At 40.1% G+C, this 132,835-nt stretch overlaps 1 protein-coding gene and 2 long non-coding RNA genes across 3 annotated transcripts; 2 read left to right on the forward strand and 1 right to left on the reverse strand.

Annotated features, from left to right (window-relative positions):
* Positions 1-21,737: 21,737 nt before the first annotated feature.
* Positions 21,738-72,238, reverse strand: LOC137145704 (uncharacterized). Its single transcript, XR_010917735.1, has 3 exons — positions 71,842-72,238; positions 26,204-26,359; positions 21,738-21,869 (listed from the first exon to the last, which is right to left on the reverse strand). It is a non-coding gene; the product is annotated as an uncharacterized lncRNA (long non-coding RNA).
* A 3,228-nt stretch (positions 72,239-75,466) lies between these two features.
* On the forward strand, positions 75,467-79,463 carry SLITRK3 (SLIT and NTRK like family member 3). Its single transcript, XM_067536454.1, has 2 exons — positions 75,467-78,617; positions 78,971-79,463. Exon 1 carries the CDS (start codon positions 75,504-75,506, stop codon positions 78,339-78,341), a length of 2,838 nt encoding a protein of 945 aa, XP_067392555.1. The 5' UTR covers positions 75,467-75,503; the 3' UTR covers positions 78,342-78,617; positions 78,971-79,463.
* Positions 79,464-111,428: 31,965 nt separating this feature from the next.
* LOC137145670 (uncharacterized) lies at positions 111,429-121,231 on the forward strand. The gene is made up of 2 exons (XR_010917714.1): positions 111,429-111,544; positions 120,283-121,231. It is a non-coding gene; the product is annotated as an uncharacterized lncRNA (long non-coding RNA).
* Positions 121,232-132,835: the final 11,604 nt, after the last annotated feature.

Here is a 132,835-nt window from a genome sequence, read left to right on the forward strand (position 1 = left end):
GACTTTGTTTTTAAAATGCTTCTGCAGCATCATGAGACCAGTTTACTGATTATTTTAAGTAAAAATTTATGCCACATAAGTTCAGATGTTCATCACTGCTGTGCATTCTATAAGTTTCCTCTGTGGTTTCTGCTTTGAACTCCTTTTCATTTACCTCAGCTTGCACTGCTAATTTTAAAGCCAAATCTGAACCTTCAATGGATTGTTGCAATAATCAGAGCATCTGATAGCCACTAAATACTGAAGTTTTACATTTCCATTAAGACTTTTAACCCTGTGTAGAAAGACCTGTGTTGTTTTTTTCTGTTAGCTAGTACTACACATTTATTTGCAGAAAAACATGCTTGATGTTTTTAACAACAGGAGAACAGGTTGTTTTTTCTTGATTTGTAATTATTAGGGTAAGTTTGCACTGGGGATTCAGCGTAGGAGGTTCAGGTGGTTGGGATTTAGAAAATGTGTTGTAAATTGGAAATCAGCTTTTTGATGAGGAGGCATGCAGGATAAAAGGCAGGTTTCTGGGGCTGAGTAAGTGTTTGAAACTTGTTGTGTCAGCTGGGAGGGGAATTTGGGTAGGAACTTTTCCCTGCTGGTACAGATGATTTTTCTTGGGAATTGAAAGTTATCTGTCCCAACCTGAGGGTATATAGCAATATTTGCTAGTATAATATTGGGGAAAAAATAAACTGAGAGAATAAGAAATGTACAACAGGCAAAAATGACATTATGGCTATAAATGATGGCTTCAAGAGTATAATTGTTTATAGCTATTTGTATATAAAACCCCATCATTTTACTTGGCAAATAAATGGAAGTTTCTCTGATCATACCCATCTGATTTTTGCTCTGTTTCCTCTTTTTAAGACTCTTAGAAATAGAAAGGTCTCATATTCATTCTAAGTCCACCCTAGTGGAAGATTTTTCACTAAATTAATGTGTTGCATAAGGAAGCAAAGTTTGTTCAGTGATACAGCTCTGGCTTCTTAATATTTTATTCTTCCTGTTTATTTTTGCATGTTAACTCCTTAGTCAGCATTGCATGTGTTGGCAGAAGTTGATTTGTAAATAAAATGATTATTTTACTAATGAGCTCTCCCAGTAGCACAGCTGAAATATTTTCTTATAGAGTAGTATTAAGCCTAGAATTTAAGTGTGATTCCTTTTTAAACAAAGGCTGCTCTTCCTATCTTCTGCCTTTTTCAGGGGAATGACATCCTGAATGACCATGTTGCTTCTTGCATCAGTGCATAGTTTTTAATGTAAGTTTTTGTGGACACAACAGAATAACTAAATGGAAAATGTCTAACAAAGTATTGCTTCAGAAAAAGATCAATTCAGGGGATCAACACAAATTAAAAACTTGCCCTGGTAAATAGGTAAAAGTAATTTCCTGACACAGGACACATCTACTATTAATACTAGGAACTATGTGTCTGTAACGGCACTGGAATGTTATGTCACGGATTTATAGGGTCAAAGGAGATTTTTATAAGAGGGCATCAGACACACAGTATGCATACTGGTTATGACACTTGGTGAGGTGTAAGGCTAAGCATGGTAGTAATTAATAAAAAGAAATTCAATTCCTTCATATAAAAAGAAAATGTAGCAGGGGCATCAAAGAGCCCCAGTTGCTTCTGAGTAAATACTTTATAGACAATTTCTGAAAAAGGGATGCCACTAATTCCAATCCAGTACTGCTGAAAAAAAAAAAAAGGAACTGAAAATGTCCATTAACCCCATAAATTAACATCTCCCGTTCAGAGATTTTCACTGCATCCTAAATACTGTTCCTTTGTGATTTTATTCTTTAAGTACACATATTGTTTGGGGGGGAAGCAATAGTCATTCAGACCTACGTTTTCAAAATGCATCCCCCCCCTAATTTTGGGTGCCTCCATTTTTGGATGCTACCTAGGGACTGTCGATAGGCTGAGCATCCATGATTTTAATTGATTCCAATAAGAGTCTGTAGGCGCTCAGTACCTCTGAAAATCAGGCCCTGACAATTTGAAAAATTGTCTTCTCAAAAATGGAAGCATCCAGAATTAATGAACACATTGGTCTCGTTGTTCAGTAGTTAAAGATTTGTATTCAGTAAAGTCGATATTTTTATCCCCCTTTAAAGAGAGCTGCTTGGGTAGAGACTTAGATAATATTTCATTATCTGCAATAAAATAAAAATAACATCATCATAATGACTGCACCCGCATTTCAGAAGTAGTATTCGCACGTGAGATATTTTGGAGAATAACTGTGTATTGCTAGCTCTTTGTCTTCTGCATAAGATTTTTTGATAGATACATGATGAAAAAAATATACATTTGTCGATGACAGTGGCTTGTTTATTTTTACCTTGCATAACAGGTTAAGTTGTTTGGGTGAATCTCCACTGTGCCTTAGGGCACGTGGATTTTTTGTCTCTTGGCCGGTTTTTGAGGTAGCTAAAGTACTTGGGGTGGGTTACCATCTTCTTTCCTTCAGCGGCATTCATACACTTCCAGATAACTAGACTCATGTCTACACCCTTAGACAGGTAAATACAACATGAGAATAGACATAAGGAGATCTTCCTGCTCTCAGAGGGCAAATCAGAGAACAGTGTTTATACTAAAAGAATCTTTAATTCTGAGTCACTGGGCTCTAAAATCTGTTTTAGGGCCAAAGCCATGGTAAAGCACAGCAGGCCTGCTCTTTAAGACTCAATTTATCCCTCGTCTCTCAGACCTCAAACTGGAATAGCTGTAGAAAGAGTGTGCTGTGCGCAGAAGGGAGGAAGGGCCTTGTATCACTAAAACCAACTATGACAAGCTATAACATGCTCGGTAGAGAGTTGTAATCAGTCCTCTTCACTTGGAGTGCTACTGGCTATAATTTGGGCATCAGTGGTGGGAGAAACTGTATTTCTGACAAGGAATGTGGTTGATCCCCTCAGTGAGGAAATCTGAGTCAAATCATGAAAGTAACGCAACAGATTTTTGTCACTCCTCTATATATTCAATAGGCTGCATCTCTACGCTGCACAGTAAGGGACTGACCTTCTAATGAACTTCATATGAATGGGTACCTGCACCTGGACACAAAGATGCTTGAATGATCAGGGCCAAAGTACAGTTTGTTAATCTGCAAAAATGTGTCTTGTCTTGAGTATTCTTCAATCATCATAAAATACTTTAGAATACATCAGGAACAATAGAAAGTTTTATTTGAAGTGTTGTTACCTCTAGAAAAAGCAGAACAGAACAGATCCATTCCGGAGATGTGTTGTGGTAAGATCAGGTGCAACATGTTTGTTTTGTAATAACTATACCACAGAATAAACAAATTAAGCAAGAGTGTTTTTGTTAGAGTGGCATTGATTGAAGCTTAGAAGATTGAGAGTTTTCATACAAAGGGATTGGTTCTGAAGAAAAAGCCACATCGCTTTGCCTCTCTGTGCCTCAGTTGCCTCAGTTTCCCCATCTGTAAAATGGACATAGTGAAGCGCTTTAAGGATCTGGATGAAAACACTCTATCGGAATTAATATTTTATTACCATCCAACTCCCAACAATTTCAAGTTATCCCAGGACACACCTTAAGAAAGGCATCTAAGAATGCTGTTTTATAGCACCAGTGAATCTAGAGCAGGATTGTGACCAATTTGCAGGTAGGCAAAGAGGCTCTTTTATTTCCTTCTCCCCCACACTGTGCTCCTGCGCAGCAGAGAGGTAAAGCTTCTGTCCCAGTGCAGGAACTACTCCCTCTGCACACCGCTTTGAAGGTATGTCTTCACTGCAATAAAAAATGTCTGGCACCAAGTCTCAGAAACCAAGTCCATTGGCTCTGGCTGCGGGGCTAAAAATTGCAGTGTAGACATTCAGGTTCAGGCTAGAACCTGGGCTCTGAGACCCTCACCACTCACAGGGTCTCAAAGCCCTGGCTCCAGCCTGAACCCAAACATCTACACTGCGATTTTGAACTCTGTAGACCAAGCCCAATGAGCCCAAGTCAGCTGACCTGGCCGTGCCTCGAGTCTTTTTTTGCAGTGTAGACATACCTAGAGAGTCTGATGCTTCAAAAGGGGCAGGGAGGGCTGGAAATGAAGTGGAGCCATGGTTCTACAGCCCCTCACCCCCCCACTCTCAACCTGGCCAACTGAGGTGGCTGGGTACACTAGGAAGCATATGCTGCCACCCCTGAATCATGGCATGGAGATTAAGGAAGAAATTTGTCTCCCTGAGGCAGAATTGATCCTGAAGCATCCCTCAAGCCAGTGTGACTCTGAATTGCCCTTAATGAAGGACAGTACCTTAGAGGGACAACTGATCACCTAAGGCTTTAATAAGGCTGGAACAGTGGCAAGGCCCAAAAGTTTTTGAGGCTGACATTGCACATGTTGTCCAAGGGGAAACTAACCAGCAAAAGCAGGCAGACACACCAGGAAGGGCCTAGGGCAAGCAGACCTTTCCTTAATGAGCAAAGGCCCTACAAAAACTTTCTTTCTCCTGAGTTTAATTAGCTGTGCAGTGCACCGACTATCTTAAGTATCTAATGACTGTAGTCATTTAAATAACAAATAACTAGAAACCAGTAATATTTATGTAAAGCCGAATTAGCTGTTGAACAGGAGAATTAATGGCATGGTCATTTGTATTATATATGATCACTGATTGCAGATTACGTAAGTGTATGCTTGGAAAGAATAGTTTTTATTGGTAAATATCAGTAAGCATCAGTTTCACCACACACACACAAACTGATGAAAAAATATTTATATTGATAATAATTAAAATTTACAAGTAGGCAAATTAAGAAAAAATGCTGCTTGAGAGCAAATTGATGTTTGATTTAAGGATATTTACTTTATATATTTTGACGTGTGATGTTGACAATTTGTATTTTAATGGTTATAAAGCGTTAATGTTTTGAATCTCAATATCTACTGTCATTAAATAATTATTGTCTGCCCTCCCCCCGTGCTTTCATAGAATCATAGAGTTGGAAGGGACCTCAGGAGGTCATCTAGTCCAACCCCCTGCTCAAAGTAGGACTAACCTCAGCTAAATAATCCCAGTGAGGGCTTTGTCAAGCCACAGCTTAAAAACCTCTAAAGATGGTAACCCTTCCAGTGCTTCACCACCCTCCTAGTGAAAAACTTTTTCCTAATGTCCAACATAGACCTCCCCAACTGCAACTTGAGACCGTTGCTCCTTGTTCTATCATCTGCCACCACTGAGAACAGCCTAGCTCCATCCTCCCTGGAACCCCCTTTCAGGTAGTTAAAGGCTGCTATCAAATCCCCCCTCATTCTTCTCTTCTGCAGACTAACAACTGCTTTCCCACAACTGAAAATTTAAATCCATTAAAAAAATTTAAAATGCTAAAAAAAAATCAATATTAGCAATCCAAATTATTTTTTTTAAATTAATTTGCCAAACCTACGTATGAGTGTATATACACTCCCCATAACTAATCTTATTAACCTCACAAAATAGAGCACACTAATTAGCTATTTCTTATTATGTTTGGCTAATAATGCTATCATCATAATCATATATGAAAGAAGCACCATAGATGGAATATCTGCTTTGATTAAACTGATGCATGGGCATTTCAATACTTAACTTCTATTCAGACCTCATGTTTGTTATTCCCACTTCCTATAAAGAGAGTTTAGTCAAAAATGTGTCCTAAAAAGAATTATTTTCTATTATTATTATTTATTATAATAATATTTGTGTTACGGTGCACCTAGGCATGGATCAGTGCCCCATTGTGCTAGGAGCTGTACAAATACAGACCAAAAAGACAATCCCTTCTCTAAGAGTTTACAATCTATGTATAAGACAAAAGATGACAGATGGACACAGATAGACGGAAGTACAAGTGAATAATGAGACAATATTGTTCAACATGTTAGTGGTATCAGCTCAAGAGCAACCTAACTCTTGCATAAAATAATAAATGGGTTTTTATTATTAGGTTAGTTCTTAAGAAAAAAGTGGAACAATGGCCTAATGTGTCCTGGAAACGTTATAAGTTTCTTCTAAATGCTCTCTCACTTAAAAAACAAGCTTTCAATCTAATTTTCACATTGGCTGACCTGCACCTCCCATTGGTTTCAGATAGAGTTGTGGGTGTTCAGCCCCTCTAAAATGTAGGCTCTTAGAGGGTTAGAATAATAAATAAGCTGCAGGATGATATCCTTATCTGCCTCAGTTAGTCAGTTTATTGATCACTGCCAAGATTCCTGTATTTGCTCCTGTGTAGGAATGGTATTTGATACTGGTGGAGGTGGGTGGGAGAGAGATGTTATATAAAGGAAATGGGAAATGTGTTGGCTGCAACCTCAGAGGAGAATGGATTTTGGAGGCAGTGAACTGGGCATGCAGAGGCAGGAAGAAGAAACACCAAGTGCCATTTGAAGGGACCACTGGGCTAAAGTCACAGCAAGTTAATGGAACCTCCTCTCCATCCCATATTTCCTCCCTGTTCTGGGTCTCATTCAGAATTAGCCAAGAAGAAGTGGAGAGAAGAGTCCAACCTGGCCATGCCATGGGCACCATCATTAGAGAATGCTGCCTTCAATTTATTATTTGTCTTCAAATACTTAATCCCGGATCCTTATTAGAAACTGAATTTCAGTACAGCCCAAGGTTTAATGGGCCTACATTTTACTGCATCATTTACAGTCCAGATATCATTTAGAGGAACAGAGGACTATAACATTTTATAGGATTGTTGCTGTTTGTTTTGAAAAAATATAACTTCATGGAGAAAAGTCTGATGTTTGTATTTTTCATTTTGCTTAGAAGCCTGGTTACGATGATGATATCCATTACAGTAGCACCTGGCAACCCCATTTAAGGATCCAGGACCCCAATAATGCTTGGCACTGTATAAACATGTAACCAAGTAGATAGTCCTATCCTCCAGAGAGTTTATAAACTAGAGGTCAGATGGGATGCAAGGAGACTAACAGAGGTGGGGTTTAGACCAGAGGAAAGTTAATATTTACCATCTTTGCTTTGTGAATGAAACATCACAGACCTACCTGTAAGAAGTTATAAAATCATTTGTGATTACAGTGACATTTGAGAATGAATTATTTATCATCCCTTTGAGTTGGGTCAGCAACAAATGAGCAATCTGTTCCCTATTCCTGTCAGAATTCCAGGGACAATGACCCATTGCCTAATTAAGTATCATGATTTCAAATGCATAAATGAACAATCATTTGCTCTAGTCCTTTTTTGAGTCTTTGTATCAACCCTTCCACACACCTGAAATTCTGTCTTTGACACCATCATATGTTTACAGTCGAGGTATTTCATTCCAAATATATCTAATAGGTACCCATGCATAGTGTTCAGGGTCACTGAACTGCTGGAGGTGACATCTTTCTGGTGAGATATAAAACCAAAGCCAGGTTTTTGATTATCAAAAATCCCATGAGACTTTACAAGAGTAGCAGAGTGAGCCCAGATGTACAGGTTAAGTGGAATCAATTCTCATGCTCCATGTGGTATTTAAACTTGCATATTAATCATTATAAACCTTGGGGTGGCTCCAGGGGCAGTTACAGCCAGGGTGATCACTCCCAATGTGGCTCCGTGGGTTCTGGGAGCCAGAGCTGCTGCAGAGGCATGGGACTTCTAAAAAGAAAGGCCCTGGTCTCTCTCTGACTCCCAGTATAGGAGCAAATTCTCTAGCATCCCACAGGATTGTTTGACAACCTATCCATCAACCTATCCTGTGGGGAGACAAACCCTACCCCCAGTGAAGGAACAGATGCATAACAAAGAAGCATAGCGAGGTTAAAAGACTTGCACAAGGTCATAATATGAGTTAATGGCAAAGCAAAGAGGGGAGTTTTGACTCCCAGTACCCTGCTGTGTGGAACAATAATCTCATTTCAAAGGATATCTTAATGTTATTTGTGTACTTCTTTCTGGTAAATGAAACAAATTCTGTCTTTCTAAACCCCTCCAGTGTTATTTCAGGGTGACAGCAGTGTGGTAAGCAAAGCCACTCATGAATTTCGATTTGCTTATAATAAAGTGATTTTTTTAAAATACATCATAAACAGGAAATATTGAGAGTTTGTTCTGTAAATGGAAGAGTCTGCATAGCTTAAACTGTCTTGTACGTTGCTGGAAAATTTTAAAAATAAACAGGTAAACAATCATAAACCATAAAGATTTATTTTGTTTACAGTTATAATCCCTAGAAAAGCACAGTACAAAATATGATTTGGATTTAGTTCTTATTTATAGATTCAGGGAGAATTTAAATGTGTGCACAATTACTGGCACCGTCCTAAAATATGTAAATATTTCATTTGAGTTCCTCAAAATCAACCAGATCTACCCAATGACACGTGACCTTTCATTTAGATACTAATTTTCATAAATGGCCTTAAGTTACGTTCACAAATAGTCATAAATGACAAAAAAAGTGTCACTTTTTATTTGCCTTTTACCCTCGCCAAAGAGTGGAGTTTGGTCAGTTTTCTCTCTCAACTTTTTTCTGACTGACTGTTTTTCTTCACCGAAGAGATTTAAGTCCAAAGACACCCTTAGAATATATTACATAATTATTTTGCCTAATGGAAAAACATTCATTTTGATAGCAGTCTTAAATTATTGCTGCCTTAAAGGCAAACACTTTACTTTATTAGGGATTTGAACATTGGTTGATTAGTGCGTAATCTTGAGCAAGAAGGGTAGTCAAAGCCTGAATATGGTCCATTTATTTAATTCACCACTGAACAAGTTGCAAGCATTTAATCCTTTATTTATTGTTTTATTGTGTGTGCATATGTTCTTCTCATATTATGTGGTGAATTTGGTTATTTGTCACCCTTTAATTCTTTTTTATTTAACAGGTAGTAGACACATAACAATAAAACCTGTTAGGTTGTTCTGTGGGTGACATCCATGTAGTAAGAAAATTAAGGATTTGGGTGGATGAATTGTTTGTTTGTATTTAACTGAACCCATTTCTAAAATTAAAATTTACTTTGGAAAATAAAAGGTTACCATATGTGATTTATAATGACTCGTTGACTTATTACCTATTTATGGTATCTGAATTATGTTGTAATATGTAGTGCTTGGTTCTAATAACACTGGAGGATCTTTATTACCGCTTTTCAATAAAATTTAAATTATCTTAACTAAGGATGAAATTCTGATCCACTTGAAGAAAAGTACAAAAGTGAAAAATGCCTGCATAGCTTTGTGGCCTTATCAGGGCAGTAAAATTTATATTTCATTCTTCCTTTTGAATTTGAATTTCATGGCTCTGACGTGTGACATGTCACATGACGTGTGCTTAATTAATGACTAACTTATGCCTTTGTCTACATATGAGTCTGTACTTAATACCTTGTGTGCTTGCTATATGCCTCATTCTGCTGTCCAAACCAGAAGGGGAAAATCATGTTTTAAGTACGGGGGCTGATATAAGCTCATCAGATGCATAATTTTTTCCAATTTTCTGAGTCTGACAGGTAGGATCTGAGAGTAAAATTTGACCCTAAAAGTAGAGGGAGTATCTTGTGCCTCAGTTATACTAACTACAGGTAGCAATAGGCATGAGGAAGCCAAGCAACGATTCAGTTAGAGAAAAAAAATGTTCAGCCTTTAATACTGTAGGAATTTGTACAAGATCATGGAAGCTACAGAAAATTGATTTCTGCAGTTTTTGCAGTCTAGCACAGACTTTGGGTGTGACAGACCGACGTATTTAAATCAAACACTTTGAAAGGAAACAGTCCAAAAGCAAACCCACACACCTTTTTTGTTTGTTTTACATTTATGTGGCATTATTTGGGCTAAATACCTGCTTCTCCAGAACTGACCCCTTAGGTAGCCTGCCAAGCTATTGAAAAAGCTTATTGAAATCCTGAGCAGTAAAACACATTCTGAGGCAGCTTCATACTGTTTATATGAATATGTTTATATGAATATCCAAACTTTCTTCATTCCCATAGGCCAAGTTCTTCTCTCGCACCAGTGTAAATCAGAGCAATTCCCCTGCAGCCAATGGAGTTACATTGATATCAACTCATTTGCCATAGACAGCCATAGGGTAGGGGGAAAGACATCTGGGTAACAAAGCATGCAAAATCCCGTGATTTTCCAACAGGGGAAACAAATTCCTCCTCAGCAAAATTAGCAGTTGAGCAGGGAAACTGAATGGCCCATGTGAGGAAATTTAAAGGCAGCGTGTATGGCCAGAAGTGCGCTGTCTCCACCTGGCTGCTTTGTTGACATTTGTCAATCAGCAGGAAGAAATGGAGGCTTCATTGGATTGAAAGCCCTATGTGGGCAGCAGTGGTGTACCAAGGAGGATGCGGGAGGGGGCCATGCCTCCGGGCACCAGCCTGGGGAGGGGAGCCAGCCAGGCCCTAGGAGGAGGAGTCGTCCTCAGCTGTCGCAGGTGGCCAGGGCCCGGCAACCAAGCCGACCCCAGCTCAGGCCTGCTAGTGGCCAAGGGCTGGGCACAACAAGAAAGCTGCAGAGACCAAGCGGCCTGTGGGCATCTGCTCCTGTCACTCCCTCTCCCAGCCACACCCGCTGCCCCCATAGTGGGGGGGGGAGGAAGTGGAGGAGAGTGGAAAATGGGCCCACAGATCCCCAGGGGGGTGCAAATGTAAGTATTGGCCCCCGGGCACCGGAGACCCGCAGTATGCCACTGAGGGGCAGAAAGTGTAAGGAGGCAGCCCCCTAACACCTCTCATCCCACCCCAAAAGGCTCCTGTTCGTGATATTGTTAATGATGTTTAATAAACCCATTCCCAACCCCTTCTCTTCCACAGTGGAAGGGTTAGTTCTCCAGTGGCCCTAACGGAGGAGAGAGAGCTGGTTAGAATGCACATAAGGGGAAAATGGTACCCTCCATATTAGCCCCCTCTCCCTAAACAACTCTGCATTACTTTTTTCATAGACTGATAGAGTTGAAGGCCAGAAGGGACTATTAGATCATCTATCTCGATCTCCTAAATATCACAGGCCATTACATTTCATTCAGTTACCCCTGTAGGGCAGCGGTTCTCAAACTTTTTAAATGGAGCTCCCTCGTGGACTTTTGTGTAACAATTGCGCCTCCTCTTCCCCTGAACCTCCCCCACTTTCAGAAAAAAAACAGGGCCTACATATCGTAGGCGGAGTTTGACTGCTTCATTTGTGGGGGAAGGGGTAGTAGCAGCTCCCCCACGGCTCCTGGAGATGCAGCTGCCACCTCCAGGAGCCTGGAAAGTGGCAACAGAAGGGGGGCTACTGCAGCTGCAGAAGGCAGGTGGTGGCGATGGCTGCCAGGAGCAGCACTCTGATTGGAGATAGACGCAGCTGCGCAAAGCATGGAGCATGGAGCTGGACCGGCTCTGTCCTCCGCTCCGCCAGCAGTGCTGGACCCGTTACCTGCAGCAGCATCCCCCATCTTCATTCCTCTCCTAAGAATCCTCCCCCCTCCCCACATCTGCCCAGTGCTGCCCATGTGAGGCACTGGGGTCCCCACTGCTGCCCGGTCCTGTTCTCAGCCCAGCACCCCTCACCCAACAGGGGAAGATGGCTCCATAATCATAAATTTGGGGGGGCATTGCCCCCCATTCTTCCCAAATTCCACCCATGACACCCCCCACAATCTATATCACACCCCCTTTAGAAGGGCCCATCCCCCCAGTTTGAAAATCATGCAGTAGGGAGCCCAATAACTTGTGTTTGGCTAATCCATATCTTAAAGACATCCAATATAGCTGCCTGTGGAGTTGGCGTAGGTACTTTTCCCACTTCCTCATCCCCTTATTCACTGCCTCAGATTTTCGCCAGCACTCACATTATGGGTCTAAATAATCCTTTAGATACATGGGCATGATTCCCATTGGGTAAAATCTAAAGTCCATTGAAGACAAGGAAAGACTCCCATTGACCAGTGGACTTTGGATCAGGCCCACTGAGTCTCAGAATTCAGTAGGAGATGTGTCATATATTTGAGGGCAGACTTGGGGTCTGCGCCTTTAGGTTAGTCAGTAGTTTTGGGGTGAAGAGCATTGTTGTCCTCATTTAATTGACTGGGGTTTTTTGCCAAAGAAAAGGAAATTCAGTCTAAAGTGCATTTTAGTGGAAAAAAACATAATGCTACAGATTATACACACACACACACACAAAATAGTAGTTTCTGACAATGCAGATAAATGCATTTATATCACAGAATATTTTCATACTAACATCTTTAAAATCTAAACTGGAATGTGAAAATAGATTTTTTTAAGTACTGCTTTAATGAGGTGTTTAGCTTAGCACATTTAGTTTCTCCAAATCACCTCAAGGGGATTCATATATTAACAAACTACCCAGCTGTTGTTTGTGAAATCAGTCTAGCACAAGCAGCTCGTCTTGTGCAAAGATTTAAATGTTCCGTTGTCCAGGTCATTGCACTCTTTTATCTGCTATTGGTATTAATAATAGACCACTAGTTAATTTTCAGCACTAAAATAAAACAGCAGCTGGTTTTTGTTTCCTTCGGAAAAGGGAAGGATTGAAATCACAAGATGACCTAATTTTAAGCAATTGATTAAACATTTTAGGGTGGCAAAAGGAATGAAGTTTCATTTTCTGGTGGTGAACTAAAGAGAGTGCGTTAAAGCGGGCTTATGTTTGGAATGATAATGGTCTTATAAACATGACTTGATATACTTCAAAAGCTTTAATTCTGATTTTTTTAAATTAGCCAGGATTTGCTCCTGGCAATCAATAAACTGCTTTCATTTTAGGGATGCCACTTTACATTCTATTAAATTAATAACTAGGGGGACATCATTTTTGGTAGCTAAGGACCAGATTCATTTGAGTACTACTTTCCTACTTGAATAGTAGCCTAAAAGGGAAAGCTTGAAGATTAATCCATTCCTCTACATAAGTAAGGGTGGCAGAACCTAACACATAGAGACTACCACTCACATGTGACATTCTAGGGCTCCTTTTATTTTATGTAATTCCAATTTTTAGGTAATGTAATCATTACAATATGTTTGTTTTATTTCTTTCATATTTTTAAGTGCATTTAACCTCCTAGTTTAATCGCTAACCTAACAGCAACCTCTGCTGGCAGCTGGATGCTGAGCTCTTTACTTTCTCTTTACCTAGTGTTTTACCAAGCTGGGAGAGCATTTGATTACAATATGTCTGCTGTTGAGATAAAGATAAAGATTATTCTATTTCTAGTTTTCCTCTCCCTCCCAAGAAAAATCACTTATATTAAATTGAGACAAAAGGCCATGTCTTATAACTGTGTAACACATCAAAGAACCTTACGTTGGTTGTGTGGTCTACAATACTTTGCAGATTTATAAAAACCTGAATAGTGTTCACAACAGTATGTTGTATCAAAACAATTATTGTCATGAATTCTTTTTATCTTATGACCCAGAATAAATGTATACCTCAGCATTTCTCAGTGCATATTTATTAAAAGATTATAAATCATGAACAATAAAATTCAAGTTAAAGCCTTCACACTGGCTAGTACCAACCACCTGTGTTGTTTGGTTAGTTTTTAATTTAATTTAGTGCTCTGGAAAGTAATGACATTTGTAGCCTTAGAGATTGTTCTCTGTTTATCTATGGAACAGATCTATCTATCTATCTTAGATATATTACTACTGTATCTGAGTGCCTTACAATCTTTAATGTATTTATCCTCACAACACCCCTGTGGGATAGAGAAGTGCTATTATCCTCATTTACAGATGAGGAATTTAGGCACAGAGAAAAGAAGTGACTTGCCCACAGTCAGAGAAGAAATCTGTGGTGGAGCAACAATCTCCTCAGTTACAGTGATATAACGCATGAGAACCAGAGTAGGCTTCATTACCCAACCCCACCAGCTTCCTTTCACACTGATGAAGAGGGACCAACCTTAGGAGTTGGATGACAGTTGGCATTCTATGCCAATTCAAATCTCTGTTGATAATGACATCTGGGGTGACCATTACTGCCACCTGCAGTAAAGGTGTATGGGATGTAGATATCTGTCTGCAGAGAACTGGACTGAAATCCCCAATATAAACAGCAATCAGATACAAGCTTATGGTCACTAATGACAACCGCTGGATTTTAACAGCTAGGAACAAGGGCAAAGGCTTTGTTATGCCATTACCAATCGCAAAGGTCCCTTCCCCAAACCCCCACTTAGTCTGGATATATGGAAAGTATATGAGGATTGTGTAATTGTAAATTATTAATTATATATAAAAAAGTTAAATACTACTATGAAATGTCACACACAAGACAGGATTTATGAAGTGACTTGGAGTCATTATGATTATTTATGACATGTACATCACCATAAAGGTTGTGTAATGTACTGGAGAAGGAACCCCTGAGGCTGTTTTGTTTTGCAGAATGTAAATGTTGAACTAGAATGACTGAAAATATGAATTAAATTATCTTTCTTTGCAAGTTCATTACTTACAAAAGAATGTGTTTCCTTGTGGATGCTGGATTTGTAGGGTCATATTAGCCCCCTGGATATCAGAAGCTGTGAAAACCAACAGATCCAGTCCAGGTAGCTTGGAAGTGTTGCTGTTGTACCATCATCTTCCCCTCTGTGGTGAAACAAGGGTACCCACTTTTAGCCTTTTGGTTCCCAGCCATCATCTCTCTTGGGTGGAGACCAATGTCTCTCTTCCTCCTGACTAGGGTTTCTCTGAGCTGCTCAGTTCCCTGCCTACTCTGTGTTATTCCCAGAAAGCCAGACTGACTAAACTGGACAGCATCCACACTTCAGTCTCTCTCTCTTCAGAGGCCATAAACAGTGTAATTGCCCAAAGTTAGAAGTTAAAACACAGTTCTTTCTAAGCAAGTACATTTATTTTTAAGGTGTATTCTTAAGGCATTACATAGAAAATATTAAAAATAATAAAAGAACCTACACACATGTTAATAAACTTACTGGAGGTCTCACACACAAACACACACAACTCCAGCAGGAGCTCTAGTAGAAGATAGTCTTCAAACTAGTCTGTGGTTACAAGTTCATAACAATTTCAGCTCAGAACAAGAACACCCATGCATAGGTTAGTCTTTCCTTTATTTATACACCTTAGGCCTCTGATCTTCAGATTCTGGAACAGGTGATCAGCAGACTATAACCCCTTCCTCAGGATTTAACTTCAAAAGGCTGGTTTTTGCATAACCAGGAGGAAGGGATTTGCATTCACCTCTCCCTAGATATTTCCAAGTATCCCACTTCACATGTACTGTCCCAAAAGATCCTTCTTGTCTCCCACGTTGTTCAGTATAGTCCTTTGATCATTCAGGCCCACAATAAAACACAACCTTTTTGTTTAATACAATGGATGGCAACGATAATTAAACTTAATTGAATAAGATTTTTCAAGGACATTGTAGGAAATTGCCACATCTGTCAAATCATATCCCAGCCTACAGCAGCACTGCTAGTGAAAATCAGCACTCTCCATAGGACAGCTTTCTCCCATAAGAATTTAACTTATTGTCTCCTTCAACAATGGGAGATTCTTGAAGGTATCTAGGGGCAGCAGTCAATGAGGGAGTCTTTGGCTTCTTAAAGGAGTGATGCTGCCAAGGAGCTGGTAGAAACTGGGAGTCACTGCAGAATCTCAGGGCCTCCAAGCATATAATCTTGTGACTCCGTGGATCCTTCAAGATCCTGATGTAGCTATCAGGCCAGGGATCTATAACTTTGATAGGAAGAAAACCCAATCTCAGGGGAAAAAATTCATAGGAAATGTCATGAGCACACTGAACCACATGTGCAATTAGGCCACTTCAGGAATGATATGGCCTTTAGCATAATAAAATGCTAAAGTAAAAATAGGGTTAAATTTTCAAAAATAATTCAATGTTGGCTTAGCTCCCACTGAAGCCAATGCTGAAATAAGAGCAGAGTTAGGCCAAAGCTGACAGCTTTTAAAAATCCCAGCCATACTGCATAATTTGCACTAGGGAACATTTACCCACAAAGTATTCTATTTTTTTAATTACTTTTAATTTTTGTCCATTTCTGCAATAAAAGCAGGTTAAATTCAGCAACATTTTCCACCAGGAAGTCTACAAATACAGTCCCTGGAATATTATGGAAGCCAACTTTGTAGAATTCTTTAAACAAGAATGTGTACAGTGCTAAGAGATGCAAATTCACTTTTGCTTTGTGATCACTTCACACTTCATAGCAATTAGCACGTTCTTTTTTCTATTCCTCATTAGGTGCATAAACGCTTTCTTCTAAGGAAGCTATTAGATCCTCTTTTATTTAAATATTTAATCACACAGCTTCAATGCACTGATGCATCAAGGTATATATTTGATAAAATATCAACTCTAGTCCTGTATCAAAATAAAATTATTGTGCAGTAATTTAATGACACAACTCTTCCTTTATATGGGGTCTGAAAATATCTCAGTAACAGTTCCACAAATTACCACAATAACTTCTGCTGACATGCTTATTTACTCTCATTCATGAATAAATGTGGTTGACATTGCTAATGAAGTATTTCAGGGAATCCCCAGCCTCAGATTCAGAACAAGCTTCACTTCACTAGAACATCTCAAAATGGAAATTATCTTGAGCACAAACATTTGACTCCAAGAAGGTGTGAGGTGCAGTTTTGTACAAACATACATTGAGATTATATATGCTGACGCTAGCATGAAAAAAGGATTGTGGAAACATTCTCCCTTCCCACTCAGACCTATGATTTCAGCACTCTTCACCATCTGGTGAAAAACTTTCAAGAAGAAAATAGTCTTCCAATGTTTAATTTTGCTATGCTTTAAAACTTTATTTTAATGGTCTTTATGTCTTTAAGTATGATTACTTGTCCTCCAAGGAAGTTCCTGTTTACAGTGAAATAATATTGGAGCCTGGCCAGGTTTAAATGAAAGGGTACAAAATACTACCTTTTATTATAAAAGCTCAAAAACATTTACAGCATGGAAATGCAGCTAGCCTTTTGCATTCTGGTGGCTTTCTATTTTAATCTTATTGTAGTGTTAAATAAACAAAAATGAATTAATTAAGCATAATTAGCAGTTACATTTTACAGAATACCAAAGAAATGGAGGGCCTAATTCAAAGGGATGGTAGTGGTGTAAATAATTGTCAAATTGTTTTCATTTTCATATTGCATATTGTTTCCTGGATCCAGTAACGGCATAAGGCAAAGTGTACTCAGTACTAGATCTAGATAAATAAGGAGGAAAATTATTCATGAACATTTAGTGGATTCTAATTAGAATTTTTCTGCAACAGCATTCACTAGCTCTTTCCTTCTCTTTTTGTGAACATTTGTATGAGCAAATATTTGTCTCCAAGAATGTATGTAGAAGTTGAAAGTGTCACAAAAGCTGTATTTGTAATAGAAGTGTCATACAGCCATTTTGTTTGTTAATTCTAATGAAGCCCAGTCTCTCAGCATCGTCTGGAGCAACTGGTGGGCTGGTGTTTTGTGAAATATGGTGGACACACATCATCTTGAGTTGCCAGACAGTAAGGTCAGATGCAACAGTGGTCCATATGTGTGTGATCCTAGCTTCAAGTGGGTTTTCCTAGAGCTGGGAGGAACCATGATGACAAGGCCAAAGTCCTGTTGGCTGTCCCACAGGGACCTCTCTAATTCTGAAATGTTGTTTGCACATTGGTGATGCTCTGGTGATTCCCAACAGTGCCTAGCTTTTGGGTCATGGTTCTGTCAAATGTACTAAGTCTGTACAGCCTCTGTGTTAATTATTAGTCTGTTTCCAGTGGCTTAATCTCTCTCTCTCTTTCTCCATCTCCATCTCTTTGGCAGAAGGATTTTTTTTTAAAAAAAAAATCTGGGGTCCACTTTTATAGTCATAATACAAAGATTTCATGCATTTCCAAATTGGTGGTTACCCATCCATGCCGCCTCCATTGGTTTTTTGAGTCAGCGCTGTTTTCTTATTTTTATTGGGCAATATTCTACCAGACAGCTTACTTTTCCAACAGGTAAATATTCCAACAGGTAGCAAATATTAACATCAAACCCACTGAACTTCAGGAGACTGGCAAATTCAATGAACGTGCTTGGTAGATTCAGTAAATTGTTGTTGTGGGAAGGACATTTACCATAGCAGAGGACACTGGGCCTGATCCACCACTACTTTACTCCACTTTTACAATTGTAACTCCATTCAGTGAACTTACATAAAGCTGGAGTAATGCAGTGATGATTCAGCTCCATGAAATTCTATAGTATATGGGCTGAGACAACTACAACTACCACAGCAATTCTGCTAATTTGGGATACTGAATTTTCAAAGAAGCAATCAGAGCAAACAGCTCACAAATAACTGCCAGGCTGAAATTTGTTTGTATAAAAAAATTAGCAATCAACTTTGAACCAAGAACAAATACTTTAAAATTATCTGTTCCTGGAAAATTCACACAGACAAAAGGGCTAAATCCACTGAATAATTTGACCTCTACTGCTCAGTCTACCCACAATAACACATCATCAAATCAAACATGACAAACAGATTCCCTGCATTTCATCAGATTAAAGGAATCTACTCTCCCCCTGAAGCAGAAGCATAGCTCCCATGAACACAAATGAGACAAATTAATTCACTGAAGGGAGAATAGATTCCATTAAGACTCACAATTCTTACTCACACAAATAATCCCTATGCGTGTGAGTCAATGAAACTACTCATGCATGTAGGATTGCTCACATGAGTATGAATTGCAGGATCAAGCTCTTGGTAATAGGTAATATCCAAATTCCAATTTGGAATTTAACTTTGACCATTATGCACAAAAACTATTAGCTAACAGGGGTCAGAAAGTTAAAGGACTCCTTGGGTCTGCTAATTCACTGTTTGTTCTTCAAACAGCTTCCAGGAAAAGTTGCACATTGATGTGATGCTTTCCTTCCCCTCTCAGTGTGGTGGAACACAGCAGCTACATAGCACTACTGGCCTCTGTTGCCAATGTGTGTGTGTGTGAGAGAGAGAGAGTATACTGAACATGGGTCTCCCCAAATTAGGGCTTCAGCTAAAGGAACTTTTGATCCTTAAATCTGAGCTGGAGGAAAAATAATCTTTCAATTTTATTATTAAATTTAGAAAGAAGATATAGTGTAAGGCTCTATCTCCACGATAGTTACACTGCTGTGGCTAGCACAGATTTATCATCAAAGCTAGCTAGCGACAACCCTGGTTAAGCACAGTTGTTGTTAGTCCACTTTCAGCTGTAGTTTGAAAAGAGCCTAAATGATTTTATAATGTGAGGATTGTACCAGTGCATTGGATTAACAAGCATACAGAAAGCAAGAGCATGTAAAAACATGAAAAGAAATCAACAGAATACAAATTTTGCTTTAAGTGCTTCTATCCTCTTAGCTCTTTATAAAATACTGTCGATATCATTTGATCATATTTTTAGCTTAGGCAACTAATTTTGAACTAGGGAATTATTTTCTTTTGTCTTATGTCATCTGCCCCATCCCCCCAATATATATCAATGACAATAAGACAATGACAATAAGTTTTTTGAGACAAAAAGTTCAGTTTAATTAAGCTAATGATGCCCAGAACTCAAATTAGTCTCACTTATGTGTGTGTCGTGCCACACAATATGTGCTGCAGCTACAGGCAATGTGAGCTTCTTTTCATACCAAAGATTTATTGGAAACACTGAGGCCACAAGCCTGGTTCCCACAGACCCAGGTTTACAATGCAGAGTGTACACAACCCAAGAGACTGAAGGTGAAATCATAAGTCCATTAAAGTCAATATGAGTTTTACCATTGTCTTTAATGGGTCTGTCTACACTCCGCCCAGATCTGTGGGATATGAGTTTATGGACTCAGTGTTTCTAAACCCATGATTGAGGGTCCACACTGCATTTTAAACCTGAGTTTACTAGGCTCTAGGGCTCACAGCCAAGCTCATGCTTCCATACAGCAGACTTTCTGACTCAGGTCTGTGACTTGACCTGCATCCACACTGCAAAATGGCAGGGCTTAGATCCCAATCAGAGCAGGACTCGGGCTCTGACCCATACTCCCAGCAGGGTCCTTGGTCATGAGTGCTTGCTGACCCGAGTCCGACTGATTTGGGTGTGGATGGAAGGAGGGTTGGGCTCAAACCTGAATCAAAGCCCAGGGTTAGTGTGCAATGTAGACATACCCAGTAGGGCTAGGATTTCACCCAGGGTAAAGAAGGGGCCCGATTCTCTGAGGTGACTGATACCTGCTCAGCAAATAGAGGAGAGCCTATCAAGAACCAATTATGACTCCCTGATTCTCTGCCTGACTCTACCCCAGCTCCAACCCTGGCATTCAAGGAGCCTAACCTATAACACCTAGCTACAGTCCCAAAGAAATTGTCCACTAGCTGAGGATAGCTGCAGTGCACTCTGGCCACACACATTCCCTGCCTCTGACATAGACTCTGGTAAATACCCTATACTGTGACAGCACCCACCTGAGGAGGTACAGATGTTTTCTTCTCCCACAGCATAGCTTCAAAATCTATAGCCCATAACACGGCTGCTCCTCTCTTTCTCATTTGCAGTAGAGATAAGAGCCAGATGAAACTAAAGAGGAGGAAGCCCATGCATGGATCATGGAATTTAGCCTGGAAAACTTGATATATATATTGAATTTCTTATTTATTAAATATTTTGATCCCTATGATGTATGTACAGGTTTGTCTTCACACACTGATAAAATACATTGCCATTCTGTTCAGAAATAACACTCAGAAGAGTTTTTAGGAATAGAAGGATAGTAACTATAATGAACTCTTTAATTTGATAATGGGCTCTTCAATCCAGCAGATAAAGGTATAATACAACCCAGTGGCTGGAAACTGAAGCTAGATAAATTCAGATTGGAAATAAGACACACATTTTTAACGGTGAGAGTAATTAACCATTGGAAAAATTTACCATGGTCATGGTGGATTCTCCATTACTGGCAATTTTTAAATTAAGATTGGACGTTTTTCTAAAAGATCTGTTTTAGGAATTACTTTGGAGAAGTTCTGGGGCCTTCATTAGACAGGAATCTGACTAGATGATCAGAGTGGTCCCTTAGAATCTATTAATGAAAATAGTAACTATAATTTCCTGAGAAGCACTTTAGTCAGAAGACTGGGACTAACAGCCTTTGTCATAGATTCTTCAGTGACCAAAAGAGATCAAGGCCTATTTTTATATATTATCCAAAAGACAACACCTCCATTAGCGCCATGCTTACTGGGATCTTGCTTCAATATGGACAGTAACACTTTTGTCCTGGACCAAGGAGAGCAGGCCAATGCCCACCTATACATTATATTTTATCTCATTCTCCTCTTATTCAATGAACTTGAATTTAGCCCAAGTAATATGTGTTTACAAATGGTATAATATCATGATCTCTAATTTAACTGAATGGGATAAATTCTGCTGTAACTTACAGTACTTAGTATAAACTGGGGTAATTATGGGACACATAGCAGATCTATCTATCTGTCTGGCACCCATCATCTTCAGTATGTTGAGCATTAAACCTACGTAATTGAGGCCAAATTAGGCTGTATGCAGATACCCTGTTTGCTGTCAAAAAGTTGCTGATGTGTGATTAAAGATGTGACCTTTCTTGCCAGCAAGCGTGTTTCTGATTGATTAGTAAAGATGAGCTCAAGTGTGGAAGCATGCCAGTGTTAACCTGATACAGCCACAGGCACTGTGAATCAAGTGTTTTTGTTTATTTTGAACATCCTATTAATGGCAAAAAGTCTAATCAAAACAATGCATTTCCTTCAGCTCTCTCCACAGAAGTGTTGTGCTGCTTGAGAAGAATATCCTTCGTTTGTCCCTGTTTTGTTCCTAAAATAGAAAAAAGAAGTAACTGAAATTATTAAATAAACTTCTTAGCAATTGCTCAGCTACATTCAATATTAATTATTTAATTTCTTCCGATTATTTTTCATCAGGTAAGTGAGAAGAGAATGGAGTCTTTTCACTCCAATTCTCTTTTCTCAAAATGTTGACACATGTGGAGCTAAGTTTTCAAAGCGAGCTGCAAGGTGCCCAGTAATAACTGCACACACAGATAGGCAGAAATATTTTCACAAAGGCAATTGAAGTGATTGGTGTAACTGAAGATAATAAGGGTTTGGGTTTTTTACATGTGCATTTCGACATCTCACTAAGAACTCAGTTAAGGACCAAATTGTGGCTAGCTCTGTTTAGGTGAATAAGAAGGGAGTGAGGATACAGGGAGGTTTACCTGGAATGCACATTCGTACCCAAGCATAGGGGTCAGCTAGAATGTGGCTGGGAAGTGGCGCTCCATGGTAGTCCGGAGGGAGGGGGGAGATACACTCAGAGCCTCCATAAAGGGGGTGACAACATGACCTTTTAATCAGTTCAAACAAAATCCTAGGAATTAACGATGTGTTGACTGCACCCAAACAATCACATAATTTTATTCTGGGGATTGCTCTCTCTGTCCCCCTTTCCTGGTGTTATTATCTTCTCCAGTGTTTTCTCCTCTCCTCTCCTTTCAAAAAATGACTTAGACACTTAAAAGTCATGAAATAGACATTCCTTAAGACACTAAAGCAGTTTTCTGTAAACACTTTAGAGCAGGGATGGGGGCCTCAGCTATCGTGTAAAGCATCATGCACACCTATGATGCTGTACAGTACAACTGTTAAAAAAAAAATCATCCTCCACTGAGCCAAGTTGAAGCAGAATTCCATCACCACTCTCTCGTACTTGCACTAATCTGCTTCCCCCTAACAGGCCCCAGGATCCTCTTACCTTAAAGACACCTCTTTGGGGGAATGATGCAGCTTACCAGGCCACCACCATATCTTCAGGAAGCTGCTCAAGCTAACATAGGTGCCTGCCATAGGTGTTGGGAAAAAGGAATGATGCAGGAAGGGAGAAGTGGCAACAAAATGGTTTCATACAAAATGGGGTTTTGCAAGGATTTGTTTCAAGTTTACTTACTGTCACAGGGAGACTGGCCCTTTAAAGGAAGATAGGTCTCAGACTATCTGTGATAGAGCCGACTTGCCTCTCCAGGTGGAGAGAATGAATTAAGCCATGTGACAGAGGACCATGCAACTAAATGAAGCCTCTGGGCAGAGAGAGATAGCAAAACAGAGGTCTATGGATAACCAGGGGAGACAGCCAGAAGCTAAAATAGGGGGCAGGACTGGCCTTGCGTCTTCTCCACTGAAGTAGGCAGAGACAATCCCTCGGAGAGCGGGTGCTGGGCCCAGCTTCAGACTGGGATGATAATGGCTCCTCTCTAGGGACAGGAACTTCTATGAATCTGCACATCCTGGGACAGGACTGTGTCACTTCTCATGGAGGAGTGACCATGGAGAACTACAGTCAACAGATCCTCATGTAGGGAGGAACTGGGCCCAGCTGGAGTCTGGGCAGAAGAGATTTTATTTTGACTCGGGGTGGAAGAGACTTTATTTTGAGTGTATTTGGACTTAACAAAGTAGATCTCCAGCAGAGGAATTTCTTATATCTTTTGGATTGTTCTTAAGGAGCCTAGAGGAGAAGGAGACTGGCAGGGTGCTGCAGAGGCTAGGCCACAGGGAGTGCTCAGGAAGTGGCTGGCCAGTTACACTTGCCATTTACAGGTTCATGCAAATCCGAAACCCCATGCAGAACTGAAGGGATGTGAACTAAGTCGAACCTCAGCTACCAGTTTTAGTTCACAAAACCGTGGGAACCAGAATGTGTGAGTTTTGCAAAGCCTAGTGTCTAGCAGATCATAGAATCATAGAATATTAGGGATGGAGGTCATTTAGTCAAACCCCCTGCTCAAAGCAGGACCAACCCCAACTAAATCATCCCAGCCAGGGCTCTGTCAAGCCAGGCCTTAAATCAAACATGAATAAAGTCTGTTTATATAGAATGGACATTAATAAATATAACTCATCTGTAACTATATTTGTTAGGTTTGACTTGATGTGTATTGTCTTATTCTTTATACCATTTTTATACTAATTTGTTTCTTTTGAAGGTGTATATTTTGTGTCAGCTGATTGTGTGTGTGTGTATGTGTGTGCATATATGTTGATTTACAACTTTTATAAACATATAATTCAAGTATCTCATTATGTTAGCACATGGGAAATCGATCTCAGTTAACAGCTTTTGAGTCTCAAAAACCGGAGCGGCACAGCTCAGGATAGGGAGCCTGAGAAAGAAGGGAAAAGAAGACTGTGACAATTATGATGGTCCCGACTCTCTGACAGTCAAGACAACTGAGAATATCACTGTGCCACATGACCACATTTCTCTCCTTGGCAGGATAATACCTCAGCGCTGCCCTGAATCAAGGAGAAGTGAGGACAATCCTGCTGGAGCAGGCGAGCTGTCCTTTGTCAGTTACTAATGATGGTAAAGGTGAGGGAAGAAGATTAAAGAAAAAACATGGCACGTTATGAAGCCAAAGTATAGCTTCAGTTTATATGCTGTTTATATCTGATGCATCACTTAATTATTAGAATTATCATGACTATTTATTACTTATTTTATTATATACATCATTGTGATATCTGCATTGCAAACTTCAGATCCAGGGCAAACAATGATGTGCCTGATTGAGTTAGAACAGCCTGGACAAGTCCATCTATACGTGGTGAGAAAGCAAAGAACCAGCCTGTGTGGGTGTGGAAGGCTTAATGGAGGAACAGAGTAAGAGAGGAAAGGAAAAGGGAAGATGACTAATATTAACAGTATTCATCCAAAAGAAAATTCTCTTCCCCTCCTCTCCATACCCAACCCCTCCTCTCATCTTTTTATGGATGCTTTTCTTCCTCTTTCTCTTTCCCCCACCTTGTCCATCCAATCGAGGACAAGGGTGCTTATGCCAAATTTGCCCTATGAGAATAAATGAGAACACCCTTAATATACAGTCCATAAAGTATCCATCAATTTAACTCATGCTGCAATTGGAAGTTTTTTCTCAGGAACCATGAAGAGTGTCCTTTTTTTGAAAAGTAAATGCAGGTGACTTTGAGACAGTAGTATGTTTTATGAGTCTGAGCCTATCAGAGTCAAAATTAGATCTTCTTAATGAGGAGTTCAATGTATATCTTCTGTATAGATGTGCAAACAGTTTGGGTTAGCTCCTATTTTACCCAAACTAATAATTCAAAACTCTATTTGCACTTGAAACTATTTTAGAAGTTCAAAATAATTTCAGTCAATTCCTGTTTATTTGTTTCAGTTTCTCATGTTACCTCTGCATTTATTGGTTTCAACTAAAATCAGATGGAGGAATAAGATAATACTGCATGAAAAGCTTTTCCTCTCAATATTTGTGACCTGATTGAAGCCAGGAAATACTGGATCTCTCAGGAGGAAAACCTGTGCTTGTAAGATTTCCAGTTTGATTTCTTGGCCAAAAAGCCTCAGATACATTCATATCAAGTGCAAGTAAACATCCAAAAGTTTGGATTTCAAACAGGTTTCAGTAAATTCTATAGGGGAGTGGTCCAAAATTCCCCCTCTCAACATATTCCTCTTTAACCTTACATTTCTACCTTAAAAATGCCACAGAAATGAAGGAACCCAACATCAAGGTGAGTACAGGATTCACAGCCTCTGTCAGGAGAAGGCTCTCAACCCTGCCCACCCGTTAACCTCTGTCAGAAACAACAGTGCAGGCTGATTCCTTAGTCATTAATATCCTCCCCAAAAAACATAAAATTGTCTCTTACAATGGTAGTAAAAGAGAGAGGCCGAGATTTTCAAAAGGGAGTAGTGATTCTGAGTGCCTCTAATTTTGGACGTCCAACTTGAGACACCACTGATTTTCAGAAAGTATTGAGCACCCACCTTTGAAAATCAGTTCCCTTTAAGGTGTATCTGTTTGGGCACCCAAAATCATTAATCACTTTTCCTTAAATTGTAAGTTCTTTGGAGCAAGGACTGTGTTTGCACAGCACCTACCACAGTGCCTGGTCCATGACTGGGGCTCCTAGGTGCTATCATGATACAAATAAATAATAAAAATAATAGCTTTTGGAAATCTTGGCCATTATCAATAGGATTTGATCTTATTCCTTTCATTAAGGTTACATTTATCTTCAGAGCATTACTAGTCAATCAGAAGAATATAATATATATAAATAAGGAAATTACTAGTAAATATTAGATTATATCATGGCAGCGTGGCCTACCTCCTTGGGTTCCAACAACTTCTACAGACAACATAGTCTTCAAATCCATACAAATGTTTTGCAGTATGATATCTGCCCCCCACCTGCTGGTCTCTCTCTTTTCTCCTTTCCCTCTACTGAGTGAGATTTTGCCACAGAACATTTCTGATTCTGATCCTGTAAACATATAAATAGTGAGTTCATTTGAGTCAGAGGTATTTCAGAGGTAAAGGACCATGCTGTCCTCCCTGTCTACCTTGTGGGTGGGTGGAGTTTGTCAAGTTCATGCTGGTCTGTCAATGTAACAATTACCAAAGAACAATAAGGGCAGTACACTTCTCTGTTTCTTTAACTAACATGAAGTACCTTAATCCTGGTATCTACTGCACTTGTGGCTTTTCCCTGCATCTATATGTATTACTAACTTCATGGGTTAGGCTGCTCCATGGATTAGTGCACTAGCCATTTACTTCTGGATACCTGAGTTTAAAATGTTGCTTAAGTCACAGGTGATAATGACTGTGGTGTCCTCTCATCCTAGTTCCTATTAGTACACATTATAATACTAGCACTCAGTTTAATATAGCTGTCCATCTATATGCTCAAGAGAGACCCTCTGTGGATTAGCAGTGATCTGGTAGGTCAGAACCGAGATGTATTTACAGAGTTGTATGGTGAGACTTGCTCAACGCTTGCTTAGGTTAAACCTGACTCCAGCAAGTGCTCTTAGCCCCTCAATTTTGAGAAGGCTCCATTCACTCATAAACTTTAAAAAAAAAAAAAAAAAAAAAAAAAAAAAAAAAAAAAAAGATGATCATGAAATAGCTCCAAAAATCCAAATAGCAATAAAAAAGTTTCAATATTTCTTTTTTAGTCCATCAAAAATTCTTTCTTACACTGTAAAATATACACTTGAAGGATAAACTTATTGTTTCCTAAAATAGTCCTCCTGACTACATAAACACACAGCTGCCAGGCACTTGTTTTTGTGTAGCTCACAATAACTTCACTCTTATATAAAATAACACTTAAGGCGATTCCATCAAAATAAAGAGTGCTTATTTAAACTTGGAGTCTGGCAGACTTGCAATGAAGAAGAGATTCTGCAGCACAGTTAAAACCTTAAATCTGGATTTTGTGGATTAGCCCATCAGTCCTTTAACAGTGCTCTGTAATTTTCTTTATAAACAGACTCAAAATGTGATCTTGATTCCTTGTCAGGAACTTTTGTGTTATGTCAAACTAGCAAAAGGTACTGAGAATAAACGATCAATCTACTTATAGTAATGAGGGGAGGAAAAAGTTTAGAAGGGGTTAAACTGAAAGAGAAAGGATATTAGGATGTAAAATAACCGACAATAAGATAAATACCAGGTACATGCCAAGAAACTTCAAAATTTACATCAGGTATAGTTGCTTGTGAACCACAGACACTTAACCATTAACCTCAATCTGCCAGCTTCATTTTGGGCAACAAGCTCTGATTCAAACTGATAGCAAGTATCTGAGCCAAAGAAGTGAATATTTTTACTAAATGTTGTCTGTCACATCATGTTACTCTGTTTTGGCTTCTTCGCCATATGCACTAATGTGACGTGGTGCAATATAACATGATGCGTCATAAGTGACTTAATACGACATGACAGAAAAGCATTGCTGCCTTTTCAGAATAAACACCTGCTTTTAGCAGTTACTGAGCCTGCTGAAAGCAGTTACATAAGTTGCGTGGCTCAAGTACCAAGAGAATATACGGTGGTTTGCTATCTGTACATCTCATATAGATATTCCATAATGCACTCCTTATTTTTCTCTTTTACATCCCGGAATATCTCTCTTCTATATTTTGCCCCCAGAGAGAATAGTTTGTGTATAAAAAAATCTACTCAAAAATACAAATGGAGACACATAGGGAAAAAGCTAGTATAATAGAATGAAAATATGTGCAGTGATGACAGCCAATAATACACCTATCCATTAGTAGTAGTAAACTAATAAACAAACAAACAGATTTAAAGGAAAAAAACAGCCTCTAAAATTGCACCTGAAATTTTATCATTGAAAACTGGGTAGCGAAACATGTTTCTGCAAGGGAAGAATAGATATATAATGTAGGCATTTAACTATACATTTTGTATGTGCAAATTTGCATTATACTAGTGTGACCATTTATACGTAAAGATTTAAAGGTTTGAATGAGTTTTTGGGGACTGTGGTCCAAATGCCTAACAATAACTTGGTGTTAATCTATTCTGAAAATAGAAGCATCAGCACCAATAACTATTCTGGACATGTTAATCATAAAAAATCTACAGTATCTTCTTTGTATTTTATTAAACTTCTTTAATGTATCTTTTTCCCTCAAAAAAACACTGTGTGCGCATGTGCACGCACTAACGTGTATTTGTGAGTGTGTGTGAATTCATGAAAGGAGTCACACTGGCAGCCCTAGAAACTGCACTGCCCCACTCTTGATTTGGAGTGTCCATTACTAAAGGATGGAAGACTAGTTTGATCACCAGGCCCATTGAAGTCATTGATCTGTATGATGAAATTGCCTACACTAATAAATGTGGTAGTGGTCTGTGATGTGAACACCTGTCTACCAACCTTGTGCCATATTAAAAAATAATAATAATAAGACCTAGCTCTTATATAACAAAAGAACATACACAGCCCTTAGATTGTCACTGACCTTGGTTGGGCTCACTTATTGATACTAGTAATATCTGCTAACCCCAAAAAGTTTCAGGATGAATTTTCTTTGCTGTGATTCATTATGCCAGGTTTTACCAGTATTATTACACATACAAAAGTGATTGAGAACAAAATGGGCATGCTAGTGACCTTCGGCTCATAAGATCAGGAAAGTCAAAAAGAGATGGTTTTCATAAAAACCCATGCTTAGCTCACCATGCTCTCTCCAAAAGCAATCAAATTGTTTTTGAGGAGGCAGAAATGCAGTGTCTGTAGGTAGCAGCAAGCAAAGGGCATGTGGTGTGTTCTTTAAATATCTTAAATCCTGTGAAGAACAACCTACAACCATCAGTGTCTACAAACAAGATTTCTGTCCACAGTATTTCCCCTTCCTTCCCCAGAGTGAGAACTTCACACTTGTGTATTATATGCTGTACTGATTAAAAATTTAAAATGGGTACTTACTGATATGGACCTGATCCTATAATCAGATCCATGCGGGTGCAGTTGTTTGTCCACGCAGAGTAGAAGCTAAAGCATGGTAATATAAGAATGGTAATTTTCAAATGAATGAAAATTAAATGTTGCATTCATATGTAGTGCATATATCTGTAGAGCAGCCATGTAAAATTGTTATGAACATTTTCCAGCCCAGGCACAAACTCTGTTCGTCTGCCTTTTACTATGATGATTGGAAATAATGAGAAAACTGAAGATATTTGACTCACTGATCAAAAAAATTTTGCCCCGAGTAAGCAGAATTTTCCAAGAATATTTAGAAAGATATAGATGTAGGGCCAAATTCTGATGCCCCCATTTACACCAACAGAGAATTTGGCATATAGGGGTCAGATTCTTCTCTCACCTGCTTCAGTAGAGTCACTCTGATTGTACCAGTGTAAGTGAAAGGAGAATTAGTCCCATATTGTGTTGGTAGATAATCAGATCTCCTGCATTCTGTTCCCAACTCTGCCACTGTCTTTGGACAAGTGGCTTGATTGCTCTGTACTCTGTTTTCCCAGCTATACAGTAGGGATGATAATGCTTTTCTTACAGGTTTGTTGTGAGGTGTAATGAATTCATGTTTGTAAAGTGGGTTGCCATCCTCCATTGAAAGACTATGTAGTGTATTTATATTGTATGAAATAAGTAGAATAGAATAGAACAGACCTGCTTCAAGCAATTCTGAGGCCCCCTGCAAAGCCATTTATTTGGGCTCCTGCAGCTGCAAGGCAAAAGTTTCACTGCTCAGCAATCCTGTCCCATTTGCTGCAAACTGCTCTGACACACTAGCATGGGGCCTGGAGGGGGAGATTCAGTCCTGATGGGACTTAGAGGAGCAGTCCAGGAAATACATCCAAAGCTCATGGGTGTGTTCCAGGTGGGACCAGAGGATCCTGTTAGACAGGAGGAAGGGGAACCTTCAATGTGCCCTAGGCTAGCCAGGGCTGTGATAAATGAGAAGACATCCTGATTTCCCAAATGGCGTAAGCTATTTTTACCACAGAGCTTTGTCAGCTCACAGCAGCTGGAACTCCACACCATGCAGCAGTGAGGCGTGCACAGTAAACATCACACTAGCATTGCAAACTGTCCCTGGTAGGGCACCACTCCCCCCACCTGCACACACGCATGCATGCGTGCACACACATATCAAACCAGGGCTCCTTGTATTTGCAGGTTGTCAGCTTGTCTGAGCCGGCCCTGGAGATAACACAGGCAGAATGAATATTAATGTACATGGTGGTGTGGTTCATAAATGTAGTATTCAGATAATCTGGCAGTTGGGTTTTTTGTTTTGGTTGGTTTGTTTTGTTTTGATTTTTAATAATTAAGCCATAAAATAGCATATATTTGATAGCACCGCAGGCCAGATCCCGCAGCCTTTCCAAATGAAAATCTGCTTTTGACCTTCAGTATAAGTTAAACACTCAGAGGGATTGGGCAAAGCGGCTTTTAATTTATATTAAAAATGGGGACATTGTTGACTGTTTTTTATAGCAAGACCCTGAAGAGTTTGTTCCCTTGCTATGCCAACCCAACAAGCTGGCAATTTATTTTAATGTAGTTATTTGATTCTGTATTCATTCTTTCATTCATTCATCTATTCAGTCATTCATTCAGACACCCGTTCATTCATCCCCATCGTTTTGCGGGAAGAAAACATAAACCAGCAGCGACATTCTTCTCCACTGTCCTGATTTACACTGATGTCTCTGAGTTTGTATCAATAAATCTCTTTGGCCCTCTTCAATCCAGCATTATCCCTCATTAAGAATGAGGGTTTAAAAAAGAGATTAAAAATGTCAGATTTTTTTTTAAAATATCAATTGTTGTGCCTTGATTAAAGTGCTGGGGATTTGTTATTCAATATCTTTAATATTTATGTCTCTCTGGGTCTTTATAACTCATTTTACAAACTATCCATGACTTTTATGAGTGTGTCCCACTGGTTTCCCTGTCAGGATTGAACAAATACAGCCTTAAGGTACACTAGCAACAGGGAAGTCAAGAAGAATCAGGTAATAACAACACTTAGCATTCATAGAAAGCTTTTAAATCTTCTAAGTACTCTGCAAGCTTTAGTCTATTAATCCTCTGTGAGGCAGGTATTATTGTCCATACTCTACAGATGGGAAGACTGAGGCAGAGAAATTGTGACTCACCTAAAATAATGGAGGAAGTCACTGTTAGATCCAGGATTAGAACTCAGGATTTTCTAGATTTTAGGCCTATGTTTATAGGGCACTAATTTGATAAGAAAATATAGGGCCCAGTCATCTCCATTATCGTCTGGCACACTGCACTGGAAAAGAGCAGGTGTTATGCAAAGCGTGCAAAGTACACTGAATCTGCAGCATTGCTGTGTCCCAGGTAAGCACTGAGAGATGTGCATCCTGATCTGGGACTGGTGCTTTGATACCAAGGTGAGCATGATCAAAGACAACAGAGGGCTACTGAGGGACAAATAGACCGTGCATTAAGTTCTCTTTCTGACCCTGTGTACGATCTGCTGTAAAGAGTGGACCTGGTCCAGCCTACAGTAAAGCTGCACATCTGACCTTGCCGGTTCTACAGGAACTCAGCTCATTGTCTTGTCAGGAATGTGTTCTGCAAAGCTGCCTGCCGCGCTTGTGTCCTTATGTGTATTTCTGTTATCCAGCAACACTGCTGAATTTATGTGCCATGGTTGGTGCCCAAGATCATGATGCTGTGACCACAGCACTAGCTGTGAATGAGTGGCCTTTCAGCTATTTTGTAGTGGCTCTCACTGCACTATCTGGTTCACCACTGGTTCCCTCCGTAGTCCTCACCAATACCCATCTCCTGTATTGCAGTGGACACCGTCTCCATTAACTCACAAACTGACTGCACCCCGCTGCCAAGTGGTCTACTCTCTTACAAACACAGTTTGCTCCTGGATTTTGCAGCCACTAGGCACAATGTTTGCCATAGGAGAGAATGCATAACATGGACAGATCGCTCACTGCTGCTGTCGTCTGACTGACATCGCTTCTGTTTTATGGAGGTCTGATAATTACGGAGCATTCCTCTGCTGTAGAGCTTTTTGGAACCTGTCTTTTCCCTTTAGTGAAGAGGGGGATGGGCAGAAGCAAGGGATGAGTTGCCCATTAAATGTGCAGTGTAGAAGGGAGGAAAGAACATATAACGTATACATTCTGGTCACTGAGGAGGAATAATTTACATAGAAACCATATCTCTGTTGTGTTGCTTCTGAGTGCACAGAAGTGAACATGACTGCAGTGGGTTTGGCAACCCAAAAGGAGGGTGTGGCCAAAAGACAATCTCCAGACTGCTCCTTCTAGCAATGACTGCTCTACATAGAGTATTGCAGGAGCATATGTGAAAGCTGACAGAGGCTGCCTAAAAGAACCTAGCAATGCAAACTGTGACTTGAGCATGTGCAGTGGAAGGCAGGAAAATAGCTTTTGTTAGGCATCTGCATTGCATTTGTTGCTGCATGCAGCTCTTAAGTACTTCTCTCCTGGGACCCCTTGGTCCTGCCTTGGTATGTGTGGCAGCCCTTGTGCTTGTTGCTCTGCATGCATTTCTTCCACATCCCTGCACTATGACTCATCAGACATGGGATTCAGGGGGAGCAGGAGCAGCAGCCTTTGAATGAGCCACGGATGTGTTTCTGCGCATGCTTGTGTGCATTCTTGGTGCTTTTTTGCACTAAAGGGGACAATAGAACTATCCATGAGAGATAAGTGGCAATGTTTGGAATCTGTCTATCATTCTCTGTGCCAATATGCATCACTTATTCACATTTAGGTAATTCATATAAATGTGAGAATTCACACTGAAGAGCACTGAAGCCAACAGGGATTACTCAAATGGGTAACAGTTGTAGGATCAAGCTTTCTCCCTTCCCATTTCTCTCAAACACATTAACTTAATGTTTCAGACAACTTGCAACAAAAACATTTCCCCCAAACTGTAACCTTGGAAACCACTTGGCAATATACTAGCTTCTTAACTATCTGTTATCACAGGGAATAAAGGTGTTTAAAGAATAAACTCCATTAACATGCTAGTTTCTCTTAAATGCTCCCAAAACACTTCAGTTCTTCCCTTAGGGATAAAAGCTGGACAATTTTTGTATACAATTTAGAATTTCTCATGAACATGAACTATGCCTGTGAGGGAGAAAAATTCTTTCTGTAATGACATGATATATTTACTTGTAATATAGTATCCAACCATTAGATGTCTCTCTGCACTGTTTAGAATTCCAGGCAGGGTGTGATTCCTGGTAAATAAAGAAGAGAAAGCTGGAATTCAAGTAGTGTGGAAGTATGTTAGTTTGTGACTGTAATTGTAATTGTTTTGTTTAATTAATATCTCCTGTTTAAGAACAGTTGTGATTCCATATGTCCTACAATTGGTCTACATTTGTTTGCTTATTTCTCTGTTCACTCATTGGTTCAGAAACCCATCATCATTTCAAATACATATACTCTCCTACTTTAAGTGAATTTTTGGTACTCCATTCTGTGACCTTATTAAGGTGTTGCAACTATTCAGTTTGCTTCTATGAATTCAGAAGATCCCTGCCTTTCAATAGGTCTGGGTACTGATGTCTGAAAGCATTCTTTTCTGGTCCTGCCTGTTTTTCTCACAATGTTATCATATGAATCTGGTGTATAATAAGCTGAAAAAAATCATAAGATAACAGGCAATTTGAGATTTTTCAATGCCTCTCTGTGTTACTATAAATAAACATACCAGTAAAAATCAGGGTTTCATTTTGCTGCAGGCAGGGTAGGAAAGAGATATTTGATAGAGATGTTGAAAAATGTGGATCCAGATTCAGATCCAGATTTCAATTGCCACAAAAGTTGTGGGGCTGTATGGATTTGAGGTTCTTGCTTGAGCCTATATCTATTTATTATTTAATCCATGCCTTTCTAAATTGGGAGTGAAATGTGTAGCTTAGGCAGGAACAGAAAATCAAATCCCTGTTTTACATTTTCATTTAGTTCAGTTTTGTAGACTAGGGATCAGTAGGGACAGTAAAGAAAAGCATCATTACTTAGACCATTTCCATTAGAATATACCTGCTCCGACACTGACATTCTGTTGGAGCCAGCTTGTTTGTAAATATCATAATTATAACTCTTACATTCAGTCTCACCAGTGTGGAGAACCTGTCAGGTGAGGGTTTGTGGGGTTTTTTATTGTAAAGAGTGCTTATTCCACAAGTTTTCAATCTGACTTCAGTTTTAATCTAGTAATCTTTGTGTAAAATGGTAAAATGCTGTTGCTAAAACTAATTTGTTTGAGCATCCACAACTCTCTAATCCATATTTTATAACTATATCTACATATATCTTAATACTTATATGACCCCCATTACTGTAGTATCTGAGCACCACACAGTTTTACATGACATAGGGAAATGTTATTATCCCCATTTTACAGATGGAAAATTGAGGCATATGGAGACTAAGGCTCATATAGGAAGTGTGTGGTGGAGCAAGGGACTGAATCTAAGACTCCAAAGTCCTAGACTAGAACCTAGTCACTGGACTAGGTCTTCCTTTGAATGTGTTCTTTAGTGCTATACAGAATTTCAGTTTCATAAATCCTCTTTAAAATAACTTAAAAAGTCAGAGGTTCATCATAGCTAGAAAACAGAAAACATTTCATGGGAAAAGATTCAAGATATTTTTAACATTTTAAACATTTTCTGACCAGATCTAGTTACATTTTGAAATTTAGGACTTCCTTTTTGATGGAAACATTAGGATCTAATATTATCTTATTTACTCTTTTTCCATATGCCTGAAGAATCCTCAAGAGATTCTTTTTTCTCTCAAAGCACAGTAACTAGATGCAGCCAAATAATGAAAAACATCAACTTCAAAACTATATTTGAGAATACACAGCTCAAATTTATTTGCTCCTATTTGTGAGGTCATAATATTCAGTACTTGTAAATACTTGGGTGGCTGCACTGTATTCATGAAATGTTTGTTCAAAATTAAAAATTTCTACTGGAAGTGCATTATTTGTCCTTTGGTATTTTCTTGTTTAAAAATTTCACTCATTCAATTAGATCATATACCATATACCTTGAATGACCATTTTCTATGCTTGAATACCAATATTTAATATCATTGCTGGATACTTCACAATTCATCTGTAGACTGTTAAATATTTACTCATGATATATTTTTAAATACAAAATATATTTACAAAACACGACTAGTTTTCAAAAATTCAGTGAACAAAAAATCAAATTCACCAAATTTTGTATTAGATTAACACTATTCAATGGTATATGGATTATTATCCTAATGGCAATATTTCATGTCATTTATCCCTGCTGTATCAGTCAAGTTACACAGGGTTGAATTTGGCTGTAAGACCTATTAGCCCCTGTTACTATCTCCTTCGAATGATATTTATTTTTTCACATAGCATCCTGTTTGCCTTGTGCACACTACAGCTGCATATTGAAGTAGCACAGAAAAGACTTTGGGGATTTCCCTACAATAATGCTGAAATCTCTTTCCTGGTTAGTATTCTGCAGCACCATTCCATTTAGCACACATTTCCCCTTCTCCAAGATTTCGATAGGCTACATTTATCAGCATGGAGCAGCAATCAACATGTATTTGCCCATGTATTTATATAACTCAAAGCTTTCTATATCCACTACCTCATTATTTGCTGTTCCTCCATTTGAAAGCATTGCTCTTTCTGCCATTACCCAAGAAATACTGTATGCATGGGTGCATACAAGTGTTGTGTGTGTAAAATACATGATGGTGTGGTATGAAGATTTTATCAATATGATTGGAACATGTTTATTCTGGGAAAGTCATAAGTGTGTTATTCCTATTAGCTCAAATAGGATCTAGTTGAACGTCTATTACACAACATGATATATTTGATTTATGCCACATGTGTTACAATTGTAGATAGGTTTGAGAGTTTAAAAAAAATCTATCTGAATTATTTTTGTATCCATCCACTTGTAAAACCAGTCTGCCTTTGAAACATAAAATCCAACTCTACTGGCCTTGGAAGAGAAAATATATATATAATTAATACAATTTAGAAACTTCTAAAGAGGATATAAAAGAGATACCTCGTATATCAGGAGATAATGAATTTTGAGTCTGCTATTTTATGACATTCCTAAGGAAAGAATTACAACCCTTGTACCACAGAAAAAGTGGGATTATTATCTGCTTTCCAGTTGTATAAAGCACCCATTTCTAGGCATGATGGTTTCAGAGATATTTTTGAGGCTCAATTCCATAGTTGGTGTGAAAGCAGGAAACATTTTTGTGGTGAGTAGTTTAAAAATATATATGTATAGAAACTTTATGAAAATTTCTGGAAAAAATCTGGAAGGTCAGCAATCATTTCAGTGGAAAGGTGTTAGTTGGCAGAGTACAGGTGATTCATTCATTGCAAATGCAATTTATCACATGTTTACCACACGAATGATATTACCACATGTAGCTGGTATTATTATACTAATTATAATAGTTTTAATAATTATTATTATTATATTATTAACACACGTATGCAAACTCTCAAAACTGGAGGCAAAATCCTGACCCCATTGAAACCAATATCAAATATCCTGTTGATTACAAAGGTGTGAGATTTTACCCTGGGTTTCTTCCATCATTGATTTGAGTATTGTTTTGCTCTAATAATAATGTCTTTCCAGAATGAAAGATGAAAAAGATCACTCTCTTGGAGCAAATTCTTCATACAGTAAGCCAAATTTCATTTACTTAGTACAGTGTTTCTCAACCAGAGGATTGCAACCCTCAACAACAATCATGAAAAGTAATCAGAGGGATTACAAGGCATTGAAAATTGTATTACAATGTAAAGCATAGAAAATCCAGCTTTCCCACTCCCCACACACCTTTTCCCTCCAAGGTCAAGTATTCTATATATGTCAACCTCTCACACAAATAAATTATATAAGCTTATCATTGCGATCATTGATACATTTTTTACTCTTTATAATAAAGGTAAGGAGTCATGAAAATATTTTGCTTTGTATACAGGGTCACCAGTCTGAAAAGATTGAGAAACACAGACTTAGCCTTTCTATAAACTTGCAAATTTAATATCCTTTCTCTGTCTAAAGCCAGTCTGTTAGTCATGCTGGCCTTCCTATCGTAAAACAGGTTGTTACCATAATCAGACTGTTCTTTTTTCAAATGTCTCCACGTTTCATATATACTCTCAAAATGGTTTCAAAAACAGCGTCCATATTCTGAGGCTGAACCACAAAATGACTTGTTATAGTCCCCCCAATTCAGCAATGCATTTAAGCATGGGCTTAAGTCCATTGATTTCAACTTAATCGTTAAGGCCTCACTTCTGCTAGTTGACTTCATTCAAGAGAATCCCCCTTGAAATCTATAGGACTTCATGTGGGTGCAGGGGCCTGACCAACCTGAATCAACTGCAGAACTGAGGCTTAGAACCTAACCCAAAACCCATTAGTGTCAATGAGAAGACTCCGGTGACTCTAGTGGGCTTTGGTCAGGCCATTGAACACCAGAACTGAAAGCAGAATTCAGGGGCTGTGAGCCACATGTAAATTTGAAGAGAAAAAAGGTTTGGAGGGACAGCAAATAAGTTTTCATACAACTCCAGCAATAATCCCTGTCTATACATGGTCTTGGATGGATTATATTTTTATTGTTAAATGTCAATAAATGTAGATTTCATTGTACACAAACAAACTGATGAAAAAATATTTGCACCCATAATATTGAAATTTACAGCTAGGCAAAGTAAGACAAATACTACTTGAGAAATAATTAAAGTAAGTATAGTTACTTTTTTATATTTTGACACGTAACGTTGACTATTTGTATAGTAACAGGTAAAGCTTTTTGAATCTTAACATCAACTGTAATTAATAATTATTGAAGACCAGGTGCTACAGTGATGTGTTCACTAGAGATGCACATATTAGATAGGGTTGGTAGATAGATTAGATAAAATCTGAAGATTGAATTCGGGTTCTATTTTATTGCTAGGTTATGAAAATTCTTCCACACCAAGCAGAGTTAAAAAAAACCCTGGTAATATATTTGTCCTGTATTTGTATAAAGTAGCTTAAGTACTGCTTTTCTCTAGGAGTCCAGCATTATGCTTAAAACTCCATAATCTGATCCCCTGAGATTATTCCAAATATAATTCTTATCCCAAAGGCAATTTGAAATATAAACTCATTCAAAGGAAATCTGTCAGAAGGAAAATTTGAATGGGTTTCCCAATCAGATCCCAAAGGCGTAGGCTGTGTCTGATTCCAACTGTGGCAAATACATGGCATTAGCAAAAATGCTGCTGTAGAACAGGATATTTAGCATTGCAAGTGTTAGCAGTAACAAGACATTCTGGTGGCAGCGATGTGACTAGGAAAGCTCACATTCTGGTCCGTTCATCAGGGCCTTTAGGAATTAGAAAAATCATTAAGTTTGGCCTTTTATTAAATCTTCTGTGCTGGCCTTTTAATATTCACAGCCTGTTTCTTAGATTATCTAAATTTTAGTTAGCCCAGTCAATGGGTTATACTTCAATAGGAGCAGGAGTTCTGTGTCCTCAGATGTGCCTGTGAGTCACAGTCCTGCACTAGGGGCAGTGAAGAGCTGCGCAATCCTAGCAGAAGTATCAGGAGGCTTTCTTGCTACACCAGAATAGGCATGATGGAGCATCAGGAGGTAGAGGCAAGGTGCCTACTGCTGCACCTGTTCAGGAAGCGCAGTTTCTCCACTCCCTGCAGCTGGCCAGCTTTGCTTGCTGCTGCATAAGGGGGTAGAGCTCTGACCCAGCCTCCTCTGTCTGGGAGTAGTGAAGGAGCAGTCCCTGAGCTTCAAAGAGCGCTAGTTGTGACTGATTCTTACTCTGAGCCCATACAAGTTGGAGGAAGGCTCCCATTGCACATACCGACATAAGTGCAAGGCACAATTTGAATGAGAAAGATAAAATGCTAATGGATCAGTCACTTTGTCCATACCCTCCTATAACTGTTACAAGAACAAAGCAGGAGTAATACTTAGATATGGACTCAAACTAACTGTCTTGATTTAATACCGGCAGCAGAAGATGCCTTCTAGAAAACCTCGAGTGCTACACCTGCTCATTATCATTATTGTTTCAGTTATTTATAGTGTGCCTTATATGAACACAATACTTTACAAACCCAAACAAAGACGAGATCCCTGCCCTTAGGAGTTTACAGTCTAACTTGATCACAGCATGGAACCAGGTACACTTCAAACAATTCAGACGCAACAAGAGATGGAGAATTCCCGGGTGAATACTGGACAGCTCTGGAAAGAAGTAGGTCATAAGGAGGACTTCTGAGTGAGGTTAAAGGAGGGTGCGAGGCAAAGAGGACTGGGAATTCCTTCAAGTAAAGAGGCAAGTTGGAAGAAGGCCTGAAGTGGGAGACAAAGGGAACAGTGATGGAAAGAACTAGGAGAATCATAAGCAGCAGGGTTACGGGGGTGTGAAACAATGGAAGGCAAGACAGGATTACTGGAAGGCACATTAAACTGGTGATGGCTAACATGGCATCTCATCATTCTTAGGTCTCCTATCTGCAACTCTCTCAACACTTGCACTGCCCCATATCCACTGCATTTCTTTCTTGCTGAGCTATCTAAGCAAAACTTTAACTCTGGTGTAAGTGGATATGACACTATGGAGTTCAGTGATAGAATCATAGGGCTGGAAGGCAACTGCAATGTGTCTATGAGTAATAATGAGCCCAGTAAGAATCTGAGACTGCCTGTTGTCTGGACTCTTGCAGGGCAGACACCCTCGACAGCAGGCACAACTGGTGTTTTGGTTAGCTCCTCTAAGGTACGTTTGCACTGCTTTTTAAAACCTGCAGTAGTGACTCTCAAAGCCCAGGTCTGTAGGCTAAGGCTCGTGGGGCTTGAGTTCTGGCACTAAAAACCACTGTGTCAATGTTTGGGCTCAGGCTGGAGCTCTGGATCTGAAGCCTGGGGAGCGGGGTGGGTTTCAGAGACCGAGCTCCAGCCCAAGTCACAACGGCTACACTGCTATTTATAGCGCCATCGCACAAGGCCTGGTCTGTAGACCTGGACTCTGGGACTCACTGCCGCAGGTTGTAAAACACAGTGCAGACATACCCTAAGGTTTTTCATTCGCCCACCAGCAACACTGATCTCTCACTCAGGTTTATTGCAATATGCAAAACATAATCTATGCTACTTTCTTAAACATAGTGCAACCTGACTACTTTGGAAGAAAGTACATAGCTAACGCATGATCCTGCTCCAGTTCAAGCCTATGGCAAAACTCTCATTGACTTCAGTGATATCAGAGTTAGTCCTTCTATTCCAACAAGTTACATGAATATCATTTTGCCCCTTTTGACTTGAGTGGCTAGCCAAAAATTCAGGATCCTAGTAGGTTGTTCCAATTAGGTGGAGAAATTGGTGATAGTCAGGTATTTCTTTGATGCAGATCTATTTAGTCACAAAGAATGTAAAAAGTCCTGTGACTCTGCATACAGAAGGAATCAAACAACAAGAAACAAGTTTCTTTTGTTCACAGCACCAAGAGCACTCCTTTCAGCCTCTACCCTTGAGTTCTCCCAGCTTCAGCCACCATGATTTTAGCTGCTCCCTCCGGCTGTCTTTCTCTCTTTCTTTCCCAATTTGTCCATTCTGCCTTCACTCACTCTCTCTCTCACACACACACACACACCCATAACAATACTCTGCAAAAGTTCCTCAGTGGGTTAACATTCTCCTTTTGTCTCAGGTAGGGGCTTATGCTTACAGTTATGTTAGAATTCACATCTATCAGTCTCAATGGAGTTTGAAGTCAACCCATAACAAGGTTTCGCCTAGCTCATAAAGTTACTATAGAACGAGTAGAAAGATATAGGAGGCTAGATTTTCTCTGGTCTTTAGCTAAGTGTGCAGACAGGCAGCAGAGGCAAGGAACTCTGCACTAGCCATATAAGGCAAAAAGAGACCACTCCCCTAACTGCCAAACTGGTCAGTGAGGGGCGAAGTCTAGCCAGTTCCATGGCTCTACCTTCCTACCGTATACACCCCTCTCGGATACTTGCTTTCATTACTGTTGGCATTTATGCAACTCACACTGTTACAAATCCACACACCTGCCCCATATATGTCATATTTCAGGGCAACTGCATATTTATTCCCTCTCCGTGGGCCAGCAAGGGCATCCACTCTAGGCTCCAGGCTCCTTAGCCATCAGCTCAGCCAATAGCCACCTAGGAGAAGAGTAGTCTGCATCCCTTAAAGAGATATTGCAATTTGTGCACTCCCTTGTCAACCAAGTCGCTTTGAGAGGCAGATGCTCTGGGACAAAATACTTCCATCCTGCCCTCAAGGCAGGGCTATTCCTAAAAGGGTCAGTCTCACCGAGGGATAGCAGGTATTTCCATACCTACCACTTTTCAGTGGGAATGCAATGAAAATTCTTGCGTTACTGTATATGCCCAAGCCAATCATGTAGAGATAGAGAAGTACAATGTTAATGGAGCTTGGAATGTCAGGAACCCAAATCCCTATAGTTGCCTGTTTAAAATATATATATTTTAAAAATTAAACTATTTCCCAGATGAAATGGATCACTGCTGTGTGGAGCCAACTCCTATCAGACCCACTTATATCAACATCTTGCATTTACATGAAGCTGAGTGAAATTCCAGGAGAAAAGAGTTCACCTATTGTTCCAAAGGGTTTAGGATAAATGACAAAGTAAAAAGCAATCACCAAACAGCTGAAAATGTCTGGAGATTCACTGCCACGCTGTATACAAAGAAAAGTAAACAAACATGGCTTCATTACACAGTTCACTACACTCAGCAGCTGATATGCAATCCCTATTTCCTGGTCACATACAGTATCTCATCAGTGACTTCAGCCCTGGAAAGCCAATAAAATGAGAATATATTTTGCCAAGATGAAGTTTTAAGAGTTACAATTTTAAGCTTCCTATTAGGGATAAGGTAAGACTTATGGATGATATACTGATGTAGAAATCTGTTTAGACAGTAAGTTTTTTGGCTTCAGGCTGAAATCAGAAAGCTTGGTGTAAAGAAAGATTGTTAAAAGTTTCACAGTACATAAAATAAATCCAACTTATATTTTCAGAGAACCCTCTGGCTGTATAAGAGATGATGACAGTGACAATGAAAAAATTTGCTTATATCTACAATTCTCCATTATTTTCTCATTAACTCGAGTTTTAAAGGAAATCATATTAGTGCCTCCAGAGGATGAGCTATATAAACAAGAACTACAAATTTATCTGTGCGTTAAAATAAATGCTATGGTAACAGGTTTGATCGCTGTGGATGCAATTTAAAATCCTAAAGGGTGTATTATCCTGAGATAATCACGCCCTTGAGTCCTTGGATATATTATACCTCATACCGCTAATCCTGCGGGGCTATGGCTACCGAACAATATCTCTTCCACCTATCTCCAGGTTGTCCAACCGCAACTAAAAAGTATCTCTTTCAATTTTAAATAAAACAGATCAGTTACGTAATTGTATTTTGATCACTATGAGCTGCCAGTTTCTGTTAGAAGCTGACATCTGGAAAACATATGAAGACAATGAATCCACCCTATTCGATGGCAAAAAGAGGTTCAGCACACTCCCTTATTATAAACACATTTTGAATAAAATATTGCAATTCAACATGGGTCTTTGAAGTCAGATGTCATTTCTGTACCCGTGGTCAATATGTGAAATGAATAAATATTATGGGATACATTCTCTTTTTGGACCAAGCCAGAGGGCCAAAGGTTGCTTTAAACCAGTTTTATGCCACCTCCTCCCCCTGGTGCTCTGAGGCCTTCCAGTTGCCAGTCTGGTCCATGATGTAAGGTACAGCAGCCTCTAGGTTGCTCTAAACTACATTAACTGCCCATAGTCCCAAGGCATCCAGGGATTGCGAGGGTGTAGAGATGTCTCTGGCCAATTTCTTTTTTTTTTTTCCCAGACCCTTCTTTTCCTACATGCCCCTCCCTGCCATGTTCCCTGTGACAGGACCTATAGGGAGCAGGTAGTGTAGGAATCAGCAGCTTCTGTGCCTGCTAAGGACCCACTCAGACAAGAATACCCAGCAGGGGAGATACTGCACAGTTTCTGCCCCTTTCCACCTCTGTCTGTGAATGATAATAACATTCTAAGAAACTGACAGTTAAGGAAGGTGTATTTTCCCAATCAGAAATTGATCCAAGACTTTTAGCACCTCTTAAAAGAGTCTCCATTTCCAAGAGGGTTGAGGGAAATCAGTATGTGCCAGGAGACACATGCCACCTTATGGGATTGGGAAGCTAAAGTGTTATTCATTGGACTCATAGAGATTTTTTAACTCAAACGCAGCTCTCCCTAGAGTGCTTACAGCAGCATTAGTCTCCTTTATTATTCTCTCAGAACTGCTGGTTATTTTACTATATAAACTGCAATATGCAGGCATGTTAGGGTGATTTATAGATGGAGACAGAGATGCCTCATTAAGAGAAAATGACCTTGTTTTGTGTGTTTAAGATGGATCCCTAGGGCCAGTGAAGTCTCCTCAAACTTTACCCCAGTCAGCTGCTGTATGATTTTTATCTACTGCTCCTGGTATAAATAGAGTCTGAGCACACCTTTACCTGTCACTTTTGCTGAGTTATTTTTAGATGTCAGAAGCTAAGGCCAAGTGTCGACACAATCCCTATAATTACCCCCTCAATGTGAGCAAACATCTGTGTAATTGTTGACAGGAACACAAATGTCCGAATTGTGTGCACAGGTGGCCATTTGTATGGTCATGTGAGGTTTTGTGTGTACGCACTCACAAGTATTACAGACATGGTTACAGCAGCACTTTGAAACTGTCTCTTAAAGGATGATTTGGTTCTGAAAAGTGACTCTGTACAAATAGAATTGTAGGGTTCCATGCATACTTCCACCACTGCACACCCAAATTAAATCTGCTCAGTTTATGTGTTAGGGGTGGAGTGGATTCCTAACTGTGAACTCAGCATCATACTGGAACCAACCTGGGTTCTTTCTGTCTCCTGTATCATTAGTAATAAAGATTCTGGAACTTAGTTGACAGTTCTGTTGATGCATGGCATTCTCTCTCTCTTAGAGCCTGCTCCAACCCCTACTGAAGTCAATATAATTCATTCCACTGGATTCAATGGGAGCTAAATCTATCCCTTAGCAACGTAGGCTCTGCAGTGCTAACATGAATTCACACCAGCAAAACCTTACATTACTCAGTAAGTCAGGAGTCTTGACCCTCAGTACACATGCAGGTAACAAAATTGTTGAGTTAGCAGGTAGTACATTTGCCGTCACTTTTCCCAGTGCACTATAATGTTATATGAAGGATTTTTTTCTTCATTTTGCATAGATAAAAAACTGGAATTCATTCAAATTCTTCTCAAATGAAATGTTTATATAAGTCATGTTTGTAGCTCCCATGCAAAAATAAAATGTGAGCTTGAAAGAGAATTTTCATGGTGCACACATGACAGCTGTCCTCACATCTCTCATTTTCCCCTTTACATACCAGGTATATTTTGCTCCTTACAACAAATTAAATAGCACTTCTAGGAAGAGTACAGGAAATATTGATACCTGTTCTGCCCATGAAAGAGCTGCTGTGTGTAGCAGAAAGAATGCTACGTGGTGTGGTAGTTATTATAGCAACCACACATTTTCGCTAGTTGCCTCTGTAAATAGTTCTGTAGGAGTTCTTGCAGCTTGTTACTCAGTGCATATATAGAGGTAACTTTATTGACCTTATTTGCTATCTTTTCCTATTTTTGTTCTTGAATATGAGGTAATTGGATGGTGAAGCTCCTACACAGTATTAAATAACAGGTTCACTTCTCTCTGTCCACAAAATTTGCAAATTCTTGACTTTTATAAATCAAAGGGTGCCAGGCACCAGGATTCAGTCTTCCCCGGTTCATTTTGATCTCTCTTCACAGCCTTCATTGACTGAATTTTCAGTATTTGTTTAGGTCAGTTGTTCATTTCAACTGGGAGAAGGAATATTTTATTTTCCACACCACCATATAGTTTTCCACTTATAGGCTTATTCCATTAATATCGCAAAATCATGAAATTTTTCCTTAATGTCTTGCAAGCTTTGCAACTAAAGATTATTCACATCTCACTCTCACTGGTTAAGTTTGCAGACAAGACACAAAGTTGGCAAAAAAACAGGGTTACTTACCAGTAACTGTTCTTCTTCGAGATGTGTTGCTCATATCCATTCCAATATAGGTGAGTTTCATTATAACCAGGATATCTTCCTCCCCGTGTTCTTTCCTAAACCGCACAGTTTGGAGGAGGAGCGGAGATGGCACTCGCTGGACATGAGACGAGCCCTGGCCTACTACATCGAGAGGACGAGGCCGTTCTAGAAATCAACGCAGCTGTTCGTGGCAGTGGCGGACCGGATGAAGGGCTCACCTGTCTCCACCCAGTGCATCTCCGCCTGGATCACCGTCTGCATCAGGACCTGCTATGAGCAGGAGAAGGTGCCGCTTCCAGGAACTTTGTCAGTGCACTCAACCAGAGCCCAGGCCTCGTCGGCGGCCTTCCTGAAAAGACTGCCCCTGCAGGACATCTGCAAGGCAGCGACCTGGTCATCGGTCCACACCTTCACATCCCACTATGCCATTGTGCAGCTGGTGAGAGAGGATGTGGGCTTCGGCAGGGCCTTGCTGAAGAGAGTAGCTTGACGCTGACTCCTACCCACCTCCAAGGTCTGGCTATTTAATCACCTATATTGGAATGGATATGAGCAATCACTCGAAGTAGAAAACAGAGTTACTTACCAGTAACTGTTGTTCTTCGAGATGTGTTGCTCATATCCATTCCACACCCACCCTCTGTCCCCGCTGTCGGAGTCGGCAGAAAGAAGGGACTGAGGGCCTGCAGGGCCGGCAGCGCCTGATATACCGTGGCATGAGCGTGGCACTCCAGGGGGCACCTGAGCTGGCCCTACGGGGCTTGCTAAGGGGAAAAAAATTCCGGGAACCAGTGCACGGGGCACACACTCACCTCTATTGGAATGGATATGAGCAATCACTCGAAGTAGAACAATAACGTTGCACATAGTGAAAAAAGGAAGGTGTTAGGCACAAGCTTCTGCTTTTCTTTTCGATAAAATATCTCTTCTCCACTTTTTCATTGCTTTCTTCATGGTGTACAGAGGGTCAAGACTGATCGTATTCTAGATTTGAGGCTTAATACTTTGTTCTTTTTGTTCCACTAACATCCAACCGAAAATCATTTTTTCATCTATTGTAGTCTGAGGCAGGAGACCTTTACGCAGTTTAGTGAATAATTGGAGAATGCTAGAATTGGATTTCTTTGCAGCTGATGGTGACAGATTTTCATAGCTTTTCAGACCAGAAAAGGAGAGATGGGTCACCAGAACCTTCAAACATCCATATGGGCCAATAGAGTGCTGCAAACCTCACTTAGACAAATTACATATGGGAACTAAGGAATATATCAATCATTGTCCTTGGTGAATTCAGGTCTTTCATTTGTACTGTTCATATCCCAACTTTCAGTATTCTACTTCTGGATTTGAGCAGTTTTACTTTTGAAGAAGTCCTTTTAATCTTGTAGGAAGTAGCATCCACATAAAGTGCTGTTGCTAATGCATTATAAACTTGGATTACCTTAATTAAAGACTTTACAACAAATTAAGGACTTTTTTTAAGCACTCAAAACAAGTTAATTATTTTGTACCATATCATTGTTGCTGACATTCTACAGTCCTAGGTTTCTATAAGATGAGAGTTCACTACAGTGCATGGAAGGTATGCAGATTAAGCTAACAAATTTTTTTAATAATATTGATTCAGAATGCCTACTCTCCATATACAATAATCACTGCATACCCACTGTTAGTCTAGTTTGGAATGCTGCACCATTATTCATTTGGGATACAGTTATTAATATGATGGCATCATAAAGTAAAGTTCTGATGATATTTTTGTAATGCTATATCAGAAATGTTTGCAATTTCAGAATTCAAATTCATGCCCTCTACTTTCTTACCACCAATTTGCGTATATGTGTTTAACAATACTTGTTCAATATGACCTGATCTTCCAAAATGCTAAGCTCTCTCCACTGCTGCTAATGCATCATTTTCCATTGATCCATGTATTGCACCTCCACTGATGCATCAACTCTCATTCATACATTAGATACTGAAGTCAATAGGAGTTGAGAGTACCCAGCACTTTGAAGGATCAAGCCCATAAAATCCATATTTTTAGTTACAGCATATTTATGGGCTTGATCCAGCAACTTCCCCTGCTTCATAGAATCATAGAATATTAGGGTTGGACGAGACCTCAGGAGGTCATCTAGTCCAACCTCATGCTCAAAACAGGACTAACCTCAGCTAAATCATTTGCTTGAGCAAACCCCATTGAATTCAACAGGGGATTTTTGTGGAGACAGTTGCAAAACTAAGGCTTGTGTGAGTATGTAATGTAAATATTTTATGTAATGAAATATTTTCTATTTAGAAGGGTGCATGGATTTCTGGCATCTTATTCTGATAAACTGTTACATCTTCTCTATTTTTCTTTTCTTCTCTTTGCATGTTGTTTATTTATTCTCTATAGTCATCTCTCCCATTTTTTCAATTCCTATGTTCTACTTTTCATATTTTACACTTTTCATTTTTTATGGTTCCTCACATTATCTGTGCCCCTCGTTCCTTAACAAAAAGATGCTCATGCACACATCCATACACAATCCATAAGGAAAGATTTCATTGGTGTGTTAGCAATTAATGACCTGATTGATGCTGACATGCCAGCTCTTTTAAAGTCGCTGGATATGATTTTTTATTAGATACCTGATTTCATTAAAAGATTATCTATAAATGGAGTCTGACAAACTTTCAACTCTGCTGGGTACTGGTGCATTGGCCTTTGTCCACCCTGAGATTGCTGTGGTGTTACCTAATATATTCCTTGCAATGCTGTCTCTAAGAAAAATACTCATAGACTTTAAGGCCAGAAGGGACCATCACGATCATCTAGTCTGTCCTCCGGCACATCGTAGACTACAGATCCTCACCCACCCAATCCTGTAAAAGGCACATAACCTTTGATAACAAACTGAAACAAAAAAGAAGAGGAATTTATGCATTTATCTCCAGCTACAAATACAAATGGCTGTTAGAGTACAGCTGCAGTCCAATTAAGCATGAATTTGGGTTCTACCACTGTTTTTTGTCAAACCAAAGATTATTAAACCTCATTTAAGAGTTGGTGCCTTTAAAAGAATTCTTCTGAATGGAAGACTCTGTCTTAAATGAGGGCCTCTTAAATTTCAGCTGAGAATGACAGACTTTCAGCTCTGCAGTGACTTGGCTCTGGCCCTTTTCCATCTTGAATTTCCTGTGGTATCATCTTATCTCATCATTGCTTGGTAATGATGAAACCATCTATAGAAAATGAGAATTCATACATCTGTCCCCTGCTGAAAATACTCATGAATAATGACACCTCATATCACTGGTCCGTGAGACAGAAAAGAGCTATTCCCGCTGAAATGGGATTTTGATTTAAGTTTGTATCAAGTGCTTTTTTAGGGCTGGATTATCCCAAACCCTTACAGGAAGATTAAGGAGGCAGTCACAAAGATACTTTCTCCCAGTCCCATGCAACAGCAAGGCGCAATTGCAGTTCCATCTCTGTACCCATAAGTCTCAGTCTCGCCCAAAGTTCCCTCTGAGGAGGTGCAATTTCATACCACCCTGAAAGAAAATCCCTCTCATGGTGGGACAGAGTGTGTGGGGGGGAGAATGGGTAGTCCACATATGTATTTTATCTGGTTTAAAGTTTTTTTCTTCTGCTATTCCCAACGTTTGACCTTTGTGCCATTGAACTGTGTGGCTTGTCCAGTATTTTTTATCACAAAACTAATTCTGACCTTCATTTACTACCCAAGCATAAACATTTACTATTCCACTATTCCAGTATTGCAGCCAACCCCATTGTATCTGCAGATGAAAGAATTACACCTTCTAAGCCTCTGATAGTCATTGCGATCCCAAAAGCACACCATGAATTAAGTATCTGCTTATTATGATTGCACATTTCACGGGCTAGAAGTGATTTTTTTTTTTTATGTTTCTGGTGCAACATTCTCCACTGTAGAAAAGTCTCTGACAAGGTATCATATTCATGTGAACGATAAATCTCATTTCACATAATCTATTATGCGATATGTAAGTGTTTGATATGGCACTATCTAGATCAGGGGTGAATATAGCCCGTATGTTACCCCAGCATCTGAATCATGGTAAATATGTTGGTCAGAAGTAAGCACATTTTTGGGACAGGTCTTAATTAAATATGGTCAAAAATTTTCTAGTGAAACTTTTTTTTCAACAGAAAATTTGAGTTTTCAACTAAATGAAAAGTATAACAAAAAGTATCTGATTTCCCTCAGTTGTTGTTGTTGTTTTGTTGGAAAACTAAGACCCTGAAAACCATTAATTCTTACTGGACCCAGAAAGTTTGCAGGCCAGCTGGCTGGCAGCACAGTTGCAAGTGGGCCAGCCAGCCGTAAAGAGAAACTGCATGCCAGGGAGCAGCTTTGTGCCAGCTGTTGGGGGGGGGCAGGGTGAAGAGCAGGAGATTTGGGCTGGGTGAGGAGGCTGCAGAGTCAGTTCAGGAAAGCCAAAAAAAATTCCAAAACATGGTGGAAGCTCTGCAACACTTGTGTCAAAGCAGTTCTTGCCAATGTGCCGCTTGAGCGGCAGGCAATATAATTAATATAGCAAAAACAACGAGAGTTCTGTGGCCCTTTGAAGACTAACACATTTAATTTTAGCAGGCATAAGCTTTCGTGAGGCTCAGCTCACTTCGTCAACTGCAGAGGTAGAAATGAGAAACGTAGGATCAACAACTCATTTCTACCTCTGCAACTGAGGAAATGAGCTGAGCCTCCCGAAAGCTTATGCCTGCTGAAATTAAATTTGTTAGTCTTTGAAGTGCCACCGAACTCTCGTTGTTTTTGCTGTGTACAGACTAACACGGCTACCCCTCTGGAACAATTAATATAAAATCCAGTAGTTTTAAATTTAAAGAACAGGTGGCTTAAAAATAAATCCTTGGATCTGAACACTTCCAGATTTGGGGGAAGTTTGGATCCAAGACTGAACTGTACAACTTGGGACCATTATAATTATAAGAAGTTTTCAGAAACAGGATATTATTAATAAAAATAGGCATTGTTGGGACAACAGAACTTCATTCATGCTAAATGCTCCAAGTAATACCAAGGAAACATCAGTGGGACCCTGATCATGTCTACATCTCTGTGGTCTGTTAAGTTTGTTTTAATATTTGTTCTTCACTTATCACCTTTCCAAAGAGAAAACTAATTGAAAGACAAAACAAAAAAGAAGTCAAAAGAGGATATTGATATACTCTGGAATGTATTATATGGGCTTGATTCTGATCCACACCTGTTTCACACTGGTGTAATGCCACTAACATTAGATGAGTCACTCCTGATTTACATTGCTGTAAGAGAGATTAGACTCAAGACCTATATATGTTTTTTCTATTCTAGCCAAAACTGTGTCCAGTGAAGGAGAACTTGCATCTGCTCCTGCTGCTGCTTTCTGTGATCTGATTCACTACCCCTTGATGCCTCTCGCCACATCCTTCCTCAAGAAAAGCAAGCTGTTTGTTTGATTCTCATTCATTACCAACTTGAAAACAATCATTTTGGAACCATGCTATAATAAAAAGAAATCCTTTTTGCCTCTTTTCTGCAATTCATCTAATTCCAAAATGCACAGGACAATAAGCGTGAGTTGTGTTTTATACATCCAAACTGCAAATATGTCAAGAAGTAACATGTTTGCTCTGTACTGAACATAATGGTACATTTGCTCATTTCACTGCAACCTAAGATGTTGCAATTACTGAAACATGATGTATAAGAGGAAAAAAGGAATCAAATGACGAGGCAGGGAGTTGAAGTTAAGGTAATGACTTAAGCTCTAAGAGAATATGTACTAAACCTGAGAGAGCATGCTGCAATCTTGTGGAAGGAGAAAAAAAAAGGGGGAAGAAGAAATAGAGGTCAAGTTCTCTGACGCTAAAAGAGGAATAGCTGTAGCGTGGGCAATAGTGACAGAACAATGAATAATGTCAGAGGGTGAGGAAAAAAAGTGAAATATGTCACATGTAGCACAAAAGTCACCTTAAAGTTAAAAAAATTCCTCCATTGTTTTCAGTAAAAAAAAGGCTTCAATCATCCAAGTATCCAATGGGAAGCAGCATGGACTAGTGCATGAGTCAGGAAACCTGAGTTCTATCTACAGGTTAGCCAGTGGCCTGCTGTGTGACCTGGATAAATCACTTGCTCTCTGTTTTCCTTCCAATCCATTGTTTGACTTGTCTATTTACTCGGTAAACTCTTCAGGTGATGACTGTCTCTCGCTATGTGTTTGTACAACACAAATCTTGGTTGGGACCTCTAGATGCTATTGTAATATCATCCTCGAAACGAAATCCGTTTGAACTACTAGTTATGAACAAAATTAACTACAAATGAATCCCCTTGGAAGGCTTGGGTACTATTCACAAACCAGTCCTGATTTCCAGGAAATATTTGTAGGCTCCACCAAACGATTTCCATCCTGTTTTGCGAAATCCTGTCTTTGAATAGTTAGTGTTTTCACTAGTTATTATTCCTTTTATGTCTAAGTCAGATGGCATTTTTTTCTGATCCTGGATTGGATAAATAAACATTTTTAAACAAGATAATAATTATTGGAATTTTTGGCTGAATAACCAGTTATACTAAACTTCTTGACACCATGGTTTTAGCACATGTTTTATGGATACCTACCCTGGACCTGAATACTCAAGAGTAACATATGTCACATCATGATTCATAGGGACCTGAACTCCATGTCTTTTACTCATGGAAACATTCCCAAATCCATTTTTAACTGCTCATCTAGTTCTAATTGACACTTACCACAAAGATGGAGCTGGTTATATTCCATATTTTGGGACAGTAGGAAGAAGAGTTTGAAATAAGCACCTAGATTGTCTTCTTCTGCACGAAAGCATTCAGATGAGGAAAAAATAAGTAAACACTTTCTATATTTTAACTCAGTTTATGTTAACTGGCAGGGGAGAAGATGGGAGATGAGGGGCTGAAACGGGGGACATGGATGCGGACTTTCATCTGCACATAGTTTGAGAATCTGCAACAAATCCCAACCTCAAGATTATTGATCGCGGGTCATCTACATGAAAGTCCAGCTTCTCCCTGAGGTTTCCAGAGTTCCCTTCCTAGCTGGCAGAATGGCTGGGTCATTGGCAGTGGCAACATTGTCACTGGGTCATCACTAAACCTACACATCAACTCCCTTGAACTTAGGGAGAAGACCTGAATCAGAATTAATGTTTCACTGAGCTTTTAAACATGATGATCTTGATTTTCTAGGAGAGCACGCTACAGAGAGCATCTACTCCCTAGATTTGTCCTGCTCACCAAACAACCTGACACACATAATGCTCACATCAAGGGCCTTCAATATACAGAGCAGAGCATGTTGCATGAGTTCTATTCCGTTCCTTCTGTACTCCCATGGCAAAATTGCCTCAACTAGTAACCCCAAAGCCATCATTCTTCCACTGCTATTTAGAAGGAATCACAAGCTTGTGTGAGAATACCAGCAAGACAAAGGAAGAAGACTAAGAAACCTGAACCATGATGGGAGGATGAATATGACAAGACAGGAGGATCAACAGTGATGCCTACTAAGTGCTCTCCTAAGTCAACTGAATGGTTCCAACATGCTAAAAACCTGAAGTAAAGTTCTGTAATTTTTTCCTTCTGTTCTGAAGGGGAAAAATCATATTACTTCATTTATCAGAACATGAGCTACACATATATAGATTTTTAAAGAAAGATAATGAATGCTTCATTCCCTACCTCACACACAGAAAATTTCCCCCTTAACAGTTCTTTTTATCAGAGGACAAGTTCTTTTTTCTAGGACAAAATCAATAACTGATCAGCCTTGTAATCTTGTGTGTGTGTGTGTGTGTGTGTGTGTGTTGTTGTTGTTGTTGTTTTAGGTAAAATTAAATGCGAGCAATTTCACAAGTTCCAGTAAGTGATTTTTAGCAATAGCATATAAGAGATAAAAATCCAGCCAAGCAATTTTGTGATGCATCATATCCTGTTGTCCATTATAATTGTTTTGCTTTTTTTTTTTTTTTAAATCTTCACAATTTTGCCTTATTACCTTTAAATTTGGTGTGGATAATTCTACTGTCTATACCAATGTTTCCTGATGGTATGAAGTGTTAATATTTATTATTAAATCTTCATAAATTATGTTCTCAGTTATTCATTATGCTCCATTTCCTCAGACAGTAGTTCAGAAGATGATGAGGCATTGTTCTGAAAATTTCAGGAAGAAATGTCAAGAAATAGTGAAGAAATAAATGGTAACAATGGGCAAGAAATATTCTATATCCATACACAGTATTGTGTATTTATACATATCTGAACTTTCAACCTCATTTGTTCATGTTACTGACATATGAATAACCAAGGGCATGATTATAATGATTTGTTCCTTGGTTATTACTCAGATAAAAAAATATAAATTTTCATTAAACACTGTTAATGATGGCTTTTTTAACCATCTTGAGGTAAAGCTGAGAGCTATTAGCTGTATTAAGGCTCAATTTCAAGAAAATTACTGCTGTTATAATCCCCAAAATGAGTTGGAAAGTATTTTTCACCCCTTTAAGAAAAAAGTGTTACAGTATATGGGCCTATTAAAATTTAACTAGAAGATAGCTCTTGTGAAAAGGTAGTCATGTAATACTAATTATTACCAGTTTCCGCATCAATCAAAATAAGATCAAGTTCCACTAGGCTTACTATCAAGCAATAGCCTCATAAAATTAGTTACCGGTACTTATTTTTAACAATCAATATGTTAGTGAATGCTGCAGCAAAGTAGTTAATTGGAGTGGATAATTATTTTGAGGAAATTACTGACATATCTTTGTTGCTAGTCAGAGGTGCTGTATTATGGATTCAGTCAGTGATGTGTAACTGGTATTTTTCCAATGACATGTTGAGTAGGAAACCACTGCAGAACTTCTATAAGATCACTATAACTGGATTTCTTTCTAAACTATATGCTTTAGCTCAAACAGAAGTCATGGGTTTAATGCAGAAATTACTGGTGGAGGTTCTATGGCCTGTGCTATGAAGCAAGTCAGGCTAGATGATCAGAATGATCCTGTCTGATCTTAAAAATCTATGTGTCTCCGAACATGGCACCATATTTCTATAACTAGTAAGAAAAATATGTGAGGAGCTAGCCTTTGCTGAGCAAATTCCTTTCTTCTTATAATAAAATAGGATTAAAAATATAGGCCAAAATCTTCAAAAATGAGTGTGTAAAGTTAGGCTTCTAAGTCCTTAAGTAGATTCCTATGGTCTGATTTGAGTCAATGGGAAGTGTAGTGTCATTAAGTCAACGGCAAGTGTAGATGCTTTAAAAATCAGGCATTTAGTTAGATGCTTACATGAATTTAGGAACCTAAATTTAAGGCTCCAACTTTGAAAATCTTAGCCAAATTCAATGTGAAGGACTGACATGTGCAGAGGATAGAAATTCCATTCTGTGACAGATTTTAAATTTGCCTTTCTTCCAAATCGGAATGAAACCCCAAATTTTCAAAATTCTCCAGAAAAGAAAATTCAGGGAAAAAAAGACATTGTTTCAGATGACTCAATCTATTTTGTTTTGATTTTGACTTTTTTATTTTATATTATATTATAATATAATACCATTTTTTTTTTAAATCAAAATGAAGTAATTTCAAGAGAAAAAAATGAAGTTTTCATTCCAAAAATGTTGATAGGTGATGCTTTCACATTGTTTGAATTTTTTTCATGGTTTTAACTACTAAATAAAATTATGGCAAAAATCTACATGATTTCACAAAGTGTTTCATTTTTGACAGAACTGCATTTTCCAGTGGAAAATGGTTCTCTCAAAGTTTTTCCAACCAGCTCTAATGGAGGGATTAAACTACTCCTAGTCAATACAAGAGGAATTACCACCATAACAGGATAGGTTCTTTCTGTCTGTCTAAAGAGCAAGAATGGGGAAGAGGAGGGAGAGATGAGGGAGAAGGATGAGGAAGAGTAGGCGAAGGAAAGAGGAAGAGATTATATCTGTATTGTGGGGGAGTACAAGGCCAGATTAATGCATATGCAAATGAGGCACATGCATAAGGCCCACATTCGGAGGAAGGGGGAACCCTGAGAGGTGTTGTGACTCTGTGTACCAGGTCACAATGCCACTCATTCAAATTTGACCCGGCCACCCCTCCATCATCATGGAGTAACAGCCAGGCCAAACCTGAGCAGCACTGCAACCCAGTGCTTACTTAGGGCCCAGTGATGGGTTAATCCCACCCTGGAGGCCAGCGTCTATGAAGTTTTCATTGCCATAAGTTTAGGGTGGTCCCTCTGTTGATGAGGGAGGCCATAAATAAATATGTCAATAAATACTTTATAGTGTACTCATCCACACTTTCACATAATTTGTTTCTGCCATATATGTGCAGTCTAAAACTATATTTTTCTGATGCTGTTCAGAGTTTGACCTTACACTGAGTCTTTCTCTGCTTTTCTCGGACTATTTGCATTCCTGCCATGCTGTGAGAGCCATAGGAAAGCAGGATAGGAGCTTAACTGAGCCCACGAGGGCACCTAATAAAGGATAGCTGTCTTCCCCAACACAGTCACCCAGGAGAGCCACTGAGAAGGGGAGCAGAGGATAAGCTAATAAATAACCCAGGCTCAGTGATTCTCTGCCCCAGCCAGCTGGGGACAGATGGAGTATAGCAAGCTCCATCCACTCCTCTTCCCCACCTTAGAAAATACCCCTCTCCACTCCCACTGTACCAGGGTGTGAGGAGGGAAGTTTAGGAGCCAGCCACACCAGCATTGTGTCCACTGGTGAAATCTCCAACAGGAGATTTGGGGGTGGTTTTTGTGCCCTTAGTGCCATCTGAGAGCCACAGAGTGCAGGGCAGGGAATCTGCTCCAGGGTATTGACTGTGGCCTCTTGATCTTTTTGAAATAATATGTTTGGCCTTCAGGCTAAGAAGTGCAGACAGCTCTGCTGTACACACACCTCACCCAATCAAACCAGGCTAATAGTTGTTCAATGTATGTCTTTTGGGGTTTAGTGCATATTTATGAGCATCTTTAACTGCTTCTGCAATCTAAATATGAATTTAATCAACTGTATGAGTGTTAAGCACCTGCTCCTGTTCCCACTGACATCAATTAAAAAACCCCTTGAAGTCAGTGGGAAAAAGACCCAGCCCATAATGTGCGTAAACTGGACAGCAGAACACCTCTCCTGAGAACAGGCTTAAAAACATTGCTGCTGAGTCCTCTTTTTGCTTTGTAACTAGCTCATCATCTGACATCTCTTAGAGGAGCACTGTTCATTGTCATGAATTTCCTCTAGGAGAGACATGTTTTTCCTAAGCAGGCATCTCATCAGTTAAAGTAACTCATTTCAGTTGCCCATTTCCTGAACAGCATGCTTATTTCAGAGAACTGAGAGAAGGAATATTTATTTGAGAACATGAACATGCACTTATAAAGCAAGAAGAGTAAGACCTTCTAAATGCCCTGCCTGAGGCAATCCATCTTTTTAACATGTTTGCTCTTGAAATAAATCTGCAAGGATTGTTTGTTATCGTTTGCCATTGGAGTTGTAGCCATTTAAGGGGCTTATTGGGCAAAATTGTGATCTTAGATCCACACATAGATCTAAACAGCATACTGTTGCAATCCCAAACGGTTAATTTGCTAGTGTTCTACCATCCACCGTGTCACAGGAGCCAGATCTCCTGCACATTTGGCTGAAACTCATCACCTAGCACGTTCCCTTCATGCACACACAAATTCACATACACGCATAAATAGACTTTTCATGTTCTTTGTAAATCCAACACTAAACTATGGGTTGGAATAGCATCTGCTTTCCATTTGCACCTTCTATGAGGCGATTCGCAGCTATTAATCCCATGTACGTGTGGCCCTAGCTTCATCTCCTTTGTACCGATGTATTTCAGGCTAGCGCAGAGCCCTCTTTCCTGAAGCACATTGGTGCAGCTTCCCTTCTTCATAGCCACTCTACCTGTTTACCTCATTTAGTGGTACCATAACCTGGGGACCTAATGAAGCTCTCTTCACCCATTTGTGAATGCCAGTCCATTAAGAGATGTTGCTGGACCAAACTGGGATTTTCTTAAACCAGACTTTAACATCGGGCTGTATACGAGGAATGCGAGTTTGTCTGAGTAAAGAATAGGTAAAAACTGAGAAAGGACCTTAGGTTTGACTCCAAGTACATACACCCAAGTAACCAAACGTCAATTAACTGATGTTTAGATGTGTCACCCAGTGTCCTACGGGGAAAAAAAATACATTTCTCTATTTCCACCCTGGTTTTTTTTTCTTTTCTTGTCTGGGTATAAAAAATGTGATCAGATAATTAAACACCGTATAAAAATTCAATAACATGAAGAGAAGAATTAAGGGTACATTTGGTTACCACAATTCTGGCATTTCCTTGCTTCTGAGTGCTTCACTTTACAACCCTTAATAATGTTCTTTTCACATAGCTTTTTGGATGGATTATAGGTATTGATATATCTATGCAATACTTTACAGCAAATCTTGGCAATCTCTCCCAATGCTGCTACACCAGAGGGTTTTTGCATAACTATGGTCTTTTATTCTCCCTCTTACATGCAGCAGGATGCCTATCTATTATTTGATACGTAATCTTTACCAGATATTGGACAGGAAAAAAAGAAATCCAAAGTTTAACAGCTAAAACAAAAACATGATCAAAATAATTAGGCAAAGTCCACATCCTAACTACCAGCCCCGATTTGAGCAGGAGGCTAATGCAAAACCTCTCATGTTCAAGGACAGCATATTTCATCCCCATCTTCCCCTGTCCCCCTCACCCATAGCCTTCACCAAGCTCCTTTTATTTCTGTGCCATACATTGGGGCTTACCACCCAAGCACAGGATTTGTCCTCTGCAGAGTAGCCAGCCCCAACAGCTTTGAAAAATCAAGGATCAGGCCTCTTGAGGAAACTGTAAGAATACTGTTAAATTGTTAATAATGGGTGAAAATAAATTGAGTGTCATTTGTGTTCTGTTCATAAAGGGCTAGACAGAAGGCCAGACTGTGTGCCCATACGGGAAAGTAAGTGGGATAAGACACCATTTGTAGCCCATACACTAACTAACTGGACCTTGGATCAATGCATGCAAGATTAAGGGTGCATCACATCTGCTCCTTCCTGCAGGTGGGAGGGAGTGGACAGAGCCTTATCTCTGCACTCCATCATGCCTCTACAGGCTTGAGCCACTACAGGGAAGTGGGCAGTTATTTGCAGTTGGCATAACCCAACAGCAAATTACTAGCCCCCTGAAGCAAGGGAGGCAATCCGATGATCTGCAGTTCTTTCCCTGGATGCCCCCGGGCAGCACAGCAAAGGACACAATCTAGCCCAAAATATTTAGGAGAGGAAATAAATATAATCCAACCAAAGAATAAAACCACATACAGGCACAAAGTTTAAGAGGATCTGAGATGAGGAAGAGAAGAAAAAATGTTCTACCAAGCCCCCAAACTGGTGTTCTTCAGTTACAAACTTAACAGACAAGCTAAATTCGGTGCCACTAAAAAAATTACAAGCAAAGAGACTGGTAACATCTCCCCACTGACAAAACTGTAATGTTTGGCATAGCAGCCCTTACACGACCCATTAGTTGCCATGCCCGGGGCTTGTGTTGAGGACAGAGTCAGGGAACAACACGTCCTGCTACCTCCTAGAACATGCCAAGCAATGAAGAATGGAAGGAAAAACCCTAGCAGCAAAGCTAATGCTGGTGCAGGAATTTGTCATGGTGACACTGATGGTACTGAAAGTCTTATATTGTAATGATTGGTTTACAATAAAAATTACTCTAAATGCTAGATCAGAAAATATGATTCAGTCCATCAAATCACTGTCAACTGTAAATTAGGTTGACCATCCCTAGGCAATGTGGAACATAATTGGCTTTGCCCACTGCTTGTTTTATTTTTATCTGTTCTGTTCCAGCCAGTCTTTGCTCACTTATTTTGGTGCCATCGGAGAGAAAGTTCACTGACTTGAAGAATTACTCACTATTTACACCCAAGTTAAATAGGCATAATTTGGCCCTACATTTGCAAATTTTCTAGTGGGCATCTTCAGTCATAATAAAACTACTACAACTAAATAAAACAATTACAAATAAATGCTCTAACATAAGAATTTGATGGGAGTCTCCTGCTGACACAACCCTTAAATTGCCAGTTGCAATGTTGTTGTTTGGACTTCATGTTATGCAGGAGGAGTTTGAGGGGAGGGTGAATCTTCTTATTTCCTTTCTAATCCTTTACATCTTGCATTAGCTTCAAAATCTGTAATTGATGAGGAGAGGAGAGAAAATATACACATCTAACTCCTTCCCCTTATTAAGGACTGCTCCTTTTAACACCTGTAAGATGCAACAGGACACCCTGACTTTCCACAAAGCTGCGGTACCTTTGGTTATAATGTTGCAATGACTTGAAATAACCTTTGGTAGATTTTAATAGTCATGCAAGCCACTTGAAACCAGGACTGTCATTTCCATTAGTAGGCAGCCTTCTTTAAGCCCCTGACTGTCCATTGTATTCCTTTATGCTTGTGCAGTATATGAGGCCTAGAGTTTAGAGTTAAAAGTATTTGCTTTTCTGGGTGCTCCTACACAACACTTCCAGACCCTGCCATGTCAGAGCACAGTGACTCCTAAGGAAAGGAAATCCATAGAAAAATGAATATTGCCTATGGAGTTGGAGGGGAGGATGATGTGTGTCACACTTGGCCCCACTGTGAAGTCTCCACTGTTCTACTCACCTGCCCTGACTCTCCCTACCCCCACACTAACTCTACAGCATCTGGGAGCTATCTTCAGGGTCTGGGGATCAAAGGACATGGAGAAGAGGAGAGCGTGCATGGAGGATCCTTCTACACGTGCAGATCTAAAGGGGGGGATGGTCTGACCAATATCTGTCTCAGCCCTCACACAGCACATTATATCAAAGAAGATGGATGTGAATAATCACCCATCAGAGAAAATAAAGTTTGTTTAAATACATTAGCAAGGAACAAATCATTCAAAAGGGTGGATGAAATGGAGATATGTCAGTTATGTATGGGAATAAAGAAGTGAAAATTCTTTACTATAAAAACTCTCCTGTTGGTGCGTATTCCATTTATATTGCATTTGAATATATATATATATAATTATGAATTGGCTTGGTCTCAATTTAACATACACTAGCAGATTTCAAAAACCTGAAGCCAGGAACAAGAGGTTTTTTGCTAGAAAAATTAAGTGTGCATTAATGAGCCAGGCTTAGTGAAAATGTGTATTATTATTACTGCATCATAGGCACAACTGTATGAAACACACACACAAGCAAACAGAGTCAGATACAAAGCAAAAAGCTTGTTTTGAGGGTACTTGATTCCATTCAATATTTTCTGACAATTGGGGCTGTACTTAGGAAACAGAGCAATTGCCTGCTAATACTGGAAGCCCAGCTCGCACACTAGCTGTTGCTTTCTCTTCCTCCCAGCACTGGGAATAGTGCGTGACTAATTCCAAAAGGCTACTGCTGCTGCTGCTCTGGGATCAGCCTTCTGAGCTCCTAAACCTAAATTCCTCTGCTAGCTCTAACCTTTTTGCTGGTAAATGACCAACCTTAGCACTGGGACAACAGGACGTGAAAGCGCCATCTGGGGGAGCCTACAGGCTTTTGCAGCAAACTGGACCTAGCATGGTAGTTATGATGCAGTGTGATATTCACCAGTATTTTCAGAGGGTGGAAAACCCATGTTCTTGCTTTAAATTATATCAGCCTGCACAAAAGCAGTCCTCTGGTATTTGTGGTATATGTGTGTGTTCTTTCCTCACAGATCTCTGCTTAGGGTCCTGCAACATAAATAGTTGGCCACCCACAAAAGCTGAAAGTGTAAACAATGACTGTTTAATAGTGTCAATATTGTTCATTATTTTCCTGCAGGAGCAGAAAGAAGGGGAAAACACAAATCAGGGTTTATATATATAAATTGTGTGTGTGTGTGTGTTAATGACTAATTTATTCCTAAGTACAAACAAGCCAAAATGATATAGTGTTAAAGATCTTCCAACAAATATAAATAGCAAATCCATAATTCTGAACCTACATAGCATGTTTGAGATCTTTGTCTTTTGGGACTATATTGTTGCAAATATGTTTCAATTAGGTTTGCCATGATAACGTTTTCATATGACTTTGTGTTTAGTATTTCAATGAAAGTCCTGTGGATTAGTGTCCCCTGAAATCTCTCTAAGCAGCTTTCCCTAAAACCGTGCTTTATATGGATAATTCATAAAACTGCATGAAATAAAACATTAATTATTGCTATAAAAATAGAATTGCATTATTTTGTGTAAGGCTAGTCTAATGTGCATTTTAAAATGTTATTATATGCTATTCAGAATTTTGATACATTAAAAAAATGTATAAAGAAATTCAAGAGGTGACAGTTTTAAATTGTAAAATGAAGACCAGGGTACAAAAGCCTTTATCTTTTTCCTTTCTTTTTAATCAGCCCTAGTGGACCTCATTCTCCACTGCCGTGTAGAGTTATTTACACATGTGCAAGCTGAATGTAAAATGCTGCTATTCTGATCTAGTAGTGTTCACTGGTTTTGCACACGTGCAAGGAAGGGGAGAATCAGGCCAGGTATGTGTGGCTGTAGAGTCTCTGCATTTTTGCAGTTCTGCTGCTTTGTTTAATTTGTTTGTAGCTAAGGATACAGTTTCTCTGTGATTTTCGGTTATGCTTTTTTAACTGGACATTACTGAGCAGCTCATGTATGTTACTATGAGGACAAGAGATCTGATTCTGACCTCACATCACTGTAAATCAGGAATAACTCTACTGTAATGAGTGAAGTGGCTCTAATGTTAAACTGCCAGGAGGGAGATTGCATGTACTCAGAAAAATGGCTGTCTGGCCTTTAAATTATAAGTTTTTTAACTAATTGACAAGAAGCTTCTCTCACAAAAGAGACAAACTAACTGCCTGGCTAAAGTTTAGTGGGTAGAAGACTGGGCTTGGAGTTACAAGACCTGGGTTCTATTCCCAGCCCTGCCAATGAGCTGCTGTGGCTCATCGGTCAAGTCACTTCACATTTTGGAGCTTCTGTTTCCCCTCCCAGCCTTTGTCTGTTTTGTCTGTTTAGATTGTAAAGTCTTCAAGCCAGGGACCATCTCTCATAATGTGATTGCATCGTGCCTAACACAAGGGGGCGCTGCTCTCAGTTGGGATTCCAGTGGTAAAATAATAACAAAAGAGCCAACCAGCTGCCTCACCTAAGCAGCTGTCAAGGGTTGAAACAGCTGTACCTAAACAGAGCCTAGCTAGAGACAGAACAACACTGAAAGAAGACCTGACAGGGAGACTGTATAGATTGTGTAGAAGATATTCTGATAGTTATAGATTCATGTGGCTTTACTAAAGATGCTGCTAAACTTAGATCTCCTGTAGGACACTCTGGAAATTAACAACAAAACAACTGCTCTTGAAATGAATGAGCTTTGGGATTTATAAAACTGGTGAGAGACCAGAATCAGGCCCCCGGTTGTCTCGCATATGAATACAGTGCCTGAATTTTTTAGCACAAAAGAAGAGGACCATATATGCATTCACATAGATATTTACATAAATGGTAAGCTTTAAGGGGGCCTGGGATTGCCTTTCTTGTTCCGTGTTTGTAAAGCACAATAAGACCCTGGTCCATAATTGGGGCTCCTTGGCATTTTTACAATACAATACAAGCAATCGTCATTAATCATCATGGCAAGCCATTTTCTTGCTCCCAGTTGGCCTCTGCAGGTGGATGCTGCAGCTAGCCTGGTGCAAGAAATAATTGCTGTAAATTAATTTTCATTCATTTTATAAAACAAAACAAAAGCAGTTAATAAAGCAAAATATAATGAACATTGAATTTTCCCAGTTCTACTATATATCTTCTGGCGTAAAACAGCAAGAACAGTACTATCACTGTACTGGTTGTTGTCTAGCAAGGTCAGATTGGGGCAGCCTATGTTGAGAGCACCTCCATAATCAGTGAGCTGTCTTGTTTTCTTCTGTCAGACTACTCAAGGAGTAAGGGGCTAGTCAATGTAAATAAGAGAGTCCTTTCAAAATAAAACGCATATCGATGATTTTTGTAAGACAGTTCAGAGGACAGATATGACACATATTTATGCTCTGGTATTTTAAAATAATATCTGGTCATTTAGTTTATGATTCCATTATATGTTTTATTTACACTGTTCCTCAGCAGTGTTCTTGCTAAACCTTGGACAGTGGAAGACATAGTATGTTATTTGATGAAATTAATGAACTATAAACAATTTATTCCTTGGATTTTTAGACTAGTTAAATCAACAGAGAACAGGAAGTTTCATTTTTCTTTTAGAATAGCTAATATTTATTACATCCAAGGTACCTGTGGAATTCTGAGTTTGTTAAAACTTTTATAATACAGTATATCACTGTTTTACATATATTTAGAGCATGGACTTTTTTTTTTTTTTTTTTTTTTTTTTTTTTTGTCCATCTTCAGAGTTACCAGAACTTATGCTTCTGTTGGAAGTCTTGTGATATTTGGTACTTTTCTTAAAGCCCCAGCTCTTGGAATAAGTGATTACATGAGCATTTCAGCTTTATTTTTTTTTAAATGTAAGTTTCTAGCTCTCATAACTGCAGAGAAAAGTTTGCAAATGTGAATCCTATAGCTCAAAAACTAGATGGCACTTAAATGTTTCCAAACTTTGCTCTGCAATCATGAAGGCTAGATCCTTACATTATATATATGATTTCAGGATTTTAAAGCCAATCTCAGGACTTTGGGGGACCTGACTCATGATTTTTGAATGCTTGAGGTTTGCGGTACTATATGTGTACTGTTGAAATATATGCAAAGTTATCCTCAGGAGATTGGCTTAGATTTATTTTAAGGCTCATTATTTTTTAATGTCATTGTATCTGTTTAGGCACCCTTCTGTACCTATTTTTCATGCAAAGTTCCTATTGATTTTGATGAGAATTTTGTATTTGTAAGGATGGAATGTGGGATCATGTACATTTCATTCCTGACTGTATAGTGAATAATGACTGCTGAAAGTGACAAACACTAGGCCTGATCCTCCATTTCTACACAACCAAAATGCTCATTAAATTCAACCAGAATTTTGGGAGCAAAAAGAACACAAAATCAGCCCCTGAAACCAATAGGAAATTTACCATTAACTTCACTGGGAGTAGGATCAGGACTGATCAAAATAGCAATTCCAAATGTGTTGGTGTTCAACTCCATCCTTGGAGTTCAAGGATAATTGTCCTTCAGTAAAATGATAGCCAGTTATCACTGGTGGATCCGCAGGTGACTAATGAGATCCATCCGGGATCTACAGACATTACCACAGTTGGGGCAGATGTTTCCCAATGAAAAGGGTGGAACTGTATTGTTAAATTGGGCTGCAGCACGTTCTTTCCCTCTTTCCTTTATCAAATATAAGCTTTTCTTGTCATATGAGCAGCAAGTGTCCTTCGTCACACAGTATTCAGCAAGACAGAAGCAGCTTCTACCAATATACATTAGAAATTGATTGGTGTAATGGCATAATGCTGGTGAATTGCCCTGACATGATCTGTTCATGCTGATGTTTCTAATTCTGGCAACTCTAATGCCATAAACGGATGCCTTGCAAATCTGTACTGGTGATTCCACTGCAATTTCTGTCTTCACATGCTCAAATGAAGTAAAGAAAGTGGCATGCACAGATGACAGATCTACTGGTAAAAAACACATTCAGCACTAGTAATTGCAAAAGAAAATCACCACACATTTCCCAAATACTTGGGGAAAAAATCTGATATTACATGAGTACCCTTGGAGGGTGGATGAAATCTTCCACTCAGAGAGATCCAAAGATAACATTCCACATTTCCTAAGAATCTGAGCACATGAGCAAGGCAGTAGATCTCATTTTAAATCCTCTTCTTCCTTCCACTTGAATCTTAGGTCTGTGGTTCATGCTGTGGAAAGAATTTCCAAATCTCCGTTCTTCCTTCACGTCATCGACGTTCAACCTAATTCAAGGTATCAGAATCTGAATTTGTGTTGCAGGGGATTAAAACTGTCCTGCTTTGACTTCATCAAAAACGATGCAGTACCTTGGCACCAATGGGGTTGCAGTTGACATGCTGCAGAAATCTCTATTTGGAGCATAAAAGCCTCTGAAGATCCCACACTTCTGCATTATAACAGAGATAGTTCATTATTTCTGGGAACAACCTAAGGGAATTGTTCTCCCTTTGATCCATACATGAAACTCTCATTGCTGTCACAGGGGCTTGTGCATGCACAACCATGGCTGCATATTACTCTAATAAAGGTCAATGGGACACTCACACATAAATCGGAGTGGCGGAGGAGAGAGAAGCAGGGGGTTCTGACATTGGCCAAAATAAATGTTTGTATATTTTTAAAAATTGTGGGTTGTATGCTGAAATGGAATAAAAGTAGTTTATCTGTTCCTAATATAACAGAGAAAATGTTCAAGACTATTTTACCAATAGTTAAAAATTGCTCCTGAAATGTTCACATGGCCTGGATTTTGTATATTATGTACCATGCATCTGTTCACTGTTAGCTAACTTTGTCTACCTTTCTCTTTCATTTATTTACTTTATTGTTGTTTTTATATAAAATATAAACACATAACAAAACAAAACATATATAAATGCATGCACAAGATGGAAGTAGCATATGAATAACAAAATTCAAAGTTCATTATTTGCAAAACTTGGAAGAAACACAACAAAAACAAACAAGCAAACAAATAAAACCCTGAACCCATAGAGGTCATGCAGGATATTAATTATTTAAATAACTAAATAGATAAATAAATAGGAATAATAACCTATGAGTGTTGGGGACTAATATATACTATTCCACAAAAGTATGTAATAGTTTCATGTGTGACCAGACATGCTCATATTTTTTCCAAGCGTTTCTATTAGACAGAGTCATTTTCCCCCCATTAATGCAGTAGTAGAGAGCTCACTAAACCAGTCCACAGAAAGGAAGTGCAGAATTTCATTTTCTCAGAATAACTCATTTGGCTAATAAATAGTTACTGCAATCAATTTCTTAATGTTAACTGGTAATACCAACTCACCCAGCACACCTAAAATACACAAGTTTGGAGAAGGAAAGAGAGTGACGCTTAAAATTTTTGAGAAAGCACTGAATGTGGTGCATCTTTTCACAGATATAGAGGATGTGCAAAAGTAATATTGCATTAAGTAACATTTTGCATGCATAATTTGATGGTGTTTGCTGTCCAGTTTGAATCCTCCCCATTTTCCCTCCTGTTCAGCTCCTTTTAGTTCTGCTTATACCTTCAAATACTTTGCAGCAAACAATCCCTATAGCTATAAACTGATTTCATGTAATTTGTCTAAGGGTCCTTGTGTGTGATGGTTTTCTATGTAAATTTCATGAAAATTATCCTTAAATTCAACATAAATTAGTCCAGGACCTCTAAATTAGTAAGTAATGTGTGATAACTTACATTTCTGTATCTTTGATCTCATATTTACATATAACAAAAGTTCACTGCATGTCATTCTGCTATCTCAGTTATGATGGAAAATATAGATTGATACTCTGTAGGGTAATGTGTAATTATTTGCTAATAACTGAGGGCTATATAATTATAAAAGTTATGGTTTGGATTTTCAAATGGCCTTTAGGGAATTAAATATCCAAATCCTAAAGAATTTCAGTGTAGCTGGATACCTAAAACCCTTAACTCCTTTGAAATTCCCAATTTCTATACAGTATGTATCATAAATCTCATGTGTTCAGAAATATTTATATAATTAAACTAATCTGTGTTTGCATTTATAAATGAAATGTCAACCTCAATATCTGTACTGTATCGTGCAAAGGATGTTTAGCCTTCAGTTGAAGAAGGCTGAAATAATCTTAATTTAGGGCCTTACCGAACTCCTGTTGAAATGAATGGAGACTCCCTTTATTTTCAGCAAAAACAATGAGAGTCCTGTGCACTTTAAAGACTAACAAATTTAATTTCTGTAGGCATAAGCTTTCGTGGGCTGCAACCCACTTAAGTGGGTTATGCCTGCAGAAATTAAATGTGTTAGTCTTTAAAGTGCTACAGGACTCTCGTTGTTTTTGCTGTATACAGACTAACACGACTACCCCTCTGGAACCTTTATTTTCAGTGGAAGTTGGATTGGGTCCTTAAGGTCCAGTTCTTCTCACCTTGAAGTGAATGGGAATGTTTACACTGACTTCAGTGGGTTTAGGACTGAAGGATTCAGTCCTTTGTGTCTGACCACATATGTCCCAGTAGCACAGTTTGTTTCCACTGGAAATTGATTTGACATATTGGTATAGGAGCAAAGGAAATCTTGCGTTCTAAAATACGATTAGACCAGTATGACTCAGTTTCTAGGATAAATGTTTTTCCCACAGTAGTGTGGATTAATCCAATCGGGTAAATTTTGTTCCATCTGATAAATGAACTAAATAATGTTGAAAAAACAGGTTTATGCTATACAAAGTGTCTAATTAACATATTATGCCAAGAGATACTTTATTGTGGTTCTTCTTTTTCATCATTTTCATTAGAATTCTCAGTCTAAACTATCTATACATACGTGACCCTAAAGTCAGTTTTTCCCCCTTAGGAAATAAAATTTCAATTTTAACTACATTTATCTTAACAGAACAGACAAAGTGGTATCTCACAGGGCGAATGAATGGATCAGTGGACTGGTAATGGGATTTGAAGCCTTTTACCTCTTTCTCGCTGGTTTGAATTTAGCTCAGGTCTGTAGTCATTAATGACATTATCATGTGGTTGCTATTTTATAGCCTGGGGAAAGCACTGATGGTCTCCATCTAGGAGTTTCTCCTGCTCCCATAGAACTCATTAAAAGTCATGCTATTCTATGACAATGGGAGATGGACTCAGGCCTTAGTTACAAATGGCAAGATGTCTGCAGCACAAAATCACCACGGCAATTGGCACTGACTGACACCTTTATTAGCATTCTCAAGAGAGAAGCCAAAAACTGAAGTATGCTCTTACTCCCAGAAGTAGGTCCCTCCAGATGAATGTTGAAGCATACTGTGGATGCTTTAAAGAAGCTTGCCTTGTCCCTGTGGTGCCTGGTCTGTGGATAAACAGACAACTCCAACCTCCAAGGCTGTCCAGCTGGAATCTTTCCCAAATACTTTTACATGTGGAATTTGCTTCACAAATTAATCAGCTTCACAGCCCATTTGTGTCTCTGTCTCACCTCCTCCCACTTGGGATACCACATGTTCACCAGGACTGATGAATCTCATCTCAGTACTGCTCCCACTCTCTCTCTTCTCTGTGCAGACTGTACCTGTGTTAGATGCATATTACATGAGTGGTTATATAGTGGTTATTAAACAGAAATGCATAAAGACCCTGAAACACTGTGTGTGCTTATGCTTACACCTAAAATACTGCTAAATAAAGATCAACAAAGTTCTTGCAAAGACTAAGCTGCAGGATGGCTTTCCAAAATATAAAGAAAGCTAGAAAGCTACCCTTGTATATCATAGTTACAGCAGCCATGAGTTTCCTTTGTCCTTGCAATATTTATTGCATTCACCCTGGCCACAGATTGCTGGAGGTAGAGGAGACTATTAAACCTAGGAATATTTCTTTCTAGTCAGGCAGAGAGAGCTTGGTAGAAATCTTCCTTTTTTCTCCCAACCATTGCCACTTATATAGGGGATCCATTAAAAATGAAACGAGTTGGTTTACACTGCAGATTGAATGAAGCATTAAATGACTGCATTAGAATGACTGCAGTGGGGGGAAATGGTCGCCTCCAGTGGAAATGAAATGTTGTAATAGTACTTTTCAAAAAGGTGCAATAATTGTTCAGGTACCCTTGTCTAATTTGTCACAAAAGTTGTCCACGGCTTTCTTTTTTTTTTTTTTTTTTTGCTTTTGCTTTTTTTAAAAAAAACAAACAAACCAAGGATGCATTTTAACTACTATAGCTAAGGTGGAAGGCTATGCTGCAAATAGATGGAAGGGCATCTGTCAACCTCCACACAGATCAGATGCTCTTTAACTGAGTTTATCGCCCTAGGACTGGGTTCGATTTTGCAAGGAAGCAGCTCATTTAGCAGTCAAAATCAAAATAATAAAAAGGGATGCGGTCCCAGTCTAGGCTCCATCGCTCTGACATATGCCCCTGCCAATCATTCAACATGGATCTTGTGCTGAGCAGGTTGCATGTCGACAAAACAAGCAGAAACATAAAAGCATTTCTGCTTTTTTGCTTGGGCTGAGATGTTTGAGACATGACCTCGCCGCGATTTCCATATTCCCGTGCCGGGGGAAGGGAAAGGTTGAAATTCTTGTCGGGGGGAGAATCGGGGGGTATCCTAGTTTCTAGTTAATCAGAGAGGTCGCTCTCACTGTGTCTGAACTGGAGTTAAACGCGGATCGGGTAGGTACGATTCTGATCTCAGACAAGCAATTCTCCTTTTAATCACAGAATCTCTCGCCAGGCGAGTCACAGCCGCTGGTAAATAACATCGAATCCCTCCCATCCCGCTTAATTCGGGGCCGTTAAGGAGCACTTTGGAATCAGGTCTGCCTTGGAAGACGCCTCTGCCTCCTTTCTAAGGAATCTCCCCTCCCTCCTCGAAGATCCCCCTAGCCAAGCGCTGAGTTGTTACCTGACACACTGCTCCCCACGCTGGTTGATTGCAATCCTTAGCCTTGTGATTTGACTGCAGTACCCTAAATCGAAATTGCAGCCTTTAAGCATCTAGAACCACAGGGATTGTCCTCTCTTCCTCCTCCCCCTCTCAGCCGCCTGGCTGAGGCTGGGATAAAGCAGCTGGATCTGTCCTCCTTTCCCCCCACTGCCGGGACACGGGGAAAGGATGCAGTGGGACTGAAGGGAGATATCCCACCTCCAGTGGATTCAGGGAGGATCCAGGCAGAGATTGCACTGTGTGACAGCCTCTCAGAAGGAAAAAAGACATGCAGCCGGAGCAGCCCCCCCACCGCTATGCTCCTGGGGACCGAATCAGTTCCTGCTCCATCCGAGAGGACTCCGATTTAAAATAAAAAGCGGGGGGGGGGGGGGCTTGGAACTGCTTCGATCCGTCAGCGACCGAGCCTGCGAAGATCCGGCTCACACAATGCCGTTTTGTGACACCGCAGGCGCCATACAATGCTTTTCTATTTGTATTCAACCACCATCCCCCCCCCTCCCGCCCCGCCCCCACCTCATCTGCAAAACTTGAAGGTAGAACCACTTCAAAGGATGACAAGCCTTATGTGGTGCCATTGCTGAAAGTTGCTGGCCCGGGAGGGGGGGGGGAGAGTGAAAGTCCAAGGCGATGGCGTTATGGATGTAATAATACCTCCCAAGGAGTTCGCCTGCCGCCCAGCCCTTCAGAGCAAATCTGGGTGAGCTTTTAGCCCTCGGCATGGATCGGTATTGACCGCGACGGTTTGCTGCTTTCCTACTGGAAACCAGAGCGCGGAATGGATAACTTAGCCGGATTGCAGGGCTCGGTGCCTGCCAAAGGATGCATTGCATTGGCAGCGTGGTGCGCACATTAACACTGACCTGCGGTGAACGCCTTTCAAACCCGAGCGCGTTACTGAGGCGGCTGCGAAAGAGAGATCCGGGGCGAGGAGAACCGAAATTCTCCTGCAGTCCGTTTGGGTCTTTCTTCCCTCTTATTTCTCTCGAGAGCTAATAAAAACTGGTTTCAGTCCCCCCCCGCCCCCCTTTTCAGAAGTAGCCCGCGCCTTTCGCCTGACGGCACCAAATTTTGCTCCGGACAGCTTCCGAAAATGAATGCTGCAGCATTTTAATTAGCGAGTCGTGCTGCTTCCATATTGAAATGTGCACGGAGCGCTCCAAAGACCACGGGGAATGTCACCGAGCCGAGAGATGGGGGAGGGGGGGAAAGGAACAGGATATTCTCAGGAACAGAGTGGGCACCGGTTCCCTGGGCTGGGAGACAACAGTGAGTGATGGCAGTTGGGCTTTTTGCTACTAACTTTTTGGGTTTTTTTTATACCAACCTGCTGCCTCTTGAAGGATCCCAGTCAAGCCTGCCTCCGGCAAGTTTCCCTACGCGTTTGGAGCGGAGAGGGGGGGGGGATGTTAGCAGAACGACGTTAAAGGTTTGGTTTAAAGCCAGACTCGGACTCTCTGGACCTAGGGGCTAGAGCTTCCCGGAGGGATGGTAGATTCGCCACCTGCCTGGAGGCTGTCCTGCAGCTCCCAGCAGAGGTGGGCTGGAGGGGGGGGGGGCAGAATGCCATTGCCTTGTCCATTTCAAGTCAGGGAGCGAGTCCCTTTCCTGGGGAATGCAGTGTCTCCCCCGTGTGCACGTACGTGTCGATGCAAAGTGTGAGCGAACTGGCGGAGTGGGAAAATAAGCACGTTCAAGCAGGTGGAGGGAGGTTCACCAGTTGCCTCCCCCTGCCCTAACTCCGTTGCCCCACCGCCGGGAGAAACAAAAAATCGGAATGTGATCTTGAAATGCACAGAGCGGGACTGAGACGTGACTCGCTGACCCAAGAGCCCCCCCTTGCTGAGAAGGAACTTCGCCCTGACAACAGAACTTGCCGGCTGAGTTTCAGCCCAGGGAACATCGGGACCGACGCCTGAGTCTCAGCTGCATGGCTCCTTCCAGGGATCTGCTCTCGGCGGGCAGCTCGCAACCGACGAAGAATCTACTCCCGCCCACACAGTGTCACTTTCCTTCGGCCCCGTTTCTCAACAAAACCGTATTACCTTCTTGCCGCCTGTGTCGTGTGAAGATGTCCGCGGAGTTCTGGTCTCTGCCCGGAGCCGGGCGGAGTCCTGCACGGTTTTCTTCTCGGGCAGCAGCACCGCGCACACGCACGAAGACCGCCCGGGAAAGCGTGCGGCAGTCAAGGAGTTAAACCCTCCTCTTCGCCGGTGATGCCTCGCTCGGTGACAGAATGCAAAATGTGCCGTTGTTACCCAAGTGATTCCGGGTCTCTTCCCAGCGAGCTGCCGTGCCTCCTTTTAAAGTTGGAAGCAGCGACCCTGAGGCTGTTGGATCCTGGGGAAGATTGAAGGCTCGAGCTGCGGCGCAGCAATGAAAAAGGGGCGCTCGCGGGGCGAAGGGATCAAAGCAGGCGAGGAGATGCGAGGGGAGAGGAACCACCTCGTCCGAGCCCCCGCGGCTGGGGCTTCCCGAGCTTTCGCGTTGGGACATGCAGGCGTGTTAGGTGGGATGGCGAGCGGCTGCGTACGGCGCTGTACAAACTAATCGGTTGGCTTGGCAGCGGCGTCTGTGCGCGGAGAGGGAGATATCTGGGGGCAGCTGTCCAGATGCATTCCCCCCAGTGATCTGTCCGCAGCACCAGAGCCTGGCTGGGATTTGCAGTTGGCAATCAAGGGATCTTTTTCCTTGAGAGTTGGGGTGAGGGGATTTCTGGCGGCTGCTCCTTCCTTCCTCATTCTTCTTGGCTCTCCCCAGTCTGGTTATTTCCCATTCCTCCTCCCACCCCACGCCCCCCCCCCCCCTCCACTCCCTTAAAAAAAAACTGTACAGTCAGGGTTTCCCAAATGCGCGCCCCCGACCTGGTGCCAAGCGCGTCCCCTTCGTTTGTTCCCCTTCTTGAAGCTCATTTTCATGACGTGGAAAAGCCTGATCCAGGGCAACACACACAAGGAGAGCAAGAGAGAGAAGCCCGAGATTCTCCGCCGTGATTGAGCCTCCCTCCCTCATCTTCCCGAGGATGTGCTGCTGGTGGTGCCCTGAGAAAGCAGCAGCACCAGCGCTGGGAGCCTGCAGCAACCCCCTTCTCCTCCCTCCTCCATTGAGTGTGCCAAACAGCAGCTCTGCATCCTAAAGAAGCTCATTGAGGAGCTCATTGCATTCCCAGCACGTTTCAGGCTTGCTTGCTTGCCTTTTTTTCTCCCCCTTCCTTTTGCCTCAGCCTCAGCAGGAGTAGAGAGAGAGAGAGAGACAGAAAGAAACAGAGTGAAGCCAGCAATCCTTAAACTCGAGCCTTTTAAAATTGTATTTATTTATTTATTTTAGATGTGCTAAAATCTCTCCTGCAAATCGGTAAGTACGAGCGTTCTGGATCCTCTTCTTTCTGCCTAGCTTCAAAGACACCCTCCCCCCCCCCCCCGTTTCCCCTCCTCCCCCATCATTTTTATTACAGCCCTTGCAGAAGCGAAAGAACTTAAGTAGCTAATATTTTGCAAAAGAGACAGAGAGGACTGACTGATACTGCAATATCGCTCTCTCCTTTCTCTCTCTCTCTCTCTTCTTCCCAATTAGATCGTGGTTTAATTGCAGAGGGTATTTCTCTTTTCTCCCATCTCCCCTTCCCTACAGCTGAGGGCTTCATTTTCAAGTTGATCCTAAGGATTTGTATCCCTTTCCCATTCCTCTCCCTAAATGCGTCTTTCCGATATTAAGTTTGTGCGGGGAAGGGGGAGGGGGATTCTCTAGCTGTACACGGGAAAGGCAAAATAAAAAGGTCATTTTATTGATATATTAGGACTAAAAACAACGATCCCTCCGAATAATTTTAATGACTATTTCACTGACTCAAGAAGGGCTGAATCACCAGCATTATTATCATCATCATCATTAGCATTTATTTATCCCCATACATTTGAAATATCTGGCGAAAGGAAGGGGTAAATGTATCTTGGGGAGCTGCATCTCATTAGTACAGTATTTGTTTCCTCTGCTTGGAGGAGAATGGTGTCTCCTTTTTGAAAGGTATACAGTAGAATAGATCATTTATCAGCTGGCGTCAGGGTATTTTTCTTCCACTTTCAGCTTTTTAACCGGGTCTCCTGGTTGGTCTGGAGGCGCAAAATATAATCCAAACCAGTCTGAGCATTTCAATCCTAGGTGCTTCTTTAGCTGTCACTTTCCCTTAGATCTGCTGATCGCATGGGCATGTGCTTTAGAAAGATTAATCATCTCTAAATGCTTTAATCAGCTAAAATGACTAATATGTAGTATGTATTTATCTGATAATATACCAGCAGCATTAATCCATCAGTGTGTCTGGAAGGGGGAGGTTTTCTTTTAAATCACTGTTGTTAAGCTTTTACTATTATTAAAGACACTGTGAGAATTTCTAAAGGAAATCATTAGATCATGGATATTTACAAACTCTGCACATTTCTGCAAACTTACCTATAGAATATACTGAGCCAGTGCCTTGGATATTGGACCATTGCAATCTAATAACTTTGGGAGTTTGTGTGTGTATGAAGGATGTAGTAGGATGTTGATGAAATATATCTACTGATATTTTCTCCCCTAGTCAGTGCGGGTTATGATGTGCTCAGAGATAAGCCTGCAAATAAGTGTTTTTCTAAACACTAGTCATGTGGTGAAAAATATGTATAGATGCAATACGCTCAGTCTATATGTTCATTTGCTATATGGTATATGCATGCTGTTTTCATTATAGATGTCATTTATTAAATATCACATGGGAAGGGGGAAAATGGCATCTTATGATTAAAGATTTCAATAGCTCTTAAGTCTGAGACCAGAACAAGCCTTGAACATCAAACACTGCTAGTGTATGTTTTGAACGTCTACTCAACCATTGCTGAACTTTCAAGGAGCCTAAGCTTAGCAGGAATGGAGTTTATTAAGAAAAGTGGTGAGAAAAAATACTAAAATTCTTCATTTTTATTTCTGTTACAGTTTTGTAATCAGCCACAAATGATGAAACCTTCCACCGCAGAGACTCTCCATAAAGGAAGGATGTTGTGGGTACTTCTTCTAAGCACAATTGCTTTAGCATGGACTACACCAATTCCCTTGATAGAGGACTCAGAGGAAATTGACGAGCCCTGCTTTGATCCATGTTACTGTGAAGTAAAAGAGAGCCTTTTCCATATACACTGCGACAACAAAGGATTTATAAATATTAGTCAGATAATGGAGTCCTGGTCAAGGCCTTTTAAACTTTATCTGCAAAGGAATTCCATGAGGAAATTGTACACCAATAGTTTTCTTCATTTGAACAATGCTGTGTCTATTAACCTTGGGAACAATGCACTGCAGGACATCCAGACAGGAGCCTTCAATGGGCTCAAAGTTCTGAAGAGATTGTACCTGCACGAGAATAAATTAGACATTTTCAGAAACGACACTTTCCTGGGCTTGGAAAGTCTGGAATATCTGCAGGCAGATTATAATGTCATTAAACGGATTGAAAGTGGGGCATTTCGAAATCTGAGCAAACTGAGAGTCTTGATCTTAAATGACAACCTTATCCCCATGCTTCCCACCAACCTATTTAAATCTGTGTCCTTAACTCATTTGGATTTGCGGGGAAACAGATTAAAAGTCCTTTCCTACCGAGGGATGCTGGACCATATTGGCAGGAGCCTGATGGAAATCCAGCTGGAGGAGAATCCTTGGAACTGTACCTGTGAGATTGTGCAACTGAAGAGCTGGCTGGAGCGCATACCTTACACTGCCCTTGTGGGAGACATAACCTGTGAGACCCCCTTCCACTTCCATGGTAAGGACCTGAGGGAAATCAAAAGGAGTAAACTTTGCCCCATGCTGTCTGACTCCGAGGTCGAGGCCAGTCTGGGGATTCCTCATTTGTCATCTAGCAAGGAGAACGCATGGCCTACTAAACCTTCCTCCATGCTATCCTCCTTCCATTTCACTGCTTCCTCTGTCGAGTACAAAACATCCAATAAGCAGCCCAAACCCACCAAGCAGCCCAGGGTGCCCAAACCTCCCCCTACACCCAGAGGCCTGTATCCTGGGCCAAACCAGCCTCCTATAGCTGCCTACCAGACAAGGCCCCCGATTCCCATCATCTGCCCTACTGGGTGCTCTTGTAGTTTGCACATCAACGATTTGGGCCTGACCGTCAATTGCAAGGAGAGGGGATTTCACAACATCTCCGAGCTCCTGCCCAGGCCCCTGAATGCCAAGAAGTTGTACCTGAGTGGCAATTTGATACAGAAAATCTACCGCTCGGATTTCTGGAATTTTTCTTCCTTGGATCTCTTGCACCTTGGGAACAACCGCATCTCCTACGTGCAGGACGGGGCTTTTATTAATCTGCCCAACCTGAAGAGCCTGTACCTGAACGGCAACGACATCGAGAGGCTGACTCCGGGCATGTTCAGGGGCTTGCAGAGTTTGCATTACCTGTACTTTGAGTACAACCTGATCAGGGAGATCCAGCCGGCAGCCTTCAGCCTCATGCCCAACCTGAAGCTGCTCTTCCTCAACGACAACCTGCTGAGGACCCTGCCCACCGATGCCTTCGCCGGCACCTCTCTGGCCAGGCTCAACCTGAGGAACAACCACTTCCTCTACCTGCCGGTGGCGGGGGTGCTGGAGCACCTCAACGCCATCGTGCAGATCGACCTCAAGCTCAACCCCTGGGACTGCACGTGCGACCTGGTGCCGCTCCGGCAGTGGATCGAGACCATCAGCTCGGTCATCGTGGTGGGCGACGTGCTGTGCGCCAGCCCGGAGAACCTCACCCGCCGGGACGTGCGCTCGGTGGAGCTGGAGGCGCTGTGCCCGGAGCTGCTGCAGGCGGCCGCCGCCTCGCCCGCCCCGCCGGGGGCCAAGCCCAGCCCCACCAGCCCCTCGGCCTACGAGCTGGCCCCGGCCGGCGCCGCCGTGCCGCTCTCCGTGCTCATCCTCAGCCTGCTGGTCCTCTTCTTCTCCGCCGTCTTCATCGCCGCCGGCCTCTTCGCCTTCGTGCTGCGCCGGCGGCGCAAGAAACTGCCCTTCCGCAGCCAGCGGCCGGAGGCGGGGGCGGACCTGGGCGGCATCCACCTGCAGGGCCACCGCTTCTTCGAGGAGGGCGGGCGGCCCCCGGGCGGCGGCGGCGGCGGCGCCTCCTCCCCGGAGAAGGCCCCGCCCGTGGGGCACGTCTACGACTACATCCCCCACCCGGTGACCCACATGTGCAACAACCCCATCTACAAGCCCCGGGAGGAGGGGGAGGAGGGCGGCGGCGGCGAGCGGCTGGGGGGAGGCGGGGCGGGGGAGCCGTTCGCCGAGGCCGGCCAGGAGGCCGGCACCCACTACAGGACCTTGCTGGAGAAGGAGAAGGAGTGGAGCCTGGCCGTGTCCAGCTCGCAGCTCAACACCATCGTGGCCGCCAGCCACCACCACCACCACCACCACCCGGCCGGCGGCGGCGGGCTGGCCTTGGGGGGGGAGCTGGCGCTGGCGCCGCCGGGCTTCCACCCCGAGAAGAACGGGGGGGTGTTGCTCTTCCCCCCGGCCGGCGCCGGCGTGCTAGACAGAGAGCGGCCGCCGCCCTGCGCGGTGGGCTTCGTGGACTGTCTCTACGGCACGGTGCCCAAGTTAAAGGAACTGCACGTCCACCCCCCTGGCATCCAGTACCCGGACCTCCAGCAGGACGCCAGGCTGAAGGAAACCCTTCTCTTCGCGGCCGGAAAGGGCTTCACAGACCAACCCCCCCCAAGCGAATACCTCGAGTTACGGGCCAAACTCCAAACCAAGCCGGATTACCTCGAAGTCCTGGAGAAGACGACCTATAGGTTCTGACCGGATAGCTTTGCTCTTCCCCTCCCCCCCCTCCCCCGCCACAAATAGCGCCCCCGGCCCCCTCTGCAGCCCCAATGCAACCGCATGATGATAATAGAGAATACAGCTGTGGGCTCCCCCCTCCCCCCCAGACCAGACCAGACCAGAGGGGTGTGCGCGGGGGAAGGGCCGTTCTCCGATCATTAATCAATGAAGTGCCTTCGCAGACTTGCCAGCAGATGTTAAGCATTATTTTTTTATACTGAAACTTGAGACTTTGACTGTGCCATGTCTAAGGTATATTAGTCATTATGATGATGATGATGATGATGATGATGCTGGGGGATCTTTGTAACGATCCTAACTAAGTAAATTCGATGTCTCTCTTTTTTTCCGTTGCAGTAAACTTACTTTATGTTTGGGGGGTTTGTTTTTCCGGGGCGGGGCTGGGGAGATGGCATTTTGTGGCTTGCTTTCTTCTTGCCCATCATGGCACAGATCTTGTACATTTCTTTCAAACAAGCAAATATGCAGTTTGCTGCATGCCTGGAAACTGCAAGCGGGGGGGGGGGGGGGGAGGGGAGGGGAGGGGGTCTTGTTCGAATGTTCTCTCACTCTTGTCTCTCTCTTTCATACGCACACACGCGTAGACGCGCCCACCCAGCTCCCCGCCCCAGCCGGGAACTTCCTTAGCCACTCTGATCCTTCCCGGCTCGCCCTGTCCCTCCAGCACTGAGCGAGGTCCCGCCTCTTCTCTTGGAGGGGGATTCCACTTCCAGTGTGAAGTCATCCGAAAGGAAGAAGCCCATTGGATGTAACCACGCGGCTCCCACACCTAGGGATGAGCAGTGACACTTCATGACGCCATGAGTTTTTTGGAGGACATCCGCACTTTCTTAGTAAAAAAAAAAAAAAACCAACCCATACAAATATACAAAGAAAAAGTTACTGAGTACCTATCACTAATGGCTTTGTAGGAAGCACTTTTAATGTTTTCTCTCTCTCTCTCACACACACAAAGATACAAACAACAATGTGCATATATTTATTCTGTAATTTCAAGTGAATATAAATTGTAAAGGTAATGTTTAATCATTCATTGTACAGTGATGCGTCTGGTATAGCTTTCCTAATAAAAAGTTTTGAAAAAAAAAATACATATAGCTATATAGAGGATACAAAGCTTGAACCTAAAATTTCAGCTATACCCTCCCCCTACGGATGATTACTTCTTCCACCTTAATCTTGAAAGCTATTTTATTAATAACTGTTCAGTGCACTGTGATGTTAACAGGAAAAAAAAATTGTACAACGTCTCCTGCCATGATATCAGGTGAGACTTTACAAAATCCGATTTAAAACCTGTTTTTCTTCTACATTGCACTGTAACTACATCAGAGCTTCTACTATTTAAAAACCAAGCAGCAGAATTAACCCAATTTCTTCTACTAATATTGCTAGTAGAATCTATGTTCTGCTATATAGCGTAGGAGAAAATAAGGCATTAGTATGAGAACTTTTCATTGTTTAAATTCACATCAGTTATAAAGGAAACGAGTAGAGATTGGAGAAAAGCTTAGATGTAAACTTGAATACTTGATTCAATTGCACTTGGAATGTTCTTTCCCCATGTATGGAAAAGACAAACAATATGTGAAGTTCAGGCCCAATAGCCTTGAACAACTAAGGGGGTTAGGCTGATTTTACAAAATGTGTCATTAAAGCGATGCTGCAGACTAAATTTGCCGTGTCACCCAATTTACAACCCACTTAAATCTGAGCGAAACCAAAGAAAAACGGATTTTTCTTTTAAGGTCCTGGTCAGTATCTTGTTCCTGGTAGAACCGGGTGGAAGCGTACGGAAAGCTTTGTTGGGGGAGTTACCCGATGTGGCCAGTAGATGGCGCAGGAACTCCAGCGATCGCAGCCAAGGCTGCGGAGTGCGGCTGAGTTGTGCTGCGCATCGGATACTTTTCCGCTTGGACTCCGGAGTCTGCCCTTAGTAGCATGAAATCGTTACGCTGAATGTAATTCACCAGATGTCACTAATGCCTTACATCAAGCTAGGGAACAAATTAAAAGGGAATGTGAATATCAGCTCCTTCGCTGTGCAGTTATGTCGGTGAGGCCCTGTCCTGCAGATCTCAAATAAATAATTTTATATAGAAATATCCAATCAAAATATATATATTTTGTGTTAATAAATACAGCAATCATGGCAATTTATCAAGGTAAATTGAAAAATGTTTCCACTGCATTAAAAACAAAAATCTGTATCCAATGCTTTTGTCCCTTTGGGCATTTGTTATGGGACTAAATGTCCATTCATACGTTGCAACTTTTTGGAATGGGTGAGGAAAGAGCCTAGAACTGAGGTGCCACATCCATGCCAGCGGGCCTACTCAGGGAGGGCTGCTTCCCTTTCTCTTGTGTAGCAAAATTATTCCACTCAGCACATTGTATTCCAGGGGAGTTAAAAGGTGGGCGCCATGCTCTCCCCAGATGCCCATTCTTATAGCTTTTACAGGTATGCACAGTACAGGCTCTCTGTCTCCGAGAGCCATGTGGAGGAAGTAGAAAGCCTTTTCTGGGAATCAATAGTAGCTGTGTGTACCTTAGAGATGGTGGGTGCGGGGGACTTCTTCAAAAGTCTAAATCTTTGCATCACCTCCATATTATTGGTTAATGTTATGAACTTCAAGTTGCCAGATCCCTCTGTAGTATTGATGTTGTTTCATTATTACTACATTGAGCACTAATCTGTTCTTAATGAATAGTAGAAAAGCATGCAGGTATTTACAAAAAATAAACATCAAAGTGCAAGGCCAGAGTCTTCTGATAACAATTATAATTCCATTGATAATGCTGCACGCATGCAGAACATGGAATATTATAAAGTTTGGTTAAAGTACAATCCCTGGTGTGACTGGTGCTGTATACATTTGGGGGGGGGAAGGAAGCAAAACCTGAGTGTTTCCAAATCATATTAAAGTATAAGCCAATCATTATAAATAATGTTTATATTTTATTTAAACTATAAAAAGACAAGAGCATCTTGACTTAAATAGAGGTAGCAATTTCACCTGCAAATAGGGAGGGAATCTATTTATTCAGTGAAAATACATTTATTCTATGAGAATGGAATTTTGTATTAAAAGAGAGAATTTTTTGGCTGAAATTGAGTTATTCTTTTTCCTTGTGTAGGAAACTTATTTTCTTGTGCTCTATAAACTCATTGAAATCAGATTCTCTGTGGAAGTGTTCAGAATATTTAATTGTGATATCTAATATGTAATAGGATGAGTCTTACTTTGTTATTTTATTGTGATAAAATGCAGATGGGTGGATGGTAAAATTACTGTCTAGGTCAAAAAACAAAAGTGGATCTGTCAAATCTGATCCGTGAACGGAGACTATTCACATCCAGCAGCCTGAGTGACCCTATAAATAATAGGGATTATTTATCATTATTAGAAGTATTATTAATAAATTATTTGGAAGGAATGAAATAAAATAAATGATCCACATTCACATAAGAGATGTTTAATGGGACAGTATTTTAAATAAAATACTTTTGTTTAGCTTAATTCAGTGTTGTATTGACAAGGAGTTGACATCAGTTTCAGCAGGTTAATATATGTGTTAATGCTCAGAATCTTGTGGTAGAACATTCATAATATGTTTATTTTTAATTTATTAATTTGCTATGTTGAAATTCTTCCTACTGGTGTAAAGGAAAAAAGGCCAGGTAAATCACAGTTGTAGGTTATAATAAATACATAGTGAGCTAGAAAGGGAAGATAACCAAATAGCTGTGTTCTTCCCCATTTCCTTGGACTTTTCATTGATTGCAAACACAATTCTTAGCAGCCATATTATCAAGGAAATCCCACTTTAATATAATTTTTGGAACTGGGAAATACATTGCATCAACAGAACAGAAGATGTTTATTTCTAATGGTATGAATACTCATTTTCTTAATGCAAAATCTGAGTTTAGTAGTGTATTCCTCTTCTAAACGTCTGTCCTTGTAAGCCAGTAAATGTGTGGTATAGTTATGTGAATATTTTAAAGGGATTGTTTATGAAGGACTTCAATGGCCAGAATGCCGCTGTTTCAATTCAAGAGTATTCAATTCAGAGCACTTTGAACAAACATTGTATGTTTTTATTTATTTTATGATTGTGGTTCATTTAATTTTGAGTTAGAAATGTACAATAATGGTCAATTCAGTATCCTTAGCTATAAACATTTAAGTTAGTGGCACACAAAACTCTACAAAATGTCCTCCTGCAGTGCTATAGGCTTCTCAAGCGCTACTGCGTGTAAGCTGTAACTCATGCGTGATATGTAAATCATAGCTTGCTCAAGCAAACAGCCACATTGAGTCAAGTTGGACTGTTCACGTGAATAAGGTGTTCAAAATGTGGCCTTATATGTGTAGGTGTACTAAGTGTCTACATCCCTTAGCTTTCGTGAGGTTTATGGCCAAAATCTAGCTTCCTTCAAGCACTTGACAAGTGTGAACATATTGAAGAATTGCAGTTTGTCCACATTTGTCATCTGCTTTTCTAACATGAATTTGCTTACATTTTTGGAAGAATCAGAGCTCTGTGGATTTTCATTTTTTTATTGTGAGTGTTCACGTGACAAAAATAATATGCTTGGGAATATTCCCAACTTGGTTCCTGAGTGACACTTCCCTATATCTATGAGATTTTTGTAGTGAAAATGACCAGATTTTTCCAATGGAAAAATGTGATTTACTGTGAATTTGCTGAATACACAAATTCACAACTTTTCCACATTAAAAATCAGCTATTTGAAACAAAAATGACACTTTTCTGCGTTTTGGTGTCATTTGAGTAAATTTGAGGCAAGACTGAAAATGATTTTATTTTCCCTGAGCGTAGGATTTTTCAGGTGGTGAGAATTTCTTCACACTGCCCTACTATTCCACCCTGACTTATGCAACTAGGGCCTGATTCAAAGCCTATTGAAGTCAGTGGAAAAAACCCTGTTCAGCTCAGTTTGCTTTGAAACAGACTTTTACACTGGATATCCACAGTGGGCATCATCCTGCTCCCATTGAAGTAATTGACTTTGGTGGTACAGTTTTGGGTTCAGTGTGCCCACCTGAAGTCAACTGGAGTTTTGCCTGTGTAAAGAGAAAGGGTGGTCTGCAGACAAACTTGTACCAGTTTAATTAAATTGTTTACTTAAAACTGATTTAGTTAGTTTGCTGCAAGTCTCTATGTAAACGAAAAAGAAACTAAAGTCAATGTAGGTAAAGTTGTTTTTTTTAGCAACAGACCAAATTGACTTTAACCACTTTTATTCCAGCCGAGTGTTTACACACAGACTTCTACTGAAATAACTGAATAGGTTTTAGGAAAGGGACAAGTGGTGCAATTAAGACAGCCTATGGGGGTTGAGGCCTAATGTAAGGATGTTTATTAGCTAGCCAAGTTCATCACATAATGTCTGCTATTTAAATATTTGAAAATACTGTATTAGTATTGTTAGTATTGAAATTAAAGGGACACTGTAAATTACTTTCTTATAGTTTTTTTTTAATTGTTTAATCTTCTTTGTTTGTAGCACCCTTTAAGGAGCTCAACATTTTCTTTCTCTCTTACATGTTTTCTACTTTCATTTAATTAAATTTTGTGGGGGGGGGGGGCGGGGAGGCAGGGTATTTATCATCCTACAAGAGTCAGCAGCTCTGTTTAATCTTCTGTCTGTAGGAATGGAATTGTGTTGGTTACATGCCTTTTGCTGTGGTGAGAGCAGTGAAGCAAGTTTGCCAGTGTTTTGTCAAATTGGTGGTTATTGTTGTGGCTTGCAAAAGAAAGACGGAGATGGTCCCGTCCCATGGAAAATTGGTGGGAGGGGAGTCCAAGGGGAGGAAAGCCATGTAAGAGTCCCCTCACAGAGTTCCTAGCAGATCTTTCTATTGCGTAAACTCCCAGGGACTTCAGTGGATTAGGCCCTATATCTGGGAATATTAATAGTCCCAATCTAAACTATGAAATTATGCCTAGATACTGCAAAAAAGCCATATGCAGAATCATGATGTTGGGTTTCCTAAATAATAATCATTAATAATAAAAATTAATACTTTTTTGTAAAATGACAGAACACAATGATACATAAAAATGTCAACAGTTCAGAATCACACATTGCATTTTGAAGATAATAATGATGTCACCTCACTTTTTAAAATTTGCTTATTTTCCTGGTAGTAAAGTTCTTCTTTAAATATTCCTAGAGCATTTCACATATTCTGTTAGTTCTACAGAAACATTTTAATGTAACTAAGGGGTGAATTCTTCCATATCCTTCCACCAAGTGCCAAGGAAAATCCTGCTCACCCATCGCTATGTATAGCATATAGTGTAGCACCCTTTCCAAAAGAGAGATCCACTCTAGTGAATCTGGTCTTTAAGGATTGGAGTTGGGCTTGAATACCCAGAGGAAACACTCTGCCTGAGGTTCCTGATCTGTGCCTAAATATGGAGTAGTCAATAAGAATTTATTTATGAACAGGGTTATTCTCTTGTTCTTCCCAGTTTCACCTTGATAGGAATTTTGTCACTGAAGTCAGTGGGTATTTTATGTCCTGAGGAACTGCAGGATCAGGTAATGGTATTTGAATATAATTAACTGAAAATGAAACAAATCTGCCATGGAAGTAATTAGTACTAGAGATGAGATTTTTTACCTGGTAGGCTGTGCAAGTGTTTTTTGATTTAATTTTGTCAATTACATTGTGCATTATTATCTGTTATAAAAGATTTTGGATAATTGAGGTTCAGCTATTCAGAACCTACCTCTATTCATTTATTTGGTCTATTTAAAACAAAAAACAACCAAAAAGAAAACAACCAAAAACAGAAGATCCAGCACATGTATAGTGTAACACGTAAATCTAACAACATAACTAATTTTAAGATGGACCTTGACAAGTTTATGAATGAGATTATATAACAGAGTTGCCTGCGCTAGCTGGGGACTGGACTTGATGACCCAGGGAGTCCCCTCTAGCCCTACGTTCTTAAACCCTCACCAAGGAACCATTTTAATTTTTTTTTAATCTAGTGATACTTACTCTTTTCTTTGGAGACCTAAGGACCTGATTTGCATGGGAATATAGGAATTGCCACACTGGACCAGTTTTGAGACCCATCTAGTCCAGTATCCTGTCTCTGACAGTGCGTACCATCAGAAGCTTCAGAGGAAGCTATCAACACCCTGCAGTAGCAGATATGGGGTAATCTGCCCCCACAATAAGTCTTATTGCTTTTGGAAATCCAAGCTTTATGTTATAATGGGAACAGCTGTGTTCTGAGCTCTTTTAAAAATCTGACCCTTATTTTGGTGCCTAGATGGGAGCTGAATTCTTTTGAAAATCTGGACCCAGTTATGGTTGAAGAGCACATAAAATTTTGTCCCTGAGCTCTTTGGAAAATCTGTCACTATGTTTCTTTTATGTCATTAGGGCTGCTGTGCAGGGGCATCCTAAAAATCCTCATGACAGCATCACTGAAAAATATGCACAATCCTCACATTTTTCTAGATTAGACAGCGTGGATTTTACTCTGATGTTATTTTTTGCAATGTTTGTCTGCAGTATCCCATAAAAAGCCTGGTTATATCTGAAAATGGGTATAATAGTCTTGTAGCCATGTCAGTCCCAGGATATTACAGAAACAAGGTGGATGAGGTAATATCTTTTATTGGACCAACTGCTGTTGGTGAGGCACAAGCTTTAGAGTTTACATAGAGCATTTCTTCAGACGTCTCTCAGCAATAGAAGTTGTTCCAATAAAAGATATTAACTTACCTTGTCACACTAATGGGTATAATAGTCAGTCAGAGAAATCTGGCATGTAAAGATGCTATTATTTAGAACCAGCCTACTGCAGTGTACAAAGATATACGGTATCTGACTCAGAACAGGGCAAGTGATACTTATTCTTTGCTAGCTAAGTAGCCTTCACTGAAAATATCTAAAGTCTCTAATTATAATATGCATCAAAAGCACTAACTAAACTTTCAATCTTTTTTCAATTTCCCTCCCATTTTTTAACCAGCAATGATGAGAAACGTGTGTATAATCACTTTAGAAAACCTTCTCAATTTGAACACTAATGGACCATGATCTTGCTATTATTGAGGTCAATGAGAGTTAAGTCATTAACTCTATTGGTAGCTGGACCAAGGTCTGACTAACAGACAGAACCAAAATGCAAACTGTCAGCCTAAAAATGAAATTGTTTTTGAATTATAAAACTATGAAAATCTCTAATGAGAGACAACGTGGGTGAGGTAAAATATCTTATTGGACCACCTTCTGTCGGTGAGAGAGACAAGCTTTCATGCCACATAGATTTCGGGTCTGGGAAAGATACTCAGAGCATCATGCTAAATACAAGATGGAACAGATGATTTAGCATATGTATTGCATATTCTAAGGGAACATTTGAGGTGAAGTGGCCCCTTAACACCTCTGCAGTCATAAGACAAAAAAGGGGGGGTTAGGGGTTACAGATTGTTGCAATAAGCCATAAATACGGTGTCTTTATTAAGACCTAGATTTTTAGTGTTTAGCAAAGTTATGAAGTTAAGCTCCCAGGCTTCTCTTTTGAAGGTGTTTTTCAGGTTTTCTTTGAGGATGAGGACTGAGATGTCAGATAGAGAGTGATTGTTTTGTGAAAAATGTTAGCCCATGGGTGATAGGGTGATTTTGTCTTTTATCATTTTTCTGTGTGAATTGATTCAAGAATGTAATATGATTGTCTGGTTTTATCCACAGAGTTATTATTCGGGCATTTAGTTCATTGAATGAGGTACACCACATGTTGTGACAGGCATGTGTAGGACCCATGGATTTGAAAGGTGTGTTGTGTGGGGTATTGATCATCATAGCAGTGAAGATATGTCTGCAGAGTCTAGTGCTGCTTTGAGTTAGTGTGTCCTGGTCTGTTGGACCTTGCTTCTGATGATGAGCTTAGCAAGGTTGGGGGGGCTGTTTGAAGACCAGAAGAGGGGATGTGGTCCCTATTAAGTCTGGGTTGTAATTGTTTAATGATACCCCATATGGGGTGGTAATTGACAACTAGGGGTGTGCAGCTGGAGGATTTGTTTTTTAGGCATTGAAGCAGGTTCTCTCAGGGTATTCCCAAAATATCATGGCCCATTCCATGAGGCAAGCTGCTTCTTCGGTGAAGTGTCCTTGTTTGGTGAAGGCAGTTTTAATTGTGCTAAGGTATGTATCTCAGACTTTCATCTCAGAGCATATTCTGTGGTATCTGAGTGGCTGGCTTCATACAGCAGATTTCTTGCTGCGTTTGGGGTGGTTATTGGAAGATGAATGTGGTGATCCATGAGTTTTTGTATATAGTTGTCTATAGGATTCTGTTGCTGAATCGGATTGTGGTGTCCAGGAAGTTGATGCTGGTGTGTGAGCGTTCTAGAGAGAGTTTGATGGATGGATGGTGGTTGGTGAAGTTGTGGTAGATACCTACGAGAGAATTTAGGTCATCTATCCAGAGGATGAAAATATCATTGATGTATCTCAAGTATATCATTGCTTTTGTGGTGCATTTGTCCAGAAATTCTTCCTCAAGGTGGCCCATGAAGAGATTAGCATTTTGGGGAGCCATGCTAGTACCTAGGAGTGTTCCCATCAGATCTTGTAGATATTTGAGATATGCAGCAATGCCGTCATTGTGAGGGATGCTGGTGTATAGGGAGATGACAGCTGTGGTGGCAAGATGGTGTTCTGAGGGAGGTTGTTAATGTTGCAGAGTTTCTGGAGGACATTAGTTATGTCCTGGAAAAGGACTTCTATTTCTTAAAGCAGTTAAGCAGATTTTCTTCTCTAGTCTGTAAAAAGAAACAGATATAATTTTTTCAGGCCAAATTTTCCACCACCTTCCAGTTTGTTTGTATTCAAAGTATTTCCATTTACCGATTTGCATACACAGAGGGTCATTTGTAAATGTAGATTGGGCAAAAGTGCATCCAGTACCTTGATTTGCTCATGTAACAGAATGCATTTTTAAATTTGGCATGTGCAGAAAATAAGCCAGTTGAAAATATGACAACGCGTGTCAGATTTTTTGGATGAGTGGTGCTTTACATGTACGGACTCCTGCAAGATGTATTAACTGGACTACCCTGCCTACGCACTAGTTCCGTTGTGTAAGCAGGCTTCATAAGGCAGCAGTGGTAATTCAACATTTTACAATGACATGTATGCTGCCAACACATCTGCAATCCATCCACAGTGTGTCAGAGTATTCAAAGAACTATATGGGTTATGCTGGATATGTAAAAGGGATTTATCAGGAGCAAAGCAGAGATGTTTCATTTGCAACAACCCAAAATTAGTTGTTGTAGGAGTAAATGCCTCCTTTGTAATTACCTCTGATGGGGCTAATGCAGGTGAACATATCCTATATCTGTAAAACGAGAAATGGGGGTGTGATTTCTAAAGCGCACTAACAAGTTGCACATTAATTGATCCGCGTAGGCCATGCTGGTGCACATTAAATGTTCCCGATTATGCCTTAACATAGTGCAGCGTTAAAGCACACTGAGGAAACATTGTCAAGAATCAGGGCCTGCAACAGAGCTACAGGCAGCCTCATCAGTACAACAGGTCTGCAGCAGGCTGCCTGATTAGCCATGCTATCTGATTGGCTGCAGAGGCCAGCAAGCTGGCTCTTAAGCCTGCAGCAGTTACAGCATGCTGGCTTCTCAAACAATGCCCTGTGTTACCTGGTTCCTGCTGCTTCTGCCTCGCTGGGGTCCCATACCTGCCTTGAACCCGTCCTTGCCTGATACTCTGCTTGCTCCAGTTCCTGCCCTCTGGTTTGAGCTTCAGTCTATGGATGCTGACTCAATCCTTGGCTCTGGATTCTGCCTTCCAGTTTGACTCTTTGCTTTGGATCCTCACTACTGACTATGGCTCTGATCCTTACCACTAGGCCTGCTGCCCTCTCTGACCACTAGGCTTGCTGCCCTCATCCCGGTCAGCTGATGAACATTTAGTGTGCACTGGCAGAGTGCACTAGACCAGTTAATGTGCAATATGTTAATGTGCTTTAGAAATCACACCCCCATACTGCACAACATCACACTGAGTGTACAGATGAACTTTTGCAAAGTTCTAGTATGTTCAGTTCTATGGTTTTGCTTTGGCCTACTATAAATAGAGCTATAAAGTTTGGATCTGAAGCTGAACATTTCCAGGATTTCAATGCAGTATTCTGCTTTATGCTCATCTCTTTTAGAAACCTTACATTCCTAATATATGCAGGTATAGATACCCCTGGGATGCATTTTGGACTCTCACACAGCAAAGGTAAGAGTGATAATAGCAATACATTCCATCTCCCACTGTTTGGGATTTCATCTCCATGGGTTCAGGGTATTCTCGAGCCCAAAAATGTGGTAGCCTTTGAAGTGGCTTTGCAGCACTTAAAATATATATTTTAACAGTATGTGTTTATTTCTTTTCTTTTAATTTTAGATGTAAAATTTGTTAGACTGTATTCCAAGTATCTGCTCTTCTAAAAATGATCCTCCTTTCAGTCATAACATATGTTCATAAGATTTTTTTAAATGAGCTGTGATGTGTAGAGAGATGTGGTCTAGTTCAGGACTGTGAGTCAGGAACTGCTCTTTCACTGACTCCCTCAGTGGCTTTGGGCAAGCCACTCAACCTCTCTTTAGTTTTCCTGTTTGCAAAATGGAGATAATAAAATACTTGCCTAATAAGAGGGGAGTCCTAGTTAATTAGGGGGAGGATTTTCAAAGGCATAGGACTTAGGTGCCTAATTCTCATTGACTGTTAATAGAGTTGGGAACCTAAGTATTCTTTGTATATTTGACAGTCTCCCCCTTAACTTTTGTAAAGGGTTTAGATTGTGATAATGCTACATTTCATGACTATTTATTAGTTAGATTTTTGTAGTGCCCAAAATATGCTAGATGCTTTCAAAAACAGAGGAGCACACACTCCTTACCCCAAAGTAAATGATCTGAAGTGCTGTTGTTTAGATTGAGTGACAGTAAAGGTACAGTGAAGCACTTAGATGATTTCTTTCTGTGGAACTCCATTGACTCTATTTATATTAGTAGAGGATCTTGCCCTTAAGATGTGTTCCTTTTAAAACTATTTCATTTTCATTGTTGTAGCAAAATATACATGATGTACTCGAGAGAATTCCCAATTTATTAAGACTCTGACCTGGTCTCATTCAGATCAATGGGAATTTTGCCTTTGATTTCAGTGGGAGCTGGATCAGGCCCAGAATTTTGCAGGATACACTAATGTGAACAGTTCCCTAGCTGTGCAGCAGTATTTAAATAAATCTCACTAATAATAATGCTTGCGTAGTAAATTGAGAGCCCTAAATAATTATTACAGTATATTTATAGCAATGAGATTCTTAAATAGATACTATAGATACAGGGAACTGACTAGAGGCCTGATCCTGTGCCACTGAATTAAGTCAATAGAAGTTTTGCCATTGATATCAGTGGGAGCAGGATTAGGTGCTATAACAGCACTGTCAAATAATGTATTCATAATATGCTGCAGTTCAAAGGCAAGGCTGTAAAGTAATGTTCTCTTCAAGCAGCTCCCTAAGCCATCTACTTTAAATGATTTCTGATCACTAAATTGTCACATGCTTTATGTTGGATTAAAAGTAGGTCACAGTGATATGGATTTGTCATCACAAGTTCAGGTCCCATGTACTAAAGTTCATGGTAAAATCTGACCACATACTGTGGCATGCATAGCAATCTCTGGGTAAGTGTCACAGACACAAAATGAGCTTCTCAGCCTTTAAATAGAACAGACCTTCTATTTCATGGTTACTAGAGCAGCATGAATCTGTCATGCTGCCAATCTATGCTGCAAAGTGTAATGTTAGTAGGGAAAAAAAGGGAGGGGGGAGAAGAAGATTATTTCTTTTTCAGTCTTTTTCTCCCTTCTGTGCAGAAAAACACAAATTAATCACAGAGATGAAAACAATTACGTGGGGCTTTAAGGGTTGCCAAGCGTCCATACATTTATAGACGGTCAGTACAAAAATATACAATTTTAACACTGTTCGTAAACCCGTAAATAAATGAAAATGTCCATGAGATTGGGTAGAAATAAAACATATTGTATTTTGATATTGATTGTCGTTGTTTAGAATTACTTCTTGTATCATAAAACTACACTCACCATGACTGTATCAATTTCTTGTGTTCTATTATTGCACATATCCAAAGAACCTGACTGATCAATTAACTGCAGCTTAAAACAGTTGCGTAATTCCAAATTCCTGTGTACAGAATATCGCGAGTGAGTCCACACTTTTGTGCCATTATTCTATTGTCCATGGTATTTTTAGCGATGTCAGTAAAAAGTTTACCATGTCAGTAAAAAAAATCAACTTCAGATCTTCATGTCAGTAAAAACTAAAATGAAAGGTTGGCAACCCTATTATGTGGTATTGAGTAAAATCTTTCTTTTAAGTTTCTTGATTATGCTTTACCCAGTGCTTAATTTGCAATGAAAGAGGTGCTAGGGCTCAAGCAATTAGGTGCTGGGGCTCAAGCAATTTTTTCACTTTATAACTGATGCAGCAAACACAGAGGTGCTGGGGCTATGAACTGTTGAACCTTAGAGGTGTGGGGGCTCAGCCCTGGTACCAAATTAAGCACTGGACCTTATTAGTCTATCTGAGGGAAATAAGCATCTTATAGGAAAGCACTTCACAATCTGTTTTTGCATAAATGTTACAGTGAAACTTTGATATTTAGCAGCCTTGTTCAAGTAACAATAGGTCATTTCCATATAAATATCATGTTTTTATGCAGAAAATGTGCTGAGTGCACAGACTATATTTCGGGCAGGGAGAGTCATTTGCTATGTTTGTATCTTTACCTGAGTGGGGACTGCTGCATAAGGAGAGCAGAAAAATATATTATTGTTTAATCAATTCATACACGTAAAATAGCTCATTACTCCTTGAGTGGAGTGAGGCTGTGCAAAGTCACATCATTTTCAATGAGGTCACTTTTTCAGAGGGAAGCACTGGATTTATAGCATGCGATCAGATGTGTGCTGCTCTGCAGAGCATCTAAGGTACTCAGAGGGTTTAATAAAATGGAGGGTTTGTCTATTTTCTTTGTTAAAGAAGGTGCATAAGCTTCCATGTCTTTAGGAGACCAGTCACTTACACAAGAATCTTAGGTTTTATGACCCTGTTGACTGTATCCTGAAATTTGTGAATCTGGTAGTTCCCTGTGGTTAATTCTGCATCCCAAAACCTGTTCAAAGGAATGTGATTATGGGGTGAAATTCATAATTTCACATTCAAATGTGCAGAGGGCCCACAAACAAAGACTATAGATCACTTAAATCCTACTTAAACCTTGTTTTGAAAACTTAAATATTTCTTAAGTCTTTTGCTGGCCCACCCTACAGGGTCAAATTAAATCCACAGTGAATTTTGTCTTATAGATAAATTGATCAGTTGAAAAATGCCTTGTATACAAGAGTCTTGCTAGTCTCTTTAATATTTAGAAAATGTACATTATATTTCAAGGTCATACATACAAGATCATGTTATTTCTATAGATGGGGGTATATACAGATTATTTGTATGCCTATCAATTTGACAGATAGGACCAAATCCACAGCTAGTGTAGATCAGTGAAGCTCCATTGACATCAGTGGAGCTATCCTGATTTATGCTGGCTGAGACTCTGACCCAAAGACATTTATCATCAGTCTGGGTATGTCTATACTGCAGTGTAAACCCAGGGTAAGAAGAACTCCAATTATCAGATCCTGGGTTTGTTAACCTAGGGCTTGGGTGTTTACACTCCTGTGTAACCCCAGTTTAGGAATTGTTGAACCCTAAGTCCCAATGTGTGGCTCCAGCATCTACAGTGGATTATGCGGGCCCAAGTCCAACTCTCCATATCCTAGTGCCATTCCAAAATGTGTCTACTCAAGCCCTTTATTCATGCTGGAGTGTGGGAAAACTTGAGTGTCTACCAAACTTGGCTGTCCAGAGGACAAAGAATGTCAGTTTGGGATTGTGGGATCCTTTTGGCAGATTTCCAGAGCTTGAGTCCAGTGAGGTTGCGTCTACACAGCAAAGCAATAATAGGGCTTGAACCCTATTATAATAATAGGGCTTGAAGTCCCGGCTTGACTTAGGCGTGTACCCTCCATTTCTGTGGGATCCTGGGACTCTGGGTTGGAGCCCTGATTAGCTCTATTTGTGTGTAGATGGAAGTGGGTTAGGCTTGAGCCTGAGTTTGAAGCCTGAGCTTGCACTGCAGTATAGCCATACCTCTGTTAGTATTAATAAGAGCTTGTTTGTCATTCCCACAGTATGATAGCCTTTTGAATTTACATTACATTTGGGCGAATTTTACATGCAACCATTAGTATTCTTTGTTAAGGTGTTTTTATTTTTTAATAAGTAATTAAAAATGGAAGAAAGAGATGAAAGATAATGGGCCAGATTTTCACTGGTGTAAATTAGCATTATTCCATTGAAGTTAATGGAGCTAATTTACACCAGTTTAGATTCTAACCTGATAGGTAGCAGTTCTCCCCTGTACCACATTTGTTGATGTTGTACTCATGGGAATGAAGGAAAATAAAGCTTTTATTGCATATAGAGTTGTAGAAATACCAGTATTGACCAACTTGTGAATAGTCCATTAATCCTCAACAAAGAGAGTTCCACAGGCTTACGTTTGGATTTTTGCAAGAGTATCCACTCTGACTTAACCCTGCTCATGTCCTTCTGGGTAAAAAGAAATTAAAAGAAACAAACTCAAATTCTCTGAAACTTTCCTTTTACAAAAGTTACTTACACCAAGCCTTAAATTAGTTGTTAAAAAGACCAGTGACATTCTAGTAGAATGTGCCATTGAAAAATTACAGGGATTAGAAATCATACGATTTGTGTAAAAGCAAGACATCTCCAAGGCTGGTTTCAAAGAAAAGATATTTGTTGTATAGTTTGACAGCATTTAATGACTAAGCAGCTTATGAGTATTGGCCTCTGTTGTTTAAAAAAAGAAATAAAGATGTAAATGGTTCTAACCCCGCTCTATAAAGTAGAGTAGCATTAAATATCAGTGTTCTGTCACAGGAACTGAATTTGTAAGACTGCAGTTATAATGGTTATAAAGGTAGCCAATGAGCAGAGACTGAAGTCTTCTGGGAAGTATTGTGGCTAGCACAGAACTGAACTATATCCTGTATATGAACATTGCCATCCTTTGTATCTGAACACAGTGCTTATTTTCCCTGTGTCCCAGTTAGCACCCTGAAGAACCACCATTAATTTCCTTCCCTAGATTTTTCAGCCTCTGATCTTGAGACTAATGTTATGGTTACAAGTCATTAGGGTACAAAATATTTAATAATGCAATTTCTCAGGCACTGATTCACCAACATAACACCAGGTAAAGCGAAGTAATCTATGTTGAGGTGTAAAACACATTATCAGACTGTCAGTATAATTAAAAAAAATTAAAAGTGGTATGTAACATTTCTCAGAAAATGAGAAGAAAGATGGTCCAGTGGTCGGGGTGCCAGCCTGGGTCTTAGGAGACCAAGGTCCGGTCCATTGCTCTGCTACTGACTTTCTGTGTGGCCTTTCTGTGAGGAAATATAATACTGAGATTGAGGGGGGAAAAAAACTTCAGCAATTAGATAACATGGTAATGGCCACAGTAAAAGAACCTGAATAGAATATAGAGCATACTGGAAAATGTTTTTTGTTATGGAAAATTTTTATGAAGATGAAGAATATTTTGCTTTTCATTAATATTTTCAGTGACAAATTTTAACTTCTTATCAAAAAACTGAAAACCCCAAAACTGAATTTGTTCAGTATTTAGCAACCAAAAACCACAAAGTTTTGGCCAAAAAAAAAAAAAAAAATCAATTGAAAACTGTCAAAAACTGAAAATTTTGAAAGTTTTAGTTTTCCAACAAAAATTGAATATTTTTGAGGAAAGCAAAAACTTTGTATCTTTTTTATTCATTTGGTTGAAAACCCATTTACTTTCCAAAAAATATTTCAAAGGAAAATTTTCTACCAGCCCACATAGAATTTTTGGGCAGGATTAAGATCAACATTACGAGTTGGTTATTCCCAGGGTGAGGGATGGAGAATGTTAGTCCTTTTGTGCTTTATGGCTCATATCAAATCCACAGTTGGCAAAGAGCTTGGAGATGCAAAAATCTAACTCCCAATCCCAAGGAATGTAGGTATAAATAACAGGTGGTTTATGAGTGCACTGTCCAACTGGATGGATATCAGCAACTTCATTGACTTTGTCCCATACTTCATTGGATTATTCCCAAAGTAAACAATAATTTAAGTTTATTTCTTATATTCCATTTTATTCCCATTAAAAATAATACACATAAGAAAATTAAATAATGAGACAAATAGAGCTGTGGGGAAATGGCAACAGTGCTGGTTTATAAACAGCCTTTTCAGGTGATCAGAAACTATAAAACCAGAAGCCTAATAACCAGGGATCCTAGAAATCTGTCATGGGAAAACATAGAATTTGCATTTTTACAGAGAATCTTGTGAAAAATTTTGTGAAAAAATAAAAATATATATAAAATATCAACTAAATTTTACTGAAAGTACCAGTGTCACTTATTCAATTCATGCAGCCTCCTTCTGAATGTGCTTTACATTTACATAGCTAAACATACTCCAATAAATGCTTCCGGCATACAGAGGTTGCTAAACAACATATAGGAGTTGGTGTTTTAATGCATCTCAAAATTTCACTTCAACCTCCAGACGTGAGTATTAAAGTTATGAAAAGATGCTGAAGACTTTAAAAATCACCCCTAAGGACAGTGTCACTGAGTTTAGCAAGGACAAAATTCCCATTGATGGTCATGTGCTGTTCTATACTGTATGCAGCAAGGCTGTAGATTACATTCGAAGGCAGACAAATACAAATTGCAATTCTATTCATTTTATTTTATTGTGATGGCACTGGTAGGCTTCAAACTTGTTTAAAATTTTAAATTTATCAGTAAAACATTGTATTCAACTGATACGTCTGTATATTGTGGTGAGGGAAAATGAAGTTCAGCATTTCATTTTAATTGCATTTAATTGCATTTTAATTTTCTTCTTATCAGAGAATTTTGTGGTTGTCTGTTAATAACATTCCTAGTCTGTGCTGAGCCATATAACTGAGGCAGGGCAGGGATTCAGCAAATGAACAACTTAAAATACACACTCTTTGTCTTACATCTGCACAGGCCAGATCTGCCAGACATTTCAGGTTCTTGTTGTTATTGACCCACCAGCATTCACTGTGTATACTGGCATCCCACTGCAGATCTGAGCTGGCCTAGAGGAGTATTTTTTTCAGTGTATCATGGCTTTGCAATTTGTTTTAAAATATTATTTTACACAGTAAGACTCTATCCTGCAATGGCTGGGGGATGGACTAGATGACCTAGTAAGTCTTTTTCCATCTCTAACTTCCGTGCTTCTAAAATAATATTAAAATCTTTGCACAACCACATGGATCAAGATTTTCAAAGATGTTTGGCCCTTAATTTGTGCTGACAAATGATTCAGCATACAAATCAGATATTTGCACATACATATGTTAGGTTTGTCATGGCCATATGCTCATGCAAATAACTATTTGTATGTAAAATTAATGGTATTTCCATGCACAAATTACTCACTACAAATGTACAGAGTTGCCCAATTAACTTTGAAAATTGGGGCCATAACACTGGAGCAAATTCTAACTGACATTATTCATGTAGGCCAGCTCCAGCATGCTGTAGGATTCTTTAGAGGGTGATATGTCCTCAGCAGCGTGTTCTCTTTTTTTGGCACATTAAGCAGGAACTAGCAACCTGCATCATGCTTGGACTTTGTAGAGCTGAAATTTAAAAGAATGATAAATAAACTGTTAATCTATTGAATCCTCTCTTACTTTAGTTGATTGGCTGACATTCAGCACATTACAACAATTAACTGTTGTATTCTTTACATTTGCCTATCACTTTTAAAAGCTGAATCAAGTTACAGGGAAGTTCTGGACTCATGGTCCACTGTTGAAGAGGAAGCCAGGGATACGCTGGAGGGAAGATACATGTTTAATGTCTCTTTTTTCTTTTTCATTTCTTTTCTTTTTTCCCCTTTAGCCTTTTAAAGTAGCTTCCCAAGCTTGTAGCTCAGTACAAGAATGAATGAAGCTAACAAAGATTGGGAGAGTGCACCTCTTGGAATAAAGAGTTGTCTGAATGACAGCCTCAGATCCTAATACTCCCCAGCTTTGGAAGTGTTTGAAATTTGGATCTGTTTCCACTTCCAGTCCCTAATTTTTCAGATCTTTTCAATAAATTGAACTAAACCCTCAGATTTAAACACCCTCAAATTCTGGAGTGTTTAAAATCCAGATCTGGTCTTTTGTAGCTTTGGTCTTCTTAATTTAGAAAGAAACTTGCCAGCCAAATGAATGCTCATGATGATTAACTTTTGAATATCTCAGTTGATGTGTTAGCACAGCGAAAATCATTCTTTAAAGAATATTATGCTTCTGAGACATAATTCTGTTTGCTATGATTTATTATTTATTTATTAATAATGCATGACTTTGGCTATGGGAAAAACAGTATTCAAAACCAGAATGTTTTTTCTTCCCAGGCAAGGACTGGAATAGACAGCCTTAAATAAAGTAATCTTTTTCTTTCTAATCAATCTCAACTGTTATCCAAAAAGATCATCTTGCTTGATAGTCATTAAATCCACATTATTCTCATCTCATATAGAAATAGTTCCTTTAATTCTTATTGTAGTCCTATAAACCTATTAAAACTAACATACATTTTTGCAGCCGTAGGTCTGAGAAGATCAGAAAGCAGATATAAGCGAGCTGTGCACATGCAATAACATAGTGATTGATTGGGTGGGCGGGTGCTAAAAGCAATGCTCAATGTGGAACTAAGGCTATGTCTTCACTAACAGCGGCAAATTCGCCACTGTCAGATCGATTTCTCTGCATCGACTGAGTGGTCAGTGAAGACCCGCTCAGTTGATCCAGAAATCGACGTATTAAGACCACCTTCTCAAAGGTCGTCGATGGGAACACGGTTCCCGTCGGCGCAGTGCAGTGAAGACGGCGCGCAGAACAGAAGCAGAGACGTCGACGGGAGTTGCGCAAGTTTTTTACATAGCTTGCGTAACTCTGGTCGACTGCCGCCGAATCTTGGAGGTAAGTGTAGACAAGCCCTAACTTAGTTAAGTCTTTTGAAAGTCTCCCATTTTCTTCAGTGAGCTTTGGATCAGACTCAAAATGTGTTTGCTGCAGTCATGCATTGGGTTTTTGGAGACAAGCAGTTTATCTGTTACAAATGTGTCTAGCTTTAAAACAGTAAAATGATGTCTTTATGTTTATTTTATTAGAAAGGATAATTATATTTTTGCTTTTTCTGATGTTCTGAGCACTCTCTTTGACATTGTTAGCTTTGGAGATTGGGGCCTAGAGTATATTTTTTCTGGTGGAGGCTGGATCCATTTGTTCAGTTTTTCTGAATAAAAACTGGCATGTGTTTGGTATGAGTGAAATTACTCTGCTCTTATGGGGCAAGATCCAAAGCCCACTGAAGTCAGCGGGATCCCTTCCTTTGACTTCAGTGGGCTTTGGATCAGGTTCTTGTTGATTACTATGGACCCGCCTCTCCTTTGGAAAGAACTGGAACAAATAAAAAATGGATGGAATGTTACTTCTAATTAAAGGGTATTTCTGTGTGAGAGGAGTAAATTAACACGCAAGATATTTAAGAAATCTTAGCAATAGTGGTAGGTTTTTGCTAAATTTGCTAACATGCTCCATCAGGAAAGACACAGAGATATTAGCGTGTGACAGAGAGGGAAGTATGCACGTCCAGAGCTTGGTCCAGAGTACTTTAAGGTCAGTGGAGAGATTCCCTCCAGAAAGCTAAATACAAGATTGATTGAGGAGTTTATAGGTTCTAGTGCAGTATTTTATTACAAATTAAAGACCAGTGCAAAAAATCGCTAAATCTAGTGAATAAAATAAAAGTGACTGAGGCATAAGGAAAGGTTTGACATTATGAGCATAAACTTAGCTGGAAGATAATCACTAATAAAGGGTTATACTGCAAATGGTTTGGAAGGACAGGAAGCAGGTAAGTGGTGGAGGTACAACCCTATTTTTGTTAGATTCTGGAAGAGGGGTTTAGGAAGATGCTGGCAAAATATGGAGTCAATACAAATGATGGTTGGAGATGTTTCAGAGACTAAAGCAGCCATATGACTCAGTCAAGGTTACTTAAATGAACACAGTGACTTGACTGGAAAACATTTTAAATAGTGTAATGGAAATGTAAAAGGGTTAGCGTGGTTATAATGGGAGATTTTTGGTAATCAGACATAGATTGGAGTCATTAGAGGGTAAAAAAACGATACATGTATGTTTGTCAGGAGACTGGATGGCTTCAGGAGAAGGTAATGAGATTCTGAGCCTTTCATGTGTAGATCATCACTTTGAATTGAGTCTAGGTTGGTTAATGATTGAAAGTCAATACCATCTGAAAGCTCTTTGGTGACCTATGTGAAATTGGTTGTCAGTGTTGTTTCATTCTCAACTAATTAATAGCCTGGGCTCTGAAGAAAATGCAAGTTCTCAGTGCCTCTGAAGATTAAATCCTAAGGGTTTCATGTTGGGCACCCCAAATCAGTGGCTACTTTTGAAAAAAATTATCTGAACTCTCCATCCCTTTCGATTTGTGTGAATATCCTTGAAAACATAAATCTGTGCGGTTAAAAGGAGCAAGCATTTGTGCTACTCTTCTACAGTAGAAGGTTGTGGAGAGACTTAAAGATTGCTCCTTCCCCACCATATATACACTTAATATAAAATGACTGTTGTATTTGTTGCGTGTCTCAATATATTTATGGTAACCCTCTGCAAAAACCAGTAGGCTAGCTTTGTACATAATGGTGCAGTAATAGAGAGAAAAATAATCTATTATTATGTTGGAAGCTCAAGGGTCATCCAAAAATGCCAGTGCCAGCTTTGCAGAGGGTCATATCAATGTGGACTCGTAAATCAATCTGTTTATCAAATGTTTTTCTAAGGGAAGAATGACAGTGTTTGAGAGAAGCAGTGAAATAGACTGAATATAGTCTTAGGAAGATGAAAGAGGGAAGGGTCAGCAAAAGGAAACTGTTATGTTGAATTCCTTTTTATTGCTTATATTCAGAGAGAGAAATCAGCACAGGATCACAGAGAGATGCAACACACAGGGAGCGTCTTTATTGAACTAACACTAAAAACCAGCCAGGACTGGCTGAGCTGTTCCCTAATAGTCTAACTCTATTGCTATGACAACAAGCTAAGCTCTGTTCCTACAGCAACCTAGGCAATTAGGTAAGACACAAAATACACAACATATTCCTCCCCCTTAATGAAAATACCCATTTAATAGAACGATCACTAAACTAGGGAATGAGGGTAGACTGCCTCATTTCCCGGCTAAACCCCGGGGATTATTCTGCCCCGTAATGTGGGTTTGCCCTAGCTAAAGATCCAGCCGTTGAGGAGGTCTTCTCTCTCTCGGTCGATTACGGCAGACTTCTGGTGTTTTTGAACCGGAAGATGTTATTGGTGTGTGTCTAACGATGGGCTCAGGGCTCGTAGCTCAAACAGGTGAAGATGTTGTATCTGCTCAAACAGAGGTGGGGACTGTATCTGCTGCAGAGGTGGATGGAGAAGAGGAGTCAGGAACGGATGACACTTGACTCGATATCTCACCTGTAATGGTGAGGTCAGGCAGTTCAACTGGAGATGTGTCCTTGGGACATGTACGACCTGGCAACAACTGATCTACATGGCGCCGCCAGGTCAGATCATCTGCAGTCTGGACAGTGTAGGAAACAGGTCCTGTTTGGGCGATAACTGTATCAGGGACCCATTTAGCTCTAGAAGCATAGTTCTGAGCTAGGACAGGCTATCCAGGACTAAAGATTAGGTCTTTCGCTCTGTGTTCACGTCTGGTGACTTGGTTTTGCTGTTGATGTTGCACAACTTGTGCTTTGGTGGGTTTCAGCAGATTAAAACAAGTGTGCAGCTGTCATCACTTCATTAGAAAGGCCAGGGATGCTTTGGTCATAGCATGAGGTGTGTTTCTGTAGGATAGTAAGAAGGTGTCCAGACGCTTTTGAATGGACGAATGTCCCCTTGCAGATCTTAAAGCTTGTTTCATGGTCTGCACAAACCTTTCAGCTAATCCATTGGTGGATGGATGATACGGTGCTGAAGTGATGTGATATATCCCATTTGCTTTCATAAAATTTTCAAACTCTTGAGAGATGAACTGTGATCCATTGTCGCTCACAAGTTGTTCTGGCAGACCGAAACGACTAAAAATTTCACGCAGTTTAGGATAGTACTTTCAGCAGTAGTGGATGGCATTACAGAAACTTCTGGCCGTTTAGAGTGGGCATCTACAACAACCAGGAACATGCTTCCATCAAATAGACCAGCAAAATCAATGTGAATACGCTGCCATGGGTTTTCAGGCCAGTTCCATCTTGCCTTCTCTTCAATGGCATTGTCCAGACCAAGCCACCAAAAGCCGCTTCGTGCAATTTCTTTCATGCACACTATTCCACAGTGACCTGAATGTAGCTGTTCTAACATCTGTGATCTCAGCAGTGGTGGAATAAAGACTCACTCTCCCCCAACAAGCAATCAGAATGGATTGATAATTCCATTCTCTTGGACATGTAGGGAAGAAGGTTGGGTGAGACCTGAGAGTCCCGTAGAGATGTTCCATGCATCACTAGATCCATAACTTGGGAAAGTACTGGGTCAACGCAAATTGCCTTCTTTACTTGAGTACCAATGATGGGTGTGTTCTCTACCTGTTCAAAGTAGAAGATTTCTTTCTGGCCAATATCTTGATGTTTAACTGGTAAAGGCAGCCTTGAGAGACTATCTGCATTGCAGTGCAGAGTGGATTTCCTATATTTGATCTCATATGTGTGTGCGGAAAGCAACAATGCCCATCGTTGCATACGACTAGCAGACAAGGGTGGAATGCCTGTGCATGGTCCAAAAAGTGATGTTAGAGGTTGATGGAAGGTGAGAAGTGTGAACTTCCATCCAAACAGGTACTGGTGAAATTTCCAAATTCGAAAAATGATTCCCAGTGCTCACGTTTGGTTTGGGCATAGTTAGTTTCTGCTTTGCCTAAGGTGTGTGAGGCAAAAGCAATGGGTCTCTCCTCTCCCAAAGGCATAATGTGTGACACAACCACTCCCACTCCATAAAGGGAGGTGTCGCAGGCCAATTGTAGAGGTAAGGACGGATCAAAATGCATCAGAACCTCTGAATTTAGCAATGCGCATTTAGCCTTGTTAAATGCAACATCACAGGCTTCAGTCCACTTCCAAACCTTGTTCTGGCCAAGGAGTTCTGGCCAAGGACTAACGTTGGCTTACGTTTTGAGGAGGTGGAGCTTCCAAAATATCCTTGACTTTTGCAGGAGCCTTACGAAGGCCAGTAGCATCTATATGTCCCAAATATTCAACAGAGGGCTGGAAGAATTTACATTTGTCTTAGGGGACTCATAGGCCATACTCTTCCAGTCTTTGTAGGGTAGCCTCCAAGTTCCTAAGGTGATCCTCTTCATTCTTGCCAGTGACCAGGATGTCGTCAAGATAGCACTGGACTCCTGTCAAGCCACTCATGATCTGGTCCATAGTCTTCTGGAACAAAACTGGAGCAGATGTTATTCCAAAGGGTAAGTGACAGTATCGGTACAGCCCTTTGTGTCACGATAGTCAACAGCTCTTGGGACTTCTCATTGACGTACATCTGTAAATATGCCTGACTCAGATCAATCTTGCTGAATTTATGTCCACCAGCCAAGCCAGTGAAGAGGTCATCGATGTGGGGAAGAGGGTATTGCTCTGCACACAACTCCGGGTTAACAGTGACCTTAAAATCCCCACAAATCCAAATGGAGTCATCTTTCTTCAATAGTGGAACAATTGGGGTTGCCCATTGGCTGTGGGTAACTGGTACTAAGACTCCAGGTCCATTTCAACCTTTGGCATGATGGCATATGGCAGAGTTCTAGCTTTCAGACATTTTTGGTTGGCTGTCAGACTTAATGTTCAATTTCACAGTGATTCCCTTCATACTTCCAAGGTCCTCTCAAAAAACAGCAGCATGTTTCTTTAATACAGCTGTCAGATCTGTTTCTTCTTTAGCCATCCTGTGCACTTCTGCCCAGTTCAGCTCGATCTTCCTAAGCCATGACCTTCCCATTAAGACTGGGTAATTGCCTTCCACCACAAACAGTGGCAATTTAGCAATCTGTCCATTTGAGCTCCAGCTTAACTTCAGGAGTGCCCAACATGGGTACAGCTTCTCCAGTATACATCTTCAGAACAATTTTTGTCAGCTTAAGCAGGAGATGCTTTAACTGTCTGAGACCAGCGAAATTGCTGTGCTGGTGTCCAGTTCCATGCATATAGGTTTACCTTCCAACATCGGGGTTACCCAGTATCCATGTAAGCCATGGACAAGACATGGAGTGGCACTTCTTCTGAGTGGATGTCACTTTGATCATCCTGAGTCTGCTCTACCACGTGCAGATATTCCTTTTTGGTCCACCAGACAGCAAGCCTCTTTTTCTCCAGTTTGCCTGTTCTGTTTGACTCTTCTTTCTTTTGTTTGCAGGCACGCTCAATATGTCTCTTTTTGCCACATTGTCAACACATTCAGTCTTTACACCAGCATTCCAATGCATGGTGATCCGGCTTTCCACAGTGGTAACGTTCCCGGCTCCCCATTGTCTTGTGGGTAGGTTCTTGTGACACCTTATGCACTCTGGTCCATGCACTGAGCTGTTAGGCTTCCTTTGAAGCCAGCTCCATGGAGATTGCAATTTCAGTGACCTTCTGACAGGTGAGCTGGGCCTCTGTCAATTGGTGCTTCTGTATTGCTTCATTTTGCAGACCACACACTAACCCATCACGTAGGTTGTCATTTAACACATCATTAAATTCACTGTGCTCCGCAAGCTTCTTCAGAGCGGCTACAAATTGCACAATTGTTTCACCTTCTTCTTGATTCCTTTTGTGGAACCTAAATCTCTCTGCAATTACCAGCAGTTTTGGAGAAAAATGTGCCTCCAGGATTTTCACAATGTCACTGTAAGATTTTGTCTCTGCCTTATCAGGGTGCACTAAGCTGCACAATAAAGTATAGGTTTTAGCTCCTACAATACTTAGGAAAATGAGCACCTTCTTTGCATCTGTAATTTCATTTGCAATAATAAAAAGCTGAAAACTCTCAGTATATGAGTTTGAATTCTCTAGAGTCTCGTCAAAAGGTCCCAGGGGCCCCGTAAATGTAGCCATTGCTGCCCCTCTTTTTTTTTTTTTTCTTAATCCCTTTTTCTCTTGTTTTTTAGTGTCTTTTATTCATGTGTGTTGAGGTCATTCACGCACAATTGCTGGTGATTTCCATTCATTAGCACTGCTTTGTTTCTGTCTCCTCACTTCTGTCAGCACAAAGCAGAGACTGTTTTTGTTTCAGTTTGAACCCTCAGTGTAAACAGCCCAGCCCCAAAAACAGCAAAAAGGTTTTTTCTTACAATGACTTTTACTTTTTTGCCGGTGCAGCACAGGCCGATCCCATCCTCTGTCGCCACTTTTGTTATGTTTAATTCCTTTTTATTGCTTATATTCAGAGAGAAAAATCAGCACAGGATCGCAAAGAGATGCAACACAGGGAACGTCTTTATTGAACTAACACTAAAAACCAGCCAGGACTGGCTGAGCTATCCCCTAATAGTCTAACTCTATTGCTATGGCAACAAGCTAACCTCTATTGCTATGGCAACCTAGGCAATTAGGCAAGACACAAAATACACAACCGAAACCATTGTGGTGATAGCAAGACAAATGCTGAAAAGATCTTCATTATTTCACTTTTATGCACCTTGTATAGTACTGAACGTAAGGATGGTTGTATCATTTCCAAGATAGCTATCATGGCTGATGAAAAAGATTTGGCATTAAACTCTGCAGCAGAATACTGAAAACATTCAAAATTATATGCACAGATTGGGTTGATAGGCTGCCAGGTGACTCATAGAGTAAAGAAGCATAAGGTAATGATGAGTCTAAGGCAGAAAAATTAGAACAGGCGCCAAGATTGTTTAAACTGACTTGTGCTTTAGAGTGACTCAGTTTTGATTGTCCAACTTGAGACCAAGTGCTGAGCACCCAGCATCCCAAATTCAGGCCCCAAATTACTACTCACTTTTGAAAATCTTGCTACCCAATCAAGCTACCCTCAAACTATAAAACAGATGTAGATGCAATCTGTAGAACTCTTCCTGGCTTTCTTCAGCAAATGAGGTACTGGGGGGCAGGGCTGAGGTGTTTGAATGGGATGTTGTCCATGCTTTTATAGAGTGATCTGCAGAATACAAAGGCTGAAGAACCTTACCAAAAATGGGAAAGATTAGGAAGTAATTGTGTATGAAAACATAAATCAGCAATCATTACTGAGCTGGTAGAGTGGGTTAGGAGCGGGGAATCAGGAACTCTTGAGTTCTCATCTAGGCTAATGCTGATTTGCTGTGTGGCTTTCAGCAAATCCCTTAATCTCACCTCCACAGTTTACCAATCTATAAAATGCTTATCTCACTAATTCACAGGGGTGGTAGAAATGTGCCGTGGTCCTGTCTTGAAATACATTTGGAATATTATATGTAGTTCTGTACAAAATGTTCCCAAAGAAACTCCAAACCACACAAAGTTTCTAAACTTTTATAACGTTCACCAAAACGTTAGCATCAGGGAAGATCTGGGTTTGACCTGATGAATATTGTGAGCAAGGCTGAAAGAGGAATCACACACAGGAAGTTTTGTTCTGGACTGACCTTTTTTTAAAAGCATATTTTCTAGGAAAGGAAATAAATGTTACTATTGTTAGACACTGAGGGAGAGTTAAATTCAACTCACAGGGTCTGGTCCTTCAATGTGGTGATTCCAATGGCCATTAAGGGAGTTCAGCACCTTGCAGGATCTGGCCCTCAGATACTTCCACTGTACTTGGCTGTAACCTAGAGCAGAATTTAGCCAGTCAAAAACGGCATCTGTGGCTGCTGCTCCTCTGAAGCCCCGTGGGACTCCCTCCTATGCAGCCATGCTGGATACACTCTCCTGAGAGAGGGCCCTTTCATTTTGTGACTGTTCAACTTGTTGTCTTCCCTCGGGGGATCCCATGAATTACCTACCCAAATGCCCTGGGATTGCATCCAGAAAGAAAAGAAGATGCTGGACCCTAATGTAATCCCCCTCTTCCCCCCACCCACAAGCTCTGATAAGGAGCTCTATCAAAGAGAAGAGACTGGTAAAGGCTTACTGAGGTGAAGGTCCCAACTGTGAGTCTTCAGAAAACATGTTTCCCTAAGGTTGGAAGTGGAAGCTGCCCCACAGAACCAGGCAGGTAACTATTTTTTGTTGCCTGAACCTGCTTTTCCTCTGTTTCTGGAGCTGCGGAAGGGTAAGGACAGACAAGGGCATGCTGTGTTTTAGGATTGTAGTTGGCTTGTGCATTGTCAGCAGTAGGGAGACGACATAACCCTGGATAGGGAGTTGCATTGCATGGGAGTCAGAAACCTCTCAGTCATACTCCCCAGAGCCCCAGCCTGCACTCTAGGCAGCTCTATAGCTGCCCAGCATGGACGTGTCCTGTTCATATTCATCAGCTTTATACAGCACATCCACCTTTCTCCTAGATTGGTTGGCTTGCACCTGTTGCTTGGGACCTATGTGGTATGGCAGGCTACATGTTATTTGAGCTGGATAAATTGCTTAAGATCTAGTTTAACAGGAGTATCAGAATCATTTACTATTGTATTTTTTATTACAGTGTATTACTGGCAGTGTCTTTGTAGAACAGATGCATAATAGGTGAAGATTGAGTAATTGAAAAGAGCTCAGGAGTCCTGACTCCCAGTCCCCTGATCTAACCACTATTCATACTCCCTCACTGGGAATAGTCTCAATATATATAAGTGTCTAACTTGAATTCACTTTTCTATTTATTGTGGCAGGAGACACTTTCTGTTAAGTGTCACATACTGTAACTGACTAGAACTATAGCAACACTATTGTGAACTGTCCTTTATATTCCTTTTATGAAATGCAGATGTAGATACCATTTACAACTCAAAAGACATGCAATATAGATTCATGAATTATATAAGAAATGATGTAGAATAATGAGAGACAAGTCATCATTAATTTCTGATGTGGTAGCCAAAGCAGAATAATAACAGAGCTTTTATTTACTATTTCAGCAACTATACTCCTTCTATATAACAGCATATCACTTTACTTTACTCTGCAAATAGGAATAGAGACATTTCTTCATAGAAAGAACATATTAAGAAAATAGTATGGCCCAATTGGGCACGGGACTGAAATTCAGGAGACCTGGTTCTGTTCCTGGCTCTGGTTTTCTGGGTGACCTTGGGCTTCACCTCTCTGTGCCTCAGTTTCCCATTTTTAAAATGTGGATAATGACACTTACGTCCTTTGTAAAGCACTTGGAGATCAACAGATGTGAAACTCTATGTAAGGGGTAAGTATGAGTAAGTTTAGTCTTGTAATGGGTTACACTGGTCCTTTAAGGACAAAGAGGGAAGTCTCAGGGGCTAACCTACCCTAGTTGAGGAGTTTGGGGGCAGACAGAGATCAGGAAATGGATAGAGATTAAGTGAGGAAGTGGTGATGTGGTAGCAGTTGGAGTGGGGGGAAAAAACAAACCAGGCTACTGTTCCTTTTAGGGTCTTGGACCAGGAGATCTATAGTGGGAGGGTCAGGCTCCCCTCTTACTAAGCCAACCAGGGCAGATTCTGGGAAGGAGGGCAGCATGTAAACTACTTCCCTCCACTTCCTCAGAAGAGGTCTGCCTGCTAACCTCTCAAGGAGAATGAGGGGTTTGGGGTTTCATTTTGTATTGCTTTCTTCTCCTCCACTCTACTTCCAAGCTGCAGATGAACAGTGGAAAACTGCACCCCGGCAGAGATGGCTAGGGGGAAAAGGGCACTTTTATGAAGGTTTTGTTTAGGTAAAAGATTCTGCTGCCTGTCTGAGGGGCAGTAATTTAAAGGGTCAGTCGGGATAAGCTGGCTCAGGTTCACATAACTTAAAATTTGTTTGTAAAAATATCTCTCTTGGTGAGTGAATGGCTCAAGTATTAGCAATAGCTTGGGATTTTAAAAAACAAATAAACTCACCTTTCCGAAGAAACATCACATACATGAAGCTTTACTTTTTTAACGTATCTGTGCATATTAGCTGACTAAGCCTCCCCAGCACCTTGTGTGTTGGCTTCTGATCTGGACCAATATCATTACTATTTTTATGGTTATTTTATGATGTATGTGAATAGCTTTTGGTCAGTCAAGTGTTTATGAACAGAGTACATGAGAAAAAATACTGTTATGATTTTGCACTGCTTGGCACCCTTCGGCGCAACTTCATTGGCATGAATTGGCATGGAAACAGTTGTGTCTCACCTTGAGTGAAATATACAGCAGCTGCCAGGGCAGCCAGCACAAGGGTCCTGCTTTAGCCCTCCCACACACAGGGTGTGCTAAGCCGAGAATATTGGTGGAGCATTCTTCCTCTCAAATCGCAATCATTACATTAGATTACACATTTTATGCTGGTGCTGTAATATAGTCAATATAGCTCCACACTCAGTCATTCTTATTGCTTAGTTGTCTCAATTTATAATCCTCACCACTGAGAAGAGTGTGTGCTTTATCACAGAAAGATTTGAACTTTTTTTTTATTATTTTTAAAAAGACGCTTTTTCCTGCAAAGCATCGGATTTTCAAGGCCAAATTTTCTAAAACATAGTGGCCACTTATAAACTTTCAATTTTGCATGTGGTATGTTTAGTACACAAATGTTCAAACACAGAGTTTAAAATTTGCTCTTGGATGTGACTGTACTCAAAGGTGTTTACCACAAATAAAAGCTGGCTAGAACCGCTGCTGAAAATGTGGCCTTTAAAGTTTTGAAAAAAACTGAACTTTAATTTTCTACCAATGCAGCTCTACACTGAGGTAAAAACACCTTAGCCTTGTCTACACTACAGCTTCCACCATCGCTACCACCACTGGAGTAGTACTACTAGTGAAATACAAGTCCCAGTCTTCCCAGTGCAGATACACCATTAGTGGCTAGGCGTGGCCATATGTTTTACTGTAGCTCTGGCTTTCTCTTTTTACAGTGGAGAATCATAGCATTCCAGAAATTGGGGGAATTAGGGTAGATGTCTAGTTACTATGCAAAAAGTCAAAGAATAATGTAGCAGCTGTGCAATTTTCCACCCACAGTTCTGCCCACAGACACAAATAAATTATTAATTCTGATTATTATACATCAGTGCTAAAGGGCCATTCTCAAACTTTCATCTTTTGAGCTGAAATTATTCAAGTATGGTGGCTGCTCAAGGATCATCAGCCAGTTTTGAGTTCGAGGGCAGTGAAAATACCCACATTTTGGTCATTTGCAAATATTTTTGCAACCTTTTTTTGAATAGCTCTGGAACCTCAAAGGAAGGGAATAGAAGCTTGAATTTTTTTGTTAATAAATCTGTGTTCTATAGGCACTGCATATGCACAACACTGAGCAGAAGTTTCAATTTTTGGAGCGTGCATATGAAATGCTTCATTTAGTATAACTTTGGTGAGATTCCATAGGATGTGTGAAGGTGCATGTGGATTGAGGCAGGCCTCATGGTGATCAGGCAGGTAGTTTTGTTGTTAATTTGGATTAATGACTTCTTGGAATACACAAAAGGGCAGAAGAGCATACCATGCTTGAGCACTCCCAATGGTTTTATGTAGCTTTGGCATCAGGAAGAGGACCTGATTTTGGATAGTAAACTGCAGTACACAAGAGGCAGGCAATACTTCAGAAAAGCTCTTGCATCGGTCTACACTACCACATCCCAAGTTGCTCCAGTGTAAAGGCTTATTTGGCTTTGTGTGACATGTTCACATTCCCCCCTGGAAGCTGGCCAGCTGCTCAAGCAGAACAAGTGGCGACCTTGCTTCTTGTTGCCTGTAACACCACAATATTTTGGCTAGAGACAACTCTTAGGAGATCTATATCAGAAATATTTCATTGTTTTTTACTAAGTTTGTAACTAAGCATCTTGCAAAACAGGAGCATAATAAATAAAGGTTGATAGTGAGAACAGAGGAGCCCATTCTCTTGCTGTAGCCACTAGCTATTACTTTCTCACTAGACACACGTTAATATACACAACTGCATGCAACCTGTATTGATCTATGTATTTATTGTGGCAGGACCATCTTCCTGTCAGATGTCTTGTAACTGTTATAATTAAAAAATACATCAGCAACAGCATTGTTAACTGCACTTTATATACTTTTTATGTACATTAAGGGCACACCTGAATAATGAAGCTGATTCATCAGTTCTAGAAATGGCTGACAAGCAGCAACTTTGTTACATCAGCACCATTAACTCTAAGCCCTTGGGCAAGAAGTCCTGGCAGCTGTAAGAGGCAGGAGCACTCAGTTGTTTGCTGCTTCTCCCTTTCTTTCACAAAAGTATGCCCATACAAGACATCTGGCAAAGCTTCCCAACTGATCCAATATCTGAGCCCCAATGTCTGTAAGCAGACTTGTTCCTCAAAGCAGTAGGAGTTTGTGTTTATATTTGTGTGTGGGAATGAGAGCAGGTTGGATGGAAGAAAACCACGTGGGCATACTTAAAAACTGATGTTATCCAAGGTCCACTGGCTCAAAGCTTAATCTCACTAATTAGACAGACCAGCCAAAGTGACAGCTGTTGCCACCTGGCGTGAGTATGAATCAAGTGCACATGTGGAAGGCCAAAACCAAAACAGTAGAGTCAGTTGGGTCAGAAAGGAATGAAAATCTCCTGGGAGCTGTTTGTGCTGGAGTGTCAAGTGACTGGGAAGCAGAGGTGGTTCTACAACACTATGAGGTGATAGCTCTGTTCTTTTCAAGCAGACTGAAGGAATAAAAGCAACTTCATCCTGCTGGAGCATGGTAGGTGGAAGGGGGAGTAGTAAAGTACCAGTGCTTAGTCCTTTAGAGTGGACCAAAGAGAGGGTCTGGGTGGCAGCTGATAGATCCAGGCCTGTTATACAGAGCTTAGAAGCAAAAAGACTCAAGACTGGTTTAAAAAAAATCTAGTTTGGCAAGTTGTAAGGGCGAGAGGAGGATCCTCAGCACACCTGACCTTAGGAAAGACTAATTGTAAGAGCAGGCACAAACAGCAGGATTGCCTACCTCCCAGAGGATTGCCATTGGCTGATGGATATCATGTGATGTGAGGAAGGCTAGGAGAAACTTGCTGCTCTGCAACACAGCCGAGCTTCAGATGCAGGTACATGCAGGATAAGGTCATTAATTATATATGGAATGGTGAATAATGAGCGATGTGATAATTCTATTATATTCAGAACTTAATGAATAATAATGCAGCTTTTATTTATTCACTCAAGGGCTGTGCAACTTTTAGAGAATACCAGCACTTAGCTTTAGTCTTCAAATAGGAATAAGAAAGAAAATGCTAAGAAACCAGCAAAGATAAGTATAGGAGCATTTTTGTAGATGTGATTAAAATGGAAAACTACTTGTAAAACCAAAAACATAAGACTTTTGTGATAACTTGGGATTTGATAAACATTTTTTTTACCTTTCTTAATAAATATATAATAATATGATGCTTTGTTTTCAGAGTACTATATAAACTAATTAGACCTTGAAAAACACCTTGAAGTTCAAGCCTGGCCCAAAATTAATATTTTAGGAGACTTTCATGACCTATGAAAAAATTATTGGTCTCTGTGCAGTTCTTTCTTTACAGGTGTCCACATCATAAACCCCACCATTATAATTGTGCATTTGTACCTGTTTGGAAGCTTCAGCACAGGCTAAAAATGGAATCAGCAGGGAGATGGAACTACCATTTCATTTTTAAAAGTAGTCTGTCCAAGTCAGGACTGAGGCATGACAGGGAAGTTTGCATTGTACCTGTTCTCTGTATGAACAGTGAATTTCAGCACACAGCGTTATCAGGTTGGCACCACTCATGAGCATTTGATTTTTAGATGCATTTAATAAGTTATCTATGCATAACCATTTTTAAATTAATAAAAATAATAATTACAAAAATTCTTCTAATAAAAAACATTTAATTTGTGTGATATCAGAAGTGACACTTTATCATATGAAGAAGGGATGTACAATTATAATTTGTGGGGGAGTGTATGAGAAATAAGATCAGTTATTAGAGTAACACTAGCCATGGGAGTCAGTGGATTCTGATGCCTGCCACATGGCCCTGACCTGAATCTTGAGACTGGCATCAGGAAGTAAAGAAGAATCTTTTACCACCATATCTTTTATAATAATGTTTTGGTTCATAGCTTCTTCACAATCCAATTGCTTTCATAAAGCTGCTTCTCCTTAAATAGGAAAAATTGTACCTTTTTAAGAGCCAATTTCTGTGACCTGGGTATGGGTGAGGAACACCAAAAAATATTTCATATTGGAAGGCCATGTGATCATTTCTGGACCATGACATGATTACTCTGTGATTACGCTGCAATTTTGTTCTGATATGATCATTGGACTCTAAGCACATTCTCTTATCTCTTATTTATGTAATACATATAGAAACAATAATAAAAAGAATCTGTCAAGGAAATATATTCCAAGTAATGTTGTATCAGTGTTATCAAAATGGACTCTGACTCATTCTTAGTAGTTTATCTTTACGCTTTCACCTTTTAGGGAGCATTAGAAATAATTATAGTTAGCAAGCTGAACTCTTTCCCTTTAATAAAGCAATGCAATGCTTAGAATGAACATGAAACACAACTTTTTATAATTGTATTGAAAATTTGGATTATCCTATTACACTGGACACCTTTTCCATGGATACAATTATCCTAGAAGCTTGAATACTCTGGATTTTCAATTTTCAGTACTGTGAATTTTCTCTCAGGTAATTATTTCATACTTCAACCAAAAACCAACAAACAAACTCTCCACAGAAAAGTAAATATAGTTTTGCATGAAATGTTATTTCTCCCCTAAACTTAAGCTCTAAACATTTTTTTGACAAATTGCAATCTTTACAGTTGATTAAATACTTTTTACTTCAGTAACTATAATATACATTAATCTTGAAAAGTAACTTTAGTCTTTTTTTTTTTCATTTATATTTTGTCCTTTTTGCTTAGTTGCCTTCATTTTCAACCTACCAGGCTTCTCCAGACCTGTAAGGGCAATTCCATTCCACTTCCTGTTGAAAAGTTGTTCCATTTCAGCAGGGCAGGTGACCATGACCGTTTAGGGCTGATTTTTCTGAAAGTCAGCTCTATTTATATGCAGCTTTGTGCGTGCAATGCTGTGTGCTGACACTTTTGGCTCCATAGGGTAATTTACGCATATGAGTAAGATAAATGAGTTTCAGAATAAAACCCACAATAAATACTATGGGGTAGATTGTGCCTTGCCCTCATACAGTTGTATGGGGGTACTGGGGGCAATAAAGACTTCACCCATCTGTACGAGTCCCAGGTAAGTGTCAGCCACCGTACTTCATGTGAGTGCAGGGCTGCATCCTAGATACTTAGGATCAGCTAATGGGTGGAGATGGGCAGAGTAGGCAGAGCCATAGCTCTTGCCTTATCTCCCCAGGCCTCATCCAGTATACCTGACTGGCTACACCGAGGGAGTATATTGCACCCTTTGTAGGAGTGTAATAAACTACTCACTCCCTTCTTCTAGTGAGAGCTTGGGAGAAACAATACTTCCCAATGCCCTCCTTGGAGTGGCATGCTACCATAGAGTCCCTTATTGCAGACCATCAGGATAGGTGTGGCTGAATCTCAAACTGAAGGAGAGAATAATGAATCTATCCACTCCCAACTCAAATACCAGTGGAGCTCCAATCTTACAACTGGGCACACTCTGGATCTTGGGACAGACTAAGGTTGTCATGGCAAACATGAAATTCTGAGCTTATTTAGAACTATCATCATCTATGTGGACATGAAGACACTAAGAACTATGATTCTTGGGGACTCCAATGCAATGCAGAAATGGAAATGAAATACTAGGAAGAATTTCAGATAAGGGAATTCCACAGTCATGCCTCTGAAATCTCAATTAGACAACTGGAGAATACACAGGTGGAGTTGCAATGATTGGATGTGACATTATATATCTGAGTGTATTTGGCCTCCAAAGATTGCCACCTCATGAGATATTTGATTTAAAGCCCATTGAAATAATTGGGAAGATTCTCATTTATTTCATTGGGCTTTGTGTTGTACCATCTTCCCTGAATTGGCTTCAGATATTAAGATTATTAAAAACATATTAAAATATAAATTGAAATTAGGTTGAAATCACCAACCTTATTTTCATTTGACATGAATTCAAATTTGAATCCTGATCTACATAGTGCACTGTAGCTATATGTTTCAAATTTGACTATAGAATGGTCCCTTCTCTTTCATTATATATGCCCTACCTTTGTATGACATTTATAACATCCTTCAATCTAGGATGATTGTATAAATTATTCTTCTAATTTTTTTTCAGATGTCTTGCACTTCCCCAGTGATTAATGCACTATTTTCTTTCCCTATTGCACTTTTTTTTCTGTGTAAAATCTGAGTTTTTCACACACTGTAAGTGATTTGACAGCTTGTTTTGAAGAATTTTTGATTTTTGCAGTTTAATGAATGTGCTGAAATTTACATGCCTGTGTGGTCCAGCTTCCTCAACAGTTCCATCTTTTTCTGAATATTTACTGCTATGGTGCAGAAAAAGGCACACTGCAAGGCTTTTGCCTTTACAGTTAAAGGAACTAAATCACTTTTTAAAATTAGATTCTCTTTATTGCAAAAGGATTGTTCAGGGGTGATAAAGTAAAAGTGGAAATTGTGTTTGGTTTTGTTTAGCTTCCTGAAGACACCGCTAATACCAGAGGGGAAGAAACTGTTAATGTATCTACTGCAATTGGTACAGTGCATGGGCAAAAAGAGGAAATGAGTTGGCTATACTGAGTGATGTGGTTAAGACTGCACAGGCTGCTAGAGAAAAATAGGATGAGTTACTAGATCAGAATTTTCATTCAGTGAGCTATGAAAGCTGCTTTTCCCCCCTACTTCTACAAATAGTGTGACATAAATTGAGAATCATTCCCTTTTAATGCAAAAGAACCCCCGAAAACCCAACCAGTTGTTAGGTCGCTTTTGGTCAGTGTGGATCACCTGAAAAAAATAATTGTAGCCAGAGAGGTCTGAGTATACTCTTATGGAGCCAAATCAGGTTCTCCTTATGTGACACATCCACGCCTAGGGTAGCCACTTGAAAATGCCAAGGTCAGGGCAGGCTGTAAAAGGAGAGCAGATTCTCCCAGCACTGGTGGGTGACACTGAAGTCAGACTTCCCAACCAGCCACAAACAGTGCTTCTGATTCCCCACACTGGTTATCAAGAAGCCAAAATAAAAATATACACAGCCCCCTTTACTGCATTTCAGTTTCTGGCTCGTAATCAGCCACTAGGTCCAACAAAGAGATCAGTTATTTAAAACTCTTTGCTCTTTACCAAAACGGTTTCTCCTGACCCCAAAAGGTCAGTCATAGTACCAGATCAATATAAATTTGCATCTTACCCAAAATACCACACTGCCAGCCAATCCTTTAGTAACTAAAACTAAAGGTTTATTATAAAAAGAAAGAAACTATAACAGAAATGTTAAAGGATTAAATCAATCAGATACATACAAATAATTTGAAAGTCCATATATATCAGGTTTCTAGAAGAATTGTGGAGTTTACAGGCTAGTATAGTCCCTCTGGTGTACATCCAGTACCTGGATGGGTCTCAGTCCTTTGTTTCACAGCTTCAGTTCAGTTGTAGATGAGTTGATCCAGAGGTAGATGGTAGACTGAAGACAGACTAAAGACAAAATGGATGTCGTGCAGCTGCCTTTTATGTCCTTTGGCCTTTGCCATGCTGCTTGTGGAATTTTACAGGAATAAGATGGAGTCCAGAGTCACATGAGTGTGTCCTGGTGACTCATCAGGTATATCCCTGACTTCTCTCCATGGGCTCATTGTACCTGTGAATTGCCTTAATGGGCCATTAAGCAGGCTAATGCTGCAGCCATCTTGTCGCCCAGACCAGCACAATTTGAAATACAGATATATCAAACATATTCATAACTTCCATTACACATATAATACATGAACATAAACATTATCATCTTACTTAGCACATTATAGCCTTTCTAACAGTACCTGACATGGCATATCTCATGGATTATTATGATTTTGACACACTGATGTTAAATAATTAAGTAAATACCCTCCCTCCAATCCAGCCAGCTTGACACCTTACTTACACGAGTAGTTCCATTGAAATCAATGGGACTGCTTGGATGAATAAGGCAAACAGGATATGACCCAGAGCAGGCAACAGAAGGGAAGAGGACGAAAGACAAGGAGATATGGATCCAAACCATGAAGATAAATGTGGTAGATATAAATGTACAGAAGCAGCACAGAGGTACAAAAAGGAAATAAATAAAATGTGTCTTTTTAATGAAGTGTATTTGAAAGGGCCGATGTCATCAATGAAAGCCTGATTATGAATCAGTGAGGAGCTAGTGCACTGATTATACGAAGGCTTCGTTCTTTCATATCTCATGTGAAACACCTGCAAGTCAGTCCACAATTGAAACAAAATAGAGGAATCCTTTCTTATAGTTTTTTCCATATCACTTGCTATCCTTTCAGAATGAGTGTTATGCTGATGTTATCTGGAGCCCATTCTCTATCCCCATAAATGTCTGCTCTAATTCCTTTCATGGTTTTTAATTTAAAGTATTGAAACTGAACAATTGAAGTGCTGCATTAAGGGCCTGATTCAAACCCCACTGATGTACCTATTTTTACTCAAATTCAATGGCAAAACTACCATTATTACCAAATGGGAGGAGGATTGGAATCCAGCTGATTAAATTTAACCCCTTATTTTTCACACTATCACTAACAAAACTGCATTTTCAGAACACTATTTTCATCTACAGTTCAGGTGCATGTGGAGAATAGTGATCATAAGTGTCACCTGGTGATCCTCCCATCCTTGCAAGGGAATCTTGCTGTGAAGCAACATAGTAAACAGTAGGTTCATCCCGCCTCTCTTCCCCAACTGTAGTGGGAAAAGTGGGGATGTAATCAATTTTCTGTCTTTTATGTTATTAAAGGAAATTAATTATAAAGATATATGTTTAGTTTGTCTTATTGTAGGGCCATATTTTTTTCCTTCTCACTGCTATAATTGTGATCAACATTTTTGTTTCTAATCTAAGCAGCTAACTTTCCATTTACTTCCAATTCTCCTTCTTGGAACCCATCATGAACACTCTATTAACTCTTTTTAAGCAAAGGAGTTATTTTGACTCTGGTGTGTGTTTTCCCTAAATAAACATGCCTGGTTTGAATTAATTAATTTATTTAATATAACTATGGAAACTATACATTCTGCAGATGAAATACTGGATGGGCTGTCACTGTTAAAAGTTCATGTGAATTGAACAGAGAAGCATTTTGGCAATGTTTGTTTTTGATAAAGCTATGAACAGTCTAATTTACATAGTGATTTGCCCATGTTTACTTGCAATAATTTTTATTTTTAATGTTTATTTTTTATAATCATTATAACCTGAAGGGATGCAAAGATATTTTTAACATGCTGTCGCAAACTGATAGCAGTTCAAAGAGAATATGAAAATATAGCCACATGTTTCCTGAAATACTGCCCTCAGAGAATTTAGGAAGTGTTCTAGCATCCCTCCACAGAAGTGTATCTTCTCAGATTTTTGCATTATATGTTATTAACATATCATCTCTCTGATTTTTGTGCACAAACAACCTTTTATAACAATCCCAATATCCTTCAAGTTATTCCAAAATTTTGGCAAAACATTTTCTTTACCATTATCATCCAATAATGGCAGAAGGGGGATATTTCTAATGTAAAAAAGTGTGCAAAAATGGTGTAATATGACATTGGCATAATATTGGCTTGCATAGCAATGATCTCAATTGCCATACCCCACCTTTTAGGCAAACTCATACTCATAGGACTAGAGGGTGGGCATATTTACAACCTAAAAGAGCATTTTTAGACTGGAACATGGCCCTAGTGGCCTCCAATAAGTATCTGTAGTGTTCTTTGTGGGGGAAACGTGTCAATTATTTCTCCTCCCTAATAACATCACATGAAGGTGTCAGGCGGTCTTACTCCTTAATATTGCTCCCATGAACCCAATTCCTGTGAAAGGGGAGCCCTTTGTAGGTTACTAGGAGACCTCCATTGGTTAAAGAGGAAATACTCTTTTAGGACTGGAAGCTGGCTCTATAGCTGCTAAGAACAGAAAACTCATAGTGTTTCTCAGATGCAACAACCACAGAGATAAATTTGTGCTGTGTCATGCCTCAGACATGTTGTATATGTCACAATGCTAAACTTCAGAAGAACTACATTAGTTTTGGATATATTGTCAGCCTTGGTTGTTAACCTTGAAATTCCTTGCTTTTATCAGCTGGGATAACAACCTTATTAACATACACCAGAATGTATTTGGAAGATCATATTCTGCTACTCTCTGTCCTCATCAGACGGAAAAATGTTCTCTAAAATATTTGTCCTGCGGCAGTCTGATTAAAAAATATTGTCTTAATTACCTAGATTTTTAAGCATTTTTAAATAATCTCTATATTATTTTTAAATCAAGCAATACTCAAATGGCAGTGGCTCACTGGGGGGGGAACTATCTTTCTTTCTTTGATGTCAATTTGTTACGTTTCCCAGTTTCTCACTATTTCTACTTCTTTTTCTTGTCCTTTCTTTCTCCTGTTTCTTTTAAAAAAAAAAAAAAAAAAAAAAATTGTTTTGACTGGTGAAAAAATCACTTTCACTTTTTACTCCCCACTCCTTTTTTTTATTGGGGGGACAAAAAAAAATTTCTCACTGAAATAAGCCAAAATTACTTGAAATAGTTTGGAAAAGTTTGTTTGATTAAAAATAAATCATGGCAAATTTTGAATTAAACAAAATGTTCAGTGACAGAAGAGATTTTCAGCATATATACTTCCCTCCCCCCCCCCCCCCCCATGGTTCTACCTATTTAAAAATATACACTTACCCCATTGAGCACTTGACAATAACTAAACTCTATCACTGTGGCCCTGACTGTAAGATCCACCATAATATATAGAATCAGGGTCATAAATGCTGCCCCGTCAACTGACGGTGATGAATATGACTAAATTGGGGAAATTAGGAGGGGGGAATAGCGAGCATTGGATTGGATTTTATGACAATGTCTTTATATTTTCCTCTCTAGCTGGTTATGCTATTAGGAGACATCTACTGTTGTCATGTGCATGATATAAATGTAGTTTTAATATTATATATGAAGTTTCAAGTGCTTCAGAGTAGATATGCTACTCCATGATTCTAAATAAAAGAAAAAATTACCTAATCTGGAATTAGCCCCCTTATTCTCTCCATGGTCTACATTTAACCACTTGTTATAGAAAATGGAATTGCATATGTTTGGAAGATTGAATTCACATTCATGCTTGCTTTTTTTTTTTTTTTTTTTTTTTTTTAAATTAAATGTGATTTCTAAATTTTGTTTAAAAAACAAACAAAAAAAAATCTCACGCTTATTTCCATCTTCCATAGGACACAACAGGCACCATCAAACTGCACAGATTATATACTAGATATGACAAGATACATCATATTTTGTAAATTCAGCTCTTGATACTCCAAGCAAGTACACTACATCTTTGACTAAAAGACTCCACTGTGCTTTTCAATACACTGTTCAGAGCAGTGTTCAAGCAAGAACTCCACAGAAGGAGTATACTGATAGTTGATTGAGATATGAGTCATCTCAGATTGGGCCAGGTCAATGAGCCTACAGAAGGCAACATGTACATCTCACAGAATGGGACTATTTACGTTATGAAATGATTTGTAAATAAGAATGGTGACATTGATGCCATTTGTCCCTTTCAGTAGTAGTGCTTAATATCAGATTGTTCATTATGATAACCAGTATATCTCTGCATGCTCCTGCAAATCAACATGGTGGTGAGATCCTGTTGTCCAAGGGATTTCGTCATAGTCAGGTAATCAATGACCTGCTGTCAATATTGCCACAAGATGTTATAGTTTGACTGTTAGGCACTCTTTAACTTTCAACTCAGAAGAATCCAAAGACATGGTGACTGAATATATAGGGTGGAATCTCTGGTTGAAATTTTCATAACCAGCTGGGGTGCTTTCACTACACAACCTTCATTTATTTCAATGGCTAAATTCCATGGCCCTAACCAAAGTCCACTGAAGTCAGTCTTCTGTGGACGTCAACATGGCCTGGATTAGGCCCCTACTTGGCTTTGAAAATCTCAGCCACTAAATAGGAAAATATGCAGTCAATGTGTTCTTGTTCTGGGTGGCTTGTACAGTTTCCAAATCAACATGAAGACTGCATAGTGTATATTGATAGAGTCCCCTGATTTGAATGCCTATATTATTAGTTACAATGAATTATAGCAATTTTTAAATGAAATACATGCTCCCTGTGGTAGTGGGGTGTGTGTGTGTGATCTTGTGATAAGATATGGCCAAGTGGCTATGAGAGAGTCACCTATTTGTGATCTGGGAAATGGGCGGGCTCATGCCCACCCACTGCTAAAGGCCCCTCCCCCTGGAGGGAAGGAGTCACTGGACCTAGGACACAACTAATTGCATGGGATAAAGAATGAAAAAAGGAGTGGGCATGGGGGTCACAGGGTCAAACAACCAGAATGGGAACCAGAATGGGACACCAAGCAGAGAGGTATGTAAGCCTCAGATTGGTAAGAGCCCTGCTCCCGGCTAGCTGGGAAGGGATAACCTTAGGCTAATGAGACCACCTCGGGCTAATTAAGGGCCCGCCCAAGACCTATTAAAAGCCATTTTCCCAGTGAGAGTTTGGAAGCTGTGAGGGTGAGGAGCTGAAGGAAGCAGAGTGACAACCAGAAGCAGGAGCGGACTAGGAGGACAGAACCACGGTAGAGGGACACTGCCACTCCCAGGAGGGTGGCTACTAAAGCCCAGGAAGGGCAGTGTGGGGAAGCAGCCCAGGGAAAAGACTGTAACAGTTTAGACGCACCATCAGCAGGAGGCTGCTGCCATTAGGGTCCCTGGGCTTGTGTCTGAAGTAGAGGGTGGGCTCGGACACCCCCCATTGGCCGCAGCTGGGATGGCCAAAGCTCTCTCTCCCCAGAGAAGGGGTGAGGACCCCATGGGCCCCAGCCGGGGCTATAGGCTACGGCGAGGGCTGACTGCTGAGGAAAGCGCTGGACCCAGGGGCGCCGGGCAGACGCCCCATCAAGAGCCACACCACAGAGTGCGTGTGTGTGCGTGCGTGTGTGTGTGTGTTTTTTTCTTCTGCATTCTTAAATCGGTTTATTATTTAAACATATTTCTATAGTTTAAGATTAAGTTGCTGGGGAAAACACTTTATGCCGATGGGAGAGAGCTCTGGAATCAAGTCTGTTTCCTAATGAGATGGGGAGAAACGTACGCATCAGTGATAATGTTTCTGTGTTTCAACTAAACTGCTATGCTGTAGCTTGTTCTGCAAACTATTGGTTAATAACATGGATTGTATTCTGGGACTTAAGGTTCTGAATTGGTAGGCAAGCCTGGCTATTATTTGTCAGTAGTTAACTTGTTTCTTTTAGACTGTGTCCTGCCTATTCCTTTAACTGTTCTATTTCTCCCTTTACAATTGAACAAAAATACTCTAATACCATGAGCATGGTCAAATAAAAGATTAAAGTGAACAAACAAATTATCTGTTGTCAAGCTGATGATTTTTAAGAGTAAAACCATTGAACACAGATACTTCGGGTTGGTGTTATGATATATAATTTAAGTGTCCGAGAGATGAAAAAGGTCAACTACCATAATTATCCCCAGGGAAAAGAATATTTATTAATGTTTAAGACATTTAATAAAAAAAGTTCAAATCACATATCTAACTCTAGAGCTAATTCTGGTTAAATTGTCGGTTAGCAAGGCCTTGTACTAAATGAGCTAAAAGTTTCAGTAGCTGTTCAAAATCATCTTTGCAAAATAAAATTACCTCTTTGTGGTAAGTCTTTGCATACTAACTTCGTTAGAATTCATAGTTTCTTGTTGATGAACCAGAAACATTATTCTAACTTAGTTATTACTATCATAACCATTTTCTTATTTTACTTTTACTTTCCTTTTTCTTTATTTATTTTAAATTTTATTTAATAAAATCTATACATTCATAAAGGGCCTAACAAATTTCTTTAGCAAAGCAGTAACATTTCAAAATAATAAACAAAATGTTACTCATTCATAATTAGTATTACTTATACTAACTGCCGTGATTTGACCATATCGCTCTTACATCTGGTTTGGTTTAGATTCAAATCAATGATCTAGAGCAGGTGTGGGGAACCTTTTTTCTGCCAAGGGCCATTTGGATATTTATAACATCATTCGCGGGCCATACAAAATTATCAACTTAAAAATTAGCCTGATGGTGGTACGCGGAAGACGGCTGGGTGGTACGCGAGGCGCACCTTGCTGCCGATTCCGCCGCCTAATTCCCCCCTGCCGCCGCCGCCATGAAACCGTGCCGCCGCCGAATTCCCCCCCGCGGGCCGGACGTTCCCCACCCCTGATCTAGAGGAAAAATACTATTTTTTTTTCTGTTCCTTAGGTTATATTTACACTACAGCTTATGTTGGCATAATCTTATGATGCTCAGAGGTGTGAAGAAACTGGTGTAGACAGCTCTGTCGGTGGGAGAGCTTCTGCCTCCAACGTAGCTACCGCTGCTCGTGGAGGTGGTTTTATTATGCTAATGGGAGATCTCGATCTCTCTCCTCTTAGCATAGAGCGTCTTTCCCATAGAGCTGCAGAAGCGCAGCTGCAGCATTGCATGTGTAGATGTACCCATAGTCTCCCTACCTCAAGACAGACAAGTTTTTATTTGTTATTAATAGACAAAAAATATATACTCTTTTAGCTTTATGTAAGGGTGCAAGCCTCCTTTCTGAAAGTTGCATTGCTGTTGCACCTAGAGGAGAAGAGTGAACTGTTGGGCATTTTCCATATGCAGGACACCCAAAGAGCTCCTGTTTGGTGAATATTTGAATTTGTGTGAAGTGTTTTTAATTAAAAATGTTGTAAGCTCATTAATTTTGTTTGGTCTGACCTGGGTTATGTATGTGGACAGATGGTAGGATGTGGCCCATAACGATCACCCTAACTTTGGAGGACTGCAAGAAGATGGAGTTTTTCAAGGGGAAACACAAATCAAGCCTTTGATGGAAGGTATAGTGCCAAATGGCTGTATCTAACGTGTAGCAACAGTAGCTGCCACCACTACAACAGAGACTGTATGACGAGAACCTGGACAGGTTTAGATCATAAGATCATAACCGCCTTGAAAGTCAGAGCCAAACCAAGCCAGACTTTTTTACAAAAGAGGACGCAGGTTCAGTCAGACCAACTGCATAACCAAGAGTTTGTGGAAAAGCTTTTCCACAGGCCAAACCTCATGGCTATTTCTGTAAAGGAGAAGGGGAATCCTGATTATATTACATGAAAGATTGTAGCAGTGAACTAACTTTAATGTTTGAAGCCTGGGACGTGGGGTTCCAGGTTTATTCTGGTCCCCATCCATAATAAATCCAGTACCAATCTACTGAGAGTGTTTACTGGGTTTATGTCCCAATAAAACTGTTTCATTCAAAGGGTATCTGTGTGTTCCTGGAGTAGCTTTATTATAGAGCCCATTGCTTGGGGTAAGGATCATTGCTACAGAATTCCTCATTACATTTATAACAGATGTGGAACATAAATCCTTTAAACTAAATTTAAGGGACAATTTTTCACAGATGGCCTGTCCATCTCTTATTCAATCTGGATTTCTGAAACCACACTGTCCACTCTGTAGGGTTAATAATAGATCAAACCACTTCATTCAATAAATGTTCTCAACAAAACAATATAGACTCTAAAAATAAATACTTGCCAATTTACTAGGTCCGTAGGGACCGTTACTGGAGTCAGTATCAAACTAATTTATTATATGTGGGAACTTCCCCAAAAACAGAGTTACTACTTGTATACAGGTGACCACAAAAGTACTTGCCACATTGCCTTGGGTCTGGGTTAGCCTTTCCCATTCTCCCTGGGAACTCTCAAACACTCCTGTTTGTTCCCCTCCTTGTAAGATGGCTTTTATAATTGAGCAACCCCTGGTTCCTCTTCTAGGTCAGTGCCTGTGTGTTAGGTAAGAGAATCCAGCATCAACCCACCATGTGAACAAAATGCCCCCCTGCCTACTTTACATTGGAAAGGCTCCAGTCTTACACCATATAAAATATGGTGGCTGGTTTGAGGAGCCATAAACTCATCAAACACATATTCTAGGACACATAATATTATTATAAATAATAATAATGAGTCCAAAAAACCCCAGCAACTGTTTGAATGCTCTTCATAGGCACAATAGTTAACATTTTGTTCAGGTTTTCCTTTTCCTGCTAGGTGGCATTAACAATTTCTTCCTTGTAGACTCTGTAGGTGGGTCTTTATAACGCTTACACAAACACACATACAAAAGGGAACAATTATTGATTGATCTTCCCTAGGATTACCCGAGATAAATGAGGGTAGCAACAGTGTACATAAGAGGGATTTGGGTATTGCTTTTCAGAAAAGTGCAAATAAATTGTTAACACAACTTGTTAGTTTATTTTTTTTTTCTTTTTCTTTTTATGTCAGTGAATTCTACAGCTAAGAGCAAGAACTTTATTTTTGCTGGTCTATGTTTTTGTTATGCAATTTGGAGTCAAGCACAGCAAAGACCTTTTGCTGGAGATACATGAAAGCAAGCTGACTTTTTAAAGAAACCTTCCCCTCCATTTAATGTATTATAAACTCCTCTTTTTGTGGTTGAAGAAAGAAAAATACTAGCACCAGGCAGAAAAATATGAAGGGGAAAAAATGAAAGGAAAAAAACAACTTGGCTGATGAGCTCCTTCTCTCTCTCTCTCTCTCACTCTCTCTCTCTCTCACACACACACACACGAGATTTACTAGGTTTCATTCTGAAGACCTTGTGACATGATTGTAAAACCCATTGTTTTTTCTTCATTCCCACTTGGGTCCATTTCTGACATCTATATCATCTGACCTATGTTTTAGTCTCTCTCCATCTGTTGTATGGCATTTTCAGGCTCAGTTTTTAGTTTGAACTTTCATTAGTCTGCTTTTCTGGTCTGAGTTTATTTCTCTGGGGTATTTTTGTTTTCCCCCTCCCCCCCTGTTCCTTGTTTATCCATCTATGTGTTATGTGGATTTTTCTGCTTTGTGTTTCTGGTCCCCTGCTCCAGCTTTCCACAGCCTGTGACACTCTGATCAGAGACTCAGTTGTAGCATGAACTCACATAAGTTGTGAGACCATTTAGCTGTGTTCAGAGCCTCAGTCACCCAGCAAGCATTTGATGAAGAGAATATTGTTGGCTGGTAGCTGTGGCATATTGTCCTAGGCTGACAGTCATTGAAATATTTCCCCCTCCCCAATTTGCTCATTATAGTAGCTACTGTGTGAGTCAGGGACATTTAATGTGAAAGAGATTTAATGTTAAAGAGAGTTGCTGTACCAATGAGGGGATATGCTGTAGTTTGCATCCAAAGTATAGTAGCTCTATATGAAGGAGAGTGGATTGTGACAGAGGGTCCAAAAATGAAAAAGAAGTGGGCTGACACCTCCGATAGCAAATAATTCATAAAAGAATATATTTGCACTGAGAAATTCATTATATGGAAAGTGTAATGCTTTAACTGCTCAAGAATGAATAAGCAAATCTTAAGAATGGGGTGTAGCCAATTAGTTCATTTTATCATCCGTTTATCATTGTTTTATGGTCAGTTCATATACTATTTCACATATAATCAATGTATGCAAAATAGATTTAAATTGTAGGATTATAGACTGACAAATATTTCAGAGTAATGAGTGTGTATTTGGTATACAAGTGAAGCATGGCTAAAATACAAGGCCTACAGGCTGAGATGTGTAAGGTTTTAGCTTAGCCGTATTAAGCCATAGGTTTAAGAAAGCTTGCCATGAGTAAGTGACCACAGAATAAGCCTATGTCAGTAAGGTCACAAGATTACTGTAAAGATGTGCTTATAGGTGAGGTTACAGAAATGTGGATTGCAATAGATTGCAAGATATTGTCCAAGACCAACAAGACACCTGATTGGTTAGGACAGACATTCAAAGATGTTACACAGGATACATATTGAAAAGTTCCAGAGGAGTAGCCGTGTTAGTCTGTATACAGCAAAAACAATGAGTCTAACAAGTCTTTAAAGTGCTACAGGACTCTCATTGTTTTTGCAGGATACATATTGTGCGTAGATGCTAATGAGAATAAGAGGAACTACAAACAAGTTATGAAAAACAGGGCACGTCAGTATTCATGGGGTGTGGAAGTACAGATAAGGAAAAGAGGGTTAATACCTTCATGCATGTACATAAGGTGCTAGGCATAGTCAGAATTACAATACAAAGAGAGTTCCATGGTTGGATAAAAAGTGGGAAGACCCATGGGGAACACCAAAAGGAATTATCCCTCTACTGATGATCATCTGTTGAAAGCTCCATCAGACCCTAGAATATCTTTGAGGATGTGAGTAGGACAACAGTTATAACTCTTGCATGGGTGTTTGTAGGATTTATATTTGCATGGGTAATTGTAAGTTTACTTATTGCTTTAATAAAACTAGTAGTATAAATAAGACTTGTGAGTGTGTTTGTGGTCACTGTCCTTGGTCTTTGTGTTCCTACAGCCTCCAAATTTGAGATGAGTACCAGAGGTGACTTTCATTTGTTGAGCTTGAAACTGTAGCAACCAGTTGTGTAATACATCATCACTAAATTCAGTTGAAGCAAAATAAAAGGCTACAGGGTTTAAAAGCAATCTTCATTAATGAGAACTGAAACTCTGCATTGCCCTTGTTAGCGGCAAAGGAATGGGCAACTGGAAAGGGCCACAGGATATATGAGTTTTCTACAGAATGAGTAAAACTTTGTTACTGGTTTCAGGTTTAGAAGAAATTGATTGATGTATGATGGATTTGGAAGGTCTTACAATATTCATAAATTATTACATCTTGACTGGTTTACTATAAAGTTGACTGTGTGCATATATGGAGTTAATTCAATTGCAGGATTGTCAGGAGAGGCACTCAGGCAGAAAGGGGAGGACAATAGCCCAGCCTCTCAACAAGCACCCAGGACTCTTGACTTAAATGTCCTTGATCTGCCTGAACTGGTTTAACCAGTCTCAGAAAGCATAGGAGAACCAAGGACTTTGGCTGGATTGAGAGGTATTTCTTGAAGGACAGGGAAGAGCCGTAAAAGGGAATTAAGGAGGGGAATCTAGAATATGATAAGCCTATTTAGGACTACAGTAAGGGTTGACATGTGTAGATCTTTTATTGTTTTAATAACCTTTTTTTTATGTTGGTTCCAACTGTTTAGATTAAACAATACTTTGGTTTGAGAAGGCTGTTGAAGGTAACTGATTTCACTGCTGACCACAAACTTCTGAAGAACTGCAGGTGCTTAAACCTAGTTGGACCTTTGGGGTAAGTCTGGTGGATCCACAAAGTACTCTAGGCCAGGACTCGGCCTAAGAACAGGAGAATCACAGGATTTCACCCTAGGGAGGTAAAGGCACGAGGCCTTGTACCTGAGGGGGTGCACTCAGAGGAGGGGTCAAAGGTGCAGCTAGTAACTGTGACTCTGTAGAAAGTGAACATTGATTCAAATCCAGTACAGTTCAGAAGTTGGTACAGCTTCCTAGTATGTGTGTATGTGTTTTGTGAACCTTCTAAACCAAGTCTGGTGTAAATTGGTGCAGCGCCACTGAAGTGAATGGATTTATGCTGATTGACAGCAGCCGAAGAGCTGGCCTTTTTATGCCTGCGCACAGACAAAAACCTTTGCGCCATCAGTTTTCAAAATCCCTGCTTAGGCCATAATATATTGATCCTGCTTGGTAACATTTGCAGTGTTACCAGCTCTGATATTTTATTTAAACTTCCAGCTCCTGGAGCTAAATGATTACATGAGAATTTTAGTGTCATTTAGTTTAATTAATTAATTAAAAATGTACAGCCCTCATGCTTGCAGAGACAACCTGGAAAGTGTAACCTGAATAGTACCTTAAAAAAGGATAAAAACCAGAAGACAAATAAAAGCACCCACATTGGCTAAAAATCTTGAACATTAAAATAATCAATCTCATGCTTTTTGAATATGGGGGTGGGCAATGATTCATGTGTACAGTCTATGTTGAAGGGAGCAACCTCGGGAGAGGCAAGTGCTACGGTAGCTGCCATGTTATAAATACAGTGGTGACTGTCCGTTAGAGAGACTGTCACCATGACAAGTGACTATCGTAATATAGGTGGTGAGCCATTGCGCATGCCCAGTCTGAACTAGAGCTTTCCAGGAGCCTGATCCTTCTAAGGGCTTGTCTACACTTAAAAGGCTACAGCTATGCCACTGCTGTGCTTCACTGAAGACACTACCTATGCTGATGGGATGTCTTCTCCCGTCACCATATGTAAACCATCTCCCTGACGGGTAGTAGCTACGTCCCATTGACATAGTGCTGTCTATACCTTGGGTTAGGTAGGTATAACACCTATGAGCGACATACCAATGTAAGTTGCTAATCTAGACCAAGACTAAATGTGAGCTGACACCTCATGAATTTAAAACTTTGCTGTGCCTTTTCTCTTGAGCCTGCTGGGCACTTACTAAAATATTATAGAGACTGGAAAAGAGACTGAAACCTGGTACTGATGCTTAAAGTCTTTCAACAGCTGTGTATTAAAAATGCCATTGTTCCCCTGGCTTCCGAACATTTGCATATTTTAATTATTTTTTTATCAACTATTTGTCACTTCTGGAGAATTTTAAAGTAATGAAAATCAATATTATTACTACTACTAATAAAATGGCTGAGAACCAGTTAATAAGGGTTTGCATGCTTTGTTTCCTGCTTAGTAGCAGCAAGAAGCACAGGCGCTGCTGGAGGACCATCTGCAGCAAGGACGAGGAAAGTCAGAGGAAAAAGTACACTTTTTTTTTTTTTTTTTTTAACGAGCTTTGAGGAAAAATGCAAAGGGTCAGAGCAGTGACTTCACCAAAAGGATTCTGTCAGAAACATCTTTTCCTCACTCCAAAAGTGGGGGAGGACCTGGGACACAGCCTGTTATTTCAGCTTTGGCTCAATAGTCACCAGAAAAAAAAATAGTAGGTTGGGTAATTTATGATTCACAAAGATCCTTGTAATTAAGATTTAATAAGACATGTATTGAAGGCTTTTATTAAACCAAACCAGTTTTTATTTAACCAAAGTGAGTTTGGTTTTTTTAAAACAAAACAAAACCTTCCCCCCTCCCCAGATATAGCATGATTTTTAAGCCAATCCAAGTTTTTGAGGCCTGATTCACAATTTGTTAATATTGAAGGTATTGTTGTGCTGGGGGTTGGGTTGTTGAAGCTGGTGGATGTGACAGACGGCCTTCATTCAGAGTAAATACAAGAAACAATTAAGCTCCAGTCCTTTGTGGAATAGATAGCTGGAACAATAGGAGCCACAGGCTACATGCAAGACTGTTCAGGCATCTGAGCTGTGTGGGCAGAAGGATTTGACTGGAGGCTAAATGGAAACACAGGGACGGAGTATTGCTGGATCAAGATCTGTGTGCGAGGGAAGCAGATGACATACTACAGAAGTGTAGTGTATTGAAAATGGTGTTAAAATTAAAATGATCACTTTAATTTGTAAGGGTCGTCCTGGTCCTGGTTTGCAGGCCAGGGGGCTTTATCAGGAAGTGTGTGATCAGAGTCAGTCTGTAGACAGTCAGCCTAGAACAGGGGTTTTCAAACTTGTTTTTTGCTGAGACCCCCTTGAAAACATTTCAGGCTGTGACGACCCTCCCCCCTCCAAAAAAAGTGAGGACCTCCCCATGTCATGCCACCCTTACTTATGTGCTGCTGTTGGGGGGTGGCACTGCTTTCATAGCTGGGCACCCGGCTCTGAATGGCTTTGGCTGTCAGTCTTGTGCATTTCTGACAGCTGGAGCCCCAGCATGCATGGAGGCTAACAGTTTGCGATCCTCCTATAATAACCTGGTGATCCCCTGAGGGGTCACAACCCTCAGTTTGAGAACCCCTGCCTAGAATAGAGATTGAGTTGAGCTTCCCTGTTCAGGGAGAAGCCTGCTTTCTGTTTTTGGATTATAGTGTGTTGTTCACTTCTAAGAAAGAGCATACATTGCAACCTTCCACCAAAAGTATTTTATGTTTTTATCTAATTTCTCAGTGGATATACCAGGAACATAGCAAGGAGTCAGCAAGGAAGCCCCAGAGAAGCAATTGATGCACAGGGAGCTTTTGGGTGAAGTGCTAGCTGGAAAGGGGCTTCAAACAGTGAGCAAAAAAACTGTTTCCTGATTGATTCCTCCTGTGTTCTGGGAAAGGATTTTGTTACATTCTTAGTAAATAGAGAAGATTGAATTAGAGAAATACCTGGCTCCAGCATCAATTTCTCCGCTTAACATAAGGAATCTTCAAGACACTAAATTAAATTTTGACTAACCACTTAGGCCAAAAGGGGTAACGGTATTTATCTATCTTCTATTCACACAACCATCTGTACTCCTAATAATTGCTATAATCGACCTAACAGCTTTAACTAAAATGAATGTATTATGAAACCTACAAGTTCAGGTTGTGTAATTGCTTAAGTGGACAAAGATCTATGCTAATTATATTGCTTTTTATGGTAGTTTGAGCACCATGTCATTTTTGAATCACTACTGAGCTCTTTGTATCTTATCTTTTAGCTCAGCCACCTGACCAGGTTATCTTGCCCAGCCGACTGCTGGTTTTCCTGTACTATAACCCCTTTGTCTGTCTTTTATCACTGTAACTTCTCAATCTGGAATCGTTCTCTGTCTAAGGCTATAGCCCTGTAACTCTTATTCTCCTTCCACTGTGGGTTGCCCCCAATAAGCACACAGACACAGATGACCTGTACTTGTCGTGGTGGGGGCCGAGTGAGAGCAGCCAGCTTCAGCAGTGTTACTCAGCATGCTGTCTGTGTGAGCATGTTCAATCCAAGCCAAGAAGCAAATCTGGGACGGGGCACAGATCAAGGACCCTACATGTCCCCCACCCACACACACTTTTTGCCTCTGCACCAGATCAGTGCTAATTACTTAATCAAAGGTCTATACTAATTATTTTGCACAAGGTGGAGGGGCGGGACAAGATAATCATAGATGTCTGCTCTAATTTATGCTGACATCAAGCCCCTAGGATTGGAGGAGGAGATGGTTGGTTTCAGGTCAGTTTTGCCCCTTTCCCTACCCCACTGATTGTATCTCAACTATAGTTGAGGATCTAGCCCTGTGTCTCTGTCATTCTTACACTTTCCTCCAATGCAGTTCCATGTCCTGATCTATTCCTCTTGGTCATTTGCAGTTCTGATGACTTGAAATTCTCTTCTCCTAGCATATTCTCAGGTTGGCCGAGTAGCTCTCTAATAGTTGCTAGTATCTACTAAATCTTCACTCTACTTGGGTGAGTTCTTACTGTTTTCTTCTTTTCCAAATGGTTTTCATTAACATTGTGTCTCAAGCCTTGTCTACACAGAGTAATTTACTGGTATTATAATTACCATTATAACTCTCCCTGTGGACACTGTCCTTTAGAATGTAAGTGGCCTTATTTTTTGGTTTATCTTAAATTTACTTTGGAAGTTAGTTAATTAAACTGACTAAAAGCTGCTCTTATTTCAAATGAGTGTCCACAGGGGGAGTTAAACCAGTGTAAGTGGGCTGTTTGTCTTTAATGAAAGAATCTTTACTGGGCATCAGGAGTTGCAAAGCCAAGTGTTGGTTTTCCTGTACCATAGCCCCTTTATCACTTTGTCTCAATGACCTCTCCATCTGGAATCTTTCTCAATCTCAAGATGGAACATCTACATTACAGACTATGTTGACATAATGTTGTGCAGGGATATGAATAAACCACCCCTTGAGTGACATAAGTTACACTGACATAAACACTCGTGTACACAGCACTATGTTGATGGGA

Source organism: Emydura macquarii, unplaced genomic scaffold (assembly GCF_026122565.2).
Source record: "Emydura macquarii macquarii isolate MOO-44397 ecotype Brisbane River unplaced genomic scaffold, CSIRO-AGI_Emac_v2 contig_3603, whole genome shotgun sequence".
Lineage (NCBI taxonomy): Eukaryota > Metazoa > Chordata > Testudines > Chelidae > Emydura > Emydura macquarii.

Bases quoted from the DNA above. Each gene is read 5' to 3' on its own strand.
- SLITRK3 (XM_067536454.1), top strand. From the start codon at position 75,504: ATGATGAAACCTTCCACCGCAGAGACTCTCCATAAAGGAAGGATGTTG.